The sequence below is a fragment of the Primulina eburnea genome, chromosome 3, assembly GCF_022965805.1.
Source record: "Primulina eburnea isolate SZY01 chromosome 3, ASM2296580v1, whole genome shotgun sequence".
Classification (NCBI taxonomy): Eukaryota; Viridiplantae; Streptophyta; class Magnoliopsida; order Lamiales; family Gesneriaceae; genus Primulina; species Primulina eburnea.
Genome location: NC_133103.1, coordinates 16,666,375 through 16,788,270, shown reverse-complemented (window position 1 = coordinate 16,788,270; position 121,896 = coordinate 16,666,375). Strand labels below are relative to the sequence as shown.

The 121,896-nt window shown below is 35.0% G+C and overlaps 17 protein-coding genes, 1 long non-coding RNA gene and 1 pseudogene across 26 annotated transcripts; 7 read left to right on the top strand and 12 right to left on the bottom strand.

Annotated features, from left to right (window-relative positions):
- Positions 1-7,152: 7,152 nt before the first annotated feature.
- Positions 7,153-8,339, top strand: LOC140828352 (myb-related protein 308-like). The gene is made up of 2 exons (XM_073191338.1): positions 7,153-7,586; positions 7,802-8,339. Exons 1-2 carry the CDS (start codon positions 7,324-7,326, stop codon positions 8,235-8,237), a joined length of 699 nt encoding a protein of 232 aa, XP_073047439.1. The 5' UTR covers positions 7,153-7,323; the 3' UTR covers positions 8,238-8,339.
- An 18,486-nt stretch (positions 8,340-26,825) lies between these two features.
- On the bottom strand, positions 26,826-28,625 carry LOC140828351 (actin-depolymerizing factor 5-like). The gene is made up of 3 exons (XM_073191337.1): positions 28,449-28,625; positions 28,021-28,280; positions 26,826-26,998 (listed from the first exon to the last, which is right to left on the bottom strand). Exons 1-3 carry the CDS (start codon positions 28,467-28,469, stop codon positions 26,848-26,850), a joined length of 432 nt encoding a protein of 143 aa, XP_073047438.1. The 5' UTR covers positions 28,470-28,625; the 3' UTR covers positions 26,826-26,847.
- A 1,477-nt stretch (positions 28,626-30,102) lies between these two features.
- LOC140827047 (peptidyl-prolyl cis-trans isomerase CYP21-1-like) lies at positions 30,103-34,357 on the bottom strand. Its single transcript, XM_073189632.1, has 7 exons — positions 34,024-34,357; positions 32,821-32,899; positions 31,553-31,600; positions 31,411-31,434; positions 31,119-31,301; positions 30,841-30,916; positions 30,103-30,505 (listed from the first exon to the last, which is right to left on the bottom strand). Exons 1-7 carry the CDS (start codon positions 34,120-34,122, stop codon positions 30,328-30,330), a joined length of 687 nt encoding a protein of 228 aa, XP_073045733.1. The 5' UTR covers positions 34,123-34,357; the 3' UTR covers positions 30,103-30,327.
- Positions 34,358-36,128: 1,771 nt separating this feature from the next.
- LOC140827045 (serine/threonine-protein kinase-like protein ACR4) lies at positions 36,129-41,266 on the top strand. Of its 3 annotated transcripts, XM_073189629.1 has the most exons (3): positions 36,129-39,404; positions 39,478-39,619; positions 41,059-41,266. In XM_073189629.1, the coding sequence occupies exon 1, from the start codon at positions 36,407-36,409 to the stop codon at positions 39,122-39,124; it is 2,718 nt and encodes a 905-aa protein (XP_073045730.1). In that variant the 5' UTR covers positions 36,129-36,406; the 3' UTR covers positions 39,125-39,404; positions 39,478-39,619; positions 41,059-41,266. The 3 variants fall into 3 exon arrangements, with proteins under 3 accessions (XP_073045730.1, XP_073045731.1, XP_073045729.1); XM_073189630.1 differs by lacking the exon at positions 41,059-41,266 and having other exon boundaries at positions 36,129-39,300; positions 39,478-39,941; XM_073189628.1 differs by lacking the exon at positions 41,059-41,266 and having other exon boundaries at positions 39,478-39,941.
- LOC140827046 (thaumatin-like protein 1) lies at positions 40,376-42,251 on the bottom strand. Its single transcript, XM_073189631.1, has 3 exons — positions 41,939-42,251; positions 41,125-41,794; positions 40,376-40,847 (listed from the first exon to the last, which is right to left on the bottom strand). Exons 1-3 carry the CDS (start codon positions 42,072-42,074, stop codon positions 40,577-40,579), a joined length of 1,077 nt encoding a protein of 358 aa, XP_073045732.1. The 5' UTR covers positions 42,075-42,251; the 3' UTR covers positions 40,376-40,576.
- A 2,682-nt stretch (positions 42,252-44,933) lies between these two features.
- LOC140828350 (uncharacterized) lies at positions 44,934-46,952 on the bottom strand. 3 transcript variants are annotated; one of them, XR_012117162.1, is made up of 3 exons: positions 46,766-46,952; positions 45,663-46,593; positions 44,934-45,560 (listed from the first exon to the last, which is right to left on the bottom strand). It is a non-coding gene; the product is annotated as an uncharacterized lncRNA (long non-coding RNA). The 3 variants fall into 3 exon arrangements; XR_012117161.1 differs by having other exon boundaries at positions 44,934-45,814; positions 45,901-46,593; XR_012117163.1 differs by having other exon boundaries at positions 44,934-46,040; positions 46,452-46,593; positions 46,766-46,944.
- A 2,766-nt stretch (positions 46,953-49,718) lies between these two features.
- On the top strand, positions 49,719-50,672 carry LOC140827044 (cold shock protein 2-like). 2 transcript variants are annotated; one of them, XM_073189627.1, is made up of 2 exons: positions 49,719-50,073; positions 50,137-50,672. In XM_073189627.1, exons 1-2 carry the CDS (start codon positions 49,785-49,787, stop codon positions 50,439-50,441), a joined length of 594 nt encoding a protein of 197 aa, XP_073045728.1. In that variant the 5' UTR covers positions 49,719-49,784; the 3' UTR covers positions 50,442-50,672. The 2 variants fall into 2 exon arrangements, with proteins under 2 accessions (XP_073045728.1, XP_073045726.1); XM_073189625.1 differs by having other exon boundaries at positions 49,719-50,672.
- A 7,802-nt stretch (positions 50,673-58,474) lies between these two features.
- Positions 58,475-61,741, top strand: LOC140827043 (uncharacterized). Of its 2 annotated transcripts, none has more exons than XR_012116905.1 (8): positions 58,475-58,771; positions 59,153-59,355; positions 59,436-59,880; positions 60,106-60,313; positions 60,527-60,634; positions 60,711-60,860; positions 60,953-61,034; positions 61,324-61,741. XR_012116905.1 is itself a non-coding variant. In XM_073189624.1 (8 exons), exons 1-8 carry the CDS (start codon positions 58,542-58,544, stop codon positions 61,425-61,427), a joined length of 1,518 nt encoding a protein of 505 aa, XP_073045725.1. In that variant the 5' UTR covers positions 58,475-58,541; the 3' UTR covers positions 61,428-61,741. The 2 variants fall into 2 exon arrangements, 1 of the variants encoding a protein (XP_073045725.1); XM_073189624.1 differs by having other exon boundaries at positions 60,965-61,034.
- A 1,214-nt stretch (positions 61,742-62,955) lies between these two features.
- Positions 62,956-64,233, bottom strand: LOC140827042 (uncharacterized). Its single transcript, XM_073189623.1, has one exon. It carries the CDS (start codon positions 64,156-64,158, stop codon positions 63,202-63,204), a length of 957 nt encoding a protein of 318 aa, XP_073045724.1. The 5' UTR covers positions 64,159-64,233; the 3' UTR covers positions 62,956-63,201.
- Positions 64,234-65,391: 1,158 nt separating this feature from the next.
- Positions 65,392-67,051, bottom strand: LOC140828349 (pentatricopeptide repeat-containing protein At2g21090-like; annotated as a pseudogene).
- Positions 67,052-71,846: 4,795 nt separating this feature from the next.
- LOC140827040 (translocase of chloroplast 120, chloroplastic-like) lies at positions 71,847-77,399 on the top strand. 3 transcript variants are annotated; one of them, XM_073189621.1, is made up of 3 exons: positions 71,847-72,131; positions 72,860-76,796; positions 77,135-77,399. In XM_073189621.1, the coding sequence occupies exon 2, from the start codon at positions 72,936-72,938 to the stop codon at positions 76,704-76,706; it is 3,771 nt and encodes a 1,256-aa protein (XP_073045722.1). In that variant the 5' UTR covers positions 71,847-72,131; positions 72,860-72,935; the 3' UTR covers positions 76,707-76,796; positions 77,135-77,399. The 3 variants fall into 3 exon arrangements, with proteins under 3 accessions (XP_073045722.1, XP_073045723.1, XP_073045721.1); XM_073189622.1 differs by having other exon boundaries at positions 71,848-72,131; positions 72,976-76,796; XM_073189620.1 differs by having other exon boundaries at positions 71,848-72,131; positions 72,916-76,796.
- Positions 77,400-77,854: 455 nt separating this feature from the next.
- On the bottom strand, positions 77,855-78,645 carry LOC140828348 (dirigent protein 22-like). Its single transcript, XM_073191336.1, has one exon. The coding sequence runs from the start codon at positions 78,523-78,525 to the stop codon at positions 77,947-77,949; it is 579 nt and encodes a 192-aa protein (XP_073047437.1). The 5' UTR covers positions 78,526-78,645; the 3' UTR covers positions 77,855-77,946.
- A 4,059-nt stretch (positions 78,646-82,704) lies between these two features.
- On the bottom strand, positions 82,705-85,102 carry LOC140827039 (eukaryotic translation initiation factor 4B3-like). Its single transcript, XM_073189619.1, has 2 exons — positions 83,960-85,102; positions 82,705-82,962 (listed from the first exon to the last, which is right to left on the bottom strand). The coding sequence occupies exons 1-2, from the start codon at positions 85,012-85,014 to the stop codon at positions 82,884-82,886; spliced, it is 1,134 nt and encodes a 377-aa protein (XP_073045720.1). The 5' UTR covers positions 85,015-85,102; the 3' UTR covers positions 82,705-82,883.
- Positions 85,103-90,899: 5,797 nt separating this feature from the next.
- LOC140826901 (serine/threonine-protein phosphatase 7 long form homolog) lies at positions 90,900-92,468 on the top strand. Its single transcript, XM_073189439.1, has 4 exons — positions 90,900-91,527; positions 91,624-91,733; positions 91,816-91,903; positions 91,995-92,468. The coding sequence occupies exons 1-4, from the start codon at positions 90,952-90,954 to the stop codon at positions 92,466-92,468; spliced, it is 1,248 nt and encodes a 415-aa protein (XP_073045540.1). The 5' UTR covers positions 90,900-90,951.
- A 6,117-nt stretch (positions 92,469-98,585) lies between these two features.
- On the top strand, positions 98,586-101,472 carry LOC140827038 (NADP-dependent D-sorbitol-6-phosphate dehydrogenase-like). The gene is made up of 6 exons (XM_073189618.1): positions 98,586-98,783; positions 99,310-99,404; positions 99,497-99,614; positions 99,878-100,010; positions 100,693-100,912; positions 101,011-101,472. The coding sequence occupies exons 1-6, from the start codon at positions 98,651-98,653 to the stop codon at positions 101,239-101,241; spliced, it is 930 nt and encodes a 309-aa protein (XP_073045719.1). The 5' UTR covers positions 98,586-98,650; the 3' UTR covers positions 101,242-101,472.
- A 391-nt stretch (positions 101,473-101,863) lies between these two features.
- On the bottom strand, positions 101,864-104,187 carry LOC140828347 (polyprenal reductase 2-like). Its single transcript, XM_073191335.1, has 6 exons — positions 103,878-104,187; positions 103,265-103,614; positions 102,733-102,967; positions 102,442-102,540; positions 102,239-102,310; positions 101,864-102,144 (listed from the first exon to the last, which is right to left on the bottom strand). The coding sequence occupies exons 1-6, from the start codon at positions 104,145-104,147 to the stop codon at positions 102,040-102,042; spliced, it is 1,131 nt and encodes a 376-aa protein (XP_073047436.1). The 5' UTR covers positions 104,148-104,187; the 3' UTR covers positions 101,864-102,039.
- Positions 104,188-104,811: 624 nt separating this feature from the next.
- On the bottom strand, positions 104,812-107,186 carry LOC140828346 (protein EIN6 ENHANCER). Its single transcript, XM_073191334.1, has 4 exons — positions 107,014-107,186; positions 106,560-106,731; positions 105,436-105,503; positions 104,812-105,092 (listed from the first exon to the last, which is right to left on the bottom strand). Exons 2-4 carry the CDS (start codon positions 106,729-106,731, stop codon positions 104,961-104,963), a joined length of 372 nt encoding a protein of 123 aa, XP_073047435.1. The 5' UTR covers positions 107,014-107,186; the 3' UTR covers positions 104,812-104,960.
- Positions 107,187-111,329: 4,143 nt separating this feature from the next.
- LOC140827032 (amidophosphoribosyltransferase, chloroplastic-like) lies at positions 111,330-113,421 on the bottom strand. Its single transcript, XM_073189613.1, has one exon. It carries the CDS (start codon positions 113,286-113,288, stop codon positions 111,552-111,554), a length of 1,737 nt encoding a protein of 578 aa, XP_073045714.1. The 5' UTR covers positions 113,289-113,421; the 3' UTR covers positions 111,330-111,551.
- Positions 113,422-118,373: 4,952 nt separating this feature from the next.
- LOC140827033 (peptidyl-prolyl cis-trans isomerase Pin1-like) lies at positions 118,374-120,005 on the bottom strand. Its single transcript, XM_073189614.1, has 2 exons — positions 119,668-120,005; positions 118,374-118,793 (listed from the first exon to the last, which is right to left on the bottom strand). Exons 1-2 carry the CDS (start codon positions 119,900-119,902, stop codon positions 118,669-118,671), a joined length of 360 nt encoding a protein of 119 aa, XP_073045715.1. The 5' UTR covers positions 119,903-120,005; the 3' UTR covers positions 118,374-118,668.
- Between the last annotated feature and the right edge of the window lie 1,891 nt (positions 120,006-121,896).

Genomic DNA, 121,896 nt, shown 5'->3' with positions numbered 1-121,896 from the left:
GATTGTATAAATTTGGTAGATTTTGAAGTAGAAGCTTTTATTGTATAAATTTGGTAGATTTTGAAGTAGAAGCTTTGATCATTCTTTTTCCTCTATTTTATGCCTCATAGAGGTGAGTTGGGAAAATAGAGTATTTAGAGTGTTGATATGATCAGTCATTGATGTTAATTCTGTCATCTGAAAATTATAAAGTCTTCTCTTTAGCAAAATCTTATTGTGTAGCGACTTCACATTGTACGCTTTTTCAGAGTATCTTAGATAATTTTCGTCATCTTTATCTCATTGATATTTGGCAATACTTCGTCTGCTATAGATAATTGTAAATTGACAACAACATTATCATTCATATCATTCCACTTTCCATCTGCTGTCAATTCTCTCGGTCTATCTCCAATAACAAGCAATAAATTCTTCTTTATTAAAACTAGTTGTATATTTATTTTTCACATCATAAAATTGCTCACATTGAACTTTGTTATCTCATACATGCTCGCAATTATGTCTACAACAATTTAGTATATTGGACAAAGTAATCCCATCTTAATACAAAATCTTAAAAAAATGTTTTCTGATGTGGAAGATCAGTCTAGGCTGCAACCACAGAGTATACTCATATTTAAGAAATTTTAATGTAGAGCTCAGATACTACTTGTTGACTCAGGTGTAGTATCTTGAGATAATAATATGAAATAATGAATAAAACTGGACACCGAAATTTACATGAAACATATTTAAAAAAATTTACTATAAAAACTAAGGACAAGTCGAAAAGAATTATACTATAATATTTTATGGTGTACAACCACTCATTGTGTTCAGGATTAAAAGAGAAATCGAAATTACTCAGTGATTATAGGCCAATCATTATATGTTATATCGGGAGTGATACTCTCAGCTCATTGTTTTCTACAAAATGTTCATATAAAAATATGAATTCAAAACCGAAAAAATGATATCCATCAATACGTTTTTGCTTGAATTGAAATGTTCATATTATATAACATATAATGAGCCGATTCTAGTGTGGGGACCCGGATGCTAATCAAGTTCATAATCGTCATTGAGATAATTTAATCAATTATAATAAACATGGTCTAAAATTATTTTTTTTAAATGCGGAACGTAATAGAAATCATACTAGCATACATATCAGTATAAAATAAGGTACAAGTCCTGTACAGCATACATTCAATACAGATTAAGGTTCAACAACTAGCTATCAAGTGTCCAAACCCTATCTACAGTAACTTCAAAGTCTGTGGTCTCCACTCTAATCATGATCTCTCGTCATCTCCTCGACCCTGATCATATCCCACCTGTTGTCATGCACACATACGAACACGACAACAGCCAGATAATTACGGTGAGAATATAATCCCAGTATAACTCAACGAACATGCAATCATATAATCAATATAAAGCATGAAGTAGATATCAAATATATATCAAAGTCTGAAACATAATTAATATAAAACTATCAATCATACTCGTGACTCCACGACTCAGACTAGACTCAATCCTAGTCTAGGGATCTCGGTTTCCAGACGTTGGCATTCCATATCGATCACCAGTAATAGAAAAAACTTCAATTCTATCCACATCGATATGGTATCGATCACCAGTAATAGAAGAAACTCCAATTCTATCCACATCGATAGCCAATCGTCCGGTGACCTATGCGTGATAGACTTTGGCACTTTCGCCAATTCACTATCTTGTGACATCGTGCAATGTGCCCGTGGCGATCCCACCACTATCAGGCACTTCTGTCACAAGATTACTCGTCTAATACATGCTTCCTATAAATTAATAGAACAAGCATATCAAATCAAATCAATGCACACAATAACAATAAGTATGTGATTTAGGGAAACTCAAGTATATCCTACTTGAGTCGATCTCCCAATACCACATTGACTTATACATTTCGTTTGTAGTCTTGGTCTGAAGCAATATCAGTTCTGAACTCGGGACTGTCTCTGTAAATCTGAAACGACATATCGGGAATCATAATATCAATATTCCATTCTCAATTCAACACTGAATCTGATTAATCTGGATTTAATTCAAATCACGGCATAACAGCACAATCTCAGTATCCCCGTCAATACCATATCAACAAACATCAATTATAAATCATAACTCATATCCGATACAATCTGTAATTCATTCATAATCCAAGTCTGTCCGATTTCAAATCAATATAGTCAGAAAATCATAACAATTCCATAATCAGTCTGTTTTTCAATTTGACTTCGATTCTACGATGTCTAACATATCCAGAACACCATCTATGAATTATATCAAATTCCTACGACATCATATTTTCAAATGATACCAAAACTCAATAAAACTTACGTCCAGTTGAAGCTGTCGACACGAGGATCTCAGTACAGGGTTCAGATTATAACTCTGATAACCGAATATGGAGTAATCAAATTTCTAAAGCTTAAGAAAACTTTGAAGGAATTTCTGAAATATTGCTCGATTCTTTCTAAGGGAGAGAGAAGGGAAATCCATATATATATATATATATATATATATATATATATATATATATATATATATATATATATATATATATATATATATTGCATATAAATCGTACGTGGCTTCTCCAGAATTTCGTTCAAAGCCTCTCGCGCATATGCGCGACTTCATCCCGCGCATATGCACGAGACCTACTGCCTCGACGCATGGGCAATCCAGCTGCGCGCACATATACACGATGTCTTGTCGCGCATATGCGCCAAATGTTCTGGTACGAACTCTTGGCTCTTCGGCAGTTTGCGCACCACCCATCCGCGCACATGCGCCAAACTCTCTGTCCGCACACCTTCGAAACTCAACAATGCAAAATCTCCGGGCTCGAAATACTCTGTCTATAATTACATCAATTTATCGATAATTAATCTCAAATTACGTAATAAAATTCCAGACATTACATCTAGATTCTAGGTTAGCTGAATTTATCACTAATTTTCAAAATTTTATAAGTAATAAAAATGGAAAAGAAGACAAGACATTTCCCTTTTTAACATGAAAAGAAGATAAGATATTTCAATTGTAATTATGTCTATTCGCAATTTCAATATTTCATCATAGGTGTCAATAAATTTTTGTCTGGTTCATTATATCTCTTTATCTTTTTTTTGTTGCAATATTGTTTGTCGATACTTCCAACAAAAAATTAAATTAACAAAAAAAAATAAAAATCATAACTAAAACTAAAATTTGACTACATTAAAAATCCAAAAATAAATATAAAAAACAAATAACCAAAATTATAAAATTTCCGATTTCATGAAAAAACACTAATTTTTATCGTGAATATCGGTAAGATTGAATCGTCTCAGAGATAAAGATTTGTGAGACCGTCTCACAAGAGACTTAATCCAAACTTAATTAGATAGTATAAATTCGAAATAGTATATAACCACTCAACTTTATATCCCAGGTAATTTGTATTGAGTTTCCCTATATTTCATATATTTGACACCCATCTTCCTTGCATGTTATAATTTACACTTGGTAAAAGAGATAATTGTCATTTGCATAAATTACATATAGGATGAATACAAATAATCCCACGTTTTAGAGTGTCATCATATATTATCTCTCACCATTTCAATTTCAAAAAGAGTAGGTCCCATCTGAGACCGTCTCACGGATCTCAATCTGTGAGACGGGTCAAGCCTACCCATATTCACCATAAAAAGTAATACTCTTAGCATAAAAAACAATACTTTTTCATGGATTATTCAAATAAAGATCCGTCTCACAAAATATGACTCGTGAGACCGTCTCACACAAGTTTTTACCTTTCAAAAATTAACCACTTTCGAACATACCTTTTCGATTTTAATGTCATGTATTCGTTTTCTTAATAAAGGACATTGAGTTAGGTGCGGTGCGGGAAAAACAAATGTGTGGTGGTGAGTAGCCATGGACATCTGATATTATCGGCATGTAACAGCAAGGCTAAACACTTGGTCGTCAGGTCGGATTCTTCCAGACCTAACCTAAAAGAATCGGAACCGATTAGCTCCGATCCGGTCGGCTAACTTTTTTACTCCGATCCCACGGAAGCAAGAACGAAAAAAGGCTTGCCCTACTTCACCTAAACTTATAATTACATCCCTATTTTTGCTGGGAAAAGAAAAAGGGAAGACGAAAGTAAACCAAATTAAGCCCACACACAACCACAATCACACTCGTGTTTTTTGGTGCTTTCTTTCGTAATTCAACCTACTGCGCACTTCGAGAAGACCTATGACAGTAACTTAATTTCTCATATATATAGTTCGAATGCGCAAAATTTGTATGCCAAGCCATAAAACAATTAAATACGAGTGAGAAAAAATACCGAAATTTTGGTATATCGATATTACTTTACAGAAAATTATCAGTTTTTCGGTGTACCGAAGATTTTGTTAAGGTATGGTAATGATATCGAAATTAACGGTATGAAATTTCTAAAGAGTGGTATATATCGCAATATAGAAACAATGCACAGAAAGTATAAATATATAATATTTTAAAATAATAAAGCAATAATTTTTTAAAAGTACAATGTTTGTTTTTTGTTTTTCTTTAATATATAAAATAGTATATATCGATATCATATCGAAATATCTATATATCACAAAATTTCGGTATAATCGGTATGCTAGCTAGTGATGCTTACAGAAAATTTCGTTATTGAAAATTGTATTTTTGATCACTTATATTTGGTTTTTGAGATTTTAGGCATTTACATTATCGAAGTTCAATCATAGTAATAATGTATTTTTCGATTTCGGTAATTTTAGTCATCTAGATTATCGAACTTCAATCTTAGTAATGTATTTTTCGATTTTGACAATTTTAGTCTTCATCTGAAATGCTGGTATGATACTACACATTTTAGCGCCACATGAACGTCAAATCGGAAAAAAAACACTAAAATTTAAAAGTAGCAAAAATAACGAAGATGAATAAATAGCACAAAGAAGCAAATATAGATGACCAGAAATGCAGTTTCTGCTTATTTTGACAGGCAGTTAGTTCACAAACCAGTTATACTAGTACTAGATTAATTCTCCGTGCGTAAATTTCTTGATATGTTTTCAATGATTGTGTCTAGATATTGTCCGGTAGCAGCCATTCATCAATCTGTACAAAAGACGAATTTAGTTACGTGGCTCGTAATAAGACATCTGTAGATGATTCTATCCGCACCACATTCACTCTTTATATATATATATATATATATACTCAAGAATCCAAGAAACGGGATGACGCAAATGGCGGTCCCAAATCAATTTCTGGTGCTTTTTTGGTCCATCTGCCGGTTGAGGAAGGTTTTCGTATGGTTAGGAAACTATAATTAATTAAAGTTGGTTCAAGTTTTGGGATGTGAAACAGACTTGAGATTTCAACTTGTATATTCTAATGTTGCCATTATTATTTCAATAATTTCTTCCTTTTTTGGTGACTTAAAACCTGCAACAGAAGGGTTGCATATGTACCGGATAAACCTTTGAACTTAACACGGTAGTCTACAAATAACATCAATCGGTTAAATGAATCGCACTAGACAAATCATATACGATATATTCGACTCAGAAAATCAATAATTTCTTACGTCTATCTTAGGTTGACTAAAATCTAGACATTGTTCACGTACTTGTGTATGTGACATGCAATATCATGCGACTTAATTAATATAGTATTATGTGTAAATTATGTATTTTAAATACTATCATTATTATGTAAACTTGAAATTTATTTTAATTAGTATTAAACAGTATATAAACATGCAAGCGTAGATTTGAAGTTTATGATCATGCTTCTCTAAAATTGTAAAAAAAAATTGAAAAAATTGGAAATACATTAATCAAAATACAACATTATTGTTTGAATATATGATACTTTGTCCAAGTGTTTAAAGTATCTATTGTTTGATAGTAGTTTTCAAATGAGCGTGTACAATCTGTTTTGACCAAAAAAAAAAAAAATAGTATATGTATAGATTATATAAATTTTTGGAAAAATTACAATTTTGATTATACATATTTGTTTATGTGCGATTTTGATCATAGTATTGACTGTATTGTCAAATTTCAATTTAGTGATATATATTTTAATTTTCGATAATTTTGATGGATATAGATATTACGTCTGTACCACACCATGCTCACATAAAGAAAAAAAAAAAGTAAAATTAAGATTCTAAATTAAACTAACTAGGCTATTTTACTCAATATTTGTCGCGTTAATTACAACTTTATAGTTATTGTAGGAAACAAATATATTATGAGTGAGTCTCATGTGAGACCGTCTCATGAATCTTAATATATGAGACGGGTCAACCATGCCCATATTCACAATAAAATGTAATACTTTTAGTATAAAAAAAGTAATACTTATTCATGGATGATCCAAATAAGAGATTCATCTCACAAATACGACCCGTGAGACCGTCTCACACAAGTTTTTGCCATATATTATATATTGAATTGATTTAAACTGGTCCAATATTTATAAGGCAAAAACTTGTGTGAGACGGTATCACGGGTCGAATTTGTGAGACGGATCTCTTATTTGGGTCATCCATGAAAAAGTATAATTTTTTATGCTAAGAGTATTATTTTTTATTGTGAATATGAGTAGGGTTGACCCGTCTCACATATTATTATCCGTGAGACGGTCTCACATGAGACTTACTTTATTTATAATGAAACATAGGTACAGATATATCAATTTCTTTTCATGGAAAATTAATAATTACGTACAATAATTAATTTGTATAGAGTCCCCCCTTTCTTTTTCATATATAAGAGTGGTTTCATGTGAGATCGTCTCACGGATCCTAATATGTGAGTCAACCCTACTGATAATCACAATAAAAAATAATACTTTTAGCATAAAAAATAATATTTTTTATGGATGACCAAATTAAGAGATTCGTCTCACAAATACTACCTGTGAAACTATCTCACACATGTTTTTGCCTTTTTTCATAGATGATTATTATTATCTGCATAAACTACTCAAGTGGCCGCCCTTCAGTCTCAAGCACCACCAAACTTACTTCACTTTTCACATATATATATATATATATATATATATATATATATATATATATATATATATATACACACACACACGCAAAAACACTCCATCCACTATCAACAGTACCCCAAAAACTCTCTAGGAAAAAAAACAAAAAGCAAAATAAGGGTTCTTTTATTTTTTCCAATCGAAAAATTAAAGTTAATTATAATATACTTCACAAGTGGTGAATTTCAATTTCAAACTTTCAACTTGGTTTTCAACAACATGGGAAGGTCTCCTTGTTGTGAGAAAGCTCACACAAACAAAGGGGCATGGACTAAAGAAGAAGACGATCGACTCATAGCTTACATCAAGGCTCATGGCGAGGGATGCTGGCGATCTCTGCCCAAAGCAGCAGGGCTCCTCCGCTGCGGGAAGAGCTGCCGCCTGAGATGGATCAATTACTTGCGGCCTGATCTTAAGCGGGGAAACTTCACAGAAGAGGAAGATGAACTCATCATCAAACTCCATAGCCTTCTTGGAAACAAGTAAGTTGATCCATTTCTTTATTTGTTGCATGCGCCAGTCTTCAAATTTATTGATATATTTTCTTAGTTAGGGTAAATAAAACGAATCAAGAACTATGGTTTATAACTAAATTACACATTTGAATTTCTGTTTTAAAAGATGAAACATATATAAGCTTGATTCGTGAGGAAAAAAAAGAGAGAAATAATATGGGATTTTCTTGATTTTTGTATAGGTGGTCTCTTATTGCAGGGAAATTACCAGGAAGAACAGATAACGAGATAAAAAATTACTGGAACACACACATAAGGAGGAGGCTCATTGGCCGAGGGATTGATCCCACGACGCACAGATCAATCGACGACCCTGCGCCAACTGCAGTACAAGAAACTACTAAAACCGTCTCCTTTTCTGGTGCAAAAGATTCTCTTATTCAAGAAGGAAATGCATGCGGCATTTTGATCAATAAATTGGAAGAAAATAGCATTATCGATTATCAGGACTTGAATCTAGAGCTCCGAATCAGCCCTCCGTACCCACAACAACAGCAAGAATCATTGAAGACTGGAGGAAGGGTGATCAATGGGAGGAGATCAAATGATTCTGAAAGATACGATTTTCTTGGATTGAAAACCGCAGTTTTGGATTACAGAAGCTTGGAAATGAAATGAAATGGGAATTGGATCTGGGATTCAGGTTCCATTTTTTCTTGTTTCATATTACAGATCAATTCATAATGTAAGAGAATTAATTCAATATGTCAATTAATGAAAGTCCGAGAATTTCTTTATTCGTAGCACAATTTTTCTCAGTGGTTTACCTTTCACTTCTCGTGTTTTATGAAGTTTTTCTAGCTGTATCTAATCTAGACAAACACTTGTGTGAGACGATCTCACGAGTCGTATTTTGTGATAGATATATATAATTTGATCATCCATGAAAAAATATTACTTTTATGCTAAGAATATTATTTTTTATCGTGAATATCGATAGAATTAATCTGTCTCACAAATAATGATTCGTGAGACTTTCTCATAAAACAACTACTCATCTCTCTATTACTAATTTATAGTTGAAAACTCACTCGACAATTATGTAATTTGTTTCTTTTATTTTTGTTCGGGGACGTGGTTCCTAGTCTCGGTGGCCTCTTAATTATTTTTTTTGGACAGCAGGAGGTTCGAGTGTTCATCAAAAGAAGCAGTTTTATTACTATCGTTTGGTATAACTATAAAAATTTAATAAATATAATCCACACACTTCCCATTCATGAATTTCATATGCATGCGATATTAATGTATTTAAATTCTTAGTTTAATTAAGCGAAGTACTTTTATATATTATTTTTTCAAGACAAGAAAGTGTCATATAAAAATATTTGAATTTTTTTAATATAAATTTTGAAATTTAAAAATACTTTTAAGAGGGTCGTTTTTCGAATTTTCTCGATTCATTTGTCTTAATCCTATGTTATATATCAAGCACTCCTATAAGGAAGGAACTGCGTAGAAATTTAGATGAATCGACGTTGAAGAAATGACAAAGGAATCTCATTCATATGAAACGAGGACATTTGGTGCTTTGCTATCTCCATAAAAATCGGAATTCTAAAAATAATCTAAAAATGAAAAGACAAAAACTTATGTGACACGGTCTGGGTCGTATAGTACTTGTGAGACGGATATCTTATTTAGGTAATCCATTAAAAAATATTACTTTTTATGTTAAAAATATTAGTTTTTATTGTGAATATCCGTAGGATTGACCGGTCTCACATATTAAGATTCGTGAGACGGTCTCACATGAGACACACTCAGATAAAAATTCAAACAAATTAAGAACTTAAAAATATAAAGACGACTTTTTTTATTTAATCTTGATAAAATATAGTATTCCAAACATATATTTTTATTTATAAAAATATATATAAAAAAAATATAAAAATAAATAAGATGTGAATGTGAATTTTATTTTATTTTTGAATGAAATTCGCAGAGAAATTTCTGTCAACGGGTTGTCTTTTTCTCCGTGTGAAGATAGGAATGGAGGGAGCAGCGGATAAGCTGCGAGAGGATGAGAAGAAACGAAGATTATTGAGTGAATAAATAAATAAATAAATATTTGTTTCTATATTATATATATTATTTAATTTATGATTTTTAAAACAAGTCAAACTCGTCAACAATTCATATATCCCTAATGACATAATAGTTGGCAATTGTTTATTTAAATTTGGTCGGCTAGCTGCCATCTAATCTACCTAACTCGTTCAATTATGCTATCTGCTTTGCATCTAGGGTTTCCAATTTCATTTTTATTTGGAATTTATCCTAACATTCTACGTTTTATTAAAAGTTATATTTAGTGATAACGATTGAATAATAATATTTTGAGTCGTACAATAGTATAAGAACAGCGTTTCAATTGCTTTACTCAGCAGATCAATTATTGCACCACAACAATCTTTTTCCTTATAATCAGGGGCAGAGCCAGGATTCTTAACTACTGGGACTTGCTTTATCATGTGTTAAACAGTAATATATTCAGTTAAAATAGAACCGAATATTCTAAAATCGAATTAACTGAACTTTTTTCTAACAAATCGAACCGACCGAACTTTACTTTGAAACTCTATAGGCTACGTTTGGTTGGAAGGATAGGATAAACTAATGATTAGTACGTAAATGATAAAGAAAATGATTGTGTTAGGATTGTAATATATGGTGTAAAATAATATTATGTTTGGTAAGATTTTTAAGTGTAGGATAATTTTGAATTTTTTGATGAGAAGACGAAATTGCCCTTCCCCTTCGCGACGGCGACAGTGGCGGCGGCGGCCGGAAAAGGTCGGTGGGGGAGAGGAAAATTAGCGACGGATTATTGAGAAACCGTCGCTAATTTGAATTTTAGCGACGGTTATTTATTAAAAAACCATCACTTTTTGCGACGGAATTTTATAAACCGTCGCTAACCGGCTAACGGCCGGTGTTCTGCCGGCAGTCCGTCGCCGTTCGGCCGGTGCTCGGCCGCGGTCGGCGGTCTGTCGGCGGTCGACCGGTGGTTGGCCGGCGGCGGTCGTGGAGGCGGCGTCGGTGGCTGGAAGTGGTGGTAAGTTTAAATAAAAGAGAAGGGTAAAATTGGAAAAATAGGAGGTATTAAGAGTTGGATAAATAATCCTAGGGGGATGAGGAAGTATTATTTTATCCTACCTAATATAACCTAATCATACCTAGGAGGGATAAGGTGAGTTTATTTAAAACTGAACCAAACGTTTGATTGGGCTGGATAAAATTAATCAATCATACTTTATCAACCAAACCAAATATTGCCTAACAAACCAAATCGAAAAAATCGATTATTTCGATCAATAATACAATCAACCGAAATTTTATAATTTTTTTAAATAATCGTGTTTTAAATAAAAAATTTCAATATAAAAATTGGATTAAATTAATTAAAATTTTATTTATTAAAAAATATTTTTAAATATAGTACTATTGTATAATAAATTTTATTAAAATTATAATATATATCCTTGTAAACTTTATTCGATCGCTCTACCTAGTAGGGACGATTATTGCACCTCAAAACCGAACCGAATTTTGAAATTAATTCATTTTGATCTATTATTTTGGTTGAAATTGATATTTTATTCACTTATAGAATGTAATTGATGTTTTCCCGTTATTTTTTGATATATGTTCTTTTGGTTTAAAAATAACTTGACAGTTTATTTCTTCATTCTCTGAGTTACTTAACTTGAAAAATTCAATATTTTCAAAATTTTGTAACAAAGAATTATTTTTCAAATTTCATAATTATTCAATTTTTGGTTATTATAAATTGAAAAATCAAAAAACAAGTCCAATAATAATTGTACATCAATAATCATTATATATTTCAACCAATTGATTATTATTTCGAAAATATGCAACAATAGATTTTTAGGATAAAAATTCAAATTCCAAAATTCAAATACATCATAAGATAATATTATTGCAACTTGAATAATCACATCTAAATATTCAATATAATTTTAGAGACGTTGAATTTTTTTTATCTCAAAGTTGCATAATTTCATAGCATACGACAATAACAACTCATAAACAGTAATGAGTTATGATTTATGAGAATTTTTTTATTTTTAATTTTTAAACATGAGACTAAAAAAAATAAAACTTATAAAAATTTGTTTTAATTTTAATGTGCTCAAAAAATATAAAATTTAAAATTACTAATTTTTTTTATATAAAAAATTAGGTGGGACTGGAGCCCACCCTAGCCCAAGGGTGGCTCCACTCCTGCTTATAATTGTATTCCTTGTAATCAATGTGGATAGAACCGTGACCTTGGCTGTGATAAAACACTTATCATTAGGATAAAAGCTATAGTTAGGGATAACAATACAACTTATTTTAAAGCGTATAACAATTCAAGCGTTACGTTTCGATTGCTATATCACAAAGAGTAATCATTGCAATTCAACAATCTCTCTTCCGATAATTGCACTTCTTGCAATCAATGATAATTAAACTCGTGACACTGACTCTGATATCAACTACTTGATAAAATTTTTATCACTAAGACAAAAGTTATAGTTTTTGGTAAAACGATAAGCGTCTGATTCAATAATACATTTATATTTTTTGTAAAAAAAAAATTAAATTGTAAGAATTTTTTTATATTTAGATAATAATTTTAGATTGTGAAAAACTTTTTAAAAAATTTGGGGAAAATCTAGCATAAAATAAATAAGCACAGACGACAATATAGCCAAAAGATAATTAAAATCGAATTTTAAAAGATTAAGAAAAAAAACTAGCTCGGATTGTGAAATGTGAGATGATCTTAGGGATGTCCATGGATCTATGTAAAACCCAGACCCGCAATGAACCCACCCTTTCTGGATGGGTTTGGGCATACTAAATGGGTCATGGGGTGGGTCTCGAGTCCAGTTTTTCAGACTCGTATGGGTATGGGGCGGGTCATGGGAACTATAACACCCGCCCCATACCCACCCCATATATGTGAATATAAATATTTTAGGATTTAGTTTTATTAATTTTCATTTTTTTAGTAGCTCACCTCAAGGTCAACCATAGACATGACTGATTTTTTTACTAGCTGGTTTTATATTGATCTGTTTAACTTCTGTTATGACTTATTTTTGGGGATGTCAATATTTTTTTGGAGAGCTGGTAACTCGTTTTTTTATATAATTCATTATGTCGTGAAAATATTTTGTTTGTTATTATTAAGTGTAGTCGAACACATGATTAGTTTTTTATTGTGTTGTATTTATAGGCTTGTTTGTTTAATAATTCAGTAATGTGACAAAGAAAATTAATGTTTTCATTTAAAAAAATTCGGGACTGACGGGTCTCATGGGTCTAACCCGCCCCGTTTCGTATTCGGGGTGGGACGGGTCCAAAGAATATTTTACCGGGTGTGGTGGGTAATGAGTCATAGTTTTTTTCATGGGACGGGCCTTGGGTTTAGCAATACCCGCCCCATTGACATCTCTAGATGGTCTTACGAATCTTTATATGTGAGATGAGTCAACTCTACTGATAGTCACAGTAAAAAATAAACGCTTATCATAAAAACTAATATTTTTTCATGGATGACTCAAATAAGAGATCCGTATCACAAAATACGACCCGTGAGACCGTCTCACACAAGTTTTTGCCATATAATTTTTATTACTTCACAAATTTTTCCTAAAAAAGCGCAAGCAATCATTGCTTCAAATTAAACTATTCATCACCCCCGGAATAATTTTTCTTGTGCAATATATTTTAACACATAATATAACCAAATTTATGGTTTCCCACCCCCCCCCCCCCCCACCCCCCCCTTAAAATTTAAAACTAACTAATTATTTAAATGATTCAAAAATATTTGAATGTGTTTGATGAATTTCAGAGCAACGTAAATAGTAAGATTGCAAATTTTTTCCGATGAGATTTATTACATGAGCTACATTTGGATTCAAGAATATTATTTGAGTCCAGATTTTTAAATTTATATATATTTGAATCCGAAATAATTAATTTATTTCAGTAAAAAACATTTAAAAAATTAAATTAATTGGTCTGAAATCCATAAATAAATAAAAAATCACTCAAACAAATAAAACTAATTTGATGTAATATTTTTTTAAAAAAATCAACAAGTAATAGAGTAGATCTTTTGTGAGACGGTCTCATGGATCTTTATATGTGAGACGGATTCACTATAAAAAATAATACTCTTAGCATAAAAAATAATATTTTTTCATGGATGACCCAACGACATTTGTACATAAACGTGGTATTAAAGATTTAACTTGCTCGGATATTACGACCTATGGCTGTTTTGTTAAAATACGTACAACAATATCAAAATGTAATTTTCGATGACTTACCTGCTATCTGACATCAATATCTCAAATTTAAGACAAATTTTTAAATTCGAGACCGAATTATAGCAAAATCTCGTCCCAACTTAAAAAAAGACATTCCATGGCCTTGAATAACGACCAATCTTACAAGTTATGTGTTCACTCTTTTCTGAAAACGATAGCCGAATTGACTTCCCGTCGTCAACTGTTCAAATTAATTGATTTTGAAAGTAAACCAAAGAAAGGTGCAATATTCGACTCCCGAGCATTTAAACAAACACAAGGTTGCCTTCACATCACGTAATTAATTTTATAAATTACAGGATTTCCATATTCTTGTAATAATTTAATTTGACATTTAACTAATCTTACGTGACAACAACTTAACGTGTAATAAGAGCAAATTATCCCACATCAATTTATATATCAATGTTATAAAATATTAAGCACGAAAAATCAAGAACCTATGAGGTCCCGGTTATTAATTATTCCTAGTTTATGGTAACAACAAATTAATTAAATATGCGTCTCTATGTATAGATAATAAATAAAACAAAGAGGAATACAAATTATTACGTTATTTGAGAGTTTACACAGTGTTTATCGAAAGATATTAGATACGAGTTCCAAACGTCACAGAAAAAAATATGATCATTACTGATTTAGATAGAGTGGACGTGAAACTAGTTTGCATTTAATCAGATTAATGCACATTATATTATTATTGCATTCATTGGAAAGTACCGAAAATAATTAAAAAACAAAAACTTCTGTGAGACGATGTCACGGTTCATATTTTGTGAGACGTATATATTATTTAGATCATCCATGAAAAAATATATTTTTTTTTATGTTAAGAGTATTACTTTTTATTGTGAATATCGATAAGGTTGGCCCATCTCACATATAAAGATTCGTGAGACCGTCTCATAAGAGACCTACTCTAATTAAAATTTCAACTTCTATATATTATATTAAAACAGACTGGATTAAACTCGCCAAATTAAATTAAATACAATCCTTGATTAAACTGTAAGAACTCCGCCGAACTCAGGACTAGTCGGGTTTTATGGGTAAATTCCATGCTACCCTTGGGATAATATACGAAAGGTGTATATCAGTTTATAATATTAGAACTAACGATCAAATCAAAAAATTCAAGTTGTTTGAATAGTTAGAAGTTAGATTTTTATTATTTCTCATTCAAGTTGTGTCCACAATATCAAAATTTGTGCAAACAGTATGTTTGAATGATTTTCATTATAACTGCGTTGAATTAAAAACTAGACTAAAATTAATTCAATTAGAACTTATAAAATATTTTAAATAATCTTAACCTATATTTTCTCAATCATGCATAGGATAAATTGTATTGTACAAATCTGGGGTAGGGAAATGAAATATCATTAAATTGTATTTTATTTTCTATATGTAAAATTTGAATAAGCAACGTAAAATGTATAAGAATTGGACAACTTTAGCTTGGTCAGAAGTGAGGCCCAAAACCCATCGAAACATTTGTTCACGCGCAATAATCATCCATCGTTATTGATTTTATCCAATAAATTATTTTTTATTTATTTTTATAATATTTATTTGCCATCTTTCAGATTTTGAATGGATATTATTCAATACAAAAAAAATTGAGTGAGTCTTATGTAAGACCGTCTCACGGGTCATAATCCGTGAGACGGGTCAACCCTACCCATATTCACAATAAAAAGTAATACTCTTAGCATAAAAAGTAATACTTTTTCATGGGTGACCCAAATAAGAGATCCGTCTCACGAATATGACCCGTGAGACCGTCTCACACAAGTTTTTGCCAAAAAAATTAACCAATTAATTTATATTATTACAGTACAATTTTTATTTAATAATAATAATAATAATGTAATAAAAAACCAAGATTTAGGTTGATTTTTTTTTTCTTTCAATTTCTCAACCAAATCTAACGTACTTATTTTGATAATAATAAATGGGTACTGAAATTCAATATTAAAATCTCTTAAATTTTATATATAATACTAATATCTTTTTTGCATGCGTTACATGTTGAAATAATATCGAAATATAGTAAATTTTTATTCATTTTTTTTTATTAAGATGATACATATAGTCATCTAAAAAATTTAAGAGTAGATATCTTGTGAAATAGATTTACGAATCTTTATCTATGAGATATATTAGTTAATCTATTTACCTCGATTGAATAATTCTTTTTTCTAAATGACGTGATTATGGAAACGAAGTATGCAATGGCATATCTCGAAGTATATATCTTATCATAGAAATTGATTTCTCGATCAATATTAAATTAGCATATAAGCTTCAAATTATTTTTAAAATACATTTTTGTAATTTTCAATTTCATTATCTAATTGTCCAAAAATAATTTATCTAAATTAATAAATAGAACATAAAAATTCTAAATGTTATTTTTTCAAAAGAAAAAAAAAATTGTATTGGAGGTTTATTATGTGATGCTCAAGAGGAGCCATATGATCAATATAGATCCTACATGCTTTTTTTAAAAAAAAATTCCACAAAAAAAAAAACAAATGGAATTCAAAATTGATCACATTAATTTATAAACACAATAAAGATGGAAGGCATCAATCTCAAATTTATGAAATTTAAAAATACACAAATTAATGTAACAATAGTAAACATTGAATTTGAAATTCTTCAATATATTGCAAATCATTTGATCCAAATATCACACAAACTCTTATGAGATCGTCTCAATGTTGTGAAATATATATTTTTTTATGTCAAAAGTATATGAATTAGTCGATTTGTGTCACAAATATAGATATATGAATTAGTCGATGTATCCAATTTTTTTTTATAACGTGGGAACGTACAATCATGATATTTTGATGATTTAAGCGTGTACTAGTCACATGTATACAAATATGCTAGCTAATTGTCGACCCCCACAATACCACGATTTCTTGAAATCACTAAACATAAAAATTAAATATACAAAGAATAAGGTCCTTTTTAAATGGACCTTATTCTTTTTGGTCCATATAGCATTTCAATTTGGGCCCAAATAAAAATTATCATAGACCGGACAAGTCGGTACATAGATGTAACTAATAAAATAGATCATTTTTCTTAGGGGTGATCAAATTTTTTTATTAACCGCCCGAACCGCCCGAACCGAATTGCACCGCACTGCTTTTCATAATATTTTAGAAAAACCGCGATTAAAAATATTAATCATAAACCGCACCGCAAACGTGGTTCGGTTATTTTTTTTGCCAAGAACCGCACCAAACCGCTTGCCATAATATTGGCCTAGAATTATAATAATTTGTAAACAACATATTCAAATAAAAGAAGTCATCATTCATTATATCCTAACTCTCTTTAAAATTATTATTCTTACAAATAAAATTTATCTTTTTCTTAATTATACTTCATATTAGTCATTTATTAAAGTATTTATTTTTTTTGCTACAATATTTTGATTGTAGTCTGAAGGTAAAAAAATTGATAAAATAGTGTAAATATCATTTTTGTTGTGAATGTGTTGTGTTGTTAAATTATTAACTTAGTTTTGAATCTTGATTATTATTTAATCTATTTTGATCTTTATATGTTTTGAACTATATTTTATATTTGAAAACAATATATTGTTGTTGTTTTCAAATAAATTATAATATATGTTCTAATATTTTTCATTAAAAAAACCGTAAAACCGACCGCAACCGTATGAAACCGCTCAAAACCGCAAGACTGATTTTTTACATAAAACCGCGATTAATTTTTCAAAATACTAACCGACCGCAAATGGCAATTCGGTTTGAATTTTTTTAAAAAAACCGCAAAACCGCACCATGATCACCCATACTTTTCCCTACAGTTAACCATGCCTCAAACTTTTATTGGGTAATAATACAAGTTTTTATTAATCGCAAAAACTCTCGTGAGATCGTCTCATAAGCTATTTTTATAACATAAGCCTTTGACTAGATCTTACTCATGAAAAATATTATTTTTATGATGATAATAGTTATGGTCAAACGTCTTACGAATATGAATCACTGAGACCGACTCAAAAGAGACATACTCGTAATATAAAACACATTAACTTTGATTTTTTTTTTCCTTTATCTAATAATAATAAAAATCTCTATTTAAATCTTTCATTGAGTCGGCCACACACATATCATTTATATGTCTCTTTCAAACACAAAATCTCATTTTAATTTTTTTATTAAAGTCTACTTTTCCTGTGGTGAACTTTTGTTCGGCTGGATAGCACAATAAATTTTTCCTTTTTCGGAATATAAATATAATTATTTTGCGTAAACATTCTTAATTTTATAATTTATACTTATTCAAAGATGGTCGTCTCAAAAAATACATCAAGTTATAGCACAGATTATCTATGGATGTTTACAAAATTTATTAGTTTGAAATGTTCGAGGTCTAACTGAGTTTGGGTCTCTTTTTCTTCATGATAATAAATATAATGATGTATTTATATTGATAAATGAAATTCCGACAGAAAAAATGAACAAAAATAAAAGAACGATAGGTATCGGTCGACCATACATTTTCTTATTAAAATATGGCATAGAATTATTTGGATAGAAGAAGGTACAACGACTATTTCCCTAGTGTGAAAGTAGAAGGTCAAATGTCGGATTCACTGTCACATACAATACATATCGAGTTAATCGAATGTACGAAATCATCGACTATATTTGGTGTTTTAATTTATACTAAAGTTTATTCAGGTATCAGAGCCATGGAAATAGTCTGGTTAATAATTTAGCACTTTTTATTCAAATGAATATTTTCAGTATGAAAGAAACTGTTCATAACAGTTTAAATGAAGAATATGATTTATCTGAAAATTTAGATTTATTGAATAAATGGACTATTCCTAAACTAGAATCTAAAATGATCTATAAGTTAGGAACTTTTGAAAGAATTGGTTTTAAACAAGTAGTTAAAACTACAGAATCATCTGTACCTCTTCATAATAATGAAATGGTAATTAGATTGTTAAATAATAAAGATATTATGCCTTATATGAAAAATTATAAATTTATTCATATAGGATTAATTCAAATTGCTTTTAGACCTTTAACATTAGAAGGTTTACCAGAAAGCTTCATAGCAGCTTTAAGAGATGAAAGAAATTTAAATTGGAAACAATCCCTTATGGGAATAATTCAATCTAGTCTGGCACATGGTCCAGTATATTTTGATGTTTATCCAAATTTATCTTTATCTTTGTTTGATCCAAATATATTAGATGCTTTAACATTAAATGTTAAAACTCATGGTTATAATTATACTCCTGGAACAGAAGTTATATGTATCTGTTATCGTATTTATTATAAACCATTATTTACACTAAATCCTATGTGTAAAAAAATAGATAAAAAATTAAATGAAACTATTCTTATAGAAACTAATTTTAATAGATCTAACATTACAACTCGTAGATCTATAAAATGGGAAGAAATAGAATTTCCAGAAAACTGGATTATTGAACAAGCTATTCCTAGAAATCCTATAATAAATAGAGATTTAGAACAAGTCATACAAACTAATGAAGGAACTGTTCAAATACAGTTTAATAATGAACAAAGAAGATTATTACCCTCTTCTGTTTATGATAGATCAAGATCTAGTCATTCTTTTATTTCTCCTTTAGATTATATGGTTGAAATACCACAAACTTCTAGAGTATCTACTTCTCAAGTTAGAGAATATTTAGAATCTACTAATACAGTAGATGATTTAATTATAAATCAAAATAATATTGTTCATAAAAGTAACTTTCAAAAAGTTAGAGAAACTGATACAGTTTCAGAAATGAATTTCAGTATTTAATGAATAGTAAATCTAAAATTGATTTTACTAAAGGATCTTCTGCTAGAGCTAAGATCAATGCAGAATTTTATTTACCCAAATGGGAATCTTTCAGAAATTGGTACTTTAAAAGTTTTTCTGAAGAAGAGTTTGAATATATTGTCTCAACATTTTATAAATATTGTGAAAACCAGAATAAATTGATACATTTTGTTCCTTGGTTTTTTAAAACATTTATTATAGATTATATTTCTATTCTTGAAAGAAATTATAAACTTTCTTCAGGACAGATTCAAAAATATGTTTATCCTCCTCAACAATCTTTTATAATAGAAAAGAATAATAAAATTTTAAATTTTACTGCTTTTTCAAAATTATTTGAGAATGATATATTACAAATTACTGTTAAACATATTAATCAGATAATTGAAAAACAAAATTATACAAATTTATATCTCACGATTATAGGAGAAGAAATAAATTCTCTTAAAGATCGTATTGATAAAATTATTTTAGCTATTAATAAAATTAAACCAGATGTTCATATCGAAGAACCAGAAAATAATATTGTTTCTGTTGCTACTTCATCTATACAATCACCACCTGATATTAAGGATTTTAAATTTAAATCTTCTGTTTCTGATATAGAAAAATTATTAGAAGAAAAATTTAGAAATCTTAATTTAAATACTCTTAATGAAGAGTTTGAAGAATTAGATAAGATTAATAATCATTCTGATAATGAAATTAATAAAATCAAATGGGCTGATAGACCTACTACATCCAAATATTACTATAATAAACCTACTCCCATGGATGTTCTCATTGAAGAAAATGAATATATTTATTCTAATAGCTATAATGGAAAAAATATTTATGAATGGAATATTGATGGTTATAGTGATAGGCAAATTTATAATACTGCTCACAGAATGCTTATGTATAGTACTGTGTGTAAATCATCAGGTAATACTGATAAGAATATTGCTAAAATGATAACAGCAGGATTTACTGGCCAACTTAAAGGTTGGTGGGATAATTATTTACATTATTCTCAAAAACATGAAATCTTTAATTCCATAAAAATGGAAAATAATATTCAATCAGAAAATGTAGTATATACATTAATACTAACTATGATTGAACATTTCACAGGAAAATTCACTGATAATAGTGAACAAATTAGAACTTTATTAAGTAATCTAAAATGTAAAACACTTACTGATTTTAGATGGTATAAAGATACTTTTTTATCTCGTATATATGAGATTCCAGACTGTAATAATAGTCTGTGGAAGCTAAATTCATAGATGGTTTACCTTTCTTATTTGCTGAAAGGGTTAGAAAAGTATTAAGAAAGGATGATATAAATATCTCTTATGATAATTATACTTATGGTAATTTGATAAATACTTGTATTCAAGAGGGTTTAGCTCTCTGTAATGAATTAAAATTAAATAATCAAATTAAAAGACAAAATTTACTAGAGAAAAAACAACTAGGTAAATTTTGTGATCAATTTGGTATGGACTTACCTAATAAAGGTAAGAAGAAAATCAAAGATAAGGATGATAAGATTTATAAGAAAAGACATTTGTCTGAAAGACAAAAAGAAAGAAAGAAGAAAAGAAAAGAAATTCGTGAATCAGCTAAAGCTGATAGGAAAAAAGATAAATACAAAAATAAATTAATAATTTGTAGAAAATGTAAAAAGCCAGGACATTATGCTAATCAATGTTGGGCTAAAAACAAAATTAATAATTTAGATATAGATGAAAATCTAAAAGAAACATTATTTAAAATAATAATGGATTCTAATAATACTTCTGATAGTGAAACTGAGAATTCTTCAGAATCCTATAATTCAGAAGAAATTTTGGATAATGAATCTGATATTTCTGATTTAGATGAATGCAATAATTGTATACAAGGAAAATCTTGTATTAGTCCTATAGAGGATAATAATAAGAATGATGAGTTTTATAAACTTATGTCTCAATTTCAAGATTTGAATATTAATGTTTTAACTAACAATAATATTTTAGAATTCCTTAAAATGATTAAGGATCCAATATTAAAATCTACTATCATAGATCAAATGGAGAATACTGCTTCAACAAGTAACAATGATAATAACATTCTTGTTAAACAAGAACAAGCTTATTCTATGAAAGAGATTAAAAATCTTTTACAAAAAAAATATAGTCAACAAAATCCAGTTACTATACAGGATTTAGTTAAAGAGATTGATAATCTTAAACAACAAATAAAATTTTTACATGATAATAATAATAGTTTAAATTATCGTATTTCAGTCATTGAAAATCATAATAATTCAATTTCTGAAAGTTTTTAAAATATTCAAGATATTTCATTTCCTGATAATAATCAGAAACATTTATCTGTTTTGAGTATGATAATATCTCAAAAATGGTATACTAATATTACTTTATTAATTGATAATTCTTATAAAAAGAATTTCATTGCTATGATAGATAGTGGTGCAGATTTAAATGTTATACAGGAAGGATTAATTCCTACAAAATATTTTCATAAAACTACTCATTCTCTCTCTCATGCAGGAGGAGAACCTTTAGAAATAAATTATAAATTACCTAAAGCTTATATTTGCAAAGATAAAAACTGTATTCAAACCAGTTTTTTATTAGCTAATGATATTTCTAGCCAACTTATACTTGGTCTCCCTTTTATTTATCAAATTTATCCTTTAACCTATGTTGATGAAACAGGTATAATAGGAACTTATCAAGGTAATCCTATTTCTTTTAAGTTTATAACTAAACCTGTTCATAGAATTTTAAATAAACTATAAGAACAGATTGAAAGAAAAACCTTTCAAATAAACTCTTTAAAAGAAGAAATAAAATTTCTTACAATTGATGAAAAATTACAGAATCCTAAATTACAGGAAAAAATAAAAATTATTTATAATAAATTTTCATTAGAAATATAAAATGATCTTCCAAATGCTTTTTGGAATCGTAAGAAGCATATTATCTCTCTTCTATATGAAGAGAATTTTGATGAAAGAAATATTCCTACCAAGGCTCGTCCTTGTCAAATGAATTCTGAATATTTAGAATTATGTAAGAATGAAATTCATTCTTTGTTAGATAAAGGTTTAATAAAACCTTCTCAATCTCCTTGGTCTTGTACTGCTTTTTATGTTAATAAACATTCAGAGCAGGAAAGAGGAGTTCCTAGATTAGTTATAAATTATAAACCCCTTAATAAGGTTTTAAAATGGATTAGGCATCCTATTCCTAATAAAAAAGATTTATTAGATAGATTAGTTCATGCAATTATATTTTCCAAATTTGATTTAAAATCAGGATTTTGGCAGATTCAAGTAAAAGAATCTGATAGATATAAAACTGCTTTTAATGTTCCAATAGGACATTATGAATGGACAGACATGCCATTTGGCCTTAAAAATGCCCCTTCAGAATTTCAACAAATTATGAATGATATTTTTTATAATTATAGCAATTTTATAATTGTTTATATAGATGATATCTTAGTGTTTTCCAATGATATTGAAACACATTTTAAACATTTAGAAATGTTTAAAAATATTATTATTCAAAATGGTCTTGTTATTTCAAAATCTAAAATGATTTTATTTCAAACTAATATTAGATTTCTTGGTCATATGATTGAAAAAGGAAAAATAATTCCTATTCAAAGAAGTATTGAATTTGGTTCAAAATTTCCTGATATAATTATTGATAAGACTCAGTTGCAAAGATTTTTAGGAAGTTTAAATTATATTTCTCCTTATATTCAAAATCTTACTAAAGATTCTGCTATCTTATATGATAGACTTAAGAAAAATCCTTTACCTTGGACAGATAAGCATACTAAAGCTGTTCAAATTATTAAAGATAAAGTTAAAAATCTTCCTTGTCTTATGCTGGCAAATCCCTTATGGGATAAAATTGTAGAAACAGATGCTTCTGATATAGGTTTTGGTGGAATTTTGAAACAAAAAGATCCCCAAAATAAACAAGAATATCTTATAAGATTTTATTCTGGGAAATGGAATAATGCTCAGAAAAATTACTCCACAGTAGCAAAAGAAATCTTAGCTATTGTTAGATGCATATTAAAATTTCAAGATGATTTATATAATCAAAAGTTTATTATAAAAACTGATTGCAAATCTGCAAAATTTATGTTTAATAAAGATTTTAAACATGATGTTTCTAAACAAATGTTTGCAAGATGGCAGGCTCATTTAGCTCCTTTTGATTTTGAGATCATTTATAAAAAAGGTGAAGATAATCATCTACCAGATTTCTTAACTCGAGAATATTTATCTTAATGTTTTCATCTACAGATATGTACTCTCGAGGCAGAGGAGAGTCCTCTTATAGAGGGCGAGGTGGTAGGGGAAAACCCCCTAATATTATAGCACAACATGGAAAACAGAGGTTAATAGACCAAAACTTATCAAGTTCATCAGCCAGTAATACTGAGCAGAATGAGTTATACAATGAATTTCAAGAATTCTTGAAACAAAAGCAGAAAAATAATTCTGATTCTCAGTCTTCAGCATCATATGCTAATATCATCAAAGAAGATGATAATGATACAGCTCTTTATACAGAGTCAAAACATAAAGAATTAATTCTTCTTATAGAAGAAAAAGATATCCAATGGGAAAAAACTCCTTGGATAATTATGGAAAGATATTTTACCAATACATCATATGTATATGGTGCTTATAAGCAAAGAAGATATTATGAGAATCTTCTCATATCTACAAAAAGTGTTGATATTACTCACTTTTTCAGTAATACTCAACAAAAAGGAAGTTATAACTTCTCTAAGTTTATTATCAAAAAGATTATATCTATTGAAGAATGGGGTATATCTCCATTAGTTGAAAAAGAGTTTTACTCAGAAAATCATAAAACCAGTTTTAAATTCAATTTCTGGGATTATATTGAAAGTTTTAATGAAAATGAAAAAAGAAAACATACATGGTTTCTTAAGATTTGTGAAAATGTTTTCCATTATCCTATTCCAAATTGGTTTTTTATTTGGTGGAAAATATTTGGTCCATCAGCAAAGATTTTGCCAGAGGTTTTTATAAAACCATTCGATACTTGGTTGAATGTTGCACCAATTATTACCAAAAGTTTTTCTGAACATTGGATTGATGGAAAGACTTTATGTCTATTCTTCATGGAATTCGGTATTCCATGGATATGGAAATGGCAGCCAGAATTTGGTTATACAGATGAAGGTATCCCTTGTCTATGGAGAACTAGCTCTACAAAATTTTGGGATAAAATGTTACGAGAAGATCCAGTATCTGGAAAACTTCATGGTCATGACACCTTATTTCAAATGGAAGAAAAAATTTCTTCATATCAGAAAGATTTGTTGAATCAACAACAAAAAGAAAAAGATGCAATGAGTCCATTTAAAATTTTGACTCAAAAATATTCAGAGATCTATTCTAAAGAGAAGATGGTAGAAATCTACATTGATGAAATGAAAAAAGATCTTTATAAGAATATGGGATGCTCCGATTCAAAATCAGACAAATCAATTGAATCAGACAAATCAATGGCTTCAAATTCCAGTAATAATCAATTCATACATCTAATGAAGATGCATGATGCACAGGATCCAGATGAGGATATTCCTCAATTATCTCAAATTGAGGATATATTTGAAAATTTGAAGAAATCTCTCAAAGATAATACCAAAGATGACTAGAATCGTTGAAAGTGGAATCTCACTATTCAAGAGTTGGTGGAATAACACATCATCATGGCATATCATGACAAAAAGTGGGTGGCATATCACTATTTACTTTTTGAATTTTGTAACCATGTTACTTTTGCTTTAATAAAGCATGTACTATTTTTATTTTGAGAGGGAATCCGAGGTTTGATGTCCGGCTCTTCTATCTATATATAGGCTATTTCTGTGTTCTTAGGAGGACACAGTCGAGTTTGCTCCCCTCTCTTTACTCTCTCTTGTATACAACCCTTCGGAAGTAAATCAATAAAAGTTTGAAGTTCTGCTTACAACCTTGTAAGTTTATTGGTTTTTATTTTTTGTTTTTATTTTTGTTTTTAATTTAAATATTTCAGTGATTAGCCTGAATGACAGGCTAAAATATTCGTGCTAAATTATTTTCCTTACTATGACATGATCTATATTTATTTGTAACTTGGAATCAGATTGATATAATAAAAGATTTATTTAAATTTCTGGAATCTAATGTAATATAAGAGTCTTTGGTTAGAACATAAGGTAAGAAGATGAACCAGGAAATGGTTAACACAAGGTTCGAGTTTATCCGGGAAAAATAAATTCATGTTGTAGCCCTTCAGCCTGCTTAGCCGAGAAATGGCGTTTAAGGCGTTTATGGGTGATTTTTTTATGAATTTATGATTCTTTGGGCCCTCGATAAATCCTCTGTTGTTTAATTTCTTTGGTATATCTTTCGTAAATCCTTTTATGTTTCGTAAAATTCCAAATAAGAATCTTATATTCATTATTATTCTGGAGTTTAAATTTCTATTTTTCTTAGCTCAATTTGAGTTGAAGATGGTATATAGGCTGGAAACCAATAACCTCCATGTGTGCGAAAGCCACTAAGGAAAAGTTTGGTAAAACAATGCCACGTATCATAAATTTGAATGAGTTATTGAAAAAAAAATGTACTAGACAACATGTATACACAAAATACAATAAATCATATGAAAAACATTAGACTCATTTTTTTTTAGTCTAAAAAATTAACTATATATTGTGTAAATCATTTATCGTGATTGATATACAATTTATTGTCGATTTTATTTTTTAAAATAGATGGATCGAATATTTTGATATCTGATTTATTGTAGTTTGTTTATACATAGTTTCTAGTGCGTTTAATTTAAAATAGTTCATTCAAACGAGGTTTTTTTGAGTAAAGTGTATCACGGTTTAAAGCATCAATTGTAACAAGGGGTTTTGTTTCTTAATCGAAACATGAAGCTTAACGAGACTCGAAATATAATGGCTTTGATACATTATTTAACTCGATCCTTAATCACATCGAATCCCATCTCGGTTGGATCGGTTGCTTGCACTTCGTAGTGTATGCCATCTAATGCTCGTCTCAATCCATCTTTGGAGGTTGCATACAATATTTTAGCTCTAATTCTCGAAGCTGTCGGAGCCCTGAAATTACCGTCGGTTAACAAAATTAAATCAATCCGAAAAAATTCAATAAACACATTCAAATAATAGTAGAAGTGGCTCGATAACTTATGGCTCATTGTTCCAAAGTTCTAAATTTAAGACGACGTCTCGTATTCACATACTAACAAACTTCAACCTCAAATGCAAAAATAATAATAACAAAACCTACACAACAACAAAAAAACAAAAGATGTACTAAAATATGAGAAGTGGTTAATTATACAAGCTACTCCAATAATTAACCAATCATGTCAAGTAAATTATAATATATATAGAGAAAAATTTATGTGTGACGATATCACGGATCGTATTTTATGATACAAATATCTTATTTGGGTTATATATGAAAAATATTACTTCTTATAATAAGAGTATTATTTTTTATTATGAATATCAGTAAAGTTGATCTGTCTCACATATAAAGATTCATGAGACCGTATCACACCTACTCATACATACATATATATATATATATATATATATATATATATATATATATATATATATATATATATTATATATAATATATATATTGGCAAAAACTTATGTGAGGCGGTCTCACAGGTCGTATTTTGTGAGAGAGATCTTTATTTAGGTCATAAATGAAAAAATATTACTTTTTATGTCAAGAGTATTATTTTTATTGTGAATATGGGTAGAGTTGACCAATTTCACAGATTAAGATCAATGAGACGGTCTCACATGAGACTCACTATATATATATATATATATATATATATATATATATATATATATATATATATATATATATATATATATATATATATATATATATATATGGGTAGACCGACTTTAGTGTAAATCTTATCTTAAATAGTTAATCAAGTAAAATCAAATAATGTCTGCTAAGAAGGGACGGCAGATTGTCCTTTCTAATTTTAAAAAAATTGGGAGCAACTTGCAAACAATGATCCGATAAAAAACAAACATAGTATAATAATTGTTGTAGTAATTTAATGAATGAAAAAAATAGAGAGTACCAAGCAATAAAAAAGATTTTGCTCTTCCGGCACTTGTCAACGGTGACGAAGTCGAAATCGAAGACGGCGTACCGACAGTCGTCGACCGGAAGCGCCGCCTTGAGATCTTCGTACCCTTCGGTGGGTCCGCCGACCTTGTCCACCGTGAGCACCTTAGCCGCCTCATCAATCTTGAACACGATGAATCTGTGAACTTTCTTCCATTTCATCGCCATGAATGAGTTCTTGCATTCCTCTGTCACCCACATCCCTGTGGTGGCCTATACATTATTATACACACGTATATAATTATATATATCTAAAATACGACATGATCAACGGGTAAAGGCTTGTATATAAAGAAAGCCCAGATCAAAGTATGAGTTTCAGAGAATTTGTGAACGAAATTCTCGACGACCATTTTGCATTGGGCTAATATATATACGTACCATTTTGAAAGCCATCGCCATGAGGGATCAGATTTTCTTTGTCAAGCTTGACGGTTCAATCGAAGTGTGTCAAAATGTTCGATAAAAGCGAGTTGAGAGTCGGGGGAATTTGCTATTGATGAATGCTTCTTATATAACTTAATTGGTCAGTGAAATACCACTACTTCGTGCAATTTTACAAATTTGACCAAAAATGAACATTGGCGAGGATGTGATATCTTTGTCCCACATTTTAAAAATGAAAAATTTAAAATGAGCTTACAATAGACTTCTATAGCAACTTGAGTTAACCATTTTCATAAAACGAAGACGAATACGAAATAGTTGTTATAAGGGAGCATTGTACAGTCACACAGGCACAGGTCCAGACCCACGCCGTGACAGAGGACCAACGAGGCCATAAAGGGGAACAAAAAAAAGAAGTTAATTTATGTAAAAACTTGGGTTGTAAGAAACCTATGTTGTCATCGTTTTCTGATGTATGTCATCAACGTATGTATTTTGAGTTTGAAATTAGCAATGAAAGTCGAAGGCTATTGGAAAAGAGGATGTTTTATTTTATATTATCTTAAAATTTTTTATAAAATGTGAGAGGTCGAGACGATCAAAATCATTACAAGGCTATGGATTGTAACAGTCTTAGCCATATGACTCGTATAGGTTATAATCTATTAACTTATCATTTTACCTACAAGTGAAAAATATAATGAAACACCAAGCAAACCAAGAATTACACGAAAGTACCTTTTGATGGAATGTGGTACTACAATGGCCCCATCTCGAGGATCATACACCAAATTTCCCTTTAATCTTATCTTCCAATTGCTCAAAAAAAAAAACTTACCTTAGAAGCAAAAAGTGAAAAGGACATATCCCACTCGTTTTTTCCCATTTTATCAAAGATCGAGCTTCATAATCCCCACAAAGTTGTCCCCGAGAATGTAAGAGGATTATTCCTATACTAATGGTTATTATCTTTCTATAGAGTTTCAAGCAGACAGGATGCGATAACGAAATCAAGAAGATTTGATGATTTACGTTCTCTATAGCTAGCTATCCACGTCTATCCATTCGAATGAGCAAATGAACGGGCACAAGTATATGGATGGAGGAAATGAGGAAGAAATACCTTTCCAGTTGGCTCAAGCAATAATTGATTCTTATTTGAAGTAATCGAACTCAAGACGAGCTCGTGCCACAAATCAAGCTTTCGCTCAACCGAACTTGATGTTAATTTAGAACACAATGACTAGAGTTCCAATTCGAAAAACCGAGGCAAAGCATGAGTTTTTCGAAAAGCCCAGGCCAGCATTGGAAAAATTGAACGCATATTCAAATATAAGAGGTAAATAAACCCAGCCTTCAAAGAGAAAATCAAACTGATTTGTTTTAACAAGACTCCTTCCAAATACTCAAAGACTTATGGTGGATGTGATGGATATGGTTAAATTAAAGCATGTGCAAGAGACGTGTCTTTTTACCTGGTAGAAGTGACATCCAATCTTGGTGCATATTCCCAGTTTATTTCGGACAAAATCAATGGTTTTGGCTTCAAGTTTTATGCAGAATCTCAGAAAAAGTTGCTATTTTGTGTCATTTCCTTCTGAATATCATCTGCAGCTTAACAAAGAACTCCTATGGTAACAAACAGCCAAACTATAACCGACATTTAATCATTTAAGTGAAACTTCCTCTCTACAAGAATAAAGTGTTTTGTCCCTACAAAGTTAACTATATATCGGTTACATCAAGTACAAAACAAATCACAATCTTCCCAAGACTAGGTACTATATCCATCACTACAATCAAACAGACATGATTCACAAAGCCGCATTCCAAAAATTTTAAACAAAATCAGTAAGTTATTTTCAATTTACAGTCACTTTGTCGAAGTTCGGTTATCCTCATCCCACTTGTTCTTGGGTATCTCCCCAGAATCAGCAATGATTACCTTCTTCCTCGGCTTCCCACTGTAAGTTCCCGCCCCTCCTTCGATGGCATACACAGTATCCATGCCTTCAATGACTTTGCCAAAAACAACATGCTCGCCATCCAACCTGTGAAATTTTCATAGCAATGAAAAGAAATATTGGTGAACTACTACGTCCACTATCAGACATCCAAAACAAAATCACTTTCCATATCTTAACAAAATGCTGGTTTTTAAGATGTACAACCCTTGGACACACTATCTCAATTTCCCTTCAACCATTCGAAGCAAGCCCTTCGGCTCATTGCAACAATACAATAATCTCATTGCAACAATACAATAATTAATGCCAAATATATCCATCCTAAACATGTCATGTTTAGAAGGAGATGGGCAAAATCCCTCGGGCTATAAATTTGAGTAAACATGAGTTTCTATATTGACCTTAGCACAAGAGCTCACCAGTATGCCTTGACTGTGGTAATAAAAAACTGTGAACCATTAGAATCAGGTCCTGAATTTACCATGGACACAGTACCTGCAAAAACCACAACATGAGTGAGCAAGCGAGTGACTGTGCATGGATGGGTCATGCTGAAAGTGAAAAAAAAAACATATTTTGCTAGGCTCAAAAGATGCATTGGTGTGCAAGAAAGGAATCAAAAACTTGAAATTTCAAATAGTAGTTGATTTCAGTGTGACAAGCAAGATTAAAAACCAGTAGAACTATAACTGAAAACCTGCATGCGAATGCTTCAACATAAAATTTTCATCACGGAAGGTGCCACCATATATAGATTGATTTCCTCTACCATCTCCAGAAACAATATCTCCACCTTGTATCATGAATCCAGGTATAACACGATGAAATGGTGTTCCTCTATAATGAAGAACTTTCCCATTTGCAGCTTTTCTCATCTCCCCTGATCCCAGAAAAGTTGGTTAAGGAAATAAATGGAGAACAACCTCTAAATCAACACTTCAAAAGTGCTAAAAATGTGAAAAGGTTGACAATGGCTAATCTTTAAATACCTGTACACAAGGCCCTAAAATTCTCTGCAAAGACAATTGCAAGTATAATCAGAAACAACACGAGGAACTCTGACATTTGGCAAAATAGTAAAACTAATATGCCTCAAATGAAGCAATTGAATCAGAAGGCCAGAAACATTACCCACGGTCTTTGGCATGACTTGACCATATAAACCAATGACGATTCTACCTATAGGTATTATGCTGTCAGATAGAAAAATTGGATATAGAAAACAAAAGAGAAGTTTAACACAGAATATATGGATCAAATATTGTCTTATTTGTCCCTTGTGTTTTCCGGATGTGATCTAGCTACAGTTCTCATCTTCCTGTTTCTAATGCAAAGAAGAAAAATGTTTCAACAGTGCATGACGATGAGATATTGACCACTTAACAGGTATATCATCTGGATCACTTTCACCAGTAACTTGAGCAGGTGTCACATGACAGATTTGGAAATGTCACAAACAGCAATAGTATTAGTCTCTGATCAGCACAAGACTAGGATGAAAGTTGAAAAATCTATCTAACTATGCAAAAATGAGGTGCGACCGTCCCCAAGGGAGTGGCCTTTGAAATGCTAGGATGAGCATCACAATTAGGGCCAAGGCAACATTTGTGTGTTGAGCGTGTGTTTCATCTGATTGAATTCCTCTATCTATTTCAATTTATTATTCGATATTTGTTTAATATTGTGTGTGGATAATTGGACAATTATTTAAATAATTTGTTGTCTGATCTTGCTATTGAAAGAACATAGACTAAGAATTGCTTCAAAAATATTAGAAAACCTTTGATCAAGTGTAAACAGAATTTGATTTTTTGTCCAGCTTTTGGTGCAAACTAAATTTTGAAATCTTTTAAATAAATTAAATTCTAGAGGAAATATCATGGACTCTTGGATAAAACTAGATTAATTAGTTTTACATATAGTGTAATAAATAATTTATAAATTTTCACCAAAAGTTGATATATGTCCCTCTGGGCAAGTACATTTATCACTTGTTGATCCTAGTTTTCTCGTTTATCTAAAATCATGTAAAATTCTTTTTCATTTTATTTCGAATTCACACTATGAGTTTTTTTGGTTTGAAATAACTAAAAACAAATTAACCCTCCCAATTTATTTATTTTGTCTAACTTAGGGTTTAAGTTATTTTCTAGTATTGAAACATTAGTCTTTGCCATAATGCATTTTGACCCGATGCCCATTATGTTGCTGATAGGCCTAGTACACTTGCTAGTCCCATCGCAAATTGTCAATCAGCCACCTCTTTTCTTTATCACAATTTCACAACCCAAAACTTTATTTAAGGTAACCTCTAGATCATCAAGTACTGGATCTAAATTAGGATTTATGACAGGATATCTTTAATATAAAATGATTGGTAGAATATAAAGGGCCCTTACCTATTCGCTGCTTGTCTATGTCAACATCCAGAAAAACTCTGTGAGTGGTTTCATAGATTTCTTCTACCTTATCTTCCTCCTGGAAATCAAAAAATGTGACGTTTTTCTTAAAAAGGCAATCAAAAGAAAGGAAAATGTAATATAAGTTAGAAAAACAAAGGAATCAAGATGAGAAAGCATCCAAATAAACTTAAGAAAGGTATAAAGGAAATAACTAATGCCTTCATGGCTTTTTGGGATGATTTTGAGTGAAAAAGGTTATTGTTGTACCAGCAATGAACTGTCTGAGTTTTTGAAATATAAAACTACATAAAGCATACCTTTACAATAGCAATCTTTTAGCGGACCTCACACTATATATTACAATGCCTATAATTACTGCTTTACTTGTTGAACATTATATTTTCTGGAAGCTTGCGTGAAACCTGGTGGCCGTGCCTCCTATCTGTCCAAGGTGGGCTACATGAACTCTGATTTGAAAGGGGTATAAGTATTCAATGCTGAGTAGAAATGAAAAACAAAGATTGGACAAATGGTTCGTGTTAAGTCGAACTCTAAACCAACATTTATGCAAATGACAACTTGCTCGAGTCAATTTGTCTCATGGCAATAGTGTGGCATTATTATAATTCCTAGTCAAGGAATACAAACCACTTCAAGTGCTGTAAAAAAGCTTCTTATATTTTGAACATCTGCAATCACTATGAAACACCTAAAGGTAAGAACTACTGAACTAGACATGAAGCTGACGCTCTAAAGAACTGATCTTTCCAAATTTGCAAAGATAAATAACATAAAACCTCAACTACTCATTACCAAACTCAGTCCACAGTTAAATATTACAACTTGAGCGTGCTTTAACTACCCAAAAAATCAAATGTCCATAGATTACTCATGCATTTCATAAAACCTTCATGTATTCATCAGTTCGATATCAATTTCTCAAAATCTTGTTTTTCCCCATAAAAATAATGGCCAAATTACAACAGAAGCCCCTTAACTGCAGCAGACCATCGTACTTTCACACTCACTACTCACCAAAGTACACCAGAAGCAAATCAAAACCCATCAACTGCAAAGTCCAAACGAACTTAAATCCCCATTAGATCCAAATAAGCACACGATTACCAAACCAATTCAACAACCTGATAAAAATACATCTCATTTTTACCAAAACGTAAATACTAAACAAGGAAAATATACCACTCGAGAGAAGGAGGAAACAAAGAAGATCAGTACAAACACCGCCCCGAAGATCAAGAGACACCGCGGTTTAAACAGCGCTGAGATATCTCGACTCATTTCTCCCTTCTCAAATCACTCATAATTATTCCACCATTCAGCTAATCATCGATACGATGCACCATTCCTGAGGCAATTAATCTACAATATTCTCGTTACAGAAACGGATTTAATGTTTATCTGAAGCGAAATCTAATCAAACGACCCAAAACCGTCGACTGTCTTTGGAAAACTGGAAATTTTCAGAGCAATTACTGCGATTTATTGATCAAATCTTACAAATACTAACTCTTACCAAAGATCTATTGCTGCTACTTTGAATTTTTATTTGTTTAATGGGCTTTGACCGGCCCACCACAATAAAGTATCCATCTTGGGTCCAAAGAACTTGGGTTTTTTCCAGCTTCTGGTCCCTCAAGCTATTCCGTTTCATAACTGGTCTGAAACACAAGTTAGAAGCTACTTTAATAGCCCAATAAAATACGGTAAGTGATTATTTTGAGGACATCAGTACTTGGTGGAGATTGGTTCTCTCTCTATTTCAATATTGATGCAGCTAAAATAAAATAGTCGAGTGGACTGCACACGCGAAATCCGACTGATTAGTAAACTGGTCTACTGGGCCCGTAAATGGGCTCATCGGGCTGGTATACGGATCCACGTAGGCAATATATCGTTAATTTGCTGAGCGTCACCTGCGTCACGAACACTCGTCGAGTGGGCGTCGGGAGGGTTCCCGTCGTAGACACTCCGACGCTCAAGTCAGTAAACAGTTCAAAGAAAACTCAGAGAACTGAAGAGCTTTTTAAAGAAATGAGAGCATACCATCAATTGGGGGGAAACTCCTCTATTTATAGATTTTTAAGAGAGTCTAATGAGCTTGGGCTTTTGCAAACATAATCAATATTTTGGGCCTCAATAATGTCAAACCCAATTGATTTAATTAACCCAACAAATAATTGGTCTTATACTCATCAAATATCATTTTATCATGTAAATCTTTTTATTAGGAATGTCTATACATATATATCGATTATTCAATGACTAATATTTGACAATAATAAAGAGATAAATACTATATATATAGTAGGGGTGAGCATAGTTTGGTTGAAATTGAAATAATCGATCGAACCGAAATATTCGGTTTAAATGGTTCGGTTTTATCGGTTTTTTCGGCTGATTACGGTTTCAAAATTAAAGAAATTCGATTTTTCGATTCGGTTTACAGTTTTGTTCCCAGAAAACCGAAATAACCGAACCGACTATATTATATTTAACTATAGTGCTTTTTGTATAATGGGCTAATAATAGGCTTTAGTCATGTGACAAGTCCAATATTGACAATTGGAGGTTCAATTTGTTATTAAGCTCATATTGTTAAATGTATTGAGATTTGAGATGCAAAATCTATGTGTATTTTGGAGTCTGAGAATTTGAATTTAATAATTGTGTATCCTTTTATTGAAGAGCTATTAGTTGAAAGTGTATTTCAAATTGTTATTGAAGCTTATATTGTTAAGTCGTAAATCTACTATCATTAATTATTTTATATGTGTTGCATCCATCAAGTATCAAGTGATGTATAATTTTATTTCTTAACAAAATATTATAAAACCGTATATAACTGACCATAAACCGAACCGTATTACAAAAAAATGAGACCGAATATAATAAAACGGTTTGGTTTTGGATCATATATATTCAAAACCAAAAACCAAAAAACCGAACCGTTATAGAAAAAACTGGACCGAACTGACCGACGTCCACGCCTAATGTATAGCATAAAATGATCCGATAATTTGTTTGTATTTAATTTAGTATTATGATAATGACATCTGGCCACTTCCATTAATGAAGAAAATAAATATTGAAGTCACTAATCTTTTAATCTATTTATTATACTTACATGCAAATAATATTGATATAATAGATCTCTTAATAAATATTAAAAATGGTCTATCACAAATATGATATTTTTAGCATTTTGTATCAAACAATAAATATAAGATAAGATAGTAAAAAATATAGAATGTTGGAGTAGTATAATAATATTTTCTTAACTTACCAATTTTAACCTCCTCCCCCCATCAAGGACGCATTCAATGTCAACGTGACATCCACCGGTTTCTGCATTTATAAAATCAAAAACAGACCGTAGGATTTATCGGTAACAAACACACACCGTTGGATGAATATTTTAATATTAAATGCCACACCAGCCTCGTATCCCCCTCTCACGTACACGCACACTGCGACTCCACCGCCACCGTCTTTCTCCGCCATTTGGTAGCTGTTGAGTTAGAAGAAGCTTCCTCCAACTGGGTTTCATTCTGTTGTTGAGAAAATGATGTTTTATTCATGGAGGTTTATGTTTGTTCTTCCTCCAATGCTGGTATTTTTAATGTTTTTTTCCTACTTATGTGCTCCCGTTTTGTCCTTGGGATCAATGTCTTCGATTGCTATCTCATACGGTGAAAATGGTCCTGTTTTCTGCGGTTTGAAGACTGATGGTTCGCATTTGGCTAGTTGTTACGGCTCAAACCTTGCTATTATCCATGCAACTCCGAGGCACTTGCCTTTTCTTGGTTTAACCGCTGGCAGCGGCTTTGTCTGTGGGCTTTTAATGGATTCCAATCAACCATTTTGCTGGGGAAGTACAAATTTGATTCCAATGGGGATTCCTCGACCGATGAATAAAGGTTCAGAGTACGTAGAAATCAGTGCAGGGGATTCCCATTTGTGCAGTTTGCGGAAGCCCTTGAAGGGAAAGTTTAGAAACACTTCTTTTGTTGATTGCTGGGGTTATAACATGACCAAAAGCTACGTGTTTGATGGGCAGATCCAGTCTATTTCGGCAGGTTCGGAGTTTAATTGTGGGTTATTTGCTCAAAATAGGAGTGTTTTCTGTTGGGGTGAGGAGACTGGGAGTAATGTGATCAAGTTGATACCCAAAACGCTGAGATTTTGGAAGATTGCAGCTGGAGGATTTCACGTTTGTGGGATTTTGGAAGGGGTGAATTCTAGAGTAATTTGTTGGGGCGGGAATTCGGATCTTGATCAGGAGATTTCTAGTTCTGTTTCGTATTCGGGGCAGCTTAATGTGGATGTAACACCGGAAGATCCCATGCTTTCGGTCGTGGGTGGGAAACTTCATGCTTGTGGTGTTAGAAGTTATGATAGAAGAGTAGTTTGTTGGGGTTACAGTGTTGACAAGAGTACATCCCCGCCTAGTGGTGTTAAGTTTTTTGAAATTGCTGCTGGGGATTACTTCACCTGTGGAATTCTTGCTGAAACATATATGTCCCCAGTTTGTTGGGGTTCCAACTTTCCTTCGGTTCTGCCACTGGCAGTTTCACCAATTCTTTGCAAGTCAGCACCTTGCTCGAGTAATTTCTATGAGTTTAACAATGCAAGTGCCCATTGCAAGTCTCCTGGGTTTCATGTTTGCTTGCCTTGTAGCAACGGTTGCCCGAATGAAATGTATCAGATTGCTAATTGTACTTCGACATCAGATAGAGAATGTGGATATAACTGTACGAGATGCAGCTCTGCTGAGTGCTTCTCCAGCTGTTCTAATGCTGCCAATGCTGGAAACAAGAGTGAAACATTTTGGTCCCTGCATTTGCCAATCATTATTGCTGAGATATCCTTTGTTGTGTTCTTGGTACTTGTTATCTCTTTGACTTCGGTTCTGTATGTTCGATATAAATTGAGGAACTGTAGGTGTTCTGGGAAATCCAAGAAAAGTAGTGGAAATGGTTCTTGCCATAGAGAGAGCGGAAAAATTAGGCCAGACTTGGATGAACTGAAGATTAGAAGGGCTCAAATGTTTACATACGAAGAGCTTGAGAGAGCTACTGGTGGATTTAAGGAAGAATCGGTGGTAGGAAATGGTAGCTTTTCCTGTGTCTTTAAAGGAGTCTTGAAGGATGGCACGATAGTTGCAGTCAAAAGGGCTATAGTGTTTCCAGATATGAAGAACACAAATGAGTTTCATAACGAGCTTGATTTACTTTCAAGGTTAAATCATGCCCATTTACTCAATTTGCTTGGTTATTGCGAAGAAGGGGAAGAGAGGCTTCTTGTTTATGAGTTTATGGCTAATGGCTCCTTGCACCAGCATCTCCATGGTGAAAACAAGGAACTGAAAGAGAAATTAAATTGGGTAAGGAGGGTTACGATAGTGGTCCAAGCAGCTCGGGGGATTGAATATCTACACGGTTATGCTTGTCCTCCTGTAATTCACCGGGACATAAAGTCGTCAAACATTCTAATCGATGAAGAGCATAATGCTCGTGTTGCTGATTTTGGGCTCTCTTTACTAGGGCCTGCCAATAGTAGCTCCCCTTTAGCTGAACTACCTGCCGGAACTCTCGGATATCTTGACCCCGAGTACTACAGGCTTCACTACCTCACGACCAAATCCGATGTTTATAGTTTTGGTGTTCTGCTATTGGAAATTCTTAGCGGTAGAAAAGCCATTGACTTGCAGTATGAAGAAGGAAACGTAGTTGAATGGGCTGTCCCTTTGATCAAAGCTGGTGAGATTGAAGCCATTTTAGATCCGGTTTTGCATCCTCCAATGGATCTTGAATCTCTAAAGCGGATTGCTAATGTAGCTAGCAAATGTGTGAGAATGACAGGAAAGGAGAGGCCGTCAATGGACAAAGTGACAACAGCATTGGAGCGGTCACTTGCTATGCTAATGGGTAGCCCATGTAACGAGCAACCAATCTTGCCAACCGAGGTGGTTTTAGGAAGCAGTAGAATGCATCGGAAATCTTCTCAAATATCGGGAAACCGTTCATCCTCAGAAACTGAGGGGGCGGATACGGAGGATCAAATAATCGAATTTAGAGCTCCATCATGGATAACATTTCCCAGTGTTGCATCTTCTCAGAGGAGAAAATCGTCTGTTTCCGATTCTGATCTTGAGGCAAAGAACCTGGATTCAAGAAATTGTGGCAATAGCACCCGTGCTGGAGATGGATTGAGAAGTCTGGTCGAAGAGATTGGACCAGCTTCTCCTCAAGAACACTTGTACTTGCAGCACAACTTCTAACTAGCATTCCAATTGAACAAGTAGCTGAATCATCAGAATTCCTACTTTTTAACTGTGTGCTAAAACCTCTAAGAAATGTATAGTAACGTACAAGGGTGTCGTCTCTTTGGTGATCTCTGGCATCAGAGGATTCAGTTTCTTTGGTCTTGTTTGTAATCCACCTGTTTTATGGAAGTGTATGTATGATATGCACTAGTCATTCTTTTATCTCCCATTCACCCATTTATTCTCTCTATATATCAAATTGGTGTTTAAGCAGTGTTCACGTTCCTACAATCAGGTATATAATCTTCTTCATGTAAATCTCAAGGAATCCAACACATCATTTTCATTGATTTTTTATGTTTCCTCAGGAAAGAACAAATTCTATCCTTTCATCACTTAATTGGCGGTGGATGTGATTGCTGCACTATCTTCTACGGCATCTTTTGTTGGCACAGGAAATTTCGGGGTCGATTTTCTACACTGCTCGAATGCTTGAAAATTACTGAAAAGGTCAGTCTTGCATCGATTTAAATATAAATAATAACCATAATTGACAAGCTTTCTCCTAAATCTGCTGTCTTGGTGTCATGAACTTCTGTTAAGTTGTGTTTATTTGCTCAGTCAGCGGCATTGTTTGTAATGCCAATTTCTTCCCATCCAAGCCTTGCCATTTATTGGATACAGTCTTACAAATAAGAATTCTTTTATTATTATTATTTTTGTAACAAATAAGGATTCTTTTACGCACAAGTGATTGAACAAAACTGTGCAAGCAAGAATGTAGAATACCGACGGCAGAATCGGTGGGGCTCGCGGTTATCTAATGGAGAAGAAGATTCGAGTTTTTTATATATATTTTCTAAATTTACACGTTCCTCCAAAAAAATACAAATTTTTGACTCGGCTATAAAAAAAAAACCAGTGGTCTATCTTTAAGTTGTACATTTTCTGGTAAATGATACTATCGTTACTTGATATTTGAAGATAGCGTAGAATGTTAAAGACTGTCAAGACAGACAAGAACAAAAGCTATGCCTATGCTTGTAATTCCAGCAAAGGCTACTCCTTTTCTCAGACATAAACCAACAATGTCACACATTCACACCAGATTAGATTATGCGTGCCTTTCCTTTCCTTTTCTTTATCATTTTTTTTTATCCCAACTCACTTGGATTTATACAAACATCCCTTGAGATTAAGATAGATTCTCAAAATAGGCCAAGGAGACAGTATTGCATATATTATGCATAATTTAAGCAAAAAAGGTAAACAATAATAGGCGGAAGGACAAATCTATCAGTTTAGTCCAATAAGCCAAGCCGCTTTTAGAATTTATATAAAGGTAATCTAATATAATATTATATTAGGCACTCTTCAAGTGTGAAACCCAATTAGAATAGGAATTCGTTTGCAACAAAAACTTAATCCCTTGGAGACAGCCTTGCTTCTTGTTTCGTCATTGGTACATTACAAACAAAGGATGCTACGTAAAATAAAAATCAAGATTGTGATATGTAAAGCTGGTAGGCAATAAACCCTAGTTGAATCCCCCATAGCCAAATCAGCCAGCCATGACCCATCTGTTATGAAGGCTCGAGACCCTGACCCGGGATCGGGATCCGGTTCAGACCCACTAATCCCTAGCCCGGGTCCACTCACGCCTGTTGGGTCTGACCCTGATAGGTATCCGTCTCCATTAGCTGCCACTGTTGGTGTTGGATCCTTTGAAGATTTTTGACTGCAACAGACAATTTCATTATTGGTGTCCAAGCATTCAATAGCCTAGATTATTTGGTGAATCTATAAATGCTTTCTTCGATGTGAAAAAATTCTCAAAGAGTTTTTTTTTTTTTTTATCTATTTCTGGCAAAATTATGAACTTTTTCTTTGAAAGCAGTAAAATTATGTGACATCCTCTAATAATAACAGAGTTACTCTTTGACTAAAAGAATACGACAGAATGATTATTATCGTCAAAATCTTGAAAAACTATCAAGAGGAAGAAGTCACTTTACCTGGGAACAGAGGGGCAAAACGTCACCGTATAATCGGCACCGGAGCACGTAAAAGTGCTGGTGGGATCATCGTAAGCGTAGCTATATGATCTGGGGCAGGCAGACTTGAACATCTGTGCGTAAACGGACGGCCTGCAGGTGGCGGGTGAGTTAAACGCGCCGCTGCAACAGTACTCCGGGCTTCCGAACGCCTCACACGCACTCTTACAGGCTTCCCCGCCTTCAAACCGGAGCTCCGACGGGCAAACCCGGTTCAGGTCCGTCACGCATCCCGTCGAAGCACACATACCCGACCCGCCAGTAGCTTCCACGAGCATGGGTAGATTGTACCCGTCGACCAGACTGACATCATAGAAGTCTAACCCGCCGGTGCCGAGGGTGAACTCCGCCAGAGTAACCGGCGGGGCAGCTCCGAAACCGTTGCATTCTGGTTCACCCGACCCACAATCAGCAGTCCTGCAGGAGCCGGGGTCCGTCCCGGAGAATGTGCATTCCGTTCGGCCCCAAAACCGTCCGGACCATCCGGCAGGAGCCATGAGGGTACTGGAGGAACCTTGCGGAAGCTGGAATCCAGTGGTTCCAAGTTTAGGACTGCCGGCATTTGCTAGTATACCGGGCCATACAGTGTTCTCGCATCTGTTAACAAACGTGAACGTTGCCCCAAATGCACCTGTGTAATCGAAGAAGGAAAACCCAGTCAAAAATCAAGAACTAAGAACGTAGAACGACTGTAGCTAGCTTCAGAAGAAAAAAAAACATATCCATGCTTGAGCAAAAGTAAAGACAACGTATGTCAGAAGAAAGTATACTTAACCTCTGGAGAAGAGAAGAAGAGTAACGAGGAGGCTTGAAATGATGGATGAAGAAGGAGGAGAAGAGGAGGCGGCATCCATGATTGCAACTTTTCCTACTTTCAAGCGATGTATGTATAAATATACGATGCAGTACATTTCTCTAGTACACGGGCTTGAATTTGAATGGAGATGTAGGGGAAGATTGTAATGTGAAGATGATAAAAGATAAGAGGGTAAAGAAACAATGGCCGCTTGCTTGTGTTTTCAGGAGGATTGAATTGCAGTACTGGATTGAAGCAGAGGTTTTTGTCGAGACTTGTGATGGTGAAAACAATCTAATTAGACAACCATAGCAAAACCATAAATAAATTATTTATAAAAAATTATCAATTAATTTTTTAAACGAAAAAATTAAATTACTGCTTTTAATTGTTTATTATCGGATATTTATTTATTATAAATTTATATTTTTTTAAAAAATATTTTGATAAATATTCATAAATTAATAGTACAAATATCGATCTTAAAATTAACAAATTTGATAAAATTAAACAACAATAATACCCAAATCAAGGAAGAACAAAATCTCAACTAAACCAGAGTCACCGATAAAATGGATTTAATTTGTAAATTAAACTCAGACAGACCAAATAGAATTATAATTGATTATGCTGGTCTACGTCTAAATTCTTGGAAAAAATTTAAAAAAACAAGATTTTTGTTTTTTATACAAAAGTTATTATTAATAAATTTTATTTATTTTTCATATTCAGTCGTTGTTATAATTTTAATAAAAATATATATTTATGAAAAAAATTCCCCAAAAAAATGGATAACTCATATACAAACCAAATAAATCATGAGCAAAATCTAGCGTGAAAGAAATAAATATATATTTGATTAAATTTGGCAAATGTGGATAAAATTCATATATACAAGTATTTATTAAAGCATTTTAGTAAAATAAATAAATATCCATTAAAATATCAAATGTCGATGTAAAATATTTCGGCGCAGGGACAAAGTCGTAATTTCACGGTAATGCATCGGATTCCTGACTCTCATCTTTTCATGTCTCCGCGACTGGCAATGTTTCGAATTTGTTAAAACTTTGACCCAATGCCACCTAAATACATGGAACATTTTTGGTAAAATTCCACCAAAAATAACTCCAAATTCCCTTTAAATAAATTATTTCCTCTGTATAATTTTTTTAATAAAATATAAGATTGCAATCAATGTAAAAAAAAAAGTAAGAAAAAAGAGAGTCCAAGCGATATTTGATTGTGTCTTCAAAAGTCCATTTATTTTGCAACATTTTAATCATAACCAACACAACATCGCACGAGTGGCTACAATTATTAAAGTAAAATAGAAGCTTTTCATTCAGGAGTAGGTCTCATGTGAGATGATCTTACGATTCTTTATCTGTGAGACAGATCAATTCTACGGATATTCACAATAAAAAGTAATACTCTTAGCATAAAAAATAATTTTTTTTATAGATGACCCAAATAAAATATTCATCTCACAAAATACAACCCGTGAGACCGTCTCAAAAAATTTTTGCCTTTATTTAGAAACAAAAAACTCTAAATATGTACTATGTTTTACGAGAAACAAAAATAAGTCTTTTGTGAAAAAAACACTATCGAAAGTAATTTTTCATGTATGCCATCTTCAAATAACATAAAAATAATTAGTCATAATTTTATGATTGAAGTGTTAAAAAATATCGTAATGAGTTGAAGATAAATTTTATATTTGAAATATAATTTACACTCTTTTGAATATATTTTATGTTATATTTATATATAACATAAAATTTATTAATTTGTGACCAAATCACAAGGGGCCCACATGAAATAATACAACAAAGAAAAATTCAAATAAACTTTGCGAATTTAAATGAGAACACACAAAGTCTCTTTGGAAACATATTTTTGCATAAAAAATTGTTTTGGATGCTCGATGTTGACGGGATTGCATAATCATCATTAGGATACCATTGTAACTTTGAACTTTGGTCTGCAGCACTCACCTAAAATAATACAAACTTGAGGAAATAATCCCACTTTTAATCCCTTTTCTTATTAAATAATGTAATTCTTGTTTTCCTTGATAATTTATGCAAGGGAAATATATCTCCATTGACAAATAAAGCCAACAATCTCTCAAAAAATATGAAATTTTATACGCCTATAAGTACTAGCAATGATTGCGTTTGCTTACTGAGCTAGAGAAACAGGGTGACCAAGCCACTAAATATGAAGTTTTGTTAATTATTATTATTAATTATTATATTATTAAATAAAAGAATGAGAATTGAGAGCAATGAAGATGTCATTCAAGATTTCGTCAAAAAACATGACAATTGATCATGTCTTTAACACGGTTCTTTAATTTAGGTTCGATTTAATTTGCATATAGTATCCAAATTTCGTGAGGCATTTCATGTAGACTTTTGGAGTTGTATGGACAAAACCAAAAGAAAGAAGAGAATACCGAGCAAGACGGGGCTTCCTTACTTTAGAGTAATCCGGGCAACAAGCCAATATAACTAGTGGAACTTTCCCTCTAGCGTACCGAACTCGTGAACAGGCAGGATCTGCAACCGGTCACATTGTTTTGGCCTGTTCTGCTGAACATAAAGCCCAACGAAGCGCAGAGGATCTATGGAGTTTGTCTCGGTAGCGGATGATTTATATCGATCATAAGATAAGTCACTTGCTAGGCTTATAACATATTCCTCGTATGGTTGGAGTGTTTTTTTCTTAAGATATTGTCCCAGTAAGAAGTTCATAAGACTGGATGGAATAAAGTCTCTATTTTAGAATCAATTGGGAATACTATTTTCTATTATCCAACCTGGTAGAAAGTTGTGTCATCTTTGATATTCCAGAATGGCAATACGAGCATGTGACGATAGACTTTGTTAGTTTAAAGTACAAAATACTATTTGGAGAGTCGTGTTATACTGATAAAGAAAACAACGATGTTTTGGGTCGACCCGATACTAATTACATGGTTTGCATACATTAATTAGCTATTTGGAAAGCCTTGAGGTTCAGAGCTTTCAATCCTCGACCAGAAAGGGAAATCCGATAATGAAGGATTTATTTCGAGTAACACTGCCGGTTGAACAGATTATTAAATTTGACCATGTTTGGTTATATAATAACAATTTTCAGGCCAGAAGCCCTCCACAAGATGGTAGATCTGCACACAGCTAGTCTGGTGATGTAGGAGGAAAATGGATAAAACTACCGGAACTACTCCAGCTTATATATATAAAGTAGACATTATCTAACAACGAGTATCCACGTCTCTCTAAAATTTCTTGAGATTCCAAAAGGATGATAAAGGACACTAGGAGATTTCATCATTTCATTCAAGGGTCTAACGACGTTCGAAAAATAGGGAAATTCCGAGTGCAAGATATGTTCGATGGTTTGAAATTATAAGACATATCAGCAAGATGGCTTACCGTCTAAGCTAGACAAAGTAGACAGTTCATGTTTCTGTGTCGCAGAAATATTTTCCAGATGAGAGCCATGCACTAAAGCATATACAGTGGAATTATCCAGAGCATTCACTTATTCTGAGCAATAGGAAGGGATCATTGCCCTACAGGAAATTATACTAAGAACCAAAATATAACATTAGTTAAAATGCGGTTAAATAATTATTTCGTGAAAAAGGTCACTTAAAAAAGAAGAGAAAAATTGAAGTAAATGTACATACTTGTGACTAATTTAAGTCTAGAGGTAAGGTGAGGTAAAGTGGGGGAAAGCGTCTCGTAAGGTGGAAGCCTGCCGAGATTATGTATCCCTTTGTACACCATTCTCTGTTTAGCTCAAGAATTTGGAATCAATTGGTTAATTTTGAACTTTCTCCTATCATTCACATTGTCATATTCAGACTCATCGTTTCGAAATCCTCAATTTTCGTTCAGTTTATTTCATGTTTCCATGGAACATACCTTCTGGAAAGATGCACAGGTCTATTTACTCATTTCTCCATCACATCTTGAGCTCATTTGGTCCATGAGCATGATTTACCCTCTTAACTGTGCTTCTCGGGGCACATATCTCCACCATTATTCTCATAGAATGAATGATCCTACATGCAACATGGACGACTATTTTTTCAGATTTATCAAGATACTACTGATGCTGAATTGTTTCTTTGCATGATATCCTTTCCCAAGGTAAATGGCCAATCCATTCACAATTTAGACCTGAGCAGTCAATACTTCCCACATCCACTTTCAGGTTTTAATCAAAGTCAAAGAAAAAATACGGACAACATTTCCCTCCACTGACTATTTTAGACAAGAAGAGAAGTTGGCACAACTCAGAAACATTCCAATGCAAATACAAGTCATAAAATTGCCACTTTAATCTAAATATGTGCTGAAGTAATATGTGGTGGAGCAATTGATTTCACATTACTTAGGTCATAAATTTTGAGACTGACTATGTGCAACTATGAAAACGAGCCAGCGAAGGAAAAAAAGGACGGGCTGAACACCTTCAAGATGCGTACAGAGTAACAGAGATGCTTGTGCCTGCCCTTTGCCATCCTCATGGTGTACATTTCAAATAATTGAATCCAAGGAGAAACAATGGCCTGATGGTATCGTGGGATTCGGCTACAATGACTGGTAATCAGCCTGAAAGAATCGACTGCAATTAGTAACATGCAAGTCAGTGCAAAACAGTAGCAAGTTCTATCTAGTTTGCTGGGGGAAAAGCCCCTCAAATAAAAAGTTCTGAAACTTTGTGTAATTTTTCTGAAACTGCAATTTTTGCATTCTCACTCCCCTACATCTATTGTAGCCGAACCTTGGGATGATAGACTCGTGTGATGCCGCCCAATGTACATCATGGTTTTGATAACCAGTGGCAACTTTGCTCCGTCCTGGCGCGCTCCCAGCATCTTCATGATGCAAGAAATTGGAGCAGAGAAACTCAACCAAGTTATGTAACAAATATACAGAAAATGAATCAACAAAGAATATGGAGTGATACAATTCCGATTCAATGTTTTCCCATCACAAATTGAGGGTTTTAATTTAAAATATTGTTTCATGAATAACACGACAATAACACGACCTCGATATAGACAATAATGACTATATCTCACGACGTAGATATAGACAATAATGTCTATATCTTAAATAATGACTATATCTTAAGATATAGACAATATTTTAAATTAAAACCCTCAATTTGTATTAAGCTTCAAAAAAAGTAGAATAAGTATTTCAATGGATTAGTCCAAATTATTGTCTATATTTTAAGCTTCAAAAAAACTAGAATAAAGTATTTCAAAGGATTAGTCCAAATTATTATGTTCACTTTCATAAATTAATTAACAATATCGAAGAGTATATTCAATACAAGCATGGAGAATTTACTGATGATCTCACCTGGTGTAAGGCAATGGGCAGAATAGCTTTCTGTACGATACCATTTGATATACAGGCTTCGGTTTGGTTTATTTTAAGCATTTCTCTACTGTTTTACTTCACTATAATTATGCTGGTTTTCTTTGCCAATAGCTTTCTGTACGATACCATTTGATATATTGTGCAACAAATTTAAAACAGATTTACTCATTACGTGGTTAAAGTTCAGACATGGCTACTGAAATCAGCGTGCAAAAAGAAACTGGTCATGTTGTCCCTACTGTGCCTACTCAAGTTGTCACACATGCTGCTGTGGTTACTGTCCCAGCCAACCATGGTGAAAAGCCTAAGAAGGGATCTGGTGTGGACTTCAAGAGGTGGCAGCAAAAATAAGTGGTAAGACTATAGAGATAAAGAAATATAAAACCAAGGAGGATATAATTGCCAACAAAATTATTATGCAGCCAAAAAATGAACAAAATATAAAATCCAACGAAACCATCAATGTCAAGATCTTCGTCACTTCTTTAAAATAAAAATAAACTTTCATAGACAACTGTCCGGTTGGCATTGGTGATTTTGTCTGCAAAATTACACACCAAAAAACTAGACCCCATTTTCAGATCCAAGTCAATCTGGTTGTCCAGTATGATGCAGACCAAGAACAACATAGAACTCAGATGTACTGAAAGAGATCATAATGTCGACAACCTGTTTAGAAAATAATCAACTCAATAACTACTAATCGCAAAGACAAACATATCAACCCATTTGGCAAACAGAATATCATTTATCCGAATCATTTGCCACTCTCCATCACACTTTTAAAATAAGGGGAGAGCATCGTGAGATATTTCTTCCTATTATTCGCATCATTACAATCACCGACTACTTCTATATTTAAAAACAAAAACTGAAGTTGCAGTAACTATGATTAAAAAATGGTAAAAAAAATTATAGATTCAGTGTATGTACATGCCAAAATAAGAAACATAAATGAATTGTGACAAAATAAATTATTGTACATACATATAAAATTTACTAATAGTTTGGTATTTTGGAAGAATTGGGAACATTAGCACAATGAACACGTATACCTAAAAATAAATAAACAAATAGAATCGTACAAAAAAATCATGATTTGGGAATAACTGTATGAGAATCAAGCACTACGATATCATTTCTAGATTTAAAAAACATTTCCAAAATTGATTTAAATTAAACTAAAAAATTGACTTAATAACATTAACCACAACAAAACCTAAAAATTAGAGAAAATAAGTTCACAATAATGAGAGAGCATACAAGAACAAATAATAATAATAATATAAAAAATACATCGAATTTTCAACTATTAACAAAAAAATCATGATAAAGACGAAGTTCTCCTCGTACAATTGCTGGATATCTTCTTCTTAGTATTACTTCTAAGAGATTTCTTCTCCCTTCTTGTTTTTTCCGCACGGAATTTTTCCTCATTGAGTGTGTCGGAATTTCATAAACTTCTTCTTCGCTTAGAGGATACGCTGTAGCACTGTGTGTGTGTTATTTAGAAGATTACTTTCATTCATCCATTCCCAACTACTCGATGAAATAAACTCCAGACATGATTGTATATCAACAAATTAGTAAAAATTACAAAAACATGAAAAATATAACAAAATATTGCTAGAATATTTACGTGGATGCTAAAATATGACTGAAAATGTATGAAAAAAGCTTGACTAATCAATGAGAATTTTGCAAGGAGTTGCTTATAGTTTTTTGCGATGTGTGTTGTGTTTTCTCTGTGTTGGCCGATTCCTTCCTTTTCTTCGATGTGCGTTGCGGTTTCTTCCACTCTTCCCATGATTCACGATCTTCTCTCATTTTCTCTCACGATCTTCTCCTCTTCCCACCATCTTATTGACTTGTCTGAATAAATTTAAATCATCTGCCACATTTGATGGACTTTCATAATTTAATTGGACATCCATCATTAAATTGGACTTTCATAATTAAATATTTTAACTCAAACAATAATATTTTAATAGAAAATTACTTATCTTTATCTATATTTTTTGAATTTTTAAATGATCATATAACATTTAACATTAAAAATTAATATATATTTTGTTAAAATAACTTTTAACATTTGACATAATATCTATACACACCAACATTATTTAATATACATATTTTAAATATATTTTCTTTTTATATTTCACTTGAGCGATGATGCAATTTGCCGAGACCAATATTTAGCATTCCAAGTGAATAGAATCGGGACAAAGCAAAAAATAATAATAGGAGAAAAAAAAATTCGGAATTCAATTGAGAAGTTAAAATCAGTGTATACCGATAATAAAATCCGCCTGTGTTTTAACCCTACACTGCTACTATAAAAGAGCACCGAAATTATCTCGAATCACATTTGTGAAAGGGGGCGAGAGAGGCGAAACTAGGGTTTAGCAATGGCCGATGTGAAAACTGGTACCGTCAAATGGTTCAATGACCAAAAGGGATTTGGTTTCATCACTCCAGATGATGGGTCTGAAGATCTGTTCGTCCACCAATCAGCTATCAAGACCGATGGTTTCCGCAGCCTCGGAGACGGCGAGACCGTCGAGTTCGTGGTGGAGTACGGAAGCGATGGCAGGGCCAAGGCGGCCAACGTGACCGGTCCCAACGGCGGATCTGTCCAAGGAAGCACTCGTGGTTCCTACGGTGGTAGAGATGGAGGCGGTGGTAGAGATGGTGGCGGTGGATACGGTGGTAGAGATGGAGGCGGGTACAACGGTGGTGGCGGTGGATACGGGGGTAGAGATGGCGGCGGGTACAACGGTGGCGGCGGTGGATACGGGGGTAGAGATAGCGGCGGGTACGGAGGAAGCCGAGGTGGGAGTCGTGGCGGCGGTGGAGGCAGTGGTTGCTACAAGTGTGGTGAGAATGGGCATATGGCAAGAGACTGCTCGCAGGGAGGTGGTGGTGGAGGCGGCGGGGGTAGGTACGGAGGTGGTGGGGGAGGTGGAAGATATGGAGGTGGAGGAGGAGGCGGCGGTGGCGGTGGCTGCTATACTTGTGGTGAGGAGGGACACTTTTCTCGTGAATGCCCCAGCTCCAACCGTTAGATATCCCCCTTTTTCTCCTTCTGTTCTATCCACCATGGTTTAATTAGCTAGAGATGTTTACTATTTCAGTTTTCCAACGATGCTTTGAATCAGATTATGTATACATCTGGTGTCGTCTTATATCATTTTTGGTCATATCAATCAATATACATGGTGTTTGATCCGTTTCTGCTGAAATAAGTCCAATCGTTTGAATTTACTGGTATTGAACATATTTTTCTTGGACTTGAACTTTATTCGCCAGTGATTGTTATGTGATGGGCTCGCATTAAATGTTGTTAAACTTGGAATCTGAAACAGAGCTGCTACCAGGAAAACTGGTCTGGTCTTCTTTCCATTTGAGCATTATATGAATATGAAACAAAGTCACAAATTTAAAGCTTTATGTGGCGATAATTGATGACATGATGCAAAACATTTTCGCCATCATTTATATTGACAAAGCTCATAAATTTCTCTATTAATTATCAACTTTAATCAACTGTTTTGCTCACTTGATATCAATTAATAATTCTGAAATTTTGTCGCGTATTATCCAACAATTACAATGCGCGGGATTTGACGGGGGATTGGAATCTTTTCGGTGTTTGTTAGGAGTTGGGACAATGGTGCGAGATTCTTAAGCGAGACCATTATTTTGATTTTAATTTTTAAAAAATCGTGTGGTCATGATCGAGTTGTCGTTTTATTATTATTATTAGAAAAAGTAGTTTGAAATAGGTCGACCCCGATTGATGATCATTGGACCCTTTTATTTTTTCAACAAAATTATCTCTTTATTTTGAAGGAGTGAATCCCACGTGAGATCTTTACACGGATCTTAATTCGTGAGATGGGTTAATCTTATCAATATTCACAATAAAAAATAATATTTTTAGCATAAAAAGTAATAATTTTTCTTGGATGATCAAAATAATAGATCCGTCTCACAAATACGATCCGTGAGACGTCTCATACAAGTTTTTGTCATTTTGAATTATCAAAATATCAAGTCTCAGTTATTGATTTATTGTCAGTAGTTCATCTATTTTTCTAATTATTTCAATTTTATATTTATACATGTTGAGTAGAGTGCATGAGTGATAATAGTACTGAGATAGATTATCAATTGGGAAGTTCATGTGCGTCAAGCTTCTGATGTTGCACAGGTTGATTAGGTGGATCGTAAAACACTGACGTCATATCTTAACGATAAATATTGTCTATGCTGAGAACGTGGTTGGTGGTGGAGAAAATGTAAAAGTGATATCTAAAAGATACGAGACATCACCAATAGATAAACGTACATCTTCTCGGATTCATGGGCCTAACAACCTGATTCGTTATCATCCACGTAGGTACATTCTACGCTGCAACAAGTATAAGAAAATAAAATTGTGTATTAGCTAACAGTTTACCTAGTGGTAAACGTTTGATCTTAATCTTAAAAATACAAATGGCCGGATTAATTAGTATGAGTGGTAGGAGAAAGAGAAAGAGCATCACGCTTGAGTTAGATGATCATTATTATTTTTTCATTCAATGTCAATGGCTATGATTTTGATTTTTTCGATGAGAAACAACATCAAGAATAAAAGACTCGAGTTGATGCCACTCAAAAAAATACATCATTATCATATTTAAAAAAGTACGAGCAATTCGAATGAGCCTAAAACTCAAGCGATGTCTCATCACACATCCAATATTTTATCAAACATTTCAACAAGGTGACGCTTCCTTCCGGTGATTTGTAAGCCAAATATAAATATTGTTTGAAAAGTTAATTTTTCTAATAAGGAGATGGTTATGAACTTTAACGTGACACGTCGAGAAGAATCATCAGGTGAAAATTAGTATTGATCGTTCTCAAACTCAAATGTCGTCATTCTTATCTCAAATGAATAATGATTCTCAATAATTTAAATATTTTGAATCTAAATTTAGAGAATAAACGACTAAATATTGTGCATTTTAACAATTTACTTTTAGTTTTAATGATAAATTATCTTTTGAAAATTGATTTTTAACATGTTCAACTCTTTCTATTAGAGTTATCCCACGAAATACACTCAAACACAAACTTAAAAAATTAGTTATCAAAAAAAAATTAATCAGAGAATTTGCTAGTTTAAATAATAAAGTTTTTTTATGTTCGGATATTTGTAGTGATCATTGACAAAGTTTTTCACATATGATTATTACATGCCATTGAATTGATAGTTCTTTGAATATTCTAAAAATATTGCTAGCATATAGATGTTTTAACGAATTTTGACGACACAATTTATATCGCAAATTATATTTGTCATTATAGAATAATATTTTTAACTTCTCAAGTTTTTTCAATTTATTTTGATAATGCTAGTGCAAATATTTATAGTATTAGTGAGCTTGTTAAAGTATATAAAGCATCACTGTTGATAAAAAATTTCATATTAGGTGTATATGTAATATTTTAAATTTTTGTGTGTTCAAGATGGACTGAAAAATTTAGAATCTTATATTACATCGATTAGGACCACAATTCATTATCAATTAACATATTCTAAAATGAACCTTTGGTGCAAATTTTGCAAAATAAATAATATGGAGCCTAGACAGTTTGAACAAGATGTTTTCGCTCGTTGTAATTCGAATCAATGGAACACATACATTAAGTATTTGTGAAATTATAAAAATGTTTAATGATGCTAATAACCACTTATCCGGTGTTTATTATCACACTTCTCATTATTGAGCTAAGAATAAGAGTGCGGAAGAATTCCTTCCATTTCTGAATGAATTGAATTATGAATGGTTCAGTACACATTTCTATTTATACTACAATTAGCTAACTAACTGTCTTGATTAATTAACTAACTAAGTCGTGATTAATTAACTAACTAACGATGTATAAAACTCCTCCTCAAGATGGACTACAAATGTCTTTGAATGCCATTTTGGACAACAGAGGAAACAATGTAGCTTTGGGTAAGGACTTCGTGAAAATATCCGCTAATTGCATATGAGTGCGAATGAGTAAAAGCTTGAGAGACTTTGTCTCAAATGAAGTGGCAGTCGATTTCAATGTGCTTCGTTCATCATGGAACATCGGATTAGTCGCAATGTGGATAGTTTCTTGATTATCGCAGCACAATAATGACGGGGTCGGGATGGTGATGGATAGTTCAGATAGCAGCTGTTGAATCCAGATAATTTCGCTTGTGGTCGCAGCCATGGAACGATATTCAGCTTCGGCAGTGGAACGAGCAATGGTTGGCTGCTTCTTGGCTTTCCATGATATAAGGGAATCACCTAAAAACATGCAGTGACCCGTGGTCGACTTCCTGGAGTCAAGACAAGAAGCCAAATCTGTATCGGAGAAAGCTTTTAACACTAATGAGGAGGTAGAAGAGTAAAATAAACCTTGACTTGGATGGCCCTTAAGATAGCGAAGTAAGTGATGGATGGCCATTAAGTGTTGAGATTTAGGACGAGCAACAAACTGACTTAGCTTGTGGACAACATAAGATATGTCAGGACGGGTTATGGTGAGATATAAGAGCCGACCAATAAGCTGGCGATAATGAGAAATGTCAGAAAGTTCTTCCCCGTCATCAGAAGTCAACCAGAATTTGGGATGCATGGGAACATTCGCTGGTTTACAAGCGAGGAAACCAATGTCTTCTAAGAGTTGTAACGCGTAGTTACGTTGAGACAATACGATACCGGTTGCTGAACGAGCTATTTCAAGACCAAGGAAGTACTTGAGGTGACCAAGATCTTTGAGATTAAATTGTTGGTGCAGGGTGCATTTAACGTTGGCAATAGCTTGGACCGAGGGGCCAGTGATGATGATATCGTCAACATAAACAAATAAAGCAACGAATGAGGCGCTCGAGTCTGTAATGAATAAAGAGTTATCTGATTTGGATTGCCGAAAACCAAGTTGAAGGACAAATGTTGAAAACTTGGAATACCACTGTCGTGACGCTTGTTTCAAGCCATACAAAGACTTAAGCAGGCGACATACCAGCTTGCCCTGATCCTTACTGGTCTCCCCCTGTCGTGGGAAACCAAGTGGAAAATCCATGTAAACCTCTTCGAATAAATCACCATGGAGAAAAGCATTGTTCACGTCGAGTTGGATAAGTTGCCAATTGTGGCTGGCAACAAGGGCAATGAGGATTTTGACATTAACAAGTTTTGCAACCGGAGATAATGTCTCAATAAAATCAATGCCTTCACGTTGATTATAACCTTTGGCAACTAATCGAGCTTTGTATCGATCAATGGCTCCGGAAGAATTAAACTTGATTTTGTAAACCCATTTGGAACCAATAGCATGTTTCCCGGGAGGAAGACTTACAATGGACCATGTGTTGTTGGCTTCTAAAGCAAGAAGCTCAGTCTTATGGCCTGACGACATTCTTCATGTTGCACGGCTTGGTGATAAAATTGGGGCTCCGAGTGAGTGGAGACATTGAGAACGAAGTGTTTGAAGGCTGGACAGAGCTTCGTGTAGGAAACAAAGTTTGACAATGTATATGAATATTTGGATGCTATAGGTGCTGCACGCGGGAATTTGGACATCAAATTACAATGGAAGTCCTGAAGATATGAAGGCGTTCGAGAAGCACGCGTGTAACGTCGAAGCTGCAAAGCCGGAGGTGGCTGGTCCTGGACATGGATTTTACAAGGGACCTCAAAATCAGTTTGAGACCGGGGTAAAACCATATCAAGAAACGACTCAATTATCGATTGAGTATGAATGTTGGAATGAAATGGGAACATGTCTTCTGGAACACAACATCCCTGGAGATGAAAACTTGATCATTTTCAAGATCAAGCAATCGATAAGCATTCATACCAGGTGGTAGCCAAGAAAGATGCATTTTCTGGACCGAGGAGCAAACTTTGTGCGATGCTGAGACAGCGTAGATGCAAAAGCCAAGCATCCAAACACAACAGAGTTTTGTTGCGGACGTTCGACACAGGATAGTTGATGCACAATACCCTTTTGATGGAAAAAATCAGTGAGATTCATTTCCTTAGCATTATCTGACCGGATGATCTTGATGTGAGCTTGAAATTGAGTGAGCACCATGTTATAGAACCGAGGAAGAGACTGAATAACATCTTATTTATGCTTGAGTAAGTATATCAAAGTGAATCGCGTCATCAACAATGGTGAGAAAATATCTGTATCCATGATGAGAAGTTGTAGCAAGCGGACCCCAAATATCACAATGTATTAAATCAAAAGCATTTTGAGCCATGTGATTGTGAGAGACATATGGTAACCTCTTTTGTTTTTCCAATGGACAAAATGTAACATGGAGTATGAGTAATGAGTTTTGTTGTATCAATGTGTAATGTATGTTTGAGTACATCAAGGTTTTGATCAGACAAGTGACCTAACCTATTGTGCCAAAGATGCACAAAAGCTTTACCAATTACAGCACATGTAATAGATTGCATAGGAGGCTTCGAGGGACCACAATCGAACACATATAAACCATCAACGCAGCTACCCTTGCCAATCATCCTCTTGTTGGTGAGATCCTGAATTAGGAAATGATCAGGATAAAAGATGACTGTAAGCTGCGGGTTCTTGGTTAGTGCACTGACAGATAAGAGATTAAACTGAACCTGTGGAACATAGAATACATCATGTAGAACCAACTGTGTCCCAATGCAAACGTCACCACAAAATGCCACATCTAAAGATGTCTGATCCGGAAGCATAACCGAAACATTAGAGATTGGCCTCATATGGAGGAAAGCCTTAATGTCATAGCAGACGTGCCGTGAGGCACCTGAATCAACTATCCAAGCATGTGGATGAGATAGAATGGAGTGGGAAATAATACACAAGCATGTACCTGTTTGAAAGCAATGCAAGGTCCCTGTGTCTGATGAAGGTGGATCTGTGGTAGAGTTGAGATGACTATAGAGGAAAGTCATGAGTTGTTGGCGCTGATTTTGATTGAGTGCTTCGAGAAGATTGCCCAGAGTACTAGTAGGAGAGTTGGAGGGAATATCTTGGTGTTGGAGAGTAGACAAGTGATTGACAACGGCAGGGGACGAGGTATTGGTGGAGAGGCGATAATTATGTCGAAATTCGAGAGGATAGCCATGTATTTTATAACACTTTTCCACTGTGTGACCATGAATCTGGCATTTGTGTAGAAGGGCGTTCTTTCCTTTGCCCTCGTGTGGAGTAATTAAAGGAATTGTTGGTGTTATCCTTTGTGAATTTCCCCTCCTTGACAGCAAAGGTTGCTATCTCTGACTCATCAGAATGAAGCACTGATGGATATCCGATTTTCTTTTGACGTTCATCTTGTGATACAAGGGAAAACACCTTGTTAATCTGAGGTAGGGGATCCATCAACAATATTTGACCACGGATATGAGCAAATGATTCATTGAGTCCCATGAGAAATGACAAGACGTATTCACGCTGAAAGTAATCATGAAGTTCCTTGATGCCTCCACAACAACACTTTCCACAATTACAGTTTGGTCTATAGTTGCTTAATTCATCCCACGATGTTTTTAATTTTGGGAAATAGACACTGATAGTATCCTGATTTTGGGTAAGATTCATGAGATCACGACGGAGTTGAAATACCCGTGGACGATTACTTTGTTGAAATCGATCACGGAGATCTTTCCATATATTTGCAGCAGAGTCGGAGAAGATGATACTCGCCAAAATCTCCTTACATACGGAGTTCAAAATCCAGGAAATTACAACATTATTATTGCGAGTCCAATAAGGGATAAGATCATGATTGGTACCTTCAGGTTTAGAAATCGATCCATCCACAAATCCGAGTTTGTTTTTGGCGGAGAGTGCGATGACCATGGCACGGCTCCAAGCTGAGTAATTCTCACCAGTCAAGAGCTGAGTCACAAGAACCATACCCGGATTGTCCGTATGATGAATGAAAAATGGATTTAGAGGATCATCAATGAGAGATTTCTATATTGATGCAGCGGCACGAATTGGAGCGATGACTTCCATGGTGAGATTTCAGCTCGGATCGAAAGAAATCAGAGTGAAACAAGATTGATTCAAAATTGGAATCAAAGTTGATGCCGAGCGGCGGGGCGTGATTATTTTCGCTATATCACTTATAAACTTACTAAAACACAACTTTTAGTAAACGAGCGGACGAAATGCCCACGAGAATCCTCAATTATTTTATCACTTCTTTTGATTTGAGTGATGCAAATGAAGAAGTTTTCGACATATTACAATGACGATCGTAAAAAATACAAATATATACAATATTGTCTATAATGACAAAAAAAATCTGGTTTGCTCCTTTCAATAGTTGTAGTGGAACAAAATTTTAGTATCGGAAGAAATTCATTGTATGAGAGATATTTTAGTTTAAGGTTATTAAATTTGGAAGCCCGATATTCGCTAAATGCTCGGTCAAAATCCACTAGTCGAACACAAGATGTTAAAAGTTATAAAGAATAGAGAGACGAAATTGAGAAAACATCTGGAAAACATGGAGAGAAATGTGAGTGATTGAACAACACCACTCTTAAAGGCAAGTATATAAAAGTAAACAAACTATCTGTTCCTTCATTCTTCTACATCAAAAAAGAACAGTAGATAAAAATGCACGATCTTTTTGTTAGATTTTTTTGTTAAATAATATAGTTAAAAAAAAAACAAAAAGATTGAACCGGACTCAGACCCGGTGGTTGAAGAGAAAAAACATGTATTTTTTTGTTTGAGAGTTGGAAAATAAAAGAAAATAAATAAATTAAATCTATTGAAAACAATTATTATTTTTTTAATTTTTGTTTCCTCTAATTTCCTTCTACTTTTGGAGGAAAATATTTTAGGTTTGAAAGATAATTATTTCGCTATTTCTTTTCTTAAAAATCGCCAAACAACATATTTTAAAATCATTCATGCTAAATTCTTTTATAAAGAAATTTGAGAAAATAACTTTGTTCAAATTTTATTTTTTAAATAAAAAATGAAAACGTCTTTTTTATAAATATATTTGATTTGCAAAACGCCCTTTTTTAACAGTCACAAATGAAGCCTAAAAGCGCATTTGTGGCGCGCTTATAAATTATAATACACCGAGCGGCGGCGCCGTGGCGACCATGCCGAGCAAGAGGAAGAGGAAGAGCGGCGGAGAGACGCGAGGTAGTCACCCACGAAATAAATACTCTGATAATCCACCAGATTTCTGCTTGTTGGCTTCTCTCTACCCCAGTTTCCAGCCCTACGTTTTCTACTCTCGTGAAGGTAAACCCAAGATCGACTGGACGGATTTTAATGCCACCCGAGAGTTGACCAGGGTTTTGCTACTCCATGATCACGGAATCGACTGGTATGCTAGTTCATGTTTTTGTTGGGGGAAAATCAGCTGCTATTCCTGTTTCACTAACAAAGTATTTTTAGTTTCCAATTTCAAGTCTTTTGATATCTAACACTTGAGCGATGTTGCTGTTATTTTGTTTAGTGATATTATGCTATCGAATATTGTTTACTTCTCGTCTTTGCTCTTCTTCTTCTTCTTCGGCCTTTTCTTCTTACGTATCTATGTATTTGATTATGTTTAGGTTCAAATGGCAACTCTATTCGATAAGTTTTCTCAGCTGAACAATATCTTGTTTTTTGAGTAATTGAACTAGACACAACGTCTAGTTGTACTATGTTTGTTATTGTTTCTTGTAATGTGGTTAACAGAATGGAGGCTTAACTTTCGTAGGTGGATTCCTGATGGGCAGCTGTGTCCTACAGTGCCCAACAGGTCAAATTACATTCATTGGATAGAAGATCTTTTGGCCTCAAACCTTGTTTCAGGAACCCGGGTAGATGGCAGAGTAAATGGTTTTGATATTGGAACTGGAGCAAATTGCATTTATCCCCTTCTCGGTGCTTCCCTTCTTGGTTGGAAGTTTGTTGGTTCAGGTACTCTGTAAATTTCTTCTGTGTTCTCCTCATGAATTTTTCTATGTCGTGCTAAATGTTGCATCATTGCACTGTTTTAGATGTTACTGATGTAGCTATAGAGTGGGCGAATAGAAATGTAATGAACAATCCTCATATAACTGAGTTGATAGAAATTAGGAGAGTAGAGTGTGAGGATGACATTTTTGATGTGGAAGAACTTCAAACAAAGAAGCAACATAGTGGTGAATGTGACTTGGATTCGCACGACGAAAAGGCACTTGAAATTGTGCCTGCACCATCATCTGTGGTGGGCAAAAAGAAGGGTTATTGTGGGTCACATGTGCTTCTTGGGGTTGTCAAGGATGGGGAGAACTTTGACTTCTGTATGTGTAACCCTCCATTCTTTGAGACGATGGAGGAAGCGGGGTTGAATCCAAACACGGCTTGTGGTGGAACTTCAGAGGAGATGGTCTGCATTGGTGGTGAACGGGCTTTCATCAGTCGCATAATTGGTGATAGTGTGCAGCTGAAACACAGATTTAGGTATTGGTTTTCGTATCTAGTAATTTTTTATGTGGCGACAATTATCTTTACTGGTTTTTTGGTCATCTATGTGAAACAACCATCTAAATTTGACACTTGGTTGTTATATAGTTTAAAGATGTGTTTACCACTATCAGCGGCTATTGATTTTGGTATTGTGGCAATGTTTGTTTCAACAATTTTTCTCCAAAATCCAATTATTTCCCTCACCCATTGTTTCTGTAGGTGGTTCACCTCAATGGTTGGAAGAAAATCAAATCTGAGTATGCTGGTAGCAGAACTGTGGGATAACGGAGTCACAGTGGTGAAGACAACTGAATTTGTTCAAGGCAAGACATCAAGATGGGGGCTTGCTTGGTCTTTTCTACCTGCTTCAAGAATGACGATATCGTCTCAGGGGATTGAAAAAAATAACCAGTCTTTCATGCTGGAGGTTTGGAATCCTTTTCCATTTACTGTTGATAAATCCTTTAGGCGTTTTATTTTGTCAGTAACTTACCGTCTGTATGGATCTGGATTCTGGTGCTACTTATATTCGTACAGCATCGATCATAACATAGTTTAATCTTTCTAATTTGTTCCTACACATAGTGAAGATATATAATTCTCGTGAATATGACAGGTCATATATTTTGTTTATGCATAGGGCCTTCAACGTCAGTATAGTGCCTTTCATGTTTTGCAGTCCATCGAATCCTTTCTATCCTGCAGTGGAGCCACGTGTAAAGTAGATGCTGCTGCATTCAGAATCGATGTATTGCGATTATTTTCAATTTGTTTTCTTGGATTTTGACCATGTCTTTAGGTGAATAATCATTTTAAATAAACAGACCACTGCTTCGAGAGAACAATGCAATGCAATTTTGAAGACAGGAAAAGGTTATAAGAAGGGAGATGATGGTTTTCATCATGAGTTGGAAACACACAATCCTTCAGATGATCACCACATTCAATCAGATGCCTTGCGCTTTCGTATTTCGGTAATTTTATTCAGCTGGTGCACGAGTTTATTGTTATGCTTTTTGTTTTAATTTTTTTTTTTAAATCTTGAATGTAAAGTAACGTTTATCAGTTTCATTTGTAGGTATTTCAGCAAATCCCTGGAACACTTTTGGTCAGGGGAACGTTGCACGAAAGAGAAAGCTCCAACTCAGGTATGGTTACATTTCTTGAAGTGAATGAGGGAGTCCTCTCTCGGATTTCTTGCTCAAATTGTTACTTTTGCTATTTCAGCTTCTACAACTCTTCAATATCCATTTTATTCTTTCTCATCGAGACGGATGCCATCCCTCTTCTGAAAATATTAGTTATTCAGAAATTGAGAATTGAAGAAATCCTTTTCGTTATGTAAATTCTTTCTCATCGAGACGGACATACATTTTTCAATTGAATCCTTTCTCTTTGTGACCTTGCTCCTTTGCCACCTTTTGTTTTTCAATGCAGGTGTATTTTCACTAATATTTCAGCATCTTGAACAAGTTTTAAGAAACAAGTTCTGCTATGAAAGAACATTATCTGATGGATCTTGCTCCAAGAATAGAAGATAGAATATGCACAACATCCTGATGGATCTTGCGCCAAGAAGAATATGCACAACATACTATCCACCATTTTTTTATCTGCGTGGAAGATTTGCTGCAGAGAATCAGGAAACCATTACTTGGTTTGAACAGATTCTTTCAATTTCATCCGAAACAGGGCTCTGCAGAATCAAGGCCCTTGTTCAATCAAGAGATTTATGTTTCTTTGTATCACCACAGAAAGAACTCGTGTGAATTAAGGTCACTTTAAACTGTTAAATCACTACTATTAGATTTAGACCATGGAAATTGTTGGATATATAGATCCTACCTATATTTTTGTTGGACATACTTTTATAGAGATTATCATTGTATGCAATGTTTTATTTTCTGGTGTAACATAGATCATATCAACAAAACTTTGGTGAAAAAATGAGTTTGGATTTCAGGTCACAGCGGGGTGGGGTTATATTATGTCCATGGTTGGAATATCTGGAGAGAGGATTATGCCATTGGGACAAAAGTTCTGGGATGATTCATGTCACTTTATGGCTCAAATGACCTTAATAACATCCTCTTTTAACAAAATAATAATTTTGGTGAGTGGAGATGACTTTTGATGAGGAACACCTTATATATTTATATATATGTATATTTGCAGATGAATAGAAAAGAATATAAATCCACTCAGCAGTCCTTTGTTTTTCTTTTCTAATTTTTGAATGCAATAATCAACAATATACATGGTTTTAAATATTTTATTTTTTTCTTTGACTAAATGATGTGAAATATTTGTTTTAGCCAGTAAAAAAACAGCGCTCTTAATAATTGAAGTTTCTATATTTTATGGCATTTTAAAAACAAAGTATGCTTAGAGATTTAAAAATTGAAATAAATTGTAATGTTTATTGCAGTTCTAGTGTCGAAAAAAATTAAAGAAATTGGCGTAAATTTTTTAGTATCAAAGTATATGTATAAGGGAGTCATTAATGTTTTTAGACAAAAGCTTATGTGAGACGGTCTCTCATGTCGTATTCGTGAGACAGATCTCTTATTTGAGTCACACATGAAAAAATATTATTTTTTTATGCTAAGAGTATTAATTTTATTATGAATATGGGTAGGATTGACCCGACCCGTCTCACAGATTATGATCCGTGAGACGATCTCACAGGAGACTCACTCGTGTTTTTAACTAATAGGTATACTAAAAGTACAATAAAAATGAATTGAATCCAAATATAATATAACAAAAAATTATTTTTAATAGTATATAGCAAAGTTTCTCATTCTATAGGGAAAAAAAACAAATGAACAGGTCTTTTGTGAGACGCTCTCACGAATTTTGTCTGTGAGACAAGTCAATATTACTGATATTCACGATAAAATATAATACTCTTAGTATAAAAAATAATATTTTTTCATGGATGACTCAAATAAGAGATTTGTCTTATAAAATAAAACTCGTGACACCGTCTCACACAAGTTTCTGCCAAAACAAATTTCATAAACAAAATTATTATTCCAGAAAATACACATATATGAAAAATATTGGTTCCAAGAAAAACAAATTAGATACCATGGATTATTTCTAATTATCTGCAGATATTAATCACACACAACATACGAATCAGATGTTTCAGACAAAAAAAAACGTATGAATTGGATAGAGGAGCCAGGATCCTCATCCAACAAAGCAACGAAATTTACGATTTTTACAAACCCGAATGGAAAACGAATCAACAACCGACCCGACCCATCATGGCATTGGCCCTGAACATGAGAAAGGTATAAGAAATATTCAAGCTTTGCCTTCAATCCTAGCATTGGTAAGCCCTGCACATGCATCCACGAAATCTTCAGAAATGAAATCTTCCGAGAAAATCTGCAACCTGTCAGCCAATCCCCTCTCGAAGCATTGACGTATGAACATTCTCGAATACGGGCGGATCCTATTCGTAACGGGTCTCACGCACAGAACGGGGTTATCAGCCTGAGGCGTCACAGTGTTCTCCACCCTGTAGAAGAATTTCCGGTTCGCCACCGGCTGCTGCTCCCCTAAATGCTTCATATTGCTCTCGAATTTCTTCGATGGCAAATCAGTGTCGATCCAGTTATCTTTCAGGTAACCGGAGCTCCATAACGGGCTCCCCGGCTTCGGTTGCGGGGTTTTTCTAGGCTTCCAAACGCAGATGACCCGTTTCGGCAGCAGTTCCGAGATTGTTTTCCCGAATACTTGTTCGTCTTGGTGGATCAAATACTCACCGAGTTGTTCTTCCAAGTACTTGTCGAAATCAGGGGGGTCGTCGTGCCCGAATTCTGTCCTGATCTCGAGGATTACAACCTCGGACTGTGTCTCCGACAGGAATTTCTTGAGATCCTGAATGACGACATCAACGCTGTAGGTGAGGAGGATTCCGTGGCAGACTCGGCGATCTTCCTGGACCCGGATATCCAGGACCCTGGCTCCTGTTACCAGCTGTCGGTAGATTGATCGGGATTGGCATCGCGCGAAGGGGCGGCTGACAAACGGGATTCCGATCTTGTTGGTGGCGGAATCATGTGTCCCAGGCCAGACAATCTGGTTGATCCGAAGCTTTTCCGGGCCGAGACACGACATCCAGTTCTTCCGGTCCGACGGGCAGTAGTCGTGACATGGAAAATCGGTTCCCCCGGTTTGTTTCAGGTCGACGAGGGCCTTTTTCTCCGTGGATATTGATTTTCGCCGCTCGACTTGCTGGGAGACGACGGCTCCCATGGTGGTGAAGAAGGAGATGAGAATTTCAATTAATGTAGGAATATATATGATCCTTTCCTTTGTAATTATGGAGGTTGAAACGTTCTTTACTTCATAAATTATTAGATGCGTTACATTGCATTTTGTTAAGTATGTTACATGGAAATATTCACATTTTAGTTTATAGATATGTATTTTGTGAAGTGAAAATTAATCTTAAAATATATTTTTAATTAACTAATGATACAAAATATATGTTGAGATATTAGACACATATCCTTACATGACCAAATTTTTAAAGAACATACAATTTTTTTGTCATCTTGTTGGATGAGTTTTTCTTGATTTGAGGCCAATGGTTTTACCATCCCATGCACCAATAATTAGGAGCAGGAAGAATCGATTAGTTGTGGAGGGTTTGACTTTAATATATGAGATAATTATTTCAATTTTCTTTATATTAAGTTCATCTCGGTCGGCATTCCACTTTTATATATATATATATATATATATGAGATGGTGTCATATATATATATATATATATATATATATATATGAGACAGTGTCACATATCTTTATTAGTAAAAATCAATCATGCTAATAAGTAATATTCAGTGACAATGATCATATCTTATTGGTTTACTTAATAAAATAAAACTTGAAGAAACGTAATGTCATCTTCATTTTAATTAATGTTTCTATTGGAGTTAAATGCACCTTTAAGGTGTGGTGGGAATCGCTTACTTGAATTATTGGATAGATATTATTATTATATAATATTTTTTTAAAAAAAATCTAATTTCTTTCTAGGTCCACTTGCATGGCTGTCCAATGCCATACCACATGTGACTCGTTTCTTTAATAACTCAATTGATTAATTGATTGATATTAACACATCAGATATAAGCATCATCTATATTTTATTTTAGTAGTGTAAATAATTTTATTTTATTTTGAAGATATGATTGAGCAAATGAAATGAAATTAATAGGAAAAATAAAATCACAAAAAGATATTTCTGAGCTTGTGTACCCTGTCTTACCAAAAAAGAAAAATCAATGGAGCCTCTTCTTGATAGTTTGATAATGACATTATACCATATCATATTGATCAAATTTTGTTTTCTTCCAATAATGCAATAGATTGATGAACAAATCAATGGAGATAGATCCGAGAACATGGATAGATGTTTCTTTGTTTCTTATAATAAATGCGTAGAAAGAGCTCAGAAATTCTGTATAGGAATGCCGACAGTGAATAATTAAATTTGTATTTTTAAAAACAAAAGTTGCCCACGTATCTCTTTCCCAATTTATATTTCAGTTTGACATTCAATCTTTCACCCTCAAATCCTGCTAGCCAAACTGTCTGCAATGTACCAAGGAAACACTGGACGCATGAGGGGAGTCTTTAGCTGATTCATCAAAACAGCCTGATCGACCCAAAATATCAATGACACAAGCATCATGCTGTTGGTCAGGATTAACATTGTATTCTTGAGTCATGGACTCGAACAAAATAAGTCCTTCTTGGACAATCCCCGAATGACTACAAGCATTCAGAAGGGCAAGTGGCGTGATGCTGTCTGGTTTAACAGCCATTCTCGCGATATCTGCAAACTTTTTTATTCCTCGTTTACCACAACCATGGTGTGCTAATGGCCTAATGCACGGATCATAGTGTTCCACAACACAACATTTTGCTTTTTTGTTTTGGTAGAACTGAAAACCCTTTCCCCAATTTTCCACATTTCCAATACATGTTAATGAGAGAGCTCAAAACAGCAGCATCAAGCCTTACGCCTGAGGTTATCATATATGAATGAATTTGTCTACCGCACTCTAGTGAAATTATGCTAGCACAAGCTAACAAGCAATTGCTAAAAGTGAATTAATCAGCTTCAGTGCGATGCTTAATCATATCCATGAACACCTTAAGGGATTCATTTCCCATTCCATTTTGGGCATATCCTGCGATCAAAGCAGTCCAAGAAAAAGAATTCTTTTCTGGCATCGTGGCAAATACTTCCCGAGCAGAATCCATATCACCCCATTAAGAACATCCCTCTTTATCATCTCATCAAACAACCTCCTAGCATCACATAGCTCGCCACATTTTGCATGCGCATCAACAATAGAACTCGAAAGAACCAAATTTGACAAGAACCCAACAACAAGAACTTGACTGTGCAATCGCTTAGCAAGACACAACTCTCTTAACTTGAGACAAATGTTGCAACACCAGCAAAACTATACTCATTAAAGCCAATATCCAATCTCCTCAACTGCAAATAAAGCTTTATAGCCTCATCAAACTGCCCACTCTGCACATGTGCCATCACCACTGTATTCCAACGCACAAGGCATTTTGTCGAACAACCTTCTCGCCGGCTTCAATTTCTCCAACTTCGCATACCCGGAAAGCTTATTGTTCCAAGAATACAAGTTTTTCACACTCATTTTTCCAAACACCTCACGAGCTTTCTCAATATCATCGCATTTCGCATACACCTTAATCAAATGGTTGGACAGAAAAGTGCCGGGATGCTTTGAACGCGTGATCTTCAAAAGACGGTGAACCCATCTGCCCTCTTTACCCATTTTCCATCGGCTCATTGTTGAATGAGATTGGAAATAAATTTACAGTTCAAACGGAATCCTTTGCAAGCTAAGAGAGGCAATGAATCAACTGCTTCTAGGATTTGACCCTGTGAGGTGAAATAGAGAGATTTCTGGGGAATACAAGGATGCTTGCGATTTTTTGTGAGGAGTTTCCCGAAGGAAGCTGTCAATGTGCAAGGTAAATGGGGGAGAGAAGACATTGCGTAAGGGCAACAGAAACCGCCGGCTCAGATTGGTCGCAGCTCTGCGGCGTGGACCGTTGAACTTCAGAATGGATGGACCAAAATGGGCAGTATAGTCCATGAAAGCAGAATAGTGTCTTTTGGACTTCTTAGTTGGGCTTCGACCCAGAGATTTCTGACCCACAGTTTTGATTTGGGCCGTTTGTTTTGAGTCCATTAATTAAATGAAAGGCGCCTAGCTTAGCTATTGACATATAATCCTAGATTTTAATATTTTATTGAACTTACATTTAAAATTTAATGACTACCATTTGGTTAAAATAAATATGCTAGCACTTACCAATCCAATAAAAATAACTCAATATACTTATTACTCGCCATAAATATAATCGAATTTTGAGTTGTTTGGGATCATTCAAATTCATTTATATATATATTTGAGAAAATAATACGATACATATAAAAATGACAAGAATTTTAGATCACACAATTTTCGAAAATAAATCCCTCAATATATACTACATGGAGCACCTTATCCATTCCCAAGAGATATAATTTGTACTTGGATAAGGTTTAAATAAATAGTATAAAGACACGACATAGATTAAAATCCAAATAAATCCACACTTCCACAAATCTTAAAAAAACATAAACCAAAACATCACAAAAAAATTTTATGAGACGAATATTTTATTTGGATGATCTGTCTAAAAGGATATCTCGTTTTTGGTGTACAAAAATTGACCATGTGGATTGGTGGAAGTTGCTATCAGTACTTTACTTTTTCCTTAACTAACTTGCTCTTGTCTTTATTAATTTGTTGCGGTTCATTTTGAGAAAGCACAATATTAATCAAAGCTTAGTCCATGTCATGATTTATGGTTTATTTTATCCTACCTATGCGGGCATTGCTCCCATGATAGGATGGATGGTCAAGATTTGTCCATGCATATGTAGGACCCACTTTTTTTTTTTGAAATTGTATGTTTGGCAAGATCTTGGCCATCCATCCTCTCATGGAGGCAATGCCCACATGGGTATGATCTCATTAACCATGATTTGGTTTATTTCATCCTACCTATGCGGGCATTGCCCCCATGATAGGATGGATGGTCAAGATTTGTCCATGCATATGTAGGACCCACTTTTTTTTTTTGAAATTGTATGTTTGGCAAGATCTTGGCCATCCATCCTCTCATGGAGGCAATACCCACATGGGTATGATCTCATTAACCATGATTTGGTTTATTTCATCCTACCTATGCGGGCATTGCCCCCATGATAGGATGGATGGTCAAGATTTGTCCATGCATATGTTGTTCTAGTTTTCAGTTTATTTATGGTGTTGAATATATTTAGAATCATTTTCACAACTTAGGCCATGTTTTATCCTCAATGGTCTCTCACTTGATTTTTTCGCTCGGGTTCGAGTCCTTCCGCCCGTAGACTAATATACACTTTATATAACTCAAATGAAAATACACCATGAAGGACTTCCCTCAATTTCGAGATAATCCCATAATCCCAAGATTCACAAGAAATCTTATGAAATATGATGAAAATAGTCACAAGTTCGATACTTCTTTTCATAGTTTTTTTAGGTGACTCATTCATATGTGATTTGTCATATAATTTACTTGACTTACGTGATTCGAAAGATTTTACTTTTAGTCATATGATTTATCCAATATATATACTTAAGGGCTCTGATTAAAATAAATAAATAAAATAGTGAAAATGCTAAGATTAGGTTTATTCACCACTTTAGTATCCCCTATTTTATTCACCACTTGTAACCATTGATGTTAAAATATTTCGAAAAGTAAATACGGTACACAAAAATAAGATCCCACGATATGAGTTTATTATGTTAATTTTTCAATTAAAATTGTATAATTTATTTATGTTTGATTCAATATACAAATTATCTAATATAAAGTACATTATTTTACTAATTACTCAAACTTGATTATTTATTTTATTTAATTAACAAAGATAATATACAGAATTAGTTTCATTAAACTTATTTGAATTAATTGTTTTATCTCTCTCACTCTGCTTCTTTCAATCTTGAAATCCAGATCAAATTGTCTTTAGTATGGCTTGATTCCAATGCCACATTTAAACCAGGTGATGATGATGTTAGTTTACCTCGTAGTTTTGTTTTTTTTCCCTCTCAATCCCCTAGTTATTTTCTCTATTTCTCAAATATATTTGAGCTCATCTATATGAGAAGAACGAGACATAAAAAAAAAGATAAATAAAACTCGAAAGAAGCTAGGGATATAAACAAACCAAACCGCTCGCATGCTATTCGGAGCTCGGCTCGATAAAAAGCTTGTTTGAGTTCGTTTGTTAATCATATCAAACCAAGCTCAAGCTCGATTTTGAGCTCGACAACTTAATCAAACCAAGCTCAAGCCTAAGCGTATTCGGCTCGTGAGCTCGCAAACATGTTTGTTAATAGGCTCGCGAGCTCGACCTCGGCTCGTTTAAGTTGCTCGTAAGCTCGAGCTTGACTCATTTGTTGAGTTGACAAATAAAAATATTAGTACCAGTAAAAGTTAAACTTTTATATCTAATATAAAATTAGTTTATAGATATATTTAATTTTAACAAGATCGAATCAAGCTCAAATTCGAGCTCAATTATATGTTTTACGAGCTCGAAAATGAACCGAGCTCAAGTCAGGCTTGTTAAATATGATAAACGAGCTATTAATAAACCAAGCTCGAGTCCGGCTTGATTAACATGATAAACGAGCTTTTAACGAGTCGAACTCGAGCTTTTCACAAGCTTAGTAATTTCAAGACAAGTCGAATTCTAGCCTGATGATAAAAGCTCGAATAAAGCTCGAGCTCTATCAATCTTAAACGAACCGAACTCAAGCCAGATGATAAAAGCTCGAATCAAGCTCGAGCTCGAGTTTGAGTTTAAATTAATCTTAAACGAACCAAGCTCAAATCTGATACCGTTCGGCTTGGTTTGGATCACTCACATTTATAAAAGAAGCCAACCTTGAACGGTTCCTCAATAACGACGTCAAATTTCGGTGGACCGTCGTCTAACCTCCAAACTCAATTCCTACTTTAAAATAAGATGAGTGTAATAATGATAAAGAATCAACGTGCTATATTAAAGAAAGCTATAATTAATTGTTTAAAGTATAAAATTATTTTTATGAAGTGTAATATTTTATTTTATTTAATTAATTTATAAATAAATTGTTTATAGAATAAAATAATTATTGTAAATAAAATATATATGAGAGTTGATTTAAGAGTTGATGGGTTGAAAAACAACTTTATAAATTACGTTATTTTTAAATTAAAGCCACATTAAAATAGTACAGTGAGTTGGAACTAAGAGTAGATCTCTTGTGAGACGGTCTCACGAATTTTTATTTGTAAGACAGGTCAACCCTACCGATATTCACAATAAAAAATAATACTTTTAGCATAAAAAGTAATACTTTTTCATAGATGACTCAAATAAGATATCTGTCTCATGCAATACGATCATGAGACCGTCTCACACAAGTTTTGTCTGGAACTAAACATCCGGCAAAAGATAGGAAGGTGATTCATAAAGAACCTCTGCATCGAAATTTGGTTTAATAATTCAAAAATTATTATGTTTTCTCATGATAACTAGGTGTTTCTCACGAAAATTGCAGAACTTGTCAGATACGTGATCGTGTCAAAGTTGTGAAATGATCTAACTTCTTTAATCAAACATTGTCGATTTGGTCGTACGTTCTAATTCATTCGAAATGACTCAAAAACGAAAACGTAAAATGAGGTATATGATGAAATGACAAGAGAAATCCATTAACAACATCAAATTTAATTATTTTGCTATGAACTTGATCCATATTTTTACATGGAAGATTGATAAACATATGAAATATTTAGAAGACTTTGAACTAGAAGTTGAAATAAACAGACATAAAATTGACATAGAATTCTGCAGCGTTTTGCTGCAGTTTGTTGTGTTGATTTGTCGATGCCTCTTCTGATTCTTTTCTTTTCTTTTTGTCACATTTCGCATGTTAGTTTAGACTGTATTCCACGATCTTTTATGTTGGGTAATGGCTTTGACATGTTACGTCATGCTTTTACTGGACCAACTGTAATTCTCCTGAGCTTTCGTCTGTTGGGCTTTTGCTTATGAGCCTCCAAAATTTGGACTAAACACTATGTTAACTTAATATAAAATATTATAAAATTTTAAAATAATCCACCCTACTAGAAAAGAAATAAATTATTTCAATATTTCCATAAAATATAAGAGTGAGTCTCATGTGAGACCGTCTCATGGATCATAATCTGTGAGACGGGTCAACCCTACCCATATTCACACTAAAAAATAATACTATTAGCATAAAAAGTGATACTTTTTCATGGGTGACCCAAATAAGAGATCCGTCTCACAAATAATACCCGTGAGACCGTCTCACACAAGTTTTTGTCAAAATATAATATCTATATAAATAATTTTCCTCCAAAAACCAAACCCAAAAAACCTGAAATATTCCAATTCACTTCTAAAAATATATTTTCCAAATATTTTTAAGAATGTAAAAACTTGTGAGATACGGTCTCATGAGTCGTATTTTGTATGACAGATTTCTTATTTTGGGTCTTCCATAAAAAATATTATTTTTTATGCTAAAAGTATTATTTTTTATTATAAATTTCGGTAGGATTGACTCATCTCATAGATAAAGATTTGTGAGACCGTATCAAAAATACCTACTCTCTTAAGAAAACAAAAAAAATTAAAAAAAAACACACCACGAGGAAATTACCTATCTTACGGGTCACGCCAGGCTATAGTATAAAAGCACGTGACTTTTGATTGGTAATTGACACATTATCCTGTCCCGCATCACACCTAATCCATTCCCCTTTAAGTTGACGTCTCCATGTATAGCGAGCAGAAATTTTCACGATGGAACCGAGGGCCACCTTTTCTACCGTTAGATCAAAATCAAAAGCTCGTTTCAGCCGTAGATCCAGTCTTATCATCAGCTTCAGCTGCCAAAGTTAGTTTCTCAGCTATATATTCAAATACTCGGTAGGTAGAAAAGCTCTTCCCCTTCTCCACTGCGGAGCCATACTCGTATCTCATTCTCTCCAAATTTCGAATCGTGTTTCAAAACATATTACCAAATCGAATATTGATCCTGGTGAGTTTTTTTTTTTTTTTAATTTTCCACTGCTCAGAATTGTTTGATTATTTGGGCATTTGGTTTGCTTCCTCTTTATTAGTGATGAAAAACCCTAATTGAGATTCAGTCTTAACATCTGGTTCGGAATGCTCCTTTATGTGCTTATGTAAGACTAGAGTGATTGTGATTGAGCTTATGTGCAGAAGAGTTATTGTGTTTGTATTTTACTCATTTCGTGTACATCATAATTCATAAATGGGTTTTTGATGCTTTTTTTTTTTTTTTTTTGTATTTTCGGGCAGATTTATGTATCGATTTTCCACCTTCCTTTTGTCCTTTTTATGGCTCTATCGATAATTCGGTTTAAGGTTTATCTGTTGTGTTGTTTTTGATAGCTTCTCGATAATCTTTGCGAGTGTGAGCACACTATGCTGTATTTATGTCTGCATTATTATGAAAAAAATACACAAGCTGATCTCTATTGGTGCAATATAAGTACATATCTGCATTTATCAATTTATATGATCATATAGCAGTTTTGGTACATCAAATGTAAAGTTCCAAAAATTGTTTCATCTCAATGGTAAAGCAAAAAAATGTGATTTTGTATCGTTCGTCTATTGTCAAAAAATTATCGGATTTTACTCAGTGACTAGTGTTGCCTACTACATTAGTGGTTTGGGAGGTTGGAATATATACTATGGCTATGACTGATTGTCATGTTCTTTCTAAATTTTTTAGTCAAGGATCTCGGAGTTTGAGTTATGCTTTCTCACCATTATAAATCCTCTGTTTGCACTAGGAGTTGGAAATTGGTTTCTGATGGAAAATGATTATGCTGTTGTTGATGTGGCTAAACTAGAGGAGACACAGGGCAGCAAGAGTCAAATATTTGAGCCAACAGTGAAGGACAATGTTGCCTTTAGCATGGACGGATCAAAGGAATCAGACGAGGATGAAGTATTCGAAGAGGCAGAACCCACCATGGTTGATTCAGATAAAAGTGTTAAGACCGAAGATGAAAAAATTGAATCAAGTGGAATTGTGGAGAGCGATAAGGAAAATACTAATCTAGTGAGTGATGCAGAGGAGGATGAACATTTGATGAATGAGAATAATGGAACAGTCGATGATGGTGTGGTTGAGGATGGGAAAGATGACTCAGTGGAAATTGCTGATTCAACTACTTTTGTTGCTAAATCTTACAGTTCGTTGCCTGAATCCCTGCAAAATGTGGAGGATGCGGTACCAGAAACTGCAATCTCTTTCAAAACTTTGACTTCCGACGATGCAGAAGACATTGCAGATGCCGGTGCTATAAAAGAGGAGATACGTCAAATGTCAGAGCCTCCAGAAGCCGAAGAGTTACAAGGAGCTGAGATGAATCCAGAGAAGCCTGACTTGAAAGGAAGTATTCATGAGATTTCTGAAATTCAAGATGCTAATGAAGTAAAAGGAGGTGATGCTAGTCTTCAGGTTGCTGATAATGGTATAAAGAGTGATGTCAATTTGGGTGGTACTTTGAATCATAAAGGCATAGAGATTTCTTATACTGATTCCGTAAAAGAACAGAGTAATGATACATCAGCAGAAACTAGAGATGCCAATGGATCTATAGGAAGTGAAGTTTGCCCGAAACCAGTGTCTGAGTCGAATGGTGATATTTTAAGAAATAGCAAACCGAATCTTATCGTAAATGAGCGAGTTATTATTCTGGGTTCAGATTATCAGGGTCAACAGACTGAAAGGATTCCAACTAACTCGCTTAGTGAAAGTGAAGAGGATCACGCTGGAGAACAAGAAAATGGACAGATGATAATAGAATCTGGAAGTGTGGAAGTTGCAAAGTCTGATATTCTGGATGTTGTCTCGGGGGAAAGCAAATGTGTTTGTACTGTGGATATAAGTCCTGGGGTCTCCTCAGATGTTGCTGAAGGCTCAGAAATGGAAGGAGCGAACGATGGGAAAATGGAAAAATGTTGCTCAGGGAGTAGAGGACAGGAAGTTGGATCAGTTACTGGTATTTCTTCGTCGTCATCTGGTAACACCTCCACTCCAAGGCCTTCTCCAGTTCTTCCTGCAGTCACTGAGCCACATGATCTGGTGCAGGAACCTCTTTTCCAGGGTAATTCAGTCAAGAGAAAGCAGGAAAAAATATCTGAAGCAGCCGTTTCTTCTGCAAATTCCATAAGCCCCCAATCTACCAGTCTTGGTCAAACTGCCTTGCCGGTAAAACCTGCTCCTAGCAATTCTGGAAACAAAGAGCACGGGTCTCGGTCTGCATCTGATATTCCACCATCCAACAGTAACTTAGCTTCAACTCGTCCTGCTGGTCTTGGGCGTGCTGCACCTCTGCTAGAGCCCACCTCGAGGGTTGTCCAACAGCCTAGAGTGAACGGAGCGGTTTCTCCAATGCAGAACCAGCTTATTGAGGATCCTGCAAATGGAGAGGCAGAGGAATATGACGAGACCCGTGAAAAGCTCCAGATGATTCGGGTTAAATTTTTGCGTCTTGCTCATAGGCTTGGTCAAACTCCGCATAATGTAGTCGTGGCCCAAGTTTTGTATAGACTGGGTTTGGCTGAACAGCTACAAGGGAGAAGTGGTGGTCGTGTGGCTGCATTCAGCTTTGATCGTGCAAGTGCAGTGGCAGAGCAGCTTGAGGCAGCTGGACAAGAACCCTTAGATTTCACATGCACAATCATGGTTATTGGAAAAACCGGGGTTGGTAAAAGTGCAACTATAAATTCCATATTCGATGAAGTTATGTTTGGCACTGATGCTTTTCAGTTTGGGACGAAAAAGGTTCAGGATATTGTTGGGACTGTGCAGGGAATAAGGGTACGTGTGATTGACACGCCCGGACTTTTACCCTCTTGGTCAGATCAGTGCCAGAATGAAAAAATCCTTCATTCTGTCAAAAAGTTTATAAAGAAAACACCACCTGATATTGTTTTGTATCTTGATAGATTGGACATGCCGAGCAGAGATTTTGGAGACATGCCATTGCTGCGGACAATCACGGAAATCTTTGGACCGTCATTATGGTTCAATGCTATTGTCGTTCTGACTCATGCTGCATCTGCCCCACCGGAAGGTCCTAACGGCACAGCTACTAGTTATGACACCTTTGTGACCCAAAGGTCCTATGTTGTCCAGCAAGCAATTCGGCAGGCTGCTGGAGATATGCGGCTAATGAATCCTGTTTCTTTGGTGGAGAACCACTCAGCATGCAGGACAAATAGAGCTGGACAGAGAGTATTGCCAAATGGTCAGGTTTGGAAGCCACACTTGTTGCTTCTGTCTTTCGCTTCGAAAATCTTGGCTGAAGCAAATACACTATTGAAGTTGCAAGATGGCCCTCCTGGAAAATCCTTTGCTCCTAGAACAAGATCACCTCCTTTACCTTTCCTTCTTTCATCTCTTCTTCAATCAAGACCTGAAGTGAAGCTTCCGTCAGAGCAATTTGGTGATGACGATGATATCATAGATGATCTGGATGATTCCTCTGACTCAGACTCAGAATCATCAGAATATGATGAATTACCACCTTTCAGGTCATTGAGTAAAGCACAGCTGGAAAAGCTGAATAAAGTGCAAAGGAAGGCGTACTATGATGAACTTGAATATAGGGAAAGACTTTTCATGAAGAAGCAGCTGAAGGAAGAGAAGCAACAGCGGAAGATGGCAAAGAAAATTCAAGAAGAGGCTAAGAATTTACCTGCTGACTCTGGTGAAAATGAAGAAGAAGAGGCCAGTGCTGCTGCATCAGTGCCAATTCCCATGCCAGACTTGGCTCTGCCAGCTTCTTTTGATTCTGATAATCCTACCCATCGATATCGATCTCTTGATTCCTCCAATCCATGGCTTGTAAGAGCTGTCCTAGAACCCAATGGTTGGGACCATGACATTGGTTATGATGGTGTAAATGTTGAAAGATTGTTTGTGGTAAAGGACAAGGTACCGGTATCTTTCTCTGGTCAACTTTCGAAGGACAAAAAGGACGGAAACCTTCAAATGGAAGTTGCTAGCTCGGTGAAGCATGGTAAAGGGAAAGCAACTTCGCTAGGCTTTGATATGCAATCAGTTGGAAAGGACTTTGCTTACACTCTACGAACAGAGACGAGGTTTAGCAATCACAGATTAAATAAGGCTGTTGCTGGTCTTTCAGCAACTCTCTTGGGTGATGTTTGGACTGGTGGACTAAAATTAGAGGATAAATTACTCTTCGGCAAACGGGGTCAGTTAGTTGTTTCTGGTGGTGCCATGTATGGTCGTGGGGATGTGGCTTATGGTGGTAGCCTTGAAGCAACTCTGAGAGACAAAGACCACCATTTAGGGCATTTTTTGTCCACTTTGGGGATCTCTGTAATGGATTGGCATGGAGATCTTGCTATTGGTTGCAACTTTCATACCCAAATCCCCATCGGACGGCATGAAAACTTGGTCGGCCGAATCAATCTTAATAATAAGGGTTCTGGTCAAATGAGCGTCCGAGTCAATAGCTCTGAGCAACTTCAAATAGTGTTGATTGGATTAATTCCTCTGGTCAAGAAAGTTCTTAGTTTGTCTCAACCTGTGCAATATGGATAATGATGAAAGTGGATGATATGATCAACAGCCCTTGTGTATTCCAAATTTTTTCTTTGCCAGCAATCGTTAGCAATTCAGCAACCGACATAGGTATTTATGCCTTTTTTTAATTACAGCTGAATATTCCTTATTTATTTCAACTTTCCTTTGTGGTTTAGTAAATGCTAGGAATGGTTGAATTTTCTTCTATCAGATTCAGAGTTTATAGGCAAAGTGGTCGATAATTTCTCAAATGCTTTTGATGGATGATTGGATGCAATTTATATTCCACTTGAATATGTAAAAAAGGCCGTTGTGATGCTTTTGGTGTTTGTTACTCCATTGTTCTTTTTTAGATCAGGCCTTTTATTTTATTATTTTTAAATAAAATTATTCCTGTAGTTGCTTCAGTTTTGACTCCATTATGGTATATCTTATTCCATATGCAGGTACTTCTTTCTTGTTCGTTGTGTAGGTAGATGCTGGTAGAATTGGCTTGTTCGGGACAATGGTCGTTTGGCTGGTCTTGGGAAGATTAGGACATTCAGATTGGAAAAGTCATTAATCATGTTCTCCGGGGTACTTTCAAGGACACTGTCTGTTTCGTTTCTCCTAAATGTCTTCCTTGTAGCTGGATTTTGAATATGCAAGGTTTTTTAAGTGGTGTTGGACAAAATTTTGGTGGCTGTAGCTTTTGGTTGTAGTTAAGTGGTGTTGGACAAAATTTCGTTTCTCCTATATATATATATATATATATATATATATATATATATATATATATATATATATATAGACAAACAACGAGTTTTCTCCTTTAAGTAATTTCTACATCTGTTTTAGTCATTTATTTGGATTAATTCCCTATCTTCAAATTATGGATTCTAATTAATGAATTATCTTAATCGCATGGAAGAATTAAGACAAAATAAGCAAGTGATGGGGAAGTTGGTGAAAAATCTTCAATCAAAACATTTATTTGGGTTCACTTCCTATCCACAAAATTGTGGTACTATGTCATACAAAATGTGGTACACTTCATGTGGAAATGTGGTACACTTTGTGTGGAAATATGGTACTAAAAAAGTACCCAGAGACTGAACACAAAAAAATCAACAGCTGGAAACTGAAGACCAATTTTCCACAAGTGATTCACTGGCGTATTGCTGAAATCAAAATATAAAATATCACGTCGATTCCAAAAGGCAGTAATTAATAATTATTTAGAAGTATTCAAGAAAGAGAGCAAAAAACAAAGAGAATCCTAATAATGCAACACCATGACATGGTACTCTACAACAGCATTCCCTGATTTAGCATCAAAAGCAGCAGTCTCCGCCGTAGCCACGCCGCGAGCCAGCCGGAAAACTCCCGAGCCACCGACCACCGTCATTTCCCGATACTTATGCTGGATTGGATTGTAGCCCACCACACTCAGAGTACTCCCATTATACTTCCCTCCAGTGAAAACAAAATTAATCGTCACTAGCATACCCATCTCTTCCATTGACGCGTAATTCATGATCCCCTGAGCTCGTCCCACGATTTTGGATCTGGGATCTGGCCCGACCGTTAGTTGGTTGTCTACTACCATGACCAGCCCAAACATCGTCGGTGATCCGAAGGTGGAATTGGCATGAGCCACCGCAACAACCGTCGGATTTTTCCCACCCACCTGGTCGTGAAAGTAGAAATGAAGTTGGGTTTGTTTTTCCTTGACGTGGGGTAGCTTTCTGAACCATTTTTGTACTGATTTGGGGCCTTTTCGAGCGCCGGTAACACCCACTAGCAAGCAAACTATAGTCAAGTATAAGATCATCGAACTTGCTTGTGGCTTCGTCATCTTCTGTATGCGAAAGTTTGTGTGAAGGAAGAACGTGGTTAATGGTGAAATTGGAGACAAGCGTGGTGTGGGTTATTTTTTATCCATAAATTGTAGTATATTTAATATTGGTATCCGATTTGATTTGATTCTATTCTATTCCATTCTATTCTTTATATTTGAATAAAAATATAACATTTAAAGTGAAGCAATCATTGTAATGGGTCTCGTTTTCCAAAATCCGGTAGTATCGATGTTACATGTGGGTAGTTGATTTTAAAGAAATTAGTGGACCCCGCATATGAATTGATGGACCCCGTATATGTGTGGTTAAAATTGAACCTTGATCTTTTCACGGGACATTGCCCCATAGTGACTCACAGGATCTGGGTAGTTGATTTTAAAGAAATTAGTGGACCCCGCATATGAATTGATGGACCCCGTATATGTGTGGTTAAAATTGAACCTTGATCTTTTCACGGGACATTGCCCCACAATATAGGATGAAATACTCTCCAAAATCCAAAAGCCGTGCGACACCTGGAATAGATCTCGGACCTAAAGCTGAAGAGACGAAATTTCAACGGTGTGGAGATCTTTAAAAAGTGGGCATTTTTTGTGACTGCTACCCATACAAATTTATATATATTTCTGAGGTCAAGATTTTTATTTTTTCAAGACACATGTATACGGATTTGCAATTTGGCTCCACTAGCTCTTAAATGAACAAATCCCTCCTCAGGCATGTGAACTTTAGATCAATTCATTAATTAGCTTAACAAATACTGTATGCAACAATAATCTTACTAAAACTTTACTTGATTTTTAAACTATCTTTTTGAAAGATTTTGAAACTCAAAAAAATTACTATTTTGCGATGGTTTTATGGCCAAGATATGAAATTTGTTGGTTTGAGTTTTCTTAGTTGTATTTAACTCAACCTCAAAATGAGCTCAAATGAGATGATTGTCAAGTCTATGTATATAAATCCAATGACTTAATCCAGCTGATGTGGACATCTAACACACTCATCACGTCTAGAAATAAACAATTGGAGCGTAAAATTTATATCATCAGGTGGCCCATTGTTTAGTCCAATACATACTACTTTTTAGAGTTGAGTTAGATCCAAATCACGGTCTCATTCTTTTCATCAACGTCTTGATCAAGAAGGTCGGAACTCATTTCTGATTGCACCGATCAGATCATGGTAAAAGCGTCTAGTAGCATCGCCTCATGATTTATTAGGTATCGCTGATAGTGCCTCCAATAACCTTAAGTTATGGTTAGCGTACAGTACGGTCCCTTCAACACATATATCTCGATCAAATTTTCAACCATTGATATATCGAGAATTGCATATGAATTCGATAACGATGTGATTTATCTTTGAGTACTAATAATGACATGATATGTGCAACTAAGAAAACACTTTTTCTCTAAAACACATTTCTTGCTCAGGCCAAAGACTCCTTGCACTATTAAGTCATCATATCACATAGGATATTTCACCCGTAGGCAAATAGTGAATACCCCACTACAATGCATTTGTTCTTACGTATTTCGAAACTACATCCAAGCTCGTCACCTGATGACCCTCAATGGAGTCAGTAAACGGATCAACGTGCATGCTAGTACGTATAACTCCTACATTATCCTAGATCAAATGACTAATGGTGTACAACAATAACTGTGGACTATTCTACTCGATAAGTGAGAATCATTTGGATAGTCTGATGTAGGGTTGTTCAATGCATCATAATATGATCACTCACATGTATGAATGGACATCTCCATGCCCTTCTCAATGAAACATACAACTGATTCAACTGAGAATTTGTTTAAAATATATGATATACTTCCTAATGAGTTTCACGATCTTACGTTGCGAGGCAGACCTCTTTGTACCTATTGTATATTCAAGGACTATCTATGCAGCTTACATGAGTATAAAGATAAAACATAATGACATAATTGGATAAAATCGTAAAATATTATTAAAATAAAGATAGTTTTACATTAGAGTCAATAAAAACTTAAAACATGTTGACTTGCTGGACACCTACTCTAACAAATGAAGTTTGGAGTTGGGCCAACTTTAAATACTACCCTTTCTATTTCTTATGTGGTCTCGTCAATATAAATTTGTGAAAATTTCTCTAATTATCCAGACAAATCTGTTGAAAAAATTTGTTCGTTTTTGGCTTCGTGCAAGACCTTCACCCAATGAGATTGGCGAATGTTGGCTTCGCTCTGATCCATTGCCGGATACCTTCAAAGAACTTCCGACGTATGCGGGTTCTAAGAAGACAACGAAAGTGGGTCCAAAGACCACTCACTTCTCAAATGATTTCAGTAAGTTCTCGATTAATTGTGATGTTATAGGCGAAATGTTAGTGACCGGAAACCAGAATCACGCAAGGGCAAAGTAATATCGATTGACTACGTGATCACCACATACACATGATGCCCATGTGGTGCGCCATTTAACTATTATGGAGACTTCTCATCCATACCCAAACAACATTTATGAAGCGGGTCCAGACCCGCCAAACATTACGAGTACCCCAGCTGGAAATCAAGAACTCTTGGACTTGGTGTCCAAGTTTGGGCCTGTGTTCATTATGGAAGTTAAAGCTATTAAAAAAATATCGATATTCTAAAATATAAAATTGAGGTGATCTTTTTTGTGTAGGAGGAATCGCTTTATTTTGACAAGATCAACACTCCTCTGGTGTTGTACCAGGGATTTCAATGACATCTTATCACAGTCTGAGAAACGTTGTGAATTCCTTCATCCGATTTCTCTCATTAATGGTTTTCAAGAAACTGTGTATGATGGTGGTTTATTGGACCTGGGTATTAAAGGACACTAGTTTACTTGGGAGAAGAGTAGGGGTTCAACTCGGTTTGTAGAGGAAAGTCTTGATAGGGCTCTGTAAAATTCTGCATGGATGGAGATTTTTGAGAATGCTTGGACAGTTGAACCTGAATGTCACCTGTGGTAATGATCTCCAACGTTGGGCCGATAAGGTGAAACTTAGATTTAAGAAAGCAATCACTCGTTGTGGAGATAAACTTAATAGTTTGAAGAGGTTTGCGATGATCACACAGATATGCTTATCACTGAAACCAAACAAAATCTCGGATTCCTTATTGGTGCAAGAGAAAATATTCTGGAAACCAAACAAACTACAACTTTTCCACAATTATGCTTCCACTCACAGGCGCAATAATAATTCTGCTCAACTTCAAGATGACATGGGAAATGAGCTTCAAGAACCGATTTTGAATTATTTTCACGGTCTGTTTACTCCCAATGGTTTTGAAGAGCAACACATCCTTCCCCACGTTACTAGATGTATCGACGATGATCACAAACAGTTTCTTTCTCCGCCCTTTTCTTTAAGGAAGAGGTCCTGACAGCTTTCATTCCATGCACCCAGATAAATCCCCTGGTCTAGACGGTCTAAATCCTAGGTTTTACCACAAATTTTGGGACGTCACGGGGTCTCGTGTCCAACAACTTGTCTTGCTTTCTTAAATCACGGTTTTTAGTCGGAGGGTCTCAATGATACACTTATTGTGCTTATCCCGAAAAAGAAACGGTGCTCTCATATCGACTGAAAAGTGAGCTTAAATATGTTGTTTCTCTTTTGGAAAGTGCATTTACACGAGGCCGCTTCATAACTGATAATGTTCTCATCGCTTTTGAAATGGGGCATCACTTGAAAAGAAAGAGACAAGGAAATAAAGGCGAGGCTGCTTTGAAACTTGACATGTCAAAAGCATATGATCGCCTCGAGTGGAAATTCCTGAAAAATATGATGCTTCAATTGGTATTCCATCTACAATGGGTCAACCTTATTATGCTTTTTCTCTCTTCAGTAAGATATATTCTGGTGATTTTATTATGCATTTTATCAATAGCAAACAATTTTTTGTGGCAAGTTTTACTCATCTCATAATCCTGAAGCTTGGTTTCCCTCCGATCCAAAGGCCAAACAAGAATTTCTACAGCAGTATTAATGAGTCATAATTACAATTATAATCAGCAACAATTTCAGGGGTGAAATTCAAGTATTATAGGTAAATTTCAATTTACCATTTGTATGAATTCTGAACAACATACACAACAGCCCAGACTCAAAATCAATAAAGAACACAATTTGAAAGCAGAACAAATCTAAACAGTGTAAAGAACAATAAAACACTAAAAAGATCTATTCGTCTCTGACCAAAATTGATGTTATGACGTACGGTGTTTTGCAATTACATCCAACAATAGAACACCCAAAAAAGTGTAAAATGTAAAAAGCTCACAGATTCAAATATTATGCCATATCTGAATGCTTTCTTCTGGCGTGACAGCCGCTGACTCAGAACATCCGAGCGTCTTCTCCTTCAGCATGTTCATTTTCAGATTTCTCAGTAGCTCCATTTGCAGATTTTTCATCTCTACATAAATAGTACTAATGTCAATGGATGATAGTTTATGAGTAAATACTTAAGGTAGACAAAATGCGTGCAAAGTTCAAGATGATATAACAAAAATCGCCTATTTTCGTCGAAAATCTGTGATGTCCATTTCAAGCCAGCTATGATATTTCTTGGCATATTGATGAGATGAGGACAAGTTATTTTTGAATTATTTCGGAATCATCCAAATATGTGGACAACAAGAATCAAAGAAAACCAAGTACGGATGCACCAATAAAATCAATAAACAAGAACAATATGCAGATGCAACAATAAGCCAATCACCGTCTTTTGTTTCATTAGCTAGGGGTAACTTTAATCAAACCATAATGGCTAGTTGAGAGTAATAACTTCATGCATTGAGTTACACGCTTGTTCCTATAAACCTACATCCATTAGAGTATAGAGCAAAGTTAATACAGGATGAAATGGAGAAGAGTCTCATTCCTGCTATGAGAACACAAACAATAACAATGGAACCACTAATTAGCAATAAAAAAAACCCAAGACAAGAAAATTTTGTAGATAACGGAGTTCTACACATCGCTTACTCAAATGTCATCTAAGCCGCAGTGCTGATAAATGCTTGCGCCAAAGGAGACCTGACCCCCCCCCCCCCCCCCCCCCCCCCACACACACACACACACACACACACACACACACACACAACATAATGAAACACCAATCATAACCAAGAAAACACAAACAAGTAAATCAACTTAACATGCCAAAATCCCATCATTTACAGAAAAGCGAGCGCACAAAGCAAAACACTGCAAAAGCTTTCAACCAGCAATACTGAAATTCAAAAATCTGATTATTAAACTGTTTCAATCAAGCTATTAATCAACTTCCCAAAATAATACAAAAGAATCAATTGCACCATCTAACATCTTAATACTATTCAGAATTAAAGTAAATATGTAATAAAAAAAGAAAAAATTAAAGTAAATTCATGACCAAATGCACCACCAACCTTTCCGGTCGAGAATCAACAGACCCCGGCTTTCTCCAAGCCGTCTCTCTCCCCTTTCCACTCCAAAAGCCCTTCTCCTTATCATCATCAGCTGCAACACCCTTGATCTTCGTGGATTCGAGCTTCTCCTCAATTTCATTCACATCCTGTCCCAATTCCTTTAACACCTCCTCCCTCGGCCTCGCCTCTCCGAAGGGATTATTCCCCTTGGGTTTTGCATCAATCTTAATCACAGAACCCTTCTCCCCGTCATCCAATGATAGTGTTCTTGGCTTCAAATTCAACCTCGGCCTACCACCACCTCCAATACTCTCCTCCTCTCGTTTACGCCCCCATGACTCGGAATCGACACCATTCGATTCAGAAACCCCTCTTCTTTCCCGCAAACTATCGAATGCTCCGCCAGCCTTCCTTCCCTCCCCCCAATTACTCGAATCTGATCCAAAGCTTCCTCTTTTCTCATATCTCCTCGTCTCCGATGGAACGAAACTCTTGTTTGCAGCCCAGTTATCGGAATCATCCGCTCGAGACAGTGAATCCGTGAAAAACCCACCTCTTTCCTTCCTCTCGAATCCATTATTCAGAGAAGATTTCTTTCCTGTCGCCCAACTGTCACTCTCGTCAGCCCTAGATGGCTCATATTCACGGCTCTGATCCCGATTGAAGCTTCCCTGTCGGCGCGGCTGCTCATCCCTGTAGCCTCCGTAAGATCTGAATCCACCCCCGAGCTTATTCTGCTCGAGCTCTTCTGAAGAACGCTGACGCGGACCCGTTGGGAGCAACAAGAGTTCACCAGGACTCAAGCCCTTGGGAGCCTCGGATTGCGTCGTCTTAGCAGCACCATATGTGGAGAATTCTTGAAGGGATAGGATCTGGCGTTTCTTCTTTTTGGTCGTCGTGGACGCGGCGGTGGCAAGGGAAGGAAAATCCACCGTATCGGCCCCTTTATCTATGGAAACATCTTGATTGTGCTGCTGAAGGAACTCCGCCTCGTTCTCCTCGGAATCCAAGGCCCACCCACCGGGTTTAGCCCACGCGCTCACTACCGCCGCCATGCCGCTTTCCTTTTTTTCTCTACTGCGTACGTCGCCAAAAGTTTCGTCAAGATTTTGTGGCGTCCGTTCAATGCAAGGAACCGCTTATATACCACGGGGTATAGGGCGGGGAGGGCATATAAATTTATTTGTTTGACAGATTACGCTCTCAAATCAAAATTAAAGTAATTATTCTGCACACTTTTATATTTGGTAAAAATTTGCGTAATATCATATTTTATCAGTCATATATTTTATTTGGGATCTTCATAAAAAAAATATTAATTTTTATGCTAAAAAAATTAGTTTTTATTGTGAATATCGGTAAGATTATCCGATCATAAAGATTCGTAAGACCGTCTCATAATAGACATACCCTTTATATTTTTATCAAATTTGAAATTTAATGATTTGATAAAAAAATAAATTGTCGTCAAATTCCCTGGACTCTGAAGCACACAAATTTGCCATCAAACCACAGGGAAAATTTCTTCTCGCTCATTTATTTGTTCTGGCTCCCTGGAAGATGATTTGTTTACTACAAATTTCTGCATAATCCATCTCCTTTACTCTCGTCTCGAGCAAGTAATCAATATGGGCTTTGAATTAGTCAAAAAGAAGTACAATGCTTTGTCTTATTCGCGTGAAAATTCCGATTCTCTGTATACTTTCGAAATTCCTTCTACCAATTCTTCATTCTCAATTGATATCATTTATTGAGAGAGTCTCGGGTGGGTCAAATTTAATTTTATTTTATGGTTTTCCTTCTCATTGTTCATTTTTGAAGCTGAAATGATGTTATTATTGGCAAAAACTTATGTGAGACGGTCTCACGGGTCATATTTGTGAGACGGATCTATTATTTGGATCATCCATGAAAAAATATTTTTTTTTATGTTAAGAGTATTACTTTTTATTGTGAATATAGGTAGGGTTGACCCGTCTCACAGATTAAGATCCGTGAGATGGTCTCACATAAGACTCACTCGTTATTATTTTATTTAATCTATAATCCGTGCTTCATAAGCACGAATTAAAATAATTTTACAAAATTATTTTATTTTGAATTTTTTTTGAAATATTTTTTATTTTCAAATTAATTATAAAAAATATCCGTGTAATTGGGGTTAGTCGGTGTTGTAGTGAAGATCATGTGAGTCCTTATTTTTTATGGAAGTTGACTTCAAGGGCTAGCATCCCCATTAATCTCTTGGGTTCGTGATAATGTAAACATGTTACATGTTCTTTTAAGAGGTAAAATCTTTCTTTGTACTAGGGATGTTAATGCCAACGGGGTGTGAGCAAGTTTGTCATATTTACCTTCGTTTTTGAATTCCATCTCCACCTCATATCTATTTCAATCTCCACTTTATCAGGTTAGAGGACTCCTCGAACCGGAACCCACGAGGATCAAATACTCGTCCTTCATCCAAATACCCATTCTCCATCCCCGCTCTCATTTTCTTTTCAAAAATAATAATGGAGCTAGTGGGCCCTGACCCGAACTTATATTATTAATATCAATATCGATATAATAATAATATTATTATTAATATCAGTATTAATAATAATATTATTATTGATATTTTCAAAAAAATATTATTATTATATTTTTAACAATATTATTTTTGATAGGATTTGAAGATGAAAATAATATCTTCATACTCGTCCCGAAATATTACGTAGATTCAAAAAAAATCTCAAACGCGAAAAAATCGGAGATCTTCGTCCCCCTTACAGGATTTCTCTGCGGGTCCCAAATCCGTGAGAAAAATTGTCATCTATATCTCGCAAAATGTGATGGTCCCGCGAGAAAATTGTTATCCCTACTTTGCACGATGTGATATTACATCTGTAATCAATTTTTTTCCCAAAAAATTCAGTAGAAGATAATGTAAATGAGAAATATAGAAGGTCATCTTGATGAAGGTAATCTTGATTTTTTCATGTTTGATTAATCAATGCGATTCATATGTATAATCTAGCAAAAAATGTATTTTGTTTGTTTGGGTTTTGTAAAAACATAATAGCAAGTGCGTTCATACCGGGACGATTCATCTCTGATAACATTATCCTGAGTTTTGATACATTGCACTATATCAGAAACTGGAAAAAAAAGACAGAAAAGTTATACAGCGTTAAAGCTTGACATGAGCAAAGCTTATGACCGAGTTGAATGGTGCTTTCTCGAAGAAATGGTGATTTGACTAGGATTTGCTCCGGCTTGGGTTGAGAAGATTATGCCGTGTGTGACCTCTGTTAGATATTCTTTTCCCTTGAATTGAGAGCTGGTTGGGAATATTTCTCCTAGTAGAGGGTTGAGACAAATAGACCCGCTATCTCCTTACCTTTTTTTTATGTCATCGGCTCTCCTGTATCTAAAAAAACTGTTGGCTCTTATCTGGGCCGCGTATTGCTGCATCTTGCCCGTCTATCTCCCACTTGTGTTTTGCTAATGACAATCTTCTGTTCTTCATGGCGTCATTGGAGGACTGCATGGCGGTTCGTAATTGTCTTAAGTTATGTGAAAGGGCCTCGGGACAACTTATCAACTTTGAGAAATCTTCTTTGTCATTCAGTCCTAACACTAATGAGCAGGTGTGTGATCAAATAAAAAATGCTCTGGCTATCCCAGTGGTGCAGGGACATGATGTGTATTTAGGCCTTCCTGTCGCTTCATGTAGAAGAAAAAAGCTAAAATTTCGTTATTTGGTTGAAAAGGTTGAATAGAATTCAAGGATGGGGAAATGAGTTCTTTTTTGTGGGAGGCAATGAAACCATGATTAAATTTGTTCTTCAGGCCATTCCCACATAAGCTATGTCATGTTTTCGAATCCCGAAATCTATATGCGAGGAGATTGAGCGAGAATGTGCTAACTTCTGGTGGGGTAAGGAGGAAGGGAGGAGGCGCCTTCACCGGAAGAAATGGAGAGATCTTTGCAAGCCAAAGTGCCAAGGCAGGTTGGGTTTTTGCAATCTTGAGACATTCAATAGAGCGTTGATGGCTAAGCAGGTTTGGCGCATTATTACTGAGCCAGGTTCTTTGGTTGCACGAGTCTTGAAAGCAAGGTATTTTCGTCACCAATATTATGAACGCCTCCCTTTGAAGTAATCTTTCTTACATCTGGAGAATGATATTATGGATTAGGCCACTTCTGTAAAAGGGGTTGGATTCCAAGGACATGAGGTCGTGTGTCCCCTCCTCTTTAGTATGAATACTTTGCTGCAGTTAGTACCCTCCTCGATGGGGAGTCTTGGAATGAACCTCTCATCCACAACCTAATCCCTCCCTATCTTGTCAAGGATATATTGGCTATCCCTCTCTCCCAAAATCAAAAGAGGATTTCCGGTTTTGGGCATACGATCCGAAGGGTAAATGTTCAGTCTGCAACGGTCATAAAACGGTGATTGGTTTATTTGATTCTCCTCCTTCGTGCTAGGGCAATTATTCCACTGAATGGCGGCGATCTATTTGGTCTCTTAGTATTCCTCCAAAGGTTCATATCTTTTGGTGGCGGGTTATTCGGAATATTATTCCGACATAGCATAATTTAATGGAACATCATGTCCCGGTTCTTGGCGCTTGTCCATTATGTCATCAATTTTGTGATTCTACTACTATCCATACTCTCTTCACTTGCCCGGTTATTAAGCGCTGCTGGAAAGGAACGTATTTTTGGCCAATTCTAAAGTTATCAAGTCATCTGGATGTAATGGACATTTCCCTCTGGATGAAAGGAAAGCTGAGTAATCATGAATTTGAGGCATTTGTGATGCATGCTTGAGCGATTTGGAGTGAGAGACTTCGGATCACTCGCATCCACAGAGACTGTCATTCTAATGTCAATATAGAGTGGTGTGAGAGTATTCTACATGATTTACAGGAAGCTCGCCGAGCTTTGAGGATTTCTCTTGCCCGTGACCCATTGTTTGCTCCGACATCTTGGATTGCTCCGCTTATGCACTCTCTCCGGAGGGATGTTGATGCATGTTATAATGAGTACACTCGTATATACTCAATTGACGGTGTAATCTGTAATCATGAGGGACAACCGTTATAGTTTTTGGAAACACAATTGGGAAGCCTCCCTCCGTCTTGTATGCTAAGCTTCTTGCTATTTTAAAAAGATCAACATTTATAGTACACAAAATCTTTGGATGCATCATATCTCCTCGGACTTTCTTCTCGTTGTACAAGCAGCCTTGTGTCAATCTCGGGGAGCAACACAAGATTCATGGTGTTATTATTCAACCTCACAATGTATTTCGGTATAATTACTACAACAATTTTTATCCCCATTTGTGGGTCTTTTATCAAATTACCGTAATTTTGAATCTCGTTTATCAATCTAACGTACTTTTGTAAGATTTATAAAAATATTGTAAAAAATAAAAAAAAAAAAAAAGAAAAGTTGTACTCCCCCGCCCTTCCAAATGGGGGGGGGGGGGGGGGGGGAGTAAATTCAATTCACCTCCCCCGCCTGTAGGGGAGGCGGGGGAGGAGAAATGATTTTAAATTATTTCACCTCCCCCGCCTGTAGGGGAGGCGGGGAGGGAAATGATTTTAAATTCTCTCCCGCCTGTACGACAGGCGGGAGAGAGTTGATTTTGCTTGCCCGCCACTGCAATAGGCGGGCAAATTTAAATATTTTTAAAGCCCCTATATATACACACGATTACACGATAAGTTAGTTTGTATTTTCTATCCGAAGTTGTTCACGCAAATTCACTTCATTTCACGCAAATTCCACGATAAGTTAGTTTGTGTTTTCTATCCGAAGTTGTTCACGCAAATTCACTTCATTTTTCAAAGGTATGATAAAATTTTGAATTCTAATAATTTTATATCTCCTGTATCTTGATTTATTTCAGGAAGTGTAGATATTGAAATTATCGTGCTCAGGTAAATAATATTTCTAATTGTTGTTAAAATTATTTGTATTCAATTAATTTATTTGATAGTTGTATTATATTAATTTTAATTTATGTTTAGAAATTTTTAATCTTAATTTGTTAAATTAAGTCAAATAAAAGGGATTATTTCCTATTATCATCATAATTAAATTTAGTATTAGATTAAATAACTAATCAAACTAACATATTAATTATGTTAATTGTTAAATATGTTAATTGGTTTTTTACATTGTTTTTATGAATACGGACGTTGTTAATATAAATAATCATTTTCACAATTATATTCAAACTATTCTTTGAGAATTTAAAATTTAGATCTAATATTTTGTAATATTTCGTACAAAAGTTATTACTTTGTATGTAGTAGCGTTTTTTTTAAGATTAGATCTAATATTTTGTAATATTAATAATTTGTAAAATGTAGCAGAAAATATTATGATTTAGTAGTATAATTTAATTAAAATATTAGACATAAATAATAAAATAAAATCTAAAAAATTTATTAGACATGAATTTAATCATCAAGATAAACTTTTATATGTTTATTATTTTTTTAGTGTTAAATTAAAGATCACGTAATATAATATATTTATTTCAATTATTATTCGAGAAATTTTAGGGAATAAAATGAGTCAAATGTTTTTTGATCAAAAATAAAAGTTGTAATAGTGAAAAAGATAGTTGAAGATTATAAAATAATGCAATGCTATATAATAAAATTTTTAACAAACAAGAATATTTTAAAAAATAGTGTCTTAAGATGGACTATAATAATTAAATTTATATCAATTAAATTACAATGAAATTATATATAAATATGTATTTATTTCTAACTGGTAATTTTTTATATATGAAATACAGATGGAATTTAACGCTGGACCAATAGATGGTAATGTTTTATATAGACAAGAAACTCATATATCAAGTGTCATTTCAAAAAACAATTTGGATAGAACTTTAAGGGTGCGGCGATCCGACAACATTATATCCAAATTGTGTGAAGATAAAATACTGCATCATCGCGTTCTTACACGTTTAAATGATATGGGTCTTTATGGCATTATTCGTTGCGGATTCTTCAAATATGATAATCATTTGATTACGGCTCTCGTTGAAAGATGGCGTAGAGAGACTCATACATTTCATCTTCGTGTTGGTGAGGCAACAATAACGTTGCAAGATGTTGAGCTGGTATGGAATCTAAATATTAACGGTTTTGCTGTTACTGGTGTTGACGAATCTTTTAAGCCACACGTGTGGCAAAGTCAATGTGCTGAATGGTTGGGTTTTATGCCACACGTAAATCAATTCAGAGGTAATAAATTGGTAATGTCAGTGCTGGATCAATATTGTAGATCAATTTTGATCAACGATAATAGCACACATGTAGAAGTTGAGCGGTATACTCGGTGCGTGGCATTGATGATTATCGGAGGATGTATGTTACCTGATTCAGATGGTTGTTCCGTAAATTTGATGTACTTACGTCTTCTCCGAGACACGAATCAAGTTTCAAAATACAGTTGGGGAAGTGCTGTACTAGCATTCCTCTACCGTGAACTGTGTACTGCATCAACTATCGGCAAAGGTGAAATAGCAGGACCAATTTTCATTTTACAGGTATACATAATTTTAGCAATTTTTGATTATTTCATAACATATTTTTCCATTGCACATTTATTAATATTATATTTCGTTTATGTATTATTGTTGTAGGTTTGGGCACTTTCTAGAATTACATTTCTTTGTCCAGATCCATTTGGTGACATTCCAGATGACGATGATCACAATGACCAAATTCTTCCATTTCCTCCATTTGGTGAAAGGTATATTTATAAATCTTTGGGTAAATGTATTTTTGTGATGTGATGTTGATTGCAAATTTATTCCCAATTTAATTTCATTCAGGTGGAACCGTAGTTTCACGTGGACACATACTACGAATCACTCAGTGCGAGTGATTCGTGATTTGTTGGATAAGATGGAGCCAAACCAGGTATTTATCAAATAATTAAATATATTAATTACTAGTTACATATGTGTAAAAGTTTTCATCGTAGTTGATTTTCCTTTTGCATTCATTGTAGTTCAAATGGGTGCTATATTCTAATGAATTTGACAAAGAATATTGGCGTTCGGTGTGCCCGCTTATATGTTTCAACATTGTGGAGATGTACCGCCCAGACCGAGTTCTCCGACAATTTGGTCAGTTGCAGCACATTCCAGGGCCAGCGTTTGATGGGGATGAATTTCACGAATGCACCCGACAAGGTAGGCGAAACTATAATTGGGCCGAACATCATAAAAACAGCATATGTGCATGGAATGATAGGCTCAATTTGATTGTTGAGGGTGAACCGACAAACGGAAACGTGGGTATGACACGTCAGTATTCGATGTGGTATGATAACATAACTCGTCGTTTCATAACCCCTATCTCCCTGATCTTCTTCTTTCACGTCGAACTGGATTGTGGCGTAGCTCGAATACTGGTGTATCCCAATAGTGATCATCTTGAACAGCATGAAATCTTCCTTCATATGTGTTTATGTATTCGCTAATCCGGAACCATGGCTGCACAAATGTCGTAGGATCTAACCCAAAGTGTTTTGCCGTACAAATTGCATGAGAACAGGGAATTCCGAAGATTGTCCACTTTCCACAAGAGCATTCACATGTTGTTAGTGTGACAACTTGGACATGTTTGCCTCGCCCTGGACGTACCCCGGTTGTCACAGTAGCCTGCTTTGCTCTTATCTCGATCCGACTCACGCTATGTTCGTTGGATCTGACAGACCATTTCTCATATTTATGCAACACATAGTCAGGCCAAGGTTGGTTGTTCTGCATCATACGTTGACATTTTGTGATGCGGTTTATAAAATACTCCGCACATCTTTGGAAAGTCATCTTAACTATTGCTGTAATCGGAAGACGACGAGCACCCTTGAGTACACCATTAAGACACTCAGAAATATTTGTTGTCATCATGCCAAAGCGCCAACCACCATCATGTGCAAGAGTCCACTTATGTTTATCAATTTCAGACAAATATTTGTATGCATTTGGTTGCTTGTTCTTAATTTCGTTCATTATATCGTCAAATTTTCGAACCTGGTGTTGTGATCCTGCTTGCCAACAAAGGTCTTTCAGATGAACGTTTTTGAAGTGCGTGTTGAAATTAGAGCAAACATGTCTCAGGCAAAACCGATGTACACCGTACGGAGGATTGAACTGAGGTATTCCCTCGACAGCTCCAATGATGGCCGATGTCTATCAGAGATAATGCAAACTCCTGGTAGGCCATTAATAACATGCACACACAAAAGGTCTAAAAACCATTTCCACGAATCATAACTCTCTTCATCCACGAGTGCAAAAGCCAGGGGTAATATCTGATTGTTGGCATCCAAACCTGCAGCAATAAGCATCTTGTGCTTATACTTCGTATATAAATGAGTGCCATCAATGCTGATAATTTTACGGCAATATCGGAACCCATCTACACATGGTCGAAAGGCCCAAAAAACATAGTTTAAAACTTTTATTGATGGGTTGTTTGTTGGAAAATGTCTCCACTCAACGATTGTTCCGGGATTGAACTTCATAAGAGCACCCATGTATGTTGGCAAAATGCGAACCGAACTCTCCCATGTGCCATACACTTTTTCAACAGCACGCTTCAAACTGTACCATGCCTTGGCATACGAAATTTCATAACCATATTTGTCTTTGATAAGTTGCTGAACAAATTTAATCTCACAAGATGGATCACAATGCACAATACCAATAAGATTCGAGGCGATCATGTTTTTGTCTAGGTTTTTGTGGTCAATCCCAACATGGCTAGAAACACATGTGTGTCGATCACCATATTTAGTGATCTTAAAATAACCCAAATTTGCTTTCAAACAAGCTCGGAGGCCCCATCCACAATCCATGCTCGATGATCGATTCTTGCACCGAACTTTCCATAAAGTCGGTGTGCTCTCAACAACACGATATTCACGCCTTACACATCTAACAGAAAAGTCTTTAACAGCTGCAATCAATTCTTTTTTGCTTCTAAAGACCATGTTTTTATGTAATTCTCCTTTCTCCGGATTATAAAAGACCGTCTGTGACCCAGATGACACACCTACAGAATCAGGACATTGTTCTTCATACACAGCACTAAAAAATTGTGGCATCTCATAAATATTAGAAACATCAAGTGGAACTATGTCTGAAGTTGCGCCATGTAATTGCTCACTAACATTTTCGAACGCGTCCTCGTTACCCTCCTCGTCTGAATCATCACCCACTGGTGTGTCAGGCTCGCTGTCACTCTCTAGACTTTCCAGTAATGCAGAATCAGCAAACATTTGACGTGATGTTTCATCATCTGTTGCCACTACAACGACTCCACGAGCCAAACTTGATGCATTAGAATTCACGTTCGGCCAACAATTATTATCTTTATTTGTGCATCCAATAATATATTGATCCCAGTCCCCAATATTATTGTCCATGGAAGAATAAGGTGGATCAACATTTTCATTGTAAGTAGCAGACGAAGTGCCACCTGACTGATCAAATCCTATCATACTTAGACCTTGGGTAATACATGGAATGTACGACTCAACAACATTTGTTACTACATTATCTTCAATGGCCTCACATTCAATATACAACTCTATGCACTGCACATCGGAACCAGGACCAAACATAAATTGTAAAGTATCATCGTCAAGGACAACATGAACTTCTACTGAACGCGACTTGTCCATATACGAATATTTGGTTGAAAGGTTCAACCTATATTTTCTGGGATCGATATCTAACTTCCGATGAACTATTTCAATCAAATCGCATAATGACATAGATCTAGATATACGAATTAACTTCACCCCTTTATTACTATAATTGACTGTTCCATGTCTTACGATAACATCACCGCCAATATATAAAATGGCTGAAATTGTATCCATGCCTGCATTTAAATTTATGTAAAAAAAAATTTCAATTTAAAGAAAAACATTTCTAGTATTAACATTTCAAATAAAATTCATATGTCTAAAAAATTATATTATACACAAACTAAAGACATCAAACAATGTCATAATATTGTTTTACATAAATATCACGTACACATATAATTGTAAATAAAAAATACAATAAAGATGTATATAAAAATATCACTTTAATATTTTTATATTCGTAGGATAAATATTGAAGCACATAATCCACAACAACTTTCTACTTATCGTGGTCTATATCATAACTTTCCAATCTACCACAAAAATAATTATGAACGATTTGTACGAAAAATATTAAAAAGTTCGTAACATTGAAATTCATAAATTTTATGAGATATAAACCAGGAAAATACGATGAATTATAAATATTAACAATATAATATATATATATATATATATATATATATATACATATATGTGTGTGTGTGTATATATATAATATATATAATAAATTGTTTATACATCATGATTTAATATACATAAATATTACGCACACATATATTTTATAAACAAGATATAAAAAAAAATTATGTTTATCAATGATCATAAATATTTTTGAAATATATAATTAGGTTCGTTCAATAAAAAATAATAGAAGTATTTATCTAATAAGATTTAATTTATGAAATTATGATATATACCTAGAAAAAGATGTCCTTTATCGTGAACAAATCTTTCGTTCGTCGTTCAATCTACAACAAAAAATAATTATGAATATAAATTATTTGTATGAAAATTATTTTTTGATCGATGTAATTTTCAAAACAAAAATTGTATATCATATTTGAAAAATTAGCGATATACCTCAATCAGTCTGGATGCCAAATATTTCTTCACTCCTTAAATTCACCGACGGAACCACAACTCGGGAAAAAATATTTATTATCAGATGCAAAACAAGAAAGATGCAAAACAAGAAAAATAACTTCAGATATATATAGAGAAACAATACATGAATTCTTTATTGCCTATATTTTAAAAAAAAATTAAAGAAAACTCGTGATTCAAATAAATACAAAAACATTAATAATTGACGATATTCATGTCGATATTTATGTCGACATTGAAAGACATGATAAGATAAGACCACATATCAATTCATATATAACGACAATAGATCAAATCGATACAGTTTCGTCGGTTTCTATTAGCAACCAATAATTACACAAAAAACAAATTTATTTTATTATTTAAATTCGCCCGCAACTGTAATAGGCGGAGCAAACATAATAAAATAATTTAAATTCTACCCCGCCCCTCTTACGTAGGCGGGCAATATTTTAAAAATAAAATTAATTAAAACTCTCCCCCGCCACATCCACAGGCGGGGGAGAATAGAATTAATTAAAACTCTCCCCCGCCACCCCCACAGACAGGGGAGAATAGAATTAATTAAAAACAATTACTCCCCCCCCCCATTTGGAAGGGCGGGGGAGTACAAGTTTTCTTTTTTTTTTTTTTTATTTTTTATTTTTTACAATATTTTTATAAATCTTACAAAAGTACGTTAGATTGATAAACGAGATTCAAAAATACGATAATTTGATAAAAGACCCCCCCATTTGTATTTGTGTATAAATATCACATTAATAATATGCTATTTAGCACAAAACATTAAAATCCATCATAGTTTTTGAAGTTTCAAGTGTTATATGCATTAATTATATACAAATTATCATCTTTTAGCTAAGAATTTATATACCAACTCAAACGTATGTATTTGGGTACTTAATATTTCTGATACAATTCAATTATACCAAAATTTAATTTGTTTTTCTCCAATGCTTAGGAAAAAATGATGGAACAAAGTGTGATAGTTGTCATTGGAAATGACACAACAGACTTAGTTGCAAATAAGTTATAAATTAGTTATTGTTACATTTTTTGATGTAGTAAAAATTTGATGACTTACTTTCTTGGAATCTTAGATGTAGTAAAATTTAATTGAAATTAGACATAAATGAGACCAATCTCAGTACTGGTTTAAGGGAACATCTCAGAACACATTTCTAGATTGAAAATTGAATTTTTAAAATCATAATATATGAAATTAAGGAAATAAATTTGATAATATGTATCAGATATGCACCTAATATACAGACATTTAATACTCGATGCTTTCACAAATGTACATTAAATTGATAAATATATACTCTATTTGTAACAATTCGTGCATGTTTTTTTAACGCAATGATTTCCCCAAGTGCAGCGGCTGCGACGAAGACATGGCAGTGTTGTGATGTGTTGTGATGGTGAGAGGTGCTGGATGAATTTTCTTGTTCAAAACAAGAAGGTGGGCCGAATTTTGATTGAAAAAGGAAAGAAAGATTGTTCAGCATCAATGTTATCTCATATTAATAAATAGCATGGATTAGGTAGAATCATAATATGATTCTCGCAATAAGATTTGATCATAATATCAATTTTTGATATTATGTAATTATTTAGTCTAGAATCTAGACTTAATAAATCTACATGTATCATCTACAATTTTATTTAGAATCTTATTTAGATCATATACAATCTTATTTAGAATATTATCTAGATTTTTCTTTGAGCAGTCATGTAACGCTTAAAATCGTCTCTTGTTTTATATGTTCCACAAATGAACGACTAAGATATTTATAGTCTTGAGTCTGTTTTTTTGTTATGTAGACATCCTTCTGACGGTAGTACGATGTATTAGACTGTTATGCGTCGACTGTTCTGCTTAGGTACGGAATGTCAATTTGTCTGTTGAGATTCAAACTGCAACTAATGATGTGACCAACTGATCAGGAGTCAAACTGATCGACTGATCAGTTCAGCTAGTCTTATAATTGGTAATCAGTTCTAACTTCTAACTGATGTTCATTCAGTTTGAAGAACATCAGTTTGAACGCTATGTTAGGTTCGGTTTGAGTATTTCAGTTATGCTTATATCAGTTTTGCGAATAAATCATTCAATTCTGATATCGATCAGTTTGTCAATCTCTGAATCATCAGTTTTAAGGCTTACTTATATTTTTGAGAACTTTAGTTTATTTACTTAAGTTTTACTTAGTCTATTTCAGTCTAATAAGTTTCTTCAGTTATAAGATCAGTTTTGTGCTATCATTCCCATCACCATTCTGTTCGGGTCTTCAGTTCGATTACTAATTGGTTTATCAAACTCCGAAACTTATTACTCAATACGGATCGTAAGGACTAATGGTCTACAACCATAACCGTAAATTTATTCACTCGATAAATGATAACCATTTGAAAAATCCAAGAGAGGGTAATCATATGAGAACTTATGATGTATGATTGGACATCTTCATGTTTGTACCAATGAAATGTGCTACACAACATCGTATATGCTAGTTTCGAGTTCGAGCGACCTTTATCTTTATTTTATGCTGTAGAATCGTCTGGGAATATTTTTAAAATATCCTAGAACTTTTAAATGTGTTTCATGATCATCATCATATGTACGACATTATCGTAACATATCATATATAAAGTATTTATCTATGCATCTTGTATAAGTACACATGCAAAGCAAATGTCATAATAACATTTGGTCCAAGGAAAGGACCATTTGACCCAAACGATACTGGACTGGCCCATACAAAACAAGGCTAACGAAAATTGGATTGAAGGCCCAGCACACAAAAGACAAACGACATGCCATAAATGACCCCAACCAGTTTCTTCACTATAACCAAATTAAGAATATAGAAAGGAAACGAATCTATGTGAAAATGGCGATTACGTTGAACAGTGGCTTCAAAATGCCGATTATCGGACTAGGCGTCTGGCGTATGGAGGAGAAAGACATAAAGAATCTGCTGTTCAGTGCTATTAAGACTGGTTACCGTCACTTTGATTGTGCTGGTATGTTGTGATGTTATTTTTTGTGTATACACTAGGAATCTGTCCTTTAGTTGTTTTCGATTTGGGTTTCGCACCTTCAACTCCTTAATCTTCATGTTGGTGGGTGGATTTCTGAGCTTGGCAAAAAACATAGCCTTTTATGGCATCTTGATCTAGTTATCCACCAATTGCTGTGACTGACCTGTTTTTAATATTTTGGAAGATGTATTTTAGTTCGAGTCAGTCGACAAGTACATATTCAACTGCCCAAATTTTTCAAGATTAATTAATGGTTTAGTCTGGAGTGGTGTACAATGCTTTTAAGTTTTTTGGAATAAATTCCAAATGTTAGATTTTTTTTTGGACTGATGTTTTTAATCTGTGTGCTGAAACATGTAGAAATTTGTTATGAATGGACATCATTCACCTTATGTGATTACTTCACTATTCCTTTGGATTTCATTCGATTAGCTCCCAAATCATGTTGTACTTTTCCTTTCACGATTTCATTAAATTGAGATCTTTTGTTGTCGGTACCTGATCGCAGCTGACTACAAAAATGAAGCAGAAGTTGGGGATGCACTTGCCGAAGCTTTTCATGAAGGACTTGTGAAGAGGGAGGATCTTTTCATAACTACCAAGGCTAGTCCCCATGGAACTCCATTTATGATCATTCCATACATAGCCTTCTTGAAATTTGGCGTAAAATCAAAAACTTGTGTAATTGCTTGCAGCTTTGGAATTCGGATCATGGCCATGTCATTGAGGCCTGCAAGGACAGCCTTAAGAAATTACGCCTAGATTATCTAGATTTGTACCTTGTTCATTTTCCCGTTGCTACAAGGCATACGGGTATGTTTTGCATCTGTGGTACTGTATCCACTGTCTGTATTTGTAGCGTGGTTGGATTTTTGTTATATTTGGCTAGACATTCACAGATTAGCTCTTACATTCAGTTTTAATCGAAGAAATAGGCGGTGCTTGAAAGGATGTGTTCATTGTGATTACAACTGTTTGAAGTTGTTGGTTTTTGTGATGCATCACAAGCTGTTAAACCTTTTTACATTTAGTTTACCACCAAGTGCTTTTTCATCCCCGTATTGGCGTTGCTGCAGGAGTTGGCACGACTGATAGTGCTTTGGGAGAGGATGGTGTGTTGGACATAGATACCACAGTGTCATTGGAGACCACATGGCATGCCATGGAAGATTTAGTATCGATGGGTTTAGTGCGGAGCATTGGGATCAGGTAAGTCTGATATGATCCTTTTCAATTATGTCTGTCTTTAGTTTGTTTTAAGTCTAATCTTTAGGAAGTAAAGAATTTCTTCAACAAAATATGTCGTTTTTCATCTATTTTTGACATGATACGGCAATGTTAGTGGAGCAGTAACCAAATTCAATAGTGTCACACTTTTTTTGTATACCAAAAAGTTGTGCTCTTTTTAAGTTATGTCTGTACCAATAGACATAATCTGTGGGCAATGATGGAAATTCAATGATTAAAATTTATACCAAGTTTTTTTCCCTTGTGAATTTTTATGAACTAATAGAAATAAAAAAAAAAAAACTATTGTTTAATAAATAATTCTCTGCTGATGTTCAAGGAAATACAAACATATAGTCCACGATCTCAGAAGATTTATTATTTTTTAGCAATTCCTTCTGTCAAAATGATTTGTAGAAGTGTCTCTGATCTTCTGTTGATTTATGGTTCCCATCCACTAATAAATGCATAGGAAATCTCCAAGCATAATGGAATTCTAGGAAAATTTGCACCATGGCAATGAACAGAAAATGTCTCTCTAATTAAAATTTCGTTGCCCTTTATTTATATGAGTAAATCCTAAAATGTAAATATAATGTGAACGTTATATTTACTTTTGTAATCAAACATTTTGTTGCAATGCGTTTGATCATTATTTGTGCAGCAACTATGACATATATCTAACACGAGACTGCTTAGCCTATGCCAAATTGAAGCCTGCAGTGAATCAGATTGAAACACATCCTTATTTCCAACGAGATTCTCTTGTTAAGTTCTGCCAGAAACACGGTGTCTGTGTTACAGCGCACACTCCTCTTGGAGGCGCTGCAGCTAACACCGAATTGTTTGGTTCGGTATCATGTTTGGACGACTCAGTTCTTAAAGTACTTCTATCTATACTTTACCTTATTTTAACATTGCACAAACTCTTTTTTATCCACCAGTTGATTAATAACTTCTCGATTCTGCTTCTATATATCAGGGTCTTGCCAAGAAGTATAATAAGACCGTGGCTCAGATTGCTCTTCGTTGGGGTATTCAAAGAAACACAGTTGTCATACCTAAATCATCAAAACCTGATAGATTGGAAGAGAATTTTCAAGTATTCGACTTCGAGATTGCCAAAGAAGACATGGAACTTATCAAGAGTGTGGATCGCGGCTATCGAACCAATCAACCTGCCAAATTTTGGGGTATAGATTTGTATGCATGAGTTGAATTTGTAATTGATATTCAACCCTCTTGATTTCGTAAAATAAAATATATTGAGACTGTTGAGCAAGTTCATGAGCCAGACGTGCTTCACCCCTGAAAGACATTATCTTTCATATTTATAGTGTTATTGGTGTATGTTGGCATTATGAGTGTGTGCTGCGAACTTGTATTTCATTTTCGAAGCTAGAGTGTGCCATTTTCAGTTATGTATTGCAGTCCTTTCGTTTTAGCGTTCTTGTCAAAATTATCCAATCGGTGACTTGAGACGTAGCAAAATATCAGTTCAACTGATTACGTCGTATTAAAGAGATTAATTTCTTTTAACGGAACAGCCTAGTTTGATCTCCACTTGGAAGTTCAACGTTTTCTAGATCACCGTGCTTGAATTCTCATGTTTAGACCTTAATCTTCGGCCAGAGATTTGATCAAACTAATGAACATTACAATCTATCCAACAATATTGTTTCGAAGCTATAAAATTTGATTTCTTTCAGAGAAAAATCTCGAGTTTGATTCTTTTAAATAGCAATAACAAATGACGAGAGAACGTCTCATAAATCAAATATGTGGATGCATTAATACTTTAACTAAATATTAAACAATCGACCAAGCTAAATGAATTGCTATCGTAAAATCTTCGAGTATTCATTTGCTCAACAGCCGGAAGGCACATACATGAATCCATATAGGCTATAGCATACAAGAAAATACAATACATTATATCGCCGACTCAACATCGCACAAGAAAATACATAAACATGTATACAAAAGTACATATACAGGGTAATAGTAAACATTAGTAAATAAAAGGAATGATCGCTTTACGGTTTTTAGGATAATTATCAAATTTATGAAGATACCACTTCTGGGTTTCAGCTGCGGCCAAGGAAAGATTTGCCACCTGCAAAATTTAAACACGACAAAGCAAAAATTTGAGATCAGATGTGGCCGAAGTGTACAGTGCGTTATTTGTCCAAGGTGCTTGAATGACATACCACAAACCCAAAGAGTAACCATATTGTAACATCAGAAAACCCACTGGCAATCACAAGTCCACCATATATAACCTATATAAGAAAAAGTAAAGAGTTATAAGTAAATAGGGCCTCCATAGCAAAAAGGAGCATTTTTCAGAATTTGGATGCAAAATTGTTTTCCAGAAAGGCAATAAGGTTCATACTATAGAAGAATGTCATACAATTTCAGCCAGATAATGCGCGGAGGAAACATAATCAAACCAGTCCCCACGAGGGATTGCATAGTCATTAACTTGTTCATCGTTCTCCCTTAATGATCCCTGCGTTTTTTAAGGAAAGAATAAAATACGGTAAGCTCTCGGCACTTGAGTAAACTGGTATTTTGTTCATGTCAGATATAAGTAAAAGCAAGCATAAAAATAAAGTTAATTTGCAGCTAGTGCATGTACTGAATTTCGTTAGATACCACAGAACCAATACACGTGGTAATCAATAGTATTACAGAAACTTACTAGAATGGCGTGGCAACGATACTGATGAATCCAACCAAAGGAGAAAACAGCAGCACCAAGCCATGCATACCATTTAAGTTGCCAGAGAGGATTCACATGTCCCCATACATCATATTCTGCGATTTTCATTCTATCCTTCCCTTTGACAACAAACTCTGCACCTAATTTGGTCACAAAGTGCAGAACCTCTAAGGCGTACTTGGAGCAAAGGGACAGTGGAGCTGCTGTATAGAAACTAGTCAGAAAAAAGAAGTAATCAGATGAGGCTGAAATCTGCATAGTGTTCATTTTAATAAAGCAGTAAAGTTCAGTTTTTTGACATAATCCAACAAGAAAGCGCCAGAGTAACGGAAGCAAATAAGTTTTAGAAACTCGAGAAGTATTTGCTTACTGAACTTGGAATAAATAAACGAATTTACCACGCATTAACATACATGTCAATAGCTCTACAAATAAAGTTAAGCAAAGACAAACCAAAGACACGACACTATTTAAAAAATAAAAGAAAAAAAGAAAAAAAGTCAATACTTACAATAGTCCCGTCAGATAGCCAAAAATATGCATTCGAGCTGAAGGACTGTACTTAAACACGTATATGGATTCAAAAAGACGCCGCAACACTTGAGCTTCCATCAACAAAAGCAAAAACACAGATTTCCAAATCATATACTTGCTTTTCTTCAGAGATGAACTCCCGTCATGAAACCAAAAATCATGAGAAACTCCCGTCAAGTGACTGGCTATACTGGAATATAGTAATGGCTGAGAAACTCTTGGCGCAGTTCTGTAGGCATACATCCACGTGGAAACGAGCAGGAATGTAGTCCATATTACCGCCAATATGTAAAAATGACAAAAGTATTTCTGAGGAACCGTGAATTTCTGAAATGGGAAAAAAAAATTTGATGGCAAAGATTATATTTACAATTATGTGTCCAAAAAATACATCTTTTAACAATCAATAAAAAATTGTAGCAGTGAAAGACAACAAAGCCCATTAAACAAACATCACCACCAACAAAAAGCATCAAAATACTCAACCATAATACTGAAAACATAATAAAAAAAATCACTTCAACATAAGCTCAAGCGGATCAATTAACGAAAACAGAAACAAAATCAATCAACCCAAAAAAATTACTCACTTGGGAAGAAGATTGCATAATCTTTCCACGCTTAGCGAGCCCTAGCACAAAATTGTGCAAAGCATTGATTTTGGAAGAAGGTATGAAGGCGATTAAAATGGGAAGAATCCCAGCAATCCACGCGGCACAAAGCAGAGAAGCGAGAATCATCGTCGAAGAAGATAATTGAAAATAATTTAGGTTAAACGCATCGGAAATTGGATGGATGACTGATTGACTGCGAATGATTGCGTAGAGTGAGGTTCTGGAATGTGTTATAGAAAACACCATTAATGGAGTGAGGACTTTTGAAACTCCGTAAAAGCGGGGAAAAAAAAGTGGCGTAAAGACGTTGTTCACTTAATAGCACTTTTTCTTTAACCACGGTTTTTTTTGCTTTTGGAAAAAGTCAAATATCACATATTAAATATTTTTTAAGAGTTTTTTAATATTTTTATTTTTCTTCCAAACGATTTTTAAATAAAAAATTATCCACTCAAATACACTCGTCATTTCGAAAGTTAGAGTTGTATTAAAAATAATTTTAGGATTAATAACCCAAGAAAATAATATTTTTATTTTTCTTCCAAATGATTTCCAAATAAAAAATTTTCCACTCAAATACACTCGTCATTTCGAAAGTTGGAGTTGTATTAAAAATATAAATAACTTCTACATCAAGATACTTTGATAAATTGCAATTAAAGTCAGAACTTACACGACCAACTTATAATTCGATATAAAATATTGGATTTTTTATTGAATTTTAAATGGAATTCTTATTGACCTAATAAAACCTTAAACCTGATTAAATATTTAAAGAGAATTTAAGGATTTCAATTTGGCTCGATTTATCAATATCTTAGGGACCGAGCCAAGTAAATCCGACTTGCTTACACAATTATTTTATAATTCTGAAAAAATTAGCTCCTCTGTTTGTGTTCAATGCAATGAAGAAAACAAAGCACGTGTAGATTTTGCATATATTGAATTTTTCTCCATCAATAGTACACGTAGATACAGGATCCAATCTGATATGCTCCGGTTCAGACAACAAGAGAGGAATTTCTACAAAGAAGAACGTATTTCTCTAGTTATACAGTTCTACCTCAGGACAATGGCAGCATTTCTGAGAGCCAAATAACGCTGCACATAATCATTTGGAAGCGATCTTATCAGCTTGAACACTTCAGTATTGGCGTAGCGAAGCTTGGTTCTTGGATCAAAGTAAGGTGCCTGGTGACACAACAGCAGTCATACTTGATTTGGATAGTCATCAAAATATCAAATAGTAAGGCAGTAAAATTTTTGTGAGAATTTAGTGAAGCCAATAAAGAGTTGTAGAAACCTATATGATTCTAACTAAGCACGGGTATGTACCAGTGCCTATCTAATGCAGGAACACGCATCCAAACATTTATAAATGGTACATGAATAAAAAAAATAAAGAGGCTAAATTCAAACTGGAAATCGCTTCCCGATTGAACACCAATATTCATGCACAATGCATTACCACCGGAAATAGATTTCTTTATCCCTTGATAAACAGAGAACAAGAAAAAAGAGTAAGAAAACTAACCTCAAATCCAGTTATATCGCAAATTCTTTTGCATGGATGCATAGATGGTGGTGACTCGATGTTGGCATCTGCAGATAATAGCCAGAACGAAAAAGAAAATCACCACAAATCCACAAAACAAAATCTTGAGTCGAAAATGCAACACTAATAAATTATCGAATATTTCATTTTGAGACCAACAATACATGGTAGAAATGGTTTTTTTAACGATGTTGCTTAACGTGAAATTAAAAAGTTTGGACAGGCATATCAATTTTGGACCAAGAATACCTCAGGATACTATCTGGCAGAAATGGAATTTGGAACTCATTCTAATATAATTTGTTTTAGCAAATATAACGTAGACATGTTACAAAATCGATGCAACAAAAAAAGGAGGGAAAAAAAAAACAAAGGTGACCAGCTCATAAATAAAAATTTATCATTTAGTTTCCTACGGAAACAAGAATAAATGATAGTTTTTTCCAAAGAAAAAAAGGCTCTTCATCTGCTATACCATATGGTTTATTTGATACCTCTCATCAAAGTCACACCACGAAGTATTTCAGGATAATGTCCATTGTAATAGTCATGCTTCGAAAATTAATACAGAGATATGTGATCATGAAGATGAATGTATAAAGCTTGTTCAAGGAAACCTCTCCACCAACTTGAGAATAGTTGAACACCCAAAGCATAGTCCAACACCGAAAGCAACAAAAGACATTTTAGAATGTTTTCATTTTTAACCCCACTGCTTTGCCAAATATTCGATGCAGTCTTGAGATGAAATCTAAATATTTGATTAATGAATTAAGTACTAATATATTGTCTTCTCTATTAGTTTACCATGATTATCAAACTATCCTTTTTGGGCTAGGAATATCAATGGATTTGTAGTCTGGTAGCATGATCAAACATCAGGCAGTCACAAAATAATAAATTCAAAGTATCGAAGTTTGATGTAGTTAAATGTTCAGTCAAATTATGCCTATTTATGCAAAGCTCGTATTCATATTAATGCATTTTTCAAATATCATTTAACAAAGCAACTACAATTTCACATATGATCAATGAAGCTAAGACCATACCGAAGAGAGATTATTGAAAATGAGCTGATTACAACACAAGTGCACAGAACTTACAATTCGGTTCATGGGGGGGATAATTTTGGTAATTCTCAGCGGGAATAATCTGCTTGAGATGCTTCCATCTTGCTTTGGTTTGCCCCTTCGGGTACTTTTCATAAACTTGAATCTTCTTAAACTTCATGTAAGTGGGCAACACCAATTCTGCTTCCAACACTTCCTGCTCCATCTACAAAAAACGATTCATGTTGAACTAATTCCTAATTACATGAAACTACCCTAAATCAAATCGCAAAACAATAAAATTTTCACACTTCTTAATACTAGCTCAATCATCAAAATTTTCTATCAAAAAAAAAAATTATGGTTCTTGTCGGAAAAAATTGTATATGGTCGAAAATTTAGACGAAAAAAAGGGATTCGCCGATCCACCACTAAAATTCGGTATCATAATTCTCAGTTTAAGAATTTAAAGAACAGAAAACAAAAATTATGAAGATAAACAACTTACAAAGTTATAACAGAAAATATGTATCTCTGATTAAATTGCAGAACATTAAATTCACGGTATGCAGCTAAAACAGGAGCCCAATCACAAGAATATTAGGGTTAGGGTTCCTGAACTTGAGAGTCTTCCTGCACCCAGCGGGAAGTGCGTGAGCTAACTACAAATCGCCCATCAGACCATGTTGTTGGGCCTAACTGGGCTTTAGTCCATTGATATTGAACCAACGAAATGGGCCTTAACTTTGCAAATTTAACGTTTCAAAAATCTTATCCCCTACGAAGAAAGGCAAGTTTAATTCAATTCTTGGCATAATTTCAAGAAATATGTATCGATTTTTGTTTGTATGATGTGTGGATTGAATTTCTTTATGTATTTTGCAAGGGAGTTCATTTCCTACGAGATTTTATTTAAATTTTAAAACGATTTATTTTTAAGTATGAATGCATACTTTCTTTTTGTAACAAATCAATGAACAAGAGTTTTACTTGTTGAAGCGTGAGTGATTTTCGAAGCATTAAAGGATTTATGATAAGTAAAAGCATGAAAAACGATATTTTGATGTTATATTTGTGTTTGTGGTAGCCGCACGAGATTAGTGCCTCGAGAGTAATATCATAGAGTGTGGAAACAAGTAAAACCAACAAAAAATATGAACGAAATATCCTTCGCAACACCAGCGGAAAACCTAAATAAACTTATACAACCATATAGAACTAGCATCTGGAAAACTCCAAACAATTAACAATTAAACAAATTCCTGGTAAGAACTCCTTTTGGTCTGTCCAACCTGAGACATGTCCCGTAGAATAAGGTCTCCAAGATGAAAGTAAGGACGCGAGCAACAAATCGTCAAGTACATAATGTATGAGTACATAAACCTATATGTGCATGCATGAACATGAATTGGTGATTAGAGATTAAAATGGAAACTAAATAAAAAGGTGCAAAGAACATGCAGCCTCGTCGCAGATCGTACCTCTGGGAGCCTCGCATACCTCAAACAAATGCGGAATTACAAAGTCATGGGTCACATAGCATGTTGTCCCATCGGATCTAATGCCAACTACTCAATCGTCTACAAGGAAGGGCTGAGCGGCCCTATTGAACTTGCTAAGAGTGACATGATATGCACATATTGCATGATATCATGACATAAAACATGTATCATAAATCATATGACTAGTAAAATGCAACACATAAACATATATGCTTGGCTAGATATGTCAGTCAGCACTTACGTACCTCTACACTAGTATGGGATAACATGAATGTCCACTCGTTGATCCTAGACAGTATAAGCCAAAAACTGCATTACTCTATAATCATGCTTTATAACTTAAGTATTATCTCTCAAGTATAGCTAAGGCCCTCTGAACGTACATTCGTACATCGACAACCATTTGGGGTCGATAGCCTCGTATTTCAGCCCCCAAGTCGCCGCCTACTCCAAGAGCTTTGCACAATCCTTACGGACTTCAAGAACAGCTTAATATTCCTAAAATACACTAATATAAAGAGAATACTTGAACTTGGTGCACAAAATCTGAATCCCAAGTTCATTATTTATATTCTGAGTTCGGAACTCCGAACTCCAGTTCTGACGTTTTGAACTCTATGTGTCGATTACGGTTTGACACCTCACCATGAGAAGCTCCAATATCCTCTTCGGAAGCTTCAAAATCCTTTGTAAAGGATAATGGACAATGGGCCAAATGGATAGATGAAGACGTGCAAGAAGGGGACTAGAACCTAAGAATGCAATCGAATAGAATGGACTGTCTGGTTATTTTCATCTTGGAAACCATGATCAGAGGCCATAATCCCTGATGGCGCCACTTCCGTCCAAAGTGGGGTTCCAAACTGTCTATCCATTCAATCCAACCATCAGGAACCCGTGGCCAAGACTTAAACTAGGAAGGCTCACTGTGAGGCAACAAAGGTCTGGAGAGAAACAAATACCTAGGATGTAGCGAAGGCAGGGGAAAGAACAACTGATGGACTGATGAAGGAAACTGATTCTCAGGGTATGAAGGATGCCGCACAGGCCCAATAGTAGCAAGGGCCAGGGAAGTAAAGGCTTTGGTCTTGCAGTTTGAACAACAGATAAGTAAGAACCAATGCAATACATGAAGAAGACAGACAACAATGGATGATACAGTTCATACCTAGCCTTAGAAACCACATCAGACTTGTGAGGGGCCCCAGACTCGGATGTAAGCAGACTAGAGCCGGACACACCTACAAGAAGTACGTCGGCGTTTCAAACCTTTGTTTTTTTGTTAAGCAAAGGAACTATAAACCCCAAGACATACGTGGCACCGAAGATGTAAAATGGATGAATCACTAGAATGGCCAACAGTGAGGTAGGAATAGATGGAATGACTACTTTCGAGAATGGAGTCAGCGTAGTGGAAGGGGTCAGAGACGAAGGAAGTGTGCTAGATGGCAACATGTAAACCAACAAAGCATAAGCAAAGCAATTCCCCACACTTCCCTAGGGCAAATACACCACATACCTAGCTTCTTCAGCATCAGTAGGGGTGACAACGGAGACAAAGCCGGGGTCGATAGATTGATCGGGATTAAAAACCACTGCACATATGCAAAGAACAATCAGATTGCTAATTCCCATAGATGTAAAAAATGATCCCTTTGCCCCAGTCACAGAGCAAAGGCCAATGTATGGCCAGATAGCCCCGAATTTCAAAATTTCCCTTTTAAAGGTAGACAAATCAGACAAATAAGCGTAGATGTTTATCGTGCCGCTTCCCAGAAAAGAATCAGTAGAAGACACTAGTACAAGGACTCACACTCTCTTCTCGAACACATCAAGATTAATAATACAACACAAGAAATAAAATTGCAAGTCAATCAAGACGACCATCAACATTCAAGGAACCGAGAAACACTGAAAAAAACTCGAGAAAAGGAAAGGAGAAAATACCCATGGCAGTGGAAGGAAATATCGGTTGCGCCAAGAACTCCTTGGAAGCTGGTGCGGCCGAAGGTGGGATTGACGTGGGAGCAGACGGCGGGGAAGGGACAGAGACAACCGGAAGAGTGTTTACAACCGCCATTGCCGCCGTTAGGTGGTGATCCGAGCTGAGAGGGGCGTTCGCCCATGCGAAAGAATACGGTCGTTGGAAGACCCGTCGACGACCCGACAACAGCGAGGCAAGTATTAACACCAGTGGCAGAACCGATGAACACAATAGGTGGCAGGGCGGAGACGTTGGCTTGAGAAGAAGAAGAACCTGCGGTGCTGGAGTCACGGAGAGGTGACAAAGAGAAATCTCGAGCCATTGATAAATCCTCGACAACCACAGTGTAGGGGAAACGACGACAAGGGAAAGACTAGCAAACTCCAAGAGACAGAGACCTTCCGATGGCAGCAGGGAGTGAAGAGCGGGAGCGCCGAAGGAGAAGGAGGGCCGAAGATTGTGGATTTGAATCTGAGAGGGAATGGGCAATGAAAAATCCAACAAAGAATTGGGCTCGCCCAAAAATTACAAGCCCACTTCACGAGAAAATGCTTGCAGGCCGCTCCAAATAAATAAATTGAACGGGGCTACATACAAGCATTTTGGCCCAATTGGCCAATGCTTGCGGGGGACGATTGTTTGGGCCAAAATAATTTAATTGGAAGCCCAATTTAATTATTTAATTAGAAGCCCAATTCAATTAGAAGTTAATTAGAAGCCATCAAGTGCAGCAGATTAATTTTCAAAAATTGATCACAAAGCGGTGGAAAGGGAGAAGATCATGGGAGGAGAGGTTGAGATCGTGGCGTGAAAAGCGGGGAACATGGATAATGGGGGAGTGGAGAAGAACCGCACAGACGCTGAAAAGAAAAGGGACATCGGCAAGCACAAAAAAAGACACAACTCTATACAAAAAAAAACTGCAAAAAGCTCTCCGCTAATTTTCAGTCTTGAAGGATTAATTTTCAAGTTTTCCAGTAGTTGTTCTAGCATTCTAGATCTTCTCGTTTTAGATTTAAGCAATAATTTAGTATATTTTTCATGTTTTGATTCCTACAGTTTTGTAAATTCAAAATTGTGTTAGGAATTTATTTCCATCAATTTCCATAGCTTTCTTTATTTTGGCATTGCATTTGTTTTAGGAGATTAGAACCGACGGTCGAATTTAGAATTCACGTCGCTTAAATATTTCGAAGTTAGATTTTATTGTTTTTCACATAAGTTGGTTCAACTTCGAACCTGGCACGCCCGCAAATATCAATATTGTGCAAACTGTAATATGTTAAAAAATACTTGTCATTCATCTCCATACACGAAGCTAATTATAAAATATAGAAATGGAAAATATGAGAAATGTATGTTTCTTCTGGAATGGTGTTCGTGACTAAACAGTTGAATCCATTCCAAGAAATTACCTTGATACCAAATGTGGCCTAATCATGAAAAATTAACAAACCACACTTGAATAAAGCAGAACACACCCAAAACTCTGCCGTTCACTGCATAACTATGAACTTTGCTGTTTCTATGAAAACCCAAGTATAAATTTGAAAAATATAACTAGGAAGAGCATTGAACCTCCTGTTTCCAAGTCAGTTTTTTAACCTCCTTTTGGCTCCTGTTCCCTGGAATCCAACCCCCTTCAATGGACTCCATACTACCACTCAACCCATCATCAAGAAAATCACCAACCCTTTTCACCTTTCCTGTTGGCTCAACCGGATATTTCCCCGAAAAGCAAGCGTAACAGAAGTTCGGAGAATCATCTCCCAACAGACTTGTCAAGCTATCAAACGGAAGAAAAGCAAGTGAATCTGAGCCAATATACTCCCTGATCTCCTCCACGCTCATCCTATTTGATATCAACTCCTCCGCACTAGGAGTATCAACCCCATAGTAACAGGAACCTATGATAGGGGGACTTGCAATCCTCATATGAACCTCTTTTGCCCCGGCCTCCTTGATCAATCGAACTATCTTCGAAGATGTGGTTCCTCTTACAATTGAATCATCCACCACCACGACACGCTTCCCCTCCAAAACGGCTCTCACTGGCGAAAGTTTCAATTTTACACCAAAATCTCGAATCTTTTGCGAGGGTTCTATGAAAGTCCTCCCCACATAATGAGACCTAATCAAGCCCTGTTGAAACGGTACCCCTGCTTTCCCTGCGTAACCAAGCGCTGCCACAACCCCTGAGTCTGGCACAGCAATCACCACATCACAATCCACAGGAGCTTCTGTAGCCAAGATTTCACCAAACGCACGCCTTGATTCATACACAGACCTCCCAAAAACTACAGAATTCGGAAGTGCAAAGTAGATATGCTCAAAAATGCAAGATTTCGGTTCTGGATGAGGCATCAAACAAAGGGAACTCACCCCTTCTTTATCCACAACAAGGACTTCACCAGGCAAAACCTCTCTTTCATATGTCGCCTCAATCAAATCTAATGCACAAGTCTCCGATGCAAAAACCACAGCCCCGTTGCTCCTTCGACCCATAACCAACGGCCTAAACCCAAAGGGATCACGAACTGCAACGAGCTTATCCTCCGTCAAGAAAACCATAGAATATGCTCCCTCAAGCCTCTCACAGGCCTCGACAATCCTCATGAAAAAGGGCCTCGCTTTCGAGGTGGCAATCAAATGAAGAACAACCTCAGTATCCGAACTGGTGTTGAAAATCGATCCGTTGTCCTCCAGCTCCGCCCTCAAAGTCTGGTAATTAACCAAATTTCCATTGTGGGCAACCCCAACAGAGCCGAATCGGTAACCTGCAACAAAAGGCTGCACATTTTTAAGCATGGAGGATCCAGCCGTGGAGTATCTTACATGACCTATGGCGACATCTCCCGGTAACTGAGCCAGTTTGGACTCGTTAAAAACCTCGGACACAAGCCCAACTCCTGTAACCGACTGGAGCACGCCATCGTGCACCGCCACGATCCCTGCACCCTCCTGACCACGATGCTGGAGCGCGTGGAGAGCTAAGTAGCTCAGACGGGAAGCCTCTGGGTCACCGTAGATTCCCACCACCCCGCACTCTTCCCTCGGTTTATCGTCATCAGCGTTCGGAAAAAAAGGATTTAAATCTGTATGTGGTAGGTTTTTGTACCCGGAGACAATATCTGAGATTGGGTTTTTGGAGGTGGTCACATGGAGGGGTTTCCCAAGGGATTTTGGTAACATGGAGGGGAAGAACCTAGGCGGTGGAGGGGGGGACGAAAGACGGAGGGCCAAGGAAGCAGAGGATGATGAAGCCGTGGGGGCGGTAATCTTGGTGGCGGCGGCCATCGGAGTCTAGAGGAAATGAGATGAACTACGGACAGTCAAATCGGCGGGGCTAGGTTTTGTTCGTTTCCTGCATTAAACTAAGACATACCTTTTGGTGACAAAAAAGAGTCTCAAGGTAAACTTTGATTGGTCTGTGATGAAACAGCGCACAGATCGGGATACATTTTTTCTAGTTTGATTTTTATATTAATTATGGTCCGTATTTTCTGAAAATGACGTGGACGTTTTTGGGGTAAAAGATCTAAATTGTACACACATTTAGCGCCTAAAGTTGACTGTCCATTCAACTTGATAACTCACGACATTGGTCAAATAAATAGATTGATGGAACATATTTTGTCGTTACTTGCATTCTTTTTTAAAAAAATAAATAAAAATAAAAATTGAATTTGTATTATGTTTTGGTCCTTTGAGTTTTTTTTTTTAAAAAAATTAGAGAATATATAAAAAAACTTTTTCATAAAAATTAGTATATGATTTCAATAGATAAAAAAAAATTCATTCTAAAATTGTGTTATAAATGATATAGAAATTTATTAAAATATTTATAGTTGAAAATATCAGTATTATTTGTATATAAAAGAATAAAACCAAAGTTAAATTCTCTACTTTAATAATAATGTAATATCTCATTTTATGAACAAATTTTATATTTTAAATGGCGTGTGAATAACAAAAATGGAAGTACAAATAAATTTGATCTTGCATAAAATATCCAAGTACTTTCGGCATGCGCACAAATACTGGCTTTCTTTGAAAAAGAGGATGAATGATGGGTTGACAAATTAAAGCGGCATTATGTACGAACTTTTCCAAAGGAGATAAAGATGAAGCGTTGATATAACAAAATTGGATGGCATAAAGAGAGTGGTGAATGGAATCTTTCCAACCTTTCTCCCTTGAAACTCTCTCGCATTCAAAAAATTCTGGTAAAAGAGAACTCATCGATCGTGGAACAATCAATATCAAGTTATTTGCATTCTTGAAGACATGCTTGATTAAGTCCCAAAAGGAACTATTTTCACAGCACCAATCATATGATAGAAACGAAGCAATTATCATAATCCAAATGTAAGATTGGTTAACTCTCACCTATCATGTAAAGGCCTAAAACTCCTTACTCGAAATTTGCGGAAAATTAAAAATTTTCTTTTTATATGATTAAAATGCCTCATTCGTAATTAAACCGATAAACAAAGTTTGATATCCAAGATGGCAGCGGAAGAAAATATTTGTTTGCGAAATAACAATTTAAAAATATCCAACAACTGATATAAAATTGTTTGCATAAAATGACATGTGCTGTAAATGAGGTCCTCGGGTGCCACTACTGCCAACCCAAGCTGGCTCACTGGTCCCCGCCCTCGGCCCTAGCCTCATCAGTACCTACAACAATCAAGTCTAGTGAGCCTAAAGACTCAGCATGCAAATATCGTAGGTAACGAGTAAATGCTAAAGTAAAATTTGCATAGGATAAAATATCATGTCATGAGGCATACTGAAAATCACTGGTACTGAGCAATTATAATACGTGCATAACTGAACTGAAAATCGCAGTAAAAATGTTTGCTCCTTGGAGCCCTGTACTGAAATAACTGGTAAAAATTTCTGTTGAGATTATGGTCTACGCCTGTGGCCCCTGCACTGAACTGAACTGATCGGTAACTGACTACCGGCAGAGACGGATCCAGGAATAAAAGTTGGGGGGCTTGAACTCAATATGATAAGTTATATATTATTAAAAAAAATTTACATTATATCTATCAACGAAGTTGTGCCCTACGAGATTTTAAAACATAAAATTCATCAATAATAGAATTTACATCAATATGTTTAGCTAAATCTCGTTCAATATAGAGTGTCAAACAATCGGCAAGAAATTCATCCTCCATTTTATTGCGAAGTGCCGTCTTCACATGCTTCATTGCTGAAAAAGTCCGCTTAGTAGTGGCAGTAGACACAGGTAATGTCAAAACAAGATGAATCAATCTAGTCAACATAACATAAACACTTGACCGTCTACTCTCGGTCAATTGCTGACACAACTCAACAAGTGTAGAAACCTTTAAATTCTGCATCACATCAAGTTTATAATGTATCAATTCATACTCCAAAGCAACAATTTCTTGATCTGTGAAATCTCCAGGATAAAACTTCTTCGCAAGCTTGCAAATATCATCACTGTTAAATGAGTCAAATGAATTTTTAGGATCTAAAGCTGTACTAAGAGAAAGAAGTTCCACCGATGACTCATTGAACCAAGTATTTAACTCCATCAAAATGAAATCTATTGATGCATTAAAAACATCAAAGTTGTAAATGGACGGGACTTGATTGGACTAAGACATTGATGTACGACGGTTTTTGGAACAACCGTCGCCATTAGCGACTGTTTTTTGAAAAACCGTCGCTAATAGCGACTGTTATTATTTACTTTTTGAATAAACCGTCGCTAGTAGCGACGGTATAATTAAAACCGTCGCCGATACAAAAACCGTCGCAAATATTAGCGACGGTTTAAAAAACCGTCGCTAAATTATTAAAAATGGGCTGGCCTACAGCCCAGTACAGCCCTTAAATAAATCCGTCTCTGGCTACCGGGGAGTATCAAACTGAACTGAACTGACCGGTCACTGGCGATCGGGTGGTACCAAACTGAACTGAGCGGTCACTGGCGATCGTGTAAAATAATGCTCCCATAATAGTGAATTGACCACAAGCAATATCGCATAAATCTCAAAAATAAGTATTTTCTATTTTCATACACGTAATATAATTAAATGGCATAATGAAAATACCTGTATATTTTACCAATTGGATTGGATCGCTTCCAGGCTCGCTGCAACCTAAATATGTCATGAAAAATATGAAATAGATTTTTACTTGACCAAACTATGCAATTAAGTTTGAAAATGCGACAATTACGTCTAACGACTTCGTATTTAATCATGACTTCGAACCAACCCGAACCAACACCGAACCGACATATAGTCATGATTAAAATACACTTAAAATTATGAACTATTTCTCTTAAAATGATGAGGGATCGAAATCTAGGTGAAATGGAGGCCAAAACAAGAAACGCTCTTTCGAGAGTCAATTTGGCGCATCGCACCGTAAATTCTCGTACGACTTCAAAAATGATCTGAATCACGAACGCTCGAAAACATGACCTTCCTAACTCGATGGGGCACTGTCCAGTCCAAGGCCATAGGCTAAAAGCCAACCAAGAACTCAGACAAGCCTCCGAACCGTCACAGCAAGTTGCTGTCAAATTCCAGCAGCTGCGCAATTGCAAGTCTCGTGTTATTTTCGAGACTACCGGCCATTGGGGCGTGAACCACCGACCAGAGACTCTTACCAACATCTCAAGGAATGATTTGGACCATGGCTAAGGGCCCTAGACCAGCCACAATTCGAATTATTCCAGCAATCACTCGAAGTGATTCACCCGAGAGCACTCCTACATGCGTGTGTAGTGTTTTGCTTTGATTGTTGTCTCGTGTCGTTCCAGTGGCCATTTGATTGACCATGGCACTATCTAGACATATAGAGGCATGGTATGAACCGTGGTTAAGGGCCATAGGCCAACCAAGATCCACACCATTCCACAAAATTGAAACAACACCTGCTGTCAAAAATCGAAGGGGCCGAGAGGGGAGGGGATGTTCTTGCATTTGATTTAAAAACTGATGCACCATGGACCAAGCCACCAAAAGGGTGACTTAGTCACGTCTTAGACATGCTAGGGGAGTGATCTAACCATAGCTATAGGCTTTGTAGCAGCAATGATCCGATTCATAACCCTTTGACAGCACATCAGATTTTCGAACATGAATGGACACCAAGGGAAAGTTGCTGTCATTTCTTGCTTTCCAGCGATCAGGGGGTTAAACCAATGGACAAATGTGGTCCTAATGCATCCTATTACATGTATAGACGTCGCCTTGGGAGCCTGGAATCGAACCAATACCTGAAACTCACAACACAAGGCAAACCGTGAAATGCATCTTGAAATATCGAAAATTCTGCATGTGTAAGTTTCTGAAATTTGCTGGTATAATTCGGTTTTAACATAACAGTGATGATCATGGAATGAAAAATAATTATAATAGGACTTGATTGAGGTTTGAAAGAAATAAAGACATGCCTGGATTTTCGTTTGAAAGAAAAAACGAAAAGAAGAGACGATACGGCGCGGAGGAGGTGGAGCGCTTCCTTTCCTTATCTTTTCTCTCTTCTTTCTCACTAATTCTCTCGATTTTTTTTTTTGTTTAACACTACTGAATTGCTACTGATTTCGGTGGTGAGGGAGAGGAGAAATGGTTGATAAGAGAGTGAGGGGAGATCCACTAATAAAGGGATACCAAGTCTACCTTTCTTTGAAATTTGAAAAGTTGTTTGATATCAAATCTTCTTGGGGTGCTTGTGGATGGGGTGGCCGATTTTTTTCCAAGCTAGTCTAGGTTAGAATGAAGCTAATTAGTTAATTAAATGGTGCTAAAAAGATTTGAAGGATTATCCTACTAATTAATTACAAGGAAATGATTAAAGGTGAGTTGGCAATTGAATTGCTTAATAATTCCAAGGGGCCGAAATTTTAACAATTAAAGGAAGGGAAAAAAAATGTTATCTAATTGATAAATTTTAAACCTTTAAAGCCTTACCTATTCTTTAAATAATTTAGTGAATAAATCTCTTAATTAAGAAACTTAAATGAATTTATTTCCTATTCACCTCAAGTAATTAAATTAAATCCTCAACCTCCTTTTAACTTAAATTAACTTATTTTCTTAGCTAAAATAAATTCTGGGAATATTTCTGAAATCTTAAATTTTATTTCTAAACTCCAACTCCAGTCCGGCCTCAGTGAAATAACTGAAAGAATAAAATCAAATTGCTGGCTAAAATAATTAACTTCAAAGAAAAGAATTTGAATAATCATGCAATGAAGTCAATTAAATTCAAAATACTAGAATTATGCATGGCTTATACGTAGACTGAGTTACGGGTTCTACATATCCTCCACATCATACCATCATTACTACCAGGCCATTCGAAATCGGCGCACAATTACAAGGATCACAAGGGTAATTGACTATCATTTGAGTCCAGTCAAATTCTCTGGTTCACAAAAGTATAATCCATGTTCAGAAAGCACAATTACAGAGCAGCAAACTTATTGCTCTAATGAAACTCATTCATGAGATGATAGTCTATCCAAGTTCAGAAAACACAGTTACATAGAAGGAAACTTAATGTTCTAATGAATCACATTCATGAGATGAGAAACATGATCGGTGCCGCGACAATAATATGGTCTTAATTCGGCATATTGCAAGTAATCATAATTTCTTTTCCACCTTGTGGTGCACCAATATCAACCTGTTCTCATAATAATGTGAACACCGCTATCGGTATCAACAATGTCGCTTATCTCTCCAATCTTCAGAGTAAATGTGGCATCTTCAAATGGCTTCTGCATCTGGCCACGACCAAAATAACCTGAGAAAATTGGCATGATGAGGTTCTATTGGTGCAACTGTAGTGTGTAAGAAAAATATGCGGTCAAATAACATAATAGGTTAGTGAAAAGTCAACCAAGGTGTCCATCGTCAGTATCAGCTTCAAGGGTGGAAAATTTTAAGATTCCAACTCTTCTCCGCAATATATTATGGGCTGTAAAGAACTTTAGAAGGTCTTCCACCTAAAAGAGCTATATTTTGGGTTTGCATTCTTATCTTGATATTATGGGCTAACAATTGCCAAATCAATTTTATGCAATCTGATAATGCTACCAAAGCTAATGCAAAGTCCTGTAATTTGTACCACTAAATACAGATATTTGTTACAGAAAAGATTCTCAGATTTTCACAATTCTACTCACATGCTAAGAATCAAGAAATTTCTCAAACAATGTGAAGTAGGCAGAATTAATTAGTCTTGTAAGATGGAAAAATAATTTCAACGCAAAGACTTCTACCAATCCCACCTTCAGCTTGAGGAATCTTCTTTATCATGAATGGTATCATGTTATTTGCCTATAATCGAAGTCAAATCAAATTGGTATAATGATCTCCACTAGTAATTTAAGTTCAATCAAAATTTAGAAGTTGTCTATATAAAAAGTGAATGGAAACTAGCAAGTCCGTTAGAAAGAAAGTAGCTTCCTCCAACACATCAAATTTCTTGGTTCGTTTCTGTCCACAATATTGGCAACACGGCGTTTAACTCATCCAAATCAGATTCCTTACCCTCAAAGACAACAATGTAATGGTAAATTAAAAACCAAATGGAGCAAAATCCCTCAAGCCTAACGAAAATCAAGAACTGAACATTCCAGTTCTAGAAACAAACATCGAGGGTTTAACGTAATCACCAAGATCACCACCGCGCTTGGCTGAGCTACAGTCAGATAATCGTGAAGCAACATCTTCGAATCTCGACTTTCCAACAAGGATTTCATCGCGGATGGTCTTCATCTGCGCAACGGCGGCGTCTCTCGTGGTGGCGGAGATGCGGCTGCCGTCGGGGTCCTTCCAGGAGGCCTTTCTCCGCGAGCCTTCGTGCTTAATTAATATGTGAGATGCCTTCACCTGTCCGGACGACGCCATTTCTTCCGATCACAGCTAGAAAGAAAGAAAGAAGAATCAAGATTCCAGAGGGAGAGGGAAAGGGCGAGGGAGGGGAAATTTGTCTTGTGACCTTAATTTAAAGTGTAGGGTTCGAGTGGGAAGAAAGTGACGCCTTTTCAACTACTAAACTAGTGATTGATATATTTAAATTCTAAATAATCATATTCATAAAAAATTAAAAAATGTAAATCGATTCAACCAGTTCTTAATCGATTTTGACCGTTCTGATCAGTAAAACGATTTTTTGGAGTTGTTCATACCGGAACTGTGATCGGTTTTTGGTCAAACCATCTGATTTTGTATGTTCCAGTTCTGAAAACACTGATTTACATAAAAATTATTGATAAATTAATAACACATTACTAAAAAAGATAAATTATTCTATGTTATCTCCACTCATATTTTATGTCTCATTTTCCTTTTAATATACTTTCAGGTAGTTCCCTAACCAAACAAATACCATGTTCTGTCTCATTCCTTTCTGATTCATGCCGACTTCAGGCTCTCAACCAGGATATGATGATTGAGTTTTGATTCAAAGAACAATGATGGTTTATTGGATTTTTCAATATGACTTAGCCAAGCAAAAGCCATTACTTTTTGGTGTCAAATAATTTGCTTTCTGCTGCTTTTTTGAACTAGTTCACATTGATGTATAGTGACCATTTAGTCAATTGAGTATTGACAGTCACAAATATTTTCTTATTATTGTGGTTTATAACTTGAGATTCACTTAGATATATTTTTCGAGGTCCCAATCAGAATTTTTTTACGTGTTTCCCACATTTTGTAAGCTTGTATCCACACAGTTTGGTGTCAACATAAAGTTTGTGCGATCAAACAATGCTCATGAGTTAAAATTCTCATAATTCTTCAGGTCTAAAGGCATTTTCTTTTATCATTCTTCTATTGAGCATCCACAACAAAATTATGTTGTGGAATAGAAGCATCAACACATTCTCAACGTAGCTCGAACTCTATTGTTCCAATCACATGTTCCCTTAATTTATTGGACTGATTGCATCTATGCGACTGTTTATTTGATCGGTAGAACACCCTCTCTTCAATTCCATTTGAAATTCTTTACCAAAAAGTTCCCTCATACATGTACCTAAAATCATTTGGGTGTTTGTGTTACAGTTCTACACATTTAAGCCATCACTCAAAATTCTCTCTTCGAGCCATTAAATCTGTTTTCTTGGGTATCCCCCATGATATAAGGCTTACAAGCAGCACAATCTCACCACAAATGAAATATACATATCTCGAGATGCCCATTTCCATGAGGTCTCCTTTCCCTTTTAAGGATCTTCCCTCATCTTCTATCAATCTTTATTTTTCCCCTCTAGTATCTTGCCAACTAGTTTACTTCTTCATCTTATGATTTTGGTCCTCCTTCGGACTCTTCAAATATATCTCATGTCACTCGTTTCTATAGAGTTTCAACTAGGCCACATCATTTATGTGATTACTGCTGTCTTGCATCCACCAGACCTTTCATCCCCTACATTCTGTTCTTCCATATCAAAAACTTTCTATCGAGCTTTTGTTCGTAGTGTTTCCTCTATCATGGATGATGGAACCACACACATTTTCACAAGCTGCTTCTCATCCTGAATGGTGTCATGCTATGGTTGACGAGTTACAAGATTTAGAACGTAATGATACTTGATAAATTGTTTCTTTGCCTCCTGGTGAAAGATTCAATACAAAGGTCGGAAATTGACTTTCCTGATGGACTTCCGAGTCGGATGACTCTTTCCCGACATTATCCCTTCACGTGGATTTTCTTATAGAAACCATAATCAACGTCGATTTCTCATATACGGCGCCAATGATGAAGACCAGGTGAATCGGGTAAGAACTTGGTGGGCGATTTCACCGGGTCAGGTTGATGATTGGAGATGATTGTCCGGGCACCTAGACCTGCACTCTTAAGAGAGAAAAACGTTAATGGACACTGGAAGATTTTC

Bases quoted from the DNA above. Each gene is read 5' to 3' on its own strand.
- LOC140827044 (XM_073189625.1), top strand. From the start codon at position 49,785: ATGGCCGATGTGAAAACTGGTACCGTCAAATGGTTCAATGACCAAAAG.
- LOC140828347 (XM_073191335.1), bottom strand. From the start codon at position 104,147: ATGGTGTTTTCTATAACACATTCCAGAACCTCACTCTACGCAATCATT. The intron at 103,615-103,877 runs GTGAGTAATTTT...TTCCCATTTCAG, and splicing joins TTATGCAATCTTCTTCCCAA to AAATTCACGGTTCCTCAGAA. The intron at 102,541-102,732 runs GTAAGTTTCTGT...TAAAAAACGCAG, and splicing joins ATCGTTGCCACGCCATTCTA to GGATCATTAAGGGAGAACGA.
- LOC140827047 (XM_073189632.1), bottom strand. From the start codon at position 34,122: ATGAGTCGAGATATCTCAGCGCTGTTTAAACCGCGGTGTCTCTTGATC. The intron at 32,900-34,023 runs GTATATTTTCCT...TTTGATTTCCAG, and splicing joins TTTCCTCCTTCTCTCGAGTG to GAGGAAGATAAGGTAGAAGA. The intron at 30,506-30,840 runs GTGAGCTCTTGT...AAAATTTCACAG, and splicing joins ACCACAGTCAAGGCATACTG to GTTGGATGGCGAGCATGTTG.
- LOC140828351 (XM_073191337.1), bottom strand. From the start codon at position 28,469: ATGGCGATGGCTTTCAAAATG. The intron at 28,281-28,448 runs GTACGTATATAT...AATAATGTATAG, and splicing joins TGGCGATGGCTTTCAAAATG to GCCACCACAGGGATGTGGGT. The intron at 26,999-28,020 runs GTACTCTCTATT...CGGTAATTTCAG, and splicing joins AAAATCTTTTTTATTGCTTG to GGCTCCGACAGCTTCGAGAA.
- LOC140827046 (XM_073189631.1), bottom strand. From the start codon at position 42,074: ATGTACTGCATCGTATATTTATACATACATCGCTTGAAAGTAGGAAAA. The intron at 41,795-41,938 runs GTTAAGTATACT...TCGATTACACAG, and splicing joins TCTTCTTCTCTTCTCCAGAG to GTGCATTTGGGGCAACGTTC. The intron at 40,848-41,124 runs GTAAAGTGACTT...TGTCTGTTGCAG, and splicing joins TTTTGCCCCTCTGTTCCCAG to TCAAAAATCTTCAAAGGATC.
- LOC140828346 (XM_073191334.1), bottom strand. From the start codon at position 106,731: ATGGAGCAGGAAGTGTTGGAAGCAGAATTGGTGTTGCCCACTTACATG. The intron at 105,504-106,559 runs GTAAGTTCTGTG...TATTATCTGCAG, and splicing joins TCCCCCCCATGAACCGAATT to ATGCCAACATCGAGTCACCA. The intron at 105,093-105,435 runs GTTAGTTTTCTT...TTGTGTCACCAG, and splicing joins GCGATATAACTGGATTTGAG to GCACCTTACTTTGATCCAAG.
- LOC140827033 (XM_073189614.1), bottom strand. From the start codon at position 119,902: ATGGCGTCGTCCGGACAGGTGAAGGCATCTCACATATTAATTAAGCAC. The intron at 118,794-119,667 runs GTGATTACGTTA...CAATTTTCTCAG, and splicing joins CAAGCGCGGTGGTGATCTTG to GTTATTTTGGTCGTGGCCAG.
- LOC140827032 (XM_073189613.1), bottom strand. From the start codon at position 113,288: ATGGCCGCCGCCACCAAGATTACCGCCCCCACGGCTTCATCATCCTCT.
- LOC140827043 (XM_073189624.1), top strand. From the start codon at position 58,542: ATGCCGAGCAAGAGGAAGAGGAAGAGCGGCGGAGAGACGCGAGGTAGT. The intron at 59,881-60,105 runs GTATTGGTTTTC...TTGTTTCTGTAG, and splicing joins CAGCTGAAACACAGATTTAG to GTGGTTCACCTCAATGGTTG. The intron at 60,635-60,710 runs GTATTGCGATTA...TTAAATAAACAG, and splicing joins CTGCTGCATTCAGAATCGAT to ACCACTGCTTCGAGAGAACA.
- LOC140827040 (XM_073189621.1), top strand. From the start codon at position 72,936: ATGGAAAATGATTATGCTGTTGTTGATGTGGCTAAACTAGAGGAGACA.
- LOC140827042 (XM_073189623.1), bottom strand. From the start codon at position 64,158: ATGGGAGCCGTCGTCTCCCAGCAAGTCGAGCGGCGAAAATCAATATCC.
- LOC140827038 (XM_073189618.1), top strand. From the start codon at position 98,651: ATGGCGATTACGTTGAACAGTGGCTTCAAAATGCCGATTATCGGACTA. The intron at 98,784-99,309 runs GTATGTTGTGAT...ACCTGATCGCAG, and splicing joins CCGTCACTTTGATTGTGCTG to CTGACTACAAAAATGAAGCA. The intron at 99,615-99,877 runs GTATGTTTTGCA...GCGTTGCTGCAG, and splicing joins CGTTGCTACAAGGCATACGG to GAGTTGGCACGACTGATAGT.
- LOC140827045 (XM_073189629.1), top strand. From the start codon at position 36,407: ATGATGTTTTATTCATGGAGGTTTATGTTTGTTCTTCCTCCAATGCTG.
- LOC140828348 (XM_073191336.1), bottom strand. From the start codon at position 78,525: ATGACGAAGCCACAAGCAAGTTCGATGATCTTATACTTGACTATAGTT.
- LOC140827039 (XM_073189619.1), bottom strand. From the start codon at position 85,014: ATGGCGGCGGTAGTGAGCGCGTGGGCTAAACCCGGTGGGTGGGCCTTG. The intron at 82,963-83,959 runs GTTGGTGGTGCA...CTATTTATGTAG, and splicing joins GTTGATTCTCGACCGGAAAG to AGATGAAAAATCTGCAAATG.
- LOC140828352 (XM_073191338.1), top strand. From the start codon at position 7,324: ATGGGAAGGTCTCCTTGTTGTGAGAAAGCTCACACAAACAAAGGGGCA. The intron at 7,587-7,801 runs GTAAGTTGATCC...ATTTTTGTATAG, and splicing joins CATAGCCTTCTTGGAAACAA to GTGGTCTCTTATTGCAGGGA.
- LOC140826901 (XM_073189439.1), top strand. From the start codon at position 90,952: ATGGGTCTTTATGGCATTATTCGTTGCGGATTCTTCAAATATGATAAT. The intron at 91,528-91,623 runs GTATACATAATT...TTATTGTTGTAG, and splicing joins GACCAATTTTCATTTTACAG to GTTTGGGCACTTTCTAGAAT. The intron at 91,734-91,815 runs GTATATTTATAA...AATTTCATTCAG, and splicing joins TTTCCTCCATTTGGTGAAAG to GTGGAACCGTAGTTTCACGT.